The sequence below is a fragment of the Abramis brama genome (genome assembly GCF_963993115.1).
Source record: "Abramis brama genome assembly, chromosome: 21".
Taxonomy (NCBI): Eukaryota; Metazoa; Chordata; class Actinopteri; order Cypriniformes; family Leuciscidae; genus Abramis; species Abramis brama.
The window spans coordinates 17,503,974-17,625,869 of NC_139983.1; the positions used below are offsets into that span (position 1 = coordinate 17,503,974).

The 121,896-nt window shown below is 36.3% G+C and overlaps 6 protein-coding genes across 10 annotated transcripts in view; 2 read left to right on the forward strand and 4 right to left on the reverse strand.

The window, feature by feature from the left end:
• bicc1a (BicC family RNA binding protein 1a) overlaps window positions 1-21,432 on the reverse strand; it is a 34,717-nt gene extending 13,285 nt beyond the window's left edge. For both annotated transcript variants that reach the window (XM_084096751.1, XM_084096750.1), the window contains exons 1-6: window positions 21,012-21,432; window positions 13,434-13,480; window positions 7,844-7,913; window positions 2,124-2,203; window positions 1,214-1,372; window positions 283-336 (exon numbers count right to left, since the gene is read on the reverse strand). In XM_084096751.1, coding sequence (XP_083952877.1) covers window positions 283-336; window positions 1,214-1,372; window positions 2,124-2,203; window positions 7,844-7,913; window positions 13,434-13,480; window positions 21,012-21,423 — 822 coding nt within the window. In that variant the 5' untranslated portion in view covers window positions 21,424-21,432. The remainder of the gene's footprint in view (window positions 1-282; window positions 337-1,213; window positions 1,373-2,123; window positions 2,204-7,843; window positions 7,914-13,433; window positions 13,481-21,011) is intronic.
• A 756-nt stretch (window positions 21,433-22,188) lies between these two features.
• Window positions 22,189-25,135, reverse strand: ube2d1a (ubiquitin-conjugating enzyme E2D 1a). The gene is made up of 7 exons (XM_084096888.1): window positions 25,041-25,135; window positions 24,208-24,271; window positions 24,087-24,118; window positions 23,893-23,970; window positions 23,711-23,816; window positions 22,888-22,981; window positions 22,189-22,621 (listed from the first exon to the last, which is right to left on the reverse strand). Exons 1-7 carry the CDS (start codon window positions 25,125-25,127, stop codon window positions 22,576-22,578), a joined length of 507 nt encoding a protein of 168 aa, XP_083953014.1. The 5' UTR covers window positions 25,128-25,135; the 3' UTR covers window positions 22,189-22,575.
• An 8,821-nt stretch (window positions 25,136-33,956) lies between these two features.
• Window positions 33,957-36,351, reverse strand: vsx1 (visual system homeobox 1 homolog, chx10-like). 2 transcript variants are annotated; one of them, XM_084097891.1, is made up of 5 exons: window positions 35,906-36,351; window positions 35,449-35,527; window positions 35,232-35,355; window positions 34,966-35,146; window positions 33,957-34,726 (listed from the first exon to the last, which is right to left on the reverse strand). In XM_084097891.1, exons 1-5 carry the CDS (start codon window positions 36,288-36,290, stop codon window positions 34,473-34,475), a joined length of 1,023 nt encoding a protein of 340 aa, XP_083954017.1. In that variant the 5' UTR covers window positions 36,291-36,351; the 3' UTR covers window positions 33,957-34,472. The 2 variants fall into 2 exon arrangements, with proteins under 2 accessions (XP_083954017.1, XP_083954016.1); XM_084097890.1 differs by having other exon boundaries at window positions 34,954-35,146.
• Window positions 36,352-58,833: 22,482 nt separating this feature from the next.
• On the forward strand, window positions 58,834-71,916 carry entpd6 (ectonucleoside triphosphate diphosphohydrolase 6). Of its 2 annotated transcripts, none has more exons than XM_084096478.1 (14): window positions 58,834-58,995; window positions 59,569-59,884; window positions 61,522-61,598; window positions 61,733-61,876; window positions 63,195-63,270; window positions 65,364-65,399; window positions 65,627-65,715; window positions 66,271-66,350; window positions 68,751-68,815; window positions 69,278-69,376; window positions 70,314-70,454; window positions 70,566-70,622; window positions 71,223-71,338; window positions 71,432-71,916. In XM_084096478.1, the coding sequence occupies exons 2-14, from the start codon at window positions 59,620-59,622 to the stop codon at window positions 71,522-71,524; spliced, it is 1,338 nt and encodes a 445-aa protein (XP_083952604.1). In that variant the 5' UTR covers window positions 58,834-58,995; window positions 59,569-59,619; the 3' UTR covers window positions 71,525-71,916. The 2 variants fall into 2 exon arrangements, with proteins under 2 accessions (XP_083952604.1, XP_083952603.1); XM_084096477.1 differs by having other exon boundaries at window positions 58,851-58,995; window positions 69,275-69,376.
• Window positions 71,917-73,855: 1,939 nt separating this feature from the next.
• Window positions 73,856-85,448, forward strand: pygb (phosphorylase, glycogen; brain). Its single transcript, XM_084096065.1, has 20 exons — window positions 73,856-74,232; window positions 75,925-76,026; window positions 76,338-76,416; window positions 76,496-76,599; window positions 76,733-76,864; window positions 77,504-77,615; window positions 78,349-78,431; window positions 78,905-79,048; window positions 79,158-79,250; window positions 79,522-79,668; window positions 79,746-79,909; window positions 80,096-80,210; window positions 80,357-80,458; window positions 80,630-80,777; window positions 81,005-81,063; window positions 81,443-81,584; window positions 81,748-81,955; window positions 83,320-83,454; window positions 83,639-83,705; window positions 84,179-85,448. Exons 1-20 carry the CDS (start codon window positions 73,990-73,992, stop codon window positions 84,329-84,331), a joined length of 2,532 nt encoding a protein of 843 aa, XP_083952191.1. The 5' UTR covers window positions 73,856-73,989; the 3' UTR covers window positions 84,332-85,448.
• A 393-nt stretch (window positions 85,449-85,841) lies between these two features.
• On the reverse strand, window positions 85,842-120,925 carry abhd12 (abhydrolase domain containing 12, lysophospholipase). Of its 2 annotated transcripts, none has more exons than XM_084096067.1 (14): window positions 120,853-120,925; window positions 118,992-119,142; window positions 107,909-108,030; window positions 101,417-101,522; window positions 100,708-100,827; window positions 100,032-100,062; window positions 98,546-98,591; window positions 98,314-98,443; window positions 98,094-98,131; window positions 96,834-96,913; window positions 96,633-96,715; window positions 96,095-96,173; window positions 89,903-90,030; window positions 85,842-88,850 (listed from the first exon to the last, which is right to left on the reverse strand). In XM_084096067.1, the coding sequence occupies exons 2-14, from the start codon at window positions 119,138-119,140 to the stop codon at window positions 88,817-88,819; spliced, it is 1,146 nt and encodes a 381-aa protein (XP_083952193.1). In that variant the 5' UTR covers window positions 119,141-119,142; window positions 120,853-120,925; the 3' UTR covers window positions 85,842-88,816. The 2 variants fall into 2 exon arrangements, with proteins under 2 accessions (XP_083952193.1, XP_083952192.1); XM_084096066.1 differs by lacking the exon at window positions 120,853-120,925 and adding an exon at window positions 120,191-120,314.
• Window positions 120,926-121,896: the final 971 nt, after the last annotated feature.

A 121,896-nucleotide genomic window follows, 5' to 3' on the forward strand; every position in this document is an offset into this window, starting at 1 on the left:
CTTAAAAATACATTTTATTTAATTTAAAGTGAAAGGGTTTCTCTTCAGGTTTATACATCTAATAGTGGGTAGAAAAAAAGATACGTCAACTTAATTGTGAATATTTGCAAGTAAATATTAAATAATGTAATCCTTGCTACATTATAAATGGGCCTTCATCATATATGGATCATCATATATGAGGTTCAGTGGCATCAGAAAGTTTTAAAACCCCTGGCCTGCACATAGTGACAAGTGACCATGAAAGAAAAGAAGAAAGCAAGCTCATAAACAGAGTCTCACCCGTATTTTAACTCGCGCTGCCTCAACACCAGTCAGCTGTCCCGCAATCGACACCTGACAGAAAAAGAAGGGGACAAAGAGACGATTGTTCTTCATGATTTATTTTTTTCATAATATGTGCAGCTGTTTAATCCTTTCTCTCATCCTGTAAGAATTTTCTTTTAAATAGGACGCAATGTCACGTCCAGACACCTGATTTATTACCAATCGAAACATTAAATAGGAGTATGTGTGTGGCAGTCTGCCAGTCTAAAAAACCTTAATTAAACATCCTGCTGGGATTTTTTTTTTTTCCATCATTTCATCCCGACGACCACACGTTTAATCAAGGCCTGTGAGAATTAATCCCGGTTTGGAACAAGGTGATTCGGCCCAGTTCAGAGAGTCCATCTGGTTTGGCTCTGAAGCCGGTGTTTGTGCATGCGTGCGCTTGTATACGCTACTAACATTCCAAACTGTCTGCACGCCTCGTCAGACCACTCAGCAGTCTATTTAAACCTGAGAGCCATCCAACAGCCAATCAGATCCATCTTACTCCAAACCGTTCTCATCCTCCGGCCAATACAAACTGCCTCGTGTCCCTCAGCCAATAAAATGATTCAGCTAGAGTTCAGCCACTGCTGGATAGTAAAAGTTGGCTGGATGGAAGAGATTTGCTGTGTGCTTGCTAAATTAGCACAAAGAACTAAACATATTCCCATAATGTATTCACCCTCCATTTAATATTTTTGTAAGTAAAAGACCAAAATTTCAGTAAATATTTGCTGGAAATCTTCCCTCTGCTGTAGTAGGTTTGAAACAACACAAGTACCAGTACACCACAGTGAACTTTTACTAAAATAAAAATGAAGATCCTGAAAATGGGTATGAAAAAAAAAAAAAATGTATGACTTGTTGCTGGTCTTGGTTGGGTTGGTGTGTGTGTCTGTACCTGGTTGCTCTTCTCCCCCTGGCTGTGCCTGTTGGAGTCTGGAAAGTGTATGTGACAGCCCGTCTCTTCCATAACTCGTTTGATGTTATTCCCTCCTTTCCCAATAACATGCGAGTGTTCAGTGTGTGATACGTCCATCTTCAGGGTCACACGGTTACTCTGTGGGTGTCAAAGGTCGTAACACAGCATTCATGGAAACCTTTCATAGCTGAATCAAAATCATTTAACCCTGTTCAAAACTCTTAGTAGACCGCATTCAGATACACTGACGTTCAAAAGTTTTTCTAAAACATTTTAAAATGTTCAGTAAATTTTTTTTTTTTTTAAAGAAATTCATATTTTTATTCAGCCAGAAGCCTTTAAATTGATCAACAGAGACAGAAAAGAAAGAACTTTCTATTCATTAACAAATCCTGAAAAAAAGGAATCACACAAACATATTAAGCAGCACAACTGTTTTCATCATTGATGATGATGAGAAATGTTTTTGAGCACCAAATCACCATACTAGAATGAGTTCTGAAGGATCATGTGACACTGAAGACTGGAGTAATGATGCTGAAAATTCAGCTTTGCCATCACAGGAATAAATTACATTTTAAAATAATTTATTTATATAAAAAAAACGTTACTTTAAATTGTAAATATTACTGTATCTTCTGATTGGTATAACATTTCATAGCAGTTTTGCTACATATTTTGCCAGATATTTATGCTGAAAACAAGAAAAAATGTCTCAATGCGGTAAGAAAAAAAAAATCTAATATTCTGCAATTTAGCCTTTAAAGATGTTCGTATATTAACATCCTTGTACTAGGAAATTATAAAAAATGTTTTTTTTTTTATAGTGAACCCAAAAAGACCAAATTTTTCCTGCAGTTACCATGACAATCATATGTTTAGTGCTTACCTTTGTGTCAAGAACGGACATTATTGTCTCTTTGGCCTCTCGCACATCTTCCCTCTTTCCGCTGACCTTAATATGTGGATCTGTGAGGAGGAGAGGAAGAAAGCAGATGAGTACAAGACAAGAGAAGTCATTCATTAATAAAGGTGCTTCACAACACAATTTGCGCTATTATTTTACACAATGAATGAAATCACAACTGGTTTCAAAACCAGTGGTCTCAAGAGTTAACACGTTTCTCTTTCCGTTTTCCACAAAGACACACATCATGAGAAATACAATACATATCTGCTTTACTGCTGCCCTCTAAAAATAGCTCTTGTAACTTGGAATTCTGTTTTTCTCTACACATATTCTCTGACTTACTCACACCCCCTAAAACAGGATTTGGACCTAGAAGAGCAGGGGGGATGAAACAGGAAGGATCACTGTCTTACACACACACACATATGAATTGCACTGTTATTGGGGGAGGTATTATAGTAACACCAGTAGGGGTCTCCTAGTCCAGCCCACCACACTATCCTCTTCCTGCCATGTGGTATTCATCAACTCCAGCATGTGTGTGTGGGGTTGCATTTGTGGCATGTGTTATGAATGGAGAATGTCTATGCATGTCTGTGAAAAATCGAATAGTTCATGCGTGCATATACAAGGTTATTATATCAACACCAATGTCTGTCTTTCATTTGAAGTTCTCAATATAAGGGTGTATGTGTATAAACAAACACATACACACATACTACACACACATATACATACATACATACATACATACATACAAATGTTTGGTCAAAAATATATTCAAACAATAATATTGTGAATATTATTAATTTTTTTAAATAACTGTTTTCTATTTTAGTATATCTTAAAATGTAATTTATTCCTGTGATGGCAAAGCTGAATTTTCAGAAATCATTCTAATATGCTGATTTATTGCTCAAGAAACATTTCTTATTATTATCAATGTTGAAAACGGTTTTGAATCTTGAATATTTTTTGTTTCATCCATGGTCAGTTTTCAAGGATTCTTTGACGAAAATTTCAAAAGAACATTTGTTTGACAGAAATATTTTGTAACATTATAAAAGTCTTCTGTCCAAAAATCTACTGTCACTTTTGATCAATTTAATGTCCTTGTTGAATAAATGTATTAATTTCTTTCAAAAACAAAAATCTTACTGAGCCCAAAGTAACTTATGAATCGTAGTTTATATATTCATTAACAAGCACGCATAGACACGGACACGGTGGCTGGACATGGCTTCAACCAAGTCATATATTCCTGTCAACCAAACTGTCTGGTCTCTCTACACTCCAGTCGAGAGTGATTTTGTTTTGTCCGACAGCCTCATTTAAAAGTGCTTTACTGACTCAGGACAGAGTGGAACAGACATCTCTCAGATTGATAACATCTGTTAAAGAGGCCGAAACATATAAGAAGGAAAAAATAGAGAGAAAATGAGAAAACAGTTTGAGGGAAAGTGAAATTAGTTTAGCATGTGAGTCTAACCGTTAACCCTAACAGTGACCATTATTTACAACAAGATCAACAGGGGACTATACAGAAATACAGAAAGCAGGAAAAAAACAAAGGAGGGAAAATGTGCAGAGAAGAAAAGAAAGAGAGATCTTGGGCACATCCAAAATGACTGATTCTGAAGAAATATGGTACTTTAAGGTCAGAAATAAAGTCAGAATGATATGCACATTTGAATTATTTTAATTTACAACAAATTACCAACAAATTAACTGTTTTAAAGGGATAGTTCGCCTAAAAATTAAAATTCTGTCATCGTTTACTCACCCTCAAGTTGTTTCAAACCTGTATGAATTTCTTTTTTCTGCTGAACACAACATAAGATATTTTGAAAAATGTAGGTAACCAGACAGTTGATGGACCCCATTGACTTCCATAGTATTTTTTTTTCCTACTATGGAAGTCAATGGGGTCCATCAACTGTTTGGTTACCGACATTTTTCAAAACATCTTCTTTTGGTTCAGCAGAAAAAAGAAATTCATACAGGTTTGAAACAACTTGAGGGTGAGTAAATGATGACAGAATTTTCATTTTTGGGCGAACTATCCCTTTAACATATTTCCAGCAAATAAATGGTGCACAAATTTATTTTGGGGGCACCAGACAATGTGGCAGATTGTCTTGGACTTATACTTAGGCCTAGCGACGTGAACGCAAAAGTAAAAGTCTGGTCGGTTACCTATATCATTTTAGAAATGTTCATTAAAAGTCAGTTATGATCAATTTAGATGAGCAAAAGTGTCCAATTTTTGCTGGTGATCTTATGGCAGCCCCCATGAGGTGACCTGTACCATGTCAAATAAATCAGCATTTACAAGGATACTGATAAGACAGTCTTCATCTTATGGGAGTGTACATGATTTCGAGCAGGATTATTAAATTGGCTTGAGAGAGCCAACTTACTGATATTGTAATTAAACTTATTATGTTGGCTTCAGAGAGCCAACTTACTGAAATCCTATTTAAACGTATTATTAGTATTAGGGGCCAAGCACCAAAGGTGCGGAGGCACCTATTGTATCTGTTCCCGTTCTTCTTATTATTATTATTCCGTTTCTTCCGCTCTTGGAGTCTATGGCAGCCCATAGAACCGCTTGTGGGAAAGTTATGAAATTTGGCACACTAATAAAGGACAGGCTGAACTATCAGCATAGCAATTTTGGAGTCTCCAACTCATTCCCTCTAGCGCCACCAACTGTCCAAAGTTGCACTCATGTTTATGCTAATAACTTTTGAACCACATGGGCTAGAAACAAAATTCATTTTTTTCTCTGATTCCTTGGCTCAGGCCGATTCGATTGCATGAAAATTTAACCAGATCATCTCCAGACCATGCCGACAAAAAGTTATGGAATTCAAGTTGATTCGTCAAACCGTTTTCGATAAACGCACAAACAAATTTTACGCATCGCTTGCGAAAACGTAAGGCTGTATATCCGCAATGCTTTATCGGATTCAGACCAAACTTGGTACATGTCATCACAAGCATGACCAAGCTGACAAGCTGCGTTTCGGCGCAGCGTCACCTACTGGTCCGGAGATATGAAAAATTACTATTTTTGCTTATAACTTCTGAACAGTTTGTCCAAAAATCATAAAATGGGCAGGGCAACATGCCAAGTCAACTGATATTCAATTTTACCATATCGGCCATTTTGAATTTTGTGCTAAAATGCTGTATTTTAAGAATGCATGAACGGATTGTTACGAAACTTGGTATGGGTCATCAGCATGATGCTCTGAATGAGCCTGAGAAGTTTCGAACCAGTGTCACCTAGTGGTCAAAAGTTATAACAAAATTTCCAAAAAGGCAAATAACTTTTGAATAAATCTGCCTATTGAAATGCCACTGGTCTTAATAGATTCCTTGGGTCACGCCAAGAACATAGATACCAAGTTTACCTTATTTGGCCGAACTTCCTGTCTGCCATCTTGATTTTCATTCAATACCCACTCTTTCGAAATCCTCCTAGACGTTTGTCTAATTTTCACCAAAATCGGATCGTATCATCTCCAGACTGTGCCGACTAAAAGTTATGGATTTCGTGTCGATAGACGAAACCATTTTCATATACCTCAGCAGCAGAGTTGAGGCATGATGCCAAAATGACTATTCTGGCTTTATCTCTGCAATGCCTTGACATACTGACACCAAACATTGTATGTGTCATTGTCACCTTACTCTGACCACATCACATCAATTTTGTAATTGCGCCACTTATTGGTCGAAAGTGATAATCCATTAAATCATTTTAAATTACTGTTTAAATTATTTTCAGCCATTTCGCCTAAAATCCTCTTTAAATGTCTTTAATTGCTCATTGTTGCAGTTGGTCTGACACTTTCAGCAATGCTGGCATGTCTTGTCGTCTTATTCTGCTTGGCCCCAATAATTGCTGCTTGCAGCTATATTTCTTCTTCCGTTTCTTCTTCTTCTTCTTCCGCTCTTGGAGTCTATGGCAGCCCACTTTAAATTTCTTTAAACTTTAAACTACTTTAAACTACTTTAAACTTTAAACTAATTTAAACTTCAAACTACTTTACACTTCTCCAAACTTCCTGGTCCGGCTTTCTCAAGCCAACTTAAAGTTTGTCTCGACGTACTTTTTAATCTAGATATTATTATTATTATTATTCATTTCTTTAGGGGAAAAAGAAAAATTACTGAGTGCAAGGTGAAATTAACCTCCAAAAACACACTCTTTGAGTCTTTTAGTCATGTGGCAATGAGCCACATAAACAAAAATGTGTGCAAACCTGCACACAGGCAGACAGACAAGCACAAAAACAGCTCGACAAAATATTAGCTACAAAAGTACATTCATATATCGTCAGTTACATGGAAAAGCACATATTAAGAGCCTGTCATCTTTTGAATAAGACTTTTGAGAATTACAGCAAACTGGCCTGTCTTTTAAACATTCAAGGTAGCAAAAACATTAACTTCTTTAGAGAGACCTAATCCATCCAGCTCCATGTCACTCTTCACCCACACTAGATTCGGTTTTACCTAGTGTTGCCAGATCCACTCACATTAATAATTTAGGAAAACCCTTAAGGGACTGATTACATTCTATGTCTTTTTAAAGCCAACATTTCGGTCTGAACTGTTTCCACAGAAAATGAGAGAACTTACAGACTTGCTATACCTAATCTCTGCTACACAATCAGGTGTTAGTTACCATTTACGTTTTATATAAAATGGAAATGTTTTGAAAGCTCATCAAGGCTGCATTTATTTGATCAAAATAGAGTAACAAACAGTAATACTGTGTTGCCTTTTTTATTTGAATGTATTTTAAAGCATAATTTATTCCTGTGATGGCAAAGCTGAATTTTCAGCAGTCATTACTCCAGTCTTCAGTGTCACATGACCCTTCTAATCATTCTAATGGACCATTTTCACAGACTGTGATGATGCGTTTCAACAGTTATCAACACCACAAATCTAGTCAAGTTTATCATATTTCATTTTGAATTTTTTTATATACATTTATTTTGCTATACGTTGTTTAATATTAAACTGGGAATAAACAACAACAAAAAAATAATAATAATTAACGCTACTGCGCGGGTGTTTCTAATACAACGGCTGAGGGAGTGACAGCAAAATTTCACATTTTTCTCCCTTCTGACTGCCATAATCAATCTCTTCATATTTTCCCTCTTTTGGAAAGTCATAAATATCATGATTTTTTTCATTTGCTATCGGAGCAAATGGGTATACAAAAATGATATGTGCTGCTGTCTCCTGTTCACTGCTATAGAAGTTTACCCAACTATGACAACTTCTACTTCGAGAACCCTAGATATGTGAAAAGGATAAAAAGGGAAAAAAATCTTACTGACTCCAAATATTTGAACAGTAATATATCTTTGATCAGGGAACGAAGAACATGCAGTTCCTAGATGGAAAATCAATGTTGAGCATCTATCGAAAATCTTAACTACCTTTTTAAAGCTGTAAGATATTCCAAACAAAACACCAACGGACAGGCTACAAATGACACAAACAACACAAAACACGATTGTGATACTGAAAAAAGACAGCAGGATACCAACTGACTATAACAATATTCTATGTTAGACACGGCTACTTGTGAACAGATTGTAAGTTTATGCTGTGTGACTAGCGCAGAGACTTTTGCCATAACTTCTGTCTGTCTGTGTGCGTGTGTATACCTTTTTTGGACTTTGCTCCAATCTTCAGTTTGGACGGCCAGGCAATCTGAGTGTTTGTTTCATCCATGACCTTAAACACAAAAACTGAACATGAGTGGATGCAAAAGCAATGTAAAACGCTCAAATATGCATTAAAAACACATAGGCTTGCTACGCTAATATTAGCAAATACATGTTTTGTCATTCTCAAACAAACACACAAGAACTTTTTCAGTTATGCCAAAATATTCACACTGACAGAAATGTTCAGGCTGTTTTAACAGAGGTCTTACAATCATAGCTCTCTCTGGCTAAAACATGCCCTACTTTCTCAGTTTCACACACATATACACACAGCTGGCTCAAAAACCTGTGAAACATGTAACAGCCTTGGCAGCGAGCCTTTGACAGGCCTAGCGTGCTAACCAGTAGCATATGTGAAGGAAAATAGAGAAAAAGCAAGAATGGTAATGTGTTTTGTGTCCATATAAAATACACAAAAGAGAAACTTATGGTAATTTGCAAGCTACATGAATATACAGGTTCAAAGTTTTATAAAACTCTGCCATGATTTTGCCTGGAGCTCAATCCTCCTCTGGAAGAAGACAGAGCGCTTCACTATTTTTAGTGGTTTTGTCTTTCATGTAAATTCATTTTTTAGAGAAAACTGCAACTTTGGAAACACACTCCTTTTGTCTCTATTGAAAACACATTTCTTTAACCGTTTTGTGGCACACTCTCTATCTTCCTGCCTTTAAAAACCTCTTGGCTTTCATGGTCAGCAAGGCTTTACTGTACAGCAGTTCTCATGAGAAGTTTTGGCTACAAACCCAATTTCTTTCGGGAAAAAAAAATCTGAGCATGAAACTGTAGCAATTATAAAAACAAAATAAAAAAACTCAAGTGTAGTTTTCCACAGGAACTTTAGGAGAATCTCAGCCTCTCAGCTAATACTAACTAGAATGATATTTATTTTAAATAAACGTGGCATAGATTTGCACCTGCTCCTCAGACAGATTGACTGTATATACTATAATAAGCAGTCATTTAGGCTACTGCTTTATTGCTCATTTATTGTGAACTGGTCACAGTAGTGAACTAAAGATGGCATACGGAAGTAAACATAAAAGCCACTGAAGTGAAGTCAGCACTTAAGCATGTGTCAAACTCCACTTCTAGAGGGCCACTGTCCTACACTGTGAGTGTAGCTTCAACCAGCTCAAACACCTGCCTAGAAGTTTCTAGTAATCCAAAAAACCTTGATTAGTCAGTTCAGGTGTGTTTAATTAGGGTTAGAGCTAAACTCCGCAGGACAGCGGCCTGCAGGAAGTGAGTTTGACACCTCTGTTCTACGGCAACATTCGTCACTTCTAAGATTTTACACACCAAAGTTATCAAGACATTTGCGAAAGGTAGTCAGTGGATGGACAGTGATGTGTCAGAACTATATACTGTACTGTATATATATTGTACTATATACAAGCAAAACACGAGGGCTCGTATCATAAATGTTTAAAAACTCTGCTCTCTTTTTTCGCATCCTCATCTTTGTTTTTTATATTGCCAGCGCATAAATTCACTGGCTTCCGCGGCAGATCACACTATAAATAAATGCGTAATCACTTACTTTAATGTCCTCCATTTTTACTTCCATATGACAGCGTGGTGCTTGACATCTTTTTATAGTTTTTTTTGTACATGTGGGTCACTCCAGGACCATGATCTATTCACACTGGAAAGTGGCCCAAATCAGAATTGAAAATATTAGATTACATGTGGTTTGTGCTGTTCAGTCTGCTATGAAAAAAACAAAAAAACAACCCACACATCTGAGTCACATAATAAGAGCCAAAAAAATAAAATAAATCGGATTTGGTCCACTTTTACCTGCAGTATGAATGTATTCTCCATCCATACCACACACAATCTCTTCAATGACCTTAGAAATGGCGGGCAGAAGTGAGCAATGTCTTAAGAAGGTTACGATCATGCACTTATTGCATGTTTACACACCCAAGCCCGCACATGCTCGAGCATAAACTGGGAACATTCAGTCTCACGTGCTATTCTAAAATTTACGGCCCATACTTTTCCAGGTTTCATTAGTCTTGGACCCGTGGTTCAACAGCAGGCTTCAGTTTTTATTTTGTTTTGACACCCTAAAGGACAAAAGAACATGAGAATGTTTTTTCAACTTAGGGGAACAAGTTTATTAATCTCTCCAGATCTTCTTAAGTCTGTGAATTGCACACACAGCTGTGACACATCCTGTGATTTAGAGTTGTGAAATTACGGCTTGAAAACAGCAAAGTTCAGCAAAGCTACAATAAAACAGCAATGTTCACATCCTTGATACAGTGTGCCTGAATGAAGCTTGCATTTGCTTCTATTTTACAACATGCAAAAACATTACAAACAACTTAACCATTTCACAATTCTGACTATTAAGCCATCAAAATATTTTCTGTCTTTGGCTTTATGAAATTACAAGCCTTTTCAAAGAGTCCAAAATTCAGGGTATCATGCTTGATTCTGCATCATTCTGCATATGTGACATGATGAACAAAAAAGCTACATCTTATGTTCTTTGATCATGTGTTTTTATGTCCTGCAAACATAACCACTGATTTTCCGAATGTATTGTACCATGTTGTAAAAAATTCTGCTGATTTGAATGTCACCAATGTAACAATATGTAACTAGCTAACATAGCAAAACTGCAAGATTTTTTTTTTATATACAATAATACCAAATATAATTATTATTTTATTATTATAATTGTAAATAATAGGAATAATAATAATTATTATTTTTATCTTGCAGTTTTGCTAGATATATATACACTACAGTTCAAAAGTTTGGTGTTTGAACAAGTCTTTTTGAATAAAAAATAAATAATTTTATCCAAAGTCACTTGTAGACACTAGAAACTAGCCACTTGTAAGCTAAAAACAATGTAACTTTATGACTGCAGCAGTAGAAAAAGCCACACTGTAATATTTGCTAGTCTGTACTTTTCAGTTAAGTTTAAATACGGTGTTTCCGTTAAGCAATGCAACAACGTCAGAACTCTCTACACTGATGACCTTGAACCAAACGAAGACACAATCAAACATGCCTGAAGGAAAACTGAACACTTCGGATGGGAAGAAAAGGTGAACGGTGCTGAAAGTTTGCACAGGCAGAGAGCCAGATCCCATTTCCATTCTGTGTGTTTGTGTTGTGCTGCAACGCTGCTGTGCATTCTATAGGTCTTTATTCCCGACCTGCTCTCACTTTCTCTCTTGACTGCTTTCTTTGGCTCCGCTCTGCAGATGATGGAGATTTTTGACAGACCACACAGCAGTTTTGGGGTTTGCGGTTTATTTTTGTGACAGACCAGCACATACCTCTCAAATGGGTCAGACGATTTCAGAAAAATTGGGTTAGCTATACATTTGAAAATGTTACTTTCCTATTCCCCCACACCCAATATCATCCTGTCACAGGAATGTATACACCCACCGTTAACAGGAAAAAGAGTTTCAAACGGCAGTGACTTCAAAGTACCAGTCACACAATCTCTGATCTTCATTAAGTCATTAAAAATGGGCACAGTGATGGAGAGCAGAGTGTTTATATTTGACAAATGATGTGCATGAGAGTGCATGTGAAAGAGCATGTGTATAGAGATCTGCTTCCTGTTTCCTTTGTTGATTCAGCTGAGGAGCACTCAGGAGAACAAGCAAAGAAAAGAGGTGTGAGGAGGAGAAAAGGAGGGAAATGGAACGAGGGAAGGGTTGGGAAAGCCTTTACTTTCAATGGAGGCTAAACTGCACAGGTGTGCACTCTGAAATAAATAAAACACAAATCCATTACAAACACTGCAATATATTTACTGCTCTGTAAGATGGGCTCTTAGTGGCACATTAGGAATTAAAGGGATAATCCACCCAAAAACATTTCTGTCATCATTTACTCACATTCATGTTGTTCTGAAGGTGTATGACTTTCTTTTTCATTGGGAACCAAACAACATTGGAGCCCATTGACTTCCATTGTATAAAGAAAAAACGGACATTTCTCAAAAAATATGTTGCAAAAAAGGACATGAAGTCATTCAGCTTTGGAACAACATGAGGGTGAGTAAATTATGACAGAATTACAATTTTGGGGTCAACTAGTTCTTTAACATGGTGTTTGGTTTGACAGACTGACATATTTTTATTATATAAAATTAATACTTTTTTCACTTAATACTTTTGCATTAATATGATCTTTCTATTCATAAAAGAATCCTAAAATAATTGACATTTTAAAGTGATTAAAAAAGTATTTGTAATAAAAAAAATTATATTTCAAAATATTGTTTTACAAACCTAAACTTTTGAACAGTATTGTATATTTGACATTTATTGATATTCTTACGGTAATTATGCCAGCAGAAGTGTAATTCTCTGTCATGTTAGATGCTGTTTTAAACATTTTTGAGTGAATTGAGTAAATGCAACAGTAAAAGTACAGTGAAGTACTACCGCTGTGGTGATGTTTGAGAAAAGGATAATGATGGAGATTGGAGACAAAGATGGACACAGAGACAGAGAATGGCAGAACAACAGGCATAATCGCAATCCCTTCACTGCAGGGAAGGGAAACTCAAAAGTTTTAATCACTGAAATGATTACTCTCAACTGCCTAACTCCCCCCCCAAAAAATACCACCCATTTCACCACTATCAAAATCATCAGACATTTGTGTGTTTCCTCCATGTATCTTTGCTTGTGGCTGATTCTCAGAAAACCACCATCAAATAGACACCGCCTGAAAGGACAAAATAGCGACAACCGCTGGACAGAACAAAGTTTCCGCTCCTCCTTTTTTCCTTTTTTGATAATCCATTTCACTTGGATGTACGTCATAATGATCTGCCACTACTTCTGTTTCATTGTGACTTAAAAAAAAACTTCACATACAGACCAATCCGCAAACTGACAATAAAGTGATCCTTGCGTCTGCATTGTTTACACATGATACATGAAGAACAGAACCATCAAGTCTGCTGGTATTTGATCTCTAACAAAGCAAACATGACATGCATACAATAAAATATACATATAAAGAGGATACATATACAATTTTAGACTGCCTGAGAACTGGCATTTACAAAGAAAAAATAACCACAGAAGTCTCCTGGATCAACCATGGAAAGTGCAAGTGAGGACAGAAACCAGTGATCATATCAATACTGCAACCAGAGTAGTGCTGTTCATAGACTATATGCAAACCTCAATCATCTGAGCCAAACCAAGAATATTTTGACAATTTCATTGGCCCTTGTTATCTCTGTTTATTAGAAACCTAAGCAGGGATAATTGTTTGGACCAAATCAATCTTCATTCTGAATTGGCCCCTTCATAGAACATCTTTGGTCAGGTTTATTATGTGTTTAAAGAAGCCTCACCACAAGCTCTCTCTCACACACACAAAAAACATGCTAGAAACACCAGCATGCTACTGGAACAAGAATGATGGTTGTGATTTATTTTCTTTTTCTTTTTTAATTACTGACCAAAAGAGCAGGTACACCTGAGATCTCATGGAAATAAGCAAAAATAAACAAATTTATTCTCACCTTCTGAAAAAAATCCTCTCCTCCATTTATCCTCCCCTCACTGGCTGCTGTGTGAGAAAAAGAGAGAGATGTTTACATTACCAATAGCAAGAGAAACTTTATTTCACAATTTTTTCTGTTCTCTAAATTGTTGAACTTTTTGAATGTTATTTAAGCAATAAGGCATGAGAAGCCATGCTATATTGTGAATTAGTTTTAGGTGCCGTTAGGCATAATGTGAGAATCACAGAAGTTTCAATTCCAGGTTCACATACTTACACAAAGATGTATTCAAACACAACCACAAAACACACACAAGAATAAGGCAGCAGCATTCTCACAGCCTTCTGAAACTAAATGTATTTCATATGTCACACACATGTTTGTCTTTTACACACACACACGCAGCTGTATGCAAACTCACACTATCATGAGTTATGGCTGACAAAAAAACACTTCATAAATCTTCATAAACACACACTTGCAGAATCCTACACAGGGTTTATGCATGTAAAGCATGAGTCAAAACTGATCTTTGACACTAGAAAAAAGTCCATTTAAACTAACTACCACAATGATCTAGATACTTTTTTCGACCATTATCAGATTTCGGATCACTTAAATAATGTAATACGCAATTAAAGAGTGATTTTGAAAAACTAAAATGTGTAATGACTCAAAGTCAGGTGGATAAAAACATTGGGTTCACAGGAAAATCTGAGAATTTGTTTGCTTTGGTGGGACGCTGGGTATCCAGATGTTTGGTTTAGATTGTCCTATCATATAAAATTAAACATTCTTGTGTACGTGTGCATAGAGAGTGATTTATCTACCAGCACCAAGCCCTTTCCTGCACTTTTCTTTACCTATAACGTTGAAATATGGATTTCATAGAGAGTTCAGAACAACAAACCCCAAATGGGAGGAAATAAAAGGGTTAGAAATGAGACAATCGTGTCATCTAAACCTCTAAATGACCCTAAAATCACAAGCAAAAGCACATCCACCCATTTCTCCATGAAATTCACTACATTTCCAGATCAAAACAAGGATAGAAAGAGCAACAATTACAAGAAGTTCCCATCTCATTAAACCAAAGTGTGTTGAACCCCTCCTTCCTTCATTGCACAGGCTAGAAGCAATGCTGGGATTTATATGGCAATGCTGAAAATTTGAGATTCTTATTGAAAACAGAGAACTGGTATCATCACAATTTCGCATGATCTGGCATGTAGCAGAGAAAAGGAGAGATGAGAACAACAGTGACGGACAGAGAAGTAGACATAAATGGTTTTAATCTTCCAAACCCATGCATTACCAAAACAAAATCTATTTACATATTTTCATTTATTGATTCTACTTAATTTCAAGCAGAAACACTTTAATTGTACCCAGGTTTAATAAACAAGTTATGTTCCAGATAACCAGCACTAACAGTGTAAAAAACAGCATGAAAGAATCTTAAAAACTTTTTTCCAAATGAGTGAAAGGAGATCCACAGAAAATTGTATTTTGTGTGTGTGTGTGTGTGTGTGTGTGTGTGTGTGTGTGTGTGTGTGTGTGTGTGTGTATATATACAGTGCTGGTCAGAATTATTTGCCTTCTTGGTAAATATGATCAAAGATGGCTGTAAAAAAATAAATCTGCATTGTTAATCATTTTGATATTTTATTAAAAAAAACAGCAAAAATCTAACCTTTCATTGAAGTAAAAGAATTGAAAGTGGGGGGGATATCAAATTATGAAATAAATGTTTTTCTCCAAAACACATTGGGAACAATTATTTGCCCCCTTTTATTAAATACTTTTTGCAACCTATCTTTTTCCAAGATAACAGCTCTGAGTCTTCTCCTATAATGCCTGATGAGTTTGGAGAACAACTGACAAGAGACCAATCCTCCATACAGAATCTCTCCAGATCCTTCAGATTCCCAGATCCACGTTGGCGCTTCTTCTCTTCAGTTCAGCCCACTCATTTTCTATAGCGTTCAGGTCAGGGACTGGGATGGCCATTGCAGATGCTTGGTTTTGTGCTCAGTGACCCATTTTTGTTTTGATTTTGATGTTTGTTTTTGGATCACTGTCCTGTTGGAAGATCCAAACATGGCCCGTTATAAGATTTCTAGCAGAGATTGTCAGGTTTAGATTTTTTATCTGTTGGTATTTGATCGAATCCATGATGCCATGTATCTGAACAAGATGGACCTCTGACAGAAAATTAGGCCCGCAGCATGAAGTCTCAGATATGATACTCACTTTCTAACACACACATCCAATTGAAAACATACTGAGGCACACACAGAGAAAAATATGAAAATAGCAAGTCTTAAACCAGACAGAATGTTAAATGCAGTGTGTGTGTTGATTTCAGCTCTTTCTTGTGCTCTATTTAGGATGTGGGTCACAAAAACACCACAGCGTTTGAGTTTCTGCTCTAATGAAACAGCTTCACGCACAGATGTAGAGTAGTATTTGATTATAGGACAGCTCCTGTAAACTATGTGTGTGTTAGGAATGTGATGAGTAAGTGAGTGTAAGAACAAAACTGTATAATTTTAGTGTATTTCTCCCGAATAATCCTGGAACTTCCCTTCAACTCCGGAGCTCAGAGAGTGGGCGAGAGATCAGAGAAACAGACCCACGATCAGCATCTGGATTCAAATCTTAACTATTAAGAATTGAAGACATTTGCTCTGCAGTCAGATATGTCACGGCCTATACCACAGTTCAAACGTTTGTGGTCAGTAAGATGACGAAAATGACATTTTTTGAACACTTAAATGAACACTTAAATTCAGCAAGGATGCAATAAATTGATCAAAAGCCATTTATCTTGCAAAAGATTTACATTTCAAATAAATGTTTTGTTTTAGCTTTCTATTCATCAAAGAATCCTGAAAAAAGTATCACAGTTTCCACAAAAATATTAAGCAGCACAACTGACCTCAACATTGATAATAATAAGAAATGTTTCTTGAGCAGTAAATCTGCATATTAGAAAGATTACTGAAGGATCATGTGACAGTGGAGTAATGGCTGCTATAAATTCACAGGAATATATATATATTCATATATATTTATTCACTTATTTCTGTCAGCAACGTGTGTGTGTAATCTCAAGTTATGACATTCTACTTATATGTAGCGTGATTTTTTTTTCCTGTCGTGAGAGGCTTTGTGATATTATTGTATTGTAATATTGTGAAATATTATTCCAATTTAAAATAACTGTATATAAATTCACAGGAATAAATAAATATATATAATTGGAATAATATTTCACATTTTATCTTCTCAAACAATTTATTCGCCATGTCATAACTTGAGATTACACACACACGCCGCTGACAGCACATCTATTGCAGACTGGTTGTACAATTCGCAACCTTTTCTTTTGCAACCTCTAAAAGCAAGCAGTCTGCATGAAAGTAAACTCATACTCTAGAGCTCAAAAACAAAAGCCTTTCAGAAACAATGTGTACCACTAAAAGACAAGTCAGTGAAATGATTCAAATTAAGATGGAAAATAGGACAATAATCTGGCAATATAAACAGCAAAAATATTTGGGATTATAACATACAGATGTGCCGAAAACACATTCAAGACCTCTTCCAAGGTATTGACTGAAAAGGATTAGGCTATAATGTGAATTAAATAATGTGAACATCTCATCTCTCCGTGTCGAGACTCGAGAATGAAACTGTATCCTTATAGGTCACGTTATGAACATAGATGAGTTTGCAGCCAAACTAAAACTCTCCCACACCAGATTTGGAGTATTTCTGCCAAACACAAGTCTTAGTAATCCAATAAGTCAGTTCTTTAAGATTTATCTCTCAAGTATTAAGTATCTTATTAAGAGAAACTGATGTATTAAGTCCAAGAAATGGATTTACATTTGTAAACAAAAACAGAAGGCTTCTTAGAAGAAAACTGCACCAACTCTAATTCTACAACGGATTCTAATACTACAACGAGTGATTAATAATTCATAAATACACATCATTGTCTGTTTTATATTAATTTAATGCTTAAGCATCTAAATTAAGACGTAAATGTGCCTTTTAATATTCAAATTGCACATGTATGCATATAAAGAGAACTGATAAGAATGTAAAATGTGTACCTTGAAATGCAATGTAAGTCGCTTTGGATAAAAGCGTCTGCCAAATGAATAAATGTAAATGTAAATAAAGAAATCAAAATCCAAGGTAACAGACTTGTGTTTCCCTGGCAACAGCGCGCTGAGCCATAAGCACATTCCCAAAACACAACGCACTTCCTGTTGCTTCACTCAACATGCCAGACACATGCAGCATGTTAAGAATGATGCACTTAAAGGACAACTCCAGTGAAAAATGAACCTAGGGGTAATTAACACATGGTTACCGAGTCGATCTTTCCCTGGGATGCGTTTTCATGAAAATCGAATGTAAAGAGTTTTATCTCTAAAAACAGTTTGGCTTATAACGCTAGTATATGGGGCACAGAGTAAGTAAAAGTAAATCGCTAGTTAATACCACTAACAAGGCTCAAAATAGCCTCACACTAACACAGTAGCATAATGAGGGTCCCTACATGCAAACCGAAGCATTGAGAACTTTGTAAGTGTACAGACAGTTTAATAAGAAGATACTTTATAAAGACAGTACATTACGCGTTTACATGCAGGAGCCATCTTGGAAAACAGTCTCGTCAAACAAACCCGACCCACACACACATTCACACACAAAAACAAGGATTTAACTGACAGGTGTGAGATGTATTAACATTTAAAGCTTAATATATAGATTCACATCCTACTGTGACGGAGAAAAACCCACAAAACCCACAATTTTGATTACATGGCCACTGAGGGGGCATTTGATTTCCATAAAGTGCCGGAATAAACTCTGCTAAATAAACACTACATTCTTTTTAGAATTTCTTATCACACAGAATAAAAGGTCAGGCCAGCACACATTCCTCTGTTTTTAATCAAATCCAGACATCTGATGTAACAGCCATTGAAGTAAAGAGAAAACTGCATTCTAATATACACACTATTACCATAAAAGTTAGTGAGAAAAAGAAAGTGTAAGAGAGGAGTGCGTTTGCATGTTTTTCCCTTCTAATTTCCACTTGCGTGAGTGATTATTTGACGTAAAGTATGACTATCTTTCTTTGGTGCTTCCCGACAAAACCATAAAGCTGCTCAGATTCCCTTACGTGAACATGAATCATAGGTGATGATCCAATTCCTTCCATTAGTCTTTCTAGTCTATAAAAATGAGTTGATTTAGTTGTGGTCTGGTCAAAGGGGAAAAGCACAAGAATGGGTCTCCCCTCTGTTTCTGCCTCGCTACGTTCGCCAATGTTATTTTTAAGAAAAATGGTTTTAATTGTAACCCTCTCTGTCATGTTTCTCTCAGCCTCTCTCCCATTTCCCGGAAAAGGGGAGCAAAACTTTGCCACACAATAAACCTTCACACAAAAAACACACATCACTGGATTTATGATCACGCCTACTGCTCATCCGACCAATCAAAACAACAACCGTTCAAACACCTCCAGATGTTGCACATCATCCGGAGCAAAGGGATGATTACGAGTCACTGAATCATAGTGTGGGAAAAATGTCCACATCACTACACCAATGATTGTAGAGTAAGTATATAAGTTTGTGTGATGTAAAAGGTGTTGTTGAACATCTCGAAAATCTGGTTGCCTTGCTATGGAAGTTTTCCTGGTGCTCTTGAGGTCTCTCATTTTGAACTGACCTTTGACCTGGGGTCCAAATGTCAGGGAAGCAGTCACTCATGCAATTGCACACATGAACACACTCAAATGTGGTAGAAAGGTGCCGAGGGTCTTAGTTTTTCCATGTTTCCCAATACACAACTACGTAGAATAAATAAAATGCACATACACATATATAAATGAATGTCATCTATGGCCCTAACTACATTGAGTATGGTTGGTTTGAATGCATGTTAACAAAAGTAGTCTTTGTAAACTAGAGGCCCTGCTATAACAGACCAGAACTTTTGTACATGTTTAGAATAGGCCAATACCAAACCACTGACCTCAACTTGTATTACTTAAGCTTGTTTAAAATTCTAATCTGCTGAAGTTACAACAAAAGAAAAACAAAACGAACTGAACATTATTCTGCAGTGAAGTAAACTGTCCATTGCTGACAGACTGACGGTAGAATATGACGCAAATGTTGAATTGAGCTTTAACCATTTGTTTGTGTGTGTTTGTGTACAGGTTTGGCTTTACTTCTTGTCACGTTTGTGAAAATGTCCTCACAAATTTAGTTACATGACTTGTGAAGTGGTCCTTACTATTTGAAATGAATCATAAATAAGCCAAAATGTATTTTACTTCACACAAACCCATTAACATTTTTATATTTGTAGGTCTGGTTTAGGGTTAGAATATAGTAAATATCATTATCCTAGTATAAAAACACTGAATATATAAGAGGGTCTCACAAATATAACTTCAAAAGTCTGTGTTTCTATGCATTATTATGCACGTGAGGCCCAGATATTTGAAAATATTCTCACAAACATAGTGAAACACGTTAGAAATTGACTTGAGGACATTTTTTAAGGGGTCCTCAATATTTGACACACTCATACAGTAACTCAACAAAATCATGTTTTGCTTCAAATCTACATACATAAACAGGTTTTTAATGAGGGATAGTTCAACCGAAAGTCAAGCCAAGCCAAGTTACCTTTATTTATATAGCGCTTTATACAATACAGATTGATTCATAGAAGCTTTATGGTGATAAACAGGAAAATAATAATCAAAAATGAAAATTGTCCTTTCAAACCTGTATGAATTCTTCTGTGGAACATGAAGATATTTTGAGAAATGTCCCCATACAAGTGAAGTCAATGGCAACCAAAATATATTGTGTGTTCCACAAAAGAAAGGCATTCAGGTTTGGACCAACATGAAGGTGAGTAAATGGTGACAGAATTTAAATTTTTGGGTGAACTATTCCTTTAAGTTTGGATCTTCTCACTGGGATAGTGAAACTAGTATGTGTGTGTCGAAAGACTATGACAGTGATGACCTTGATTGATCAGTAATATTGATCTCATATTCATCATATCTTATATATTTACATTTTATTGTGGTACTTTGAAATGACTGGAAATAAGCAAGCATTTCATGTAAATATTTCATGACACTAAAATAAATTAAATACATGAACTTATTTCTTAACCATGATCAGTTACGAAAGTCTAACCTCAACATATTTGTGCTAAATGAACGTGAGAAGCTTAGTGCATGCAAGAGCCTAAGTTCAAATGCCAAGTTCCCAAAAATGATTGTTAGTTAATGTGAATGTCTGTCGTCGTACTTAGCTAAATAAAACATCCCAATACTGGTCTACATGCTCCACACAACAAGCAGCGTAGTCAACACATCTCCTTCGAGATGTAGGCTACTTCGAGGAAACATTGTGATATTTTTAGACAGAACTATTTATGTGACTCGACGCCAAGCAACACTGCAATGTTAGCTAAAAGTATTTTCAAAACATAAAACTGTCTTCCCAGTTCTTTTAGGGAGTTTTTAAGAAGTTAACATACCCAGCAACATAGTTTCTAGTTTCTTGCGGTCAACTCGAAACCTCTCCTCGGTCCAGTCTGGGTCAGGCGGGGAGATGTGCCCGCAGATGCCGCTAGAGTCATCCTCAGACACGGCAGACGGTGAGTCGTCGCTCCGCTCGCTGCTGGAGCAATGATCATGATGCATGAAACTCAGCGGCTCAGCCATTGCACCCATAAAGCGTTTCAAACTTACTAAACGGGGTTCATATGTAAAACAGGCAAACGGCAAGTCAACATTAGGAGAAAAACATTCCGAATTCCAGGCAAGTTTTTTAAGTCCCTTAAAGTTACTGCCCCCGAGAAAATCAATCTGCCCGTTAATTCCTCTCCCCTCCACTTTTCCTCTGGCTCCAGGACCAGAACACACTATAGTTGGAGGACATGGATGCATGGATGGATTATGCTCCTATGGGAGCATTCACGTGTCAGGATAACCGCCCACTCTCCTCCCAAACTTTCTCATCATCATATCCAGTTCGCGCGCCTAGTTTCTCATGCATGCGCAGAAAATAAAACATTCGTAGTGTTTAAAAAAACCACTTTGCATGCACCTCTTCAGTGATTCTGTGATTAGCATGCTTTCTTTAAAATACATTTTTTGGGGAAAAAGAAACGCTGGCAGTGGTGAAATAGTTTTTTTTTAAAGTTTTTTTTATCACTCCCCTTAAAAAATACTCATTTAAATAAACGTTTGTAGTGCGGCCTTGTTTTTGTCATGTGACAGGCGTGTGTGTGTATGATATATATATATATAAGGTGCTAAGGAAGTGTATTTTTTTCTGCTTTATGTGTACATTAAATAACCATTTTTTTTGTAGAAAACTCTATAACATAGACAAAAAGATTATTCTTCTATTAAATCACGTATTTTAAACATTTTTTTTTTAAAGATGTAATTATGAGGACGTCACTGAAACTTATATATAAAAACAACCTTTATAAAAACGCATTTATAAAAGCGTCTCTGCATGAAATGAAATTCTTTATGGTGGGAATCAAACGGAGGAACATCGCCATCTAATGGCACAAATCCACCACGCAGCGTGAGCAGTTTATGTAGTTTGATCCCTGATGTGAACCAATTCCAAATCACACACATATGGAAAACATCTCATTCTCTTTCTTTCTAATAATGCTAGAGTCATCATAAAACAGCTGCAGCCAGACACATATTTTTTAATAACACCTTTTAATGCAAAAACAATAAAAATGATCCAGTATTGTATTTATTTCTATACAATAAAATTACTAAAATGTAGCTAATCCATTTGAAAATAAAACAATATTTTTTTGTTATGTGTTAACTGACACATCCTGGTTGTTCCAGGATGCCTCTGTGAACAGAGACAAGTGACTCAGCCTCCTGAACAAGGATTTTCTGTATAGTTGTGCGTGTATGTATGTATATGTGTGTGTGTGTGTGTGTGTGTGTGTGGTGGGGAGGTTCATCTGTTGGTAAACATCTTGTTTCTGTACAGGTGCATTGTGGAGCCGTGTGCAGTAATAATGTCCATGTGCAATCATTTCAAATCATGCCGTCCAGTTACATTGCGTACTTCTGAGTCCATTCCCTTGCCAGTCTGTTATACCTAAAACACAGGAATAGCCATCTTCATCCAAAACAAAAGTACTCAGCTGATATTAAAATGAGTATTCATGAAGTGCCAGCTTTACAGCTGAAAATTTAGAGTAATTTGGTACTTAAACATTTTACGTATTGTTTGATAGTAATAAAAGAAAGTGTAGAAAAATATGAACCGCACAGAAGAAGATGGTTCATGCAGATTGCTAGTTATTTTAGCAATAAAAACAGTGAAAGAGAGAGAGAGCCATACATACACACAAAGTCACTTACTTATCTTTGTCAGATTTGTAGATGTGTGCAATATCTGGAACTAAAGGGTCATCTGGATTTGGGTCACAAAGTAGTGAGCATATGGATAATAAAACTGGGAAAACAACAACAGAAAACAGCAGAATCGTTTAAGTGGTGTTGATAAAAGTAACGTGAACACTGCTCATATTTTATGAAATAGTCACTTTATGTGCTTAATGCTGAATCCCTTTTAGGTATATATTTATATTCTTTGCAAGGGCAAACTTTCCAATATAAATTCATTTTCCAGTTATACTTACTGTTGACACATTTTCCAGGTTAAATAAACATTATTTCTTACAGTATAAAAAATAAAAATGTTGTTTTGTAATTAATGTTCTATTTATTAAAACCAAGTATATTTCTCATCAAGTTAGTGCCTTATAAGCGTTTTTACATCTTTTTCAAAATAATAACTATAAGAACGCAGTGACAGGCCAAGTATGGTAACCCACACTCGTAATTTGTCCTCTGCATTTAACCCATCCAAAATAGTGCACACACATTAGGAGTAGTGAGCCATTACACACAAAAAGAAGTAATATGGCGTGCTTTTTCTTAACGCTCTGTTGAAAATGTCTTGTGTGTTACATACTCTGGGTTGGTTGAACTTACTCCCGGACGCGTTTTTGGAGCCAGCATACCTTGAGTAAGCCAGGTTAGTTTGATAAGGGTCAGAGCTAAACTCTGCAGGAAAGTATATCTTGAGGGCTAGAGTTGCCCAGCCCTGATGTAGATGTTATCAAATTGGACATGTTTATGATGAAAAGACCATCCAGGTTGGATAAGAGTGTTCTCTAACCTTTGGATACCGTGAGGGCAGGTGACCACTGGGAGCGCAGAATGTCCAAACAGATGCTTCCATTACTGTTGATATTTGGGTGGTAAATTTTTGTTGTGAAGGCAAGCTGTCAGAGAAACATAATGTCAAATATTTAAGATCAGATAATCTATGGATGAGGTAAGAACAGATGTAATTCTCACCTTTGGTGGTTTAAAGGGATAATCAGTCGGGAAATGGATTGTGAGGAAGAAAACCCCTCCTTGATATGGACTATCACCCTAGATGGGAGATAAAGAAAGAGTTTGTGTATGACCGGACCTAATTCCTTTTTTACTGAACCAATTACTAATTCCACAAAATAAACATTGACCTAAAATTATTCATGTGTACTTACTGGGCCCATTATTGTCGCCTGCCAGTGGAACACTGAAAGAGCAAATCAAATATATTGAGAAGACTGTCCTGTCAAAGAATTGAAGGCCATAATTGAGTATGTTGTTGGCGGAGACACTTACAGTCCTCTCCGAGTGGTCCGGCTGAGCACTGCGAGGGTGGATCCCGTTGCAAGTCCTGTAGCTCCTACAAATACAGTAGAAATGGACGAGAACATTTCTATGTGTCAAAAACAGATTTAAGAAGTAAGATTTCAATTCGAACAAGGATAAAGGTTTACGTGCATATTTCTGACAGTTTAAAGTGAAATCAAGTTTTGATATATTCATATTAACATTCGCAAGCTCCAACCCTACTCTTATAAATGCAAGGTTTTAGAAATAATTTGATCATTTTCTTTAGTTTTGGTTTTTAATTATTTCTATTTAGCTTTAATTTATCTTTATTTCTGCTTTAGTTTTAGTAAATTTTTATACAACATATATATATATACACTCACATTATATAATGTTGTCAAGACTTTCAGATTACATTTATTTTTTAATATAACATATAACATATGTTTTATTGTTATATTATTATAACGTAACATTATATTTTACATATTTATGTATTTATGTTTTTAATGTACTCACTGTCTAAACCGACTATTCTTTCTATTTAAATATGGCTAACCTTGTTTAACTACAGCTGCTTAAAACATCCCTCGTCGATGGCATAATTATCACATTTATAATCTATTATTTTCTGATGTCTTAAGACTTGAGTTCGCTTTGTTTTCGACATAAAGATCTTTTCATCTGGCCGAAAAATAAATTCTTCTGATCTTCCGACTTTACATAGTAATGTGGACAGAGAGATAGTTCACTGTATCTGTCGTGTGTAGATCTATTGGATCGACTTAAAGCTAATCTACTTTTAAGACATTTAATCTATTAAGAAATATAAATATTACCTTCTGAATCCTTTTCAAAGCCATCAGATCTCCGCTTCTTTTCTCCGCCTGAGGATGTGAAGAGTACAATAATAAGAGAGCGGACATGAGGGGAGTTTAATTCAAAATAAAAGTCTCTATAACCTGTTATGACGAGGGAGGGAAAAGTGAAAAGCTTCCCATAATAACTGCTGGTCTAGGATCAGTTTTCTCCATAATAATAGCATATTAGCGAAGCAGATTTGGCAGACGATCCGGTGCGTATCTGTGTTTGGGCTCTGGAGAATGTCAAAGGTTTATTTACAATGTGTTTTGTTGATTTCTTGAACGCAAAGGCTAATCAAAAGTGTTGAAGTTAGCACTGAACAAAAACTCAGGCGTTCTCAGCAATGAGTGGATTCTGAGGTCTGCACACAAATCCTCTCATTATTACAAAATAAATAAATAAAAATAGCTATATGCCCGCTAGTAGTAGTAGTAGTAGTGCTACTAAGTCGGGTGATACGAAATACGAATATAAATAGGAGAGAATAATAAGCACGAGTTTGTGTGTTTTAGGAGTTAGTAATAAGGTAAATATGTAACCCGTCTTGATACCTGTAGGGCAAAATGATTCACTGTTTCGAAGCGTTCGGAGACGCCACACGCTGGTGACCCCTGCTGGTCAGAACAGTGTAAATGCAACAAAACTCAGGCCAAACATGCATAAAAACACCTTTTACAAACCCATTGCAAATGTTTGAATGTTAAATATATCAAATGCAATCAACTGATCATCTAATAAGATTAAATAGCAAGTGTCTGTATAATATGTGTTCTTTTAACAGTTTTTGATTGTTACATGGATGGCTCAGCTAAACAGGCCAATAAGAGACTATTAACTTCTATTATTCCTTTAAATATGAATGGCTAATTAAACCGTCTACAAATGTATCGAACTGATCAGAGATCAGGTAAAAACCATAGACACTAGTTAAATGGTTCGACACTGGGTCAGTGCATCCGCATGATTCATTCACACAGCCTACAGTCTATGGTTCACAGAGAGCATCGCCCCCCAGCGGTGAACCATTGAAGTAACGAAGCCTCCTTTACTAAAATCAGATGACTTTGGCAGTTTGATACCAACGGCAACCTTCCGATTTCTCTCTTGAATCCATCACGGAAGTGACTGTGAGGAGGTGATTTTTTTAATAACTCATCCGCTTAATATTAAAGGTGCTCTAAGGCTAAGTGATGTCACGCATTTTTTAGGCCAAAACATTTTTTGTCACATACAGCAAACATCTCCTCACCATCCGCTAGCTGCCTGTCCCCTGAACACACTGTAAAAAAACGCGGTCTCTGTAGACAGCCCAGCCTCCACAAACAGCAACAAAAACAAACTGGGCTAACCTGCACCACGAAACATAAACTGTTCCAGCCAATAACCGACAAGAAGGATTTGGGGGTGGTGTTTGGGTGGTTAGTGCGCGGATGAGGAGGAGGGAGGGTCTAGCTAGCCTCCGTTTTGTTTGACAATACTTTAAAGTCCCTGTAAAGGCAATTAAAAAAAAATTCTAAACACATAATAAATGTTAGAAATGTATTGCTAAAACACATTACAAAGACTATGAACTGTGAAGTACTGAATTGTGGAGTTAGACCGTTAAACAGTTTTTCACCATAGCTGTGTTCAGGATTTTTAGGGCTAAAACGGCGGCTCGATGACGCACTGGAGCCACCGAGTTCCTGGCCCCGCCCCTACTGTTGATAACGCACTGGAGCCACTCAGGATAGTAATAGTACTCGAGCCACTGAGGCTGGCCCCTCCCCTAACAATATAACTAGAGCACATTCGCATCAGTTTGCCGCCGCTCAATCGCGAGTTACTGTCAGTACTAGTAGTTACAACCTTACAGTCTATGGTTACAACCATAGATATCATATATAAACGCTAGATGTCTTATGGCGCAGTCACTTCCGGCATCACCGTTCGGCCATCTTACCACAGTGAAACTGTGCATTAGGTGAGTGATCAGCATGCACACAAATCCTCATATCTCGCTGAAATATTGACGGATTTACAAACGGTTTGGTTTCTTACAAACGTTATTAACGTGGCTATAATTCCGATAATTATTCATATGTATGCAGTGTATGTATGTAGTGTCATAACTACATCTCTGACGTTTATAACAAACCAAACCGTTTGAAAATCGGTAGAAAATTGAGCAAGTTATGGTTATTTAAAAGTATATGCACCATTAAACGAGTGAGCGAGCACACTGTGGCAAGATGGCCGCCACGTGCGGACGTCGACCTGCATTGGCCAGCCGTGCGCACGAGACATCTAGCCTTTATATATGGTATCTATGGTTACAACAGCCGAGCCTACAGTTAACGTAGCTAGCTATGCCTTCGTCACGGAAATGCGTATTACCTGGATGCGATCACGTACAAAACAGATCGGTGTCCTTTATTTAAATTTCCGAAAAACGATCACATCAAGAAAAGGTGGATTAGCAGTAATTTTGTGAAGAGCCACCTTGATGGAGAGCTGAGGATCACCACCAACACCTGTAGTGATCATTTTACACATGATAGTTAAGTTTTATAAACTTTAGTCAGAGACAACTGGGATTCACTGATAATCCGCTGTGTTAGGCCTACTGGTGAATGGGGCCGAACCGACTATCTCCCGCCTCGGCCAGAGTCGGCCTTCATCCTCCCGTCCCGCCGACAACTGGTGCCATCATCGGCAGTGCGTGCCCACCAATGACTGTAAGTTGCCTTGTGTGCTTATATGTTATAATTATAGTAGTATATATATAGTCCATTCCGGCTGTAGCGGTGACAGTTGAGTGTGGCGCCGACGGCAGCTTTCCCGCTTTCCCGCGAGTGGGCGTGGTTTCAGCGCAGCCAGCGGACTTTGCGGGTGACATCACGGACACTACCGCTGAGTCCCAATTCGCCTACTTATACTACGACCTAAAAGTATGTACTTTTTTTGTGAGGAAAAAGTACATACTTTTGAGTGTGTAGCAAAAGAGTATGCACGTTCTGGGACATACTTCGATGACGTCATGCAACGTGAACTTGAACGTGGTTGCCTAGTTACGCACACCTCAACTGTTAACAAAACATTTTACATTTCATTCATTCTTATATGTCCAATATCATTTTATTTACTATTCCCATCTTTTTTTCCACAATACATTTACAATGTGTTTTACCAAATTGAGGAGTGAAGCAGGGCGTCGTCGTCGTAGATCAACCAGACGCAGGTCGTTTGTGAGGCGGCTGGTTCTGACGTTCATGTGCAAATGTGTAACGAAAGCTATTTTCTGAGTTAAAATATTTAAAGTTTAAAGTGTAACTATTGTTTAACGTATTTTATACTTAATCTTATACTTATGTATAATACTTAAAAATACCCCGATGAAAATGAACCATGCTTTTACTATAGTAAAAGTGTATGTGTGTAACCATGTTTCTTTGGTTGGACTGATAAAGTTAACATTTGTACAGCCACAGTATTACTACAAATAAGTCAGACAGAAACATCAAAATAAATACATAAAAAAGACACTTGAATGACACTGTAGAGCCTTTTTATTTATTGTTTTGTAGCCTGCAATGAGGCGCTCAGTATCTTCATCGGACCCTACAAGATAAACACGGTACTTTTTTGGCACAACATAAACCCATTAATATTACGAGACAATAAAATACTTTTATTAGGGTTAAACATTTGAATTCTTAACGTTACACTTAAAAACTGAGGGCGCATCTCCGCTGCTGCATCCGACTGCCAGGTTTACATTACCACAATCACCGCAAAGCTCTTCCCTCCCGCACGCAATGGGTTGTGGGCAATATTAGCCCTAAGAGTGTGCATTGATCTGCACTTCGAATTCTAACCGGAAATAGTAGACCATCCGGGTATCTTTGGAACACTCATTTCAACATGCTACGATTTGGGACGTACTAATTCTAGTTTCGCATACTATTTAGGATGGATAGTATGCGAATTGGGACTCAGCATACGTCCATATTTTTTACAGTCTATGTTTGATACACGCTGACGCTCCGATACACTGATTCGAAACGAAAAATTAGTAAAGATTACGAAGCTTCAGTTCAGTTCAGTTTCAGTTTATTGTCCCCTAAGGGAAACTTGTCTTGCAGCGATAAAGCAGTGTTTCGAAATCTGCCAACGAGGTGGAAAGCTAAAAAATAGGATAACGCTCAACTGCTTCATTATCACCAACTTTGACTGTGACTTCAGCTTCACATACCTGATTTTGCTGCAGATCGGATAAACATCATGTTTATCAACATCAAATGTCCGGCAGCTAAGGAAACCTGTAAAAAATTGTAAGAAAAAATAAATTTTGCTTGTGTCTGTAGAACTATGCAAACTCACACAGTGCATGAAGTAGTAATGCCTGAGTATACGCTACTATTACTTCAAGATACTGATGTAGCCTAAGCAGCACTAAACTCCAATGTACTGTTAAGGTAGAAGCTGGTGCAATTCAGAGGCCTGTTACACAGACACTTGACACTGGTAGCCTACTTTTGTTTCAGTTTTGCCTAAGAGCATGTATGATTACTTTGGGAAATTACTATTACAGCTACCTTAAGTGTGCTTAGTCACTTACTCATGTAATCCAAATAATGTGATCGGCTGCTTGCATGCAACAGTAAAAGACGGCTGCAAATGCTCTGTGAATTATGTGATGGACAAAGTTACTGCATTAATGGGCATGGATCTCTTTAAAGCTCTTAAACTGTGCATTAAAGGAGATACAATCCTGCCAGAGCCTGCCACAACCTCAGCATCTTGCTCTTCAGAACCAGTGTTACAGCTCTCTACTCAAGTGGACTCATCCTCAGTAGGATGTCTTGTAGGGTTTATGCATAAAGTCAAAGTGCCAGATTCAGTCATGCCAGTACGACAGAAATTACGGCACTTGCATTTTATTCTGACAACTGGGACCCCTATTTGCGATGACTGTCAAGGCGATCTCTGAAGGAAGAGGTTTGGGATGAAAAGGCTAAAAGAAAGAAAATATGATGGTTAGATCGAGGTGGTTTTCCAAACAAGGATTTTTGCCCACAAATGTAAAAGAGATCATTCTCATTTTAAAGAAGTGGGACTCACTACACAGCCAATACTGTTTTCTGCTGTAAGACTCACTGCAGAGTCAATGTCCCCATCTGCTGCTGGACTCACTGCAGAGTCAATGTTCTCATCAACTGTGGGACCCACTGTACAGTCAATGTCTTCATCAACTGTGGGACCCACTGTACAGTCAATGTCTTCATCAACTGTGGGACCCACTGTACAGTCAATGTCTTCATCAACTGTGGGACCCACTGTACAGTCAATGTCTTCATCAACTGTGGGACCCACTGTACTGTCAATGTCCCCATCTGCTGCTGGACTCACTGCAGAGTCAATGTTGATAACAACTGTGGATCGGAGATTGGAGAACTTCCATCTCCAGCAGATCCTCAGCAGTGTGGAAGACTTCAGCACTACTGATTCTGTTTTACACACCCTCAAAATTTTTCCAAACATGTATGAATTTCTTGTGAACACAAAAGAAGATATTTTGAAGAATATGGGTAACCAGACATTGAGTTCTGCATATGGATTCAATGGCTACCATCAACTGTTTGGTTACCGACATTCTTCAAAACATCTTTATTTTGTGTTCAGCAGAAGAAAGAAATTCATACAGGTTGGGAACAACTTGAGGATGACAAATTTCTTTTTTGCCCGTTTTCATTGGTGATTAGATTCTGAGTTCAGCACACTTGCAAATCCTCTGATTATAACAATTATGTAAATGAGATTCATTGTGCATTCAGCTTCATTGATTATAACGGAACTTTATAATGGAGATCGCGACGAATTGAGATGAGTGACAGCTTTTTAGTGGTTATAAAGGGAGCGCTCTTTGTGCACTTTCTGCCATGCCAAGTCCCCCATACAGTCGGCCTATATGCTTGCTTTTCTGTTAAAATTAACCGTGGTTTGTGAACGTATACGCTTTATGCTGGGACACATGTTGTGCGGTGACACATAACTTTAACTATTTCATGGCGAAGCCCATCTCCTTAGCTTTACCCTGGAATTGCTTCACCCTCCGCCTAAAAGTGTGTATGTTCCCAGGTAATGATAATCTGTATACCTTGAATACACTAGTATAAAGTGATTTAGATGCATGTAGATGCAGCCCCAAATGTAGCCTATAAACAGGAAGGAAAGGGGACTGGAAGGGCAGAGTGTTTAGTGGATGGGTGGTAAGGGATTACTGTAGGCCTAATTCATTTTTGATGCAGGATGCAGATGTTATGTATGCTAATCGCAAATTAGAGCTAATCCCAATAAACAACATATCAGACAGAATTACTGCCTGCTTCCTCTGCTGTGGACCTTACTTCACTGTGGTGTGTGAGTTACATGTTTACTGGTTGAAAATAATCTGCTTTTGTTTGTGTGGTTTTGTGTCCATATCTTTCATATCACTTGTCTGTCATGTGTGTTCAGAGATACCTTTATGTAATATATGTTACTCATGCAGGATCATTGTTGCCTTGGAGTAAATGTTTTCTTTTGAATATTAACCAGGATTGTATACGAATAGGCTAAGTAATAAATAAATTAATTTGATTTCATTTGTTTGTTTTATTAAATTTATTATATATATATATATATATATATATATATATATATATATATATATATATATATATATGTTATTAACACACATCCTCAGATTAAGCATAAGGTTTAACTGATTTATTTGATTTATTGCAGTTGGGCTTGAGGCATTCTTTCATTCTTTCACTACGAGACCAAAACAACCCTGTTATTGCATCATTATGCATCTCATTGGCTTTAGATTCAGGACATTGAAAAATTGTACAGTATGTGAAAAATTGTAAACAAACACAAATAAATATTAATATAAAGATTTATTAGTGTATTTGTTTACCAGTTGAGGTATAGGCATGCACAGATGATGCTCTCTGATAGAGAACCTTTAGCAGCTGAACTAAAATTGCAACATGGCTAGCACCTGTGCTTTAGTTCTGCATTAAAATGCCAAATGGTCTCGCTTCAGACAACCTTGTCAAATTCATCAGGAAAACGCTGAACCAAATCAGCTTTGTTCAGATATGTGATTCCACAGGGCTTGCCAAAGGACTGTTGTGTGCCAAATGCACATCTGTATGTTTAGAGCTCTTTGCGCTACTAAGCTACTTACAAATTAGCGGTGGACATAATATTTTCAATTCATCATTATCATAAACATCACAGCTTTGATCTCTGCCAATCCCTTCAGCGTTCTCTCTCCCTCTCATACACACACGCACATACAGAAAGTACAACAAACATGGCTAATTTTTACAACTAGTGCTTGGCTCTGGAGCATCTGAAAATCTCCTGTTTGAGGTCAAAGTTAAGCATATTACCAGAACAGATGCTGCATTGGGATATATATATATAATATAATAAATATATATAAATATTTTTTATTTTTGTATATATTTTTTTAATTTTTTTATCTTTTGGAGTACATAGAACATGGATGTTTTTAGTCACGCGGCTCTCTGGAATTGGCCTACTTCTTATTGTTGAATCGTGACATTCAGCTGTCTGATATTTCGCTGTACATCATGTTATTGGGCTACTGTCAGAAAATGAAAACAATAACCTTGTCATAAGTCACACTGTGCACACAGGTGTTTATGTAACTCTATTATATATGCCCTAAAATCAGGTTATTTTGTTTTTCATTAATGGACATTTCTAACAAGGCAGGATTATCTTCCTGTCTAACCCTGTGCATAATAGTTTAAAAAGGACCCATCATCTATAATTGTTATTTTGTTAAGGGCAGTTGGCACGAAAGATTATTGGGATCAGCAGTGATTGATAATATTTTAATAGATTTAATTCCTATGTCCTGAGCTTGTCTCAGGCTGAAGTGTTTTAATCTCTGTTTTCATGCCCCTCTTCTCTGCTAATCTGTTTTTCTATTATTCTCTTTAAAGCCCTAACAAAACAATTACTTTCCTAATGTCATATTATTGAGATTAGATACTATCAAATGGTTTATTTAGCCATTATAAATGATAGTACATTTCAAATAAACTTTATACTAACATGCCAATTAAAATAATAATAATAATCATTATTATGATCTTCATTGTGATTATGTTTATATTAAAGACTATTAAATTAATTGTAAATTGTTGTTTTTAAGTTATGTATTTGTGATCTGAAAATATGAATTATGATGATTATGCTACGGTGTTAGAGCTAAACCATTACATTAAACAATTGGATAATGAAGTAATATTTATAACTACTGATAAACTAAATTTGATAATATAACAAAACATTGTGTTTATCGGTTTCCATTGACCTTCAGTAGGATGTGAGTGTAAAGATCTAAATAAAATCATTCCTCAGAGATAGAATTAAAATAAACATGGTTTCGAGGTGATGTTCTTGCAATGGTGCACTTAACACGCCTGCAGTGGAGTAGAGCCTTTGTTGAGGTTTTTTAAATAAAATAAAAAATATCTGGACAAAGCTCATAAAAGCAGGCTGACATGAATTAAAGATGATTTGGCTATTGAATAGTCTGACAGTTTCTGGGAAACAAATAGCTTAACCTAGTTGTTGTTTGGCTTAAATGTACCTTCATATTTTTTCCCCAGATGGTATTTGTGTAACAGAACATCTAACGGGTCAGCAGCATCCATACTGGAAGCCTTCTTTATACCTTTCTCCTGTCCTTGACAGCAAAAAGACTGGCCCCAGTGATGAAATGAGCCAATTTCTTATCCTTCCATGTGGCAACTCAAGGTAATTCTCTTTGACATGTATTTACTTTTAGTCTACTGAAACAAAGAAACAGAAAGCTGGAATCAAAAGCATAAAATGTTTAATTTTTTGTCATGATGTGGATTTGTTTTTGCTGGTATTATATTGCTCTGATGACACTGATCGATGCAAAACATTCATCATCACAGCAGGTAAAGTGCTTTTAAAATCCTTTCTGGGAACTTTCTGTTCCCCAAAAACACGCCATATTACAACAGGGAAATATTATGACATTCACAATAGTGGTGCTGAACAAGTGGTCACCCTGAAGCGGCTGAGATTTTTTTGACAGAAAAAGAAAGAAACGTATATGAATAATGCCCATGAACGTATCATAAAACATGTAATTTAACACTTTTTACATTAATAATTATTACACATCAAAGATAAAATCATTCAGAATAAAACAGTCTCTAGTATTCAAACATTTGATGAACGACAAAAAAAAAAAAACATAACACAGGAATGCTGACAAACAAAACCATTGTCAAAAGGTGAGATATTGTAAACTGATAGTCCTTGTATATGCACTTCAAAATTGTCCATATTCGTTTGCATATTTAACTCTCATTTTCAGAATCGCTGCTGTCTCCTGTGCGAGGTGGTGATCTTTTCAAAGTGCTTTTACTCTCTTGTTTGGAAGTGCTGGACAAGTCTATTGCCATGTCCTCTGAGTCGTCCGCTCCATTGGCTACGCTTGACCATGTCACGTCGCTGTCTTTCCCCTTGTGTTCCTCTGAATACGAATCTGAGTGCGTCGATTCAGGTGTGCCGGGAGGTTTTTTCCCTATTTCCAGAGACTTTTTGTGCATTCCTAAAAGAATAAAATGCCGACACCATTAAAAATTGTTTTGAAATATTTATAGCTCTTCATTTAATTACAATTACTAGAGGAATAATGTTTAAGCCTAATTCACATATATTTAAGTCTAAACATTCAAGTATGGACAACACCAGACAGACGTTCACAAGACACCTCAGCTATGTATTCAAGTGATCAAATACATATTTGAGTCTTTAAGTACTAAATAGGAAAACCACCTGCTGGCTCACCTAGAAGCCAGGGAGCGCATGAGCCCATCATTCCATTCTTGGCCGAGTTGATGATGGATTCTGGAAGTGGAATCGAGTGACGGACCATGGCACCGTACAGCCCGTATTCTGCCATGACACTGCTGCGGCCCCAGCACTTCTCTCTTTTCCTCCACTTAGCACGGCGGTTTTGAAACCATACCTGGACAGAAACAAACCTGGGCATTAGCTATTTGAGAAAGAGAGAGAAATATCAAGAAAGGAAAAAACTGTGGAAGTCATCCTACCTGTATCCTGTCCTCTGGTAGCTCTGTCTTCATGGCCAGCATTTCTCGTGCGTAAACGTCTGGATAGTGCGCTTCATGGAAGGCTTTCTCCAGCTCCTCAAGCTGATGCGAGGTGAAAACTGTCCTAAAAATCAAAACAAAATGTGTGGTTGAGACACCGACACACCAGATCCTTATAGAATAAACATTTAATGTGACATTTCATTTCTTTACATACCTGTGCCTTCGCTTCTTCCTCTTTTGAGAGTTCCCTGAGTTTTTTCCATCATTGTGATCCCCGGAAAGACAATCATCATCTGTAAATAAATCAGCTTTTTGTTAATAAAAAATAAATTAACATAGGAACATATGTTGGGCAAAGGGCAGACAAAGCTGCATCAAATAAATAAATAAAAAAGTAAAAATGTACACTTAATGTAAAAATGTGCTAAGGTTTTATTTAAATAAATAAAAATAATAATATTACTGAATTATTTTTTAAGAGTGATGTCGAGCAGAAATCTGTTACCAGTTTTCAAAACGTATTAACTGTTAGAAAAAAAAAATCTGATTCCATCAAATTGATAAACAAAGTTTTACGTTAATCAAAAACATAAATTTGCAGGGCCAGTTTCAGCACCAGCTGTTGTGAACAGCTCTTCGGCTCATTCATAACCAAATAAAGTGATTTGTACCGGAATAGGCGTCCCGTTGCTGTTCCATGTTCTGCATGAAGTGGCTCTCTGTCCGTGACTGCAGGAGCGGGATGTGGCTCGGGAGAAAACACGGGGCCCCGGGAGGTTGTTGTGCCGCCAAACTACAGAGAAAACCCAAGCCGAGCGGCAAAGAGCCTCCCGGGAAGGCAAATCCTCCGACCGCCGCGCTCTGCCCCTCTCCATTGACCACTGCGCCCGGACCGGACTGATGCGGCTGAAGATCCGACTCCAGACCGAGCAGGTCTGTGATTGCGAAACCTTTGGACCGAAATCCAGATCCATTGAGGCGTGATTTGTCGATTCCGAATGAGGGATACAGTTTAACCTTAGGTTTTTCGTCTATAGCCTCTTCTCTTCCTGTCATGGTGGCAGTTTGTTTAATTCACTTTCTCTCTGCGGAGGTCAGGCTGGTGGGACGGTTAAGCGCTCTGGCGGGACCATTTATCCTTCTGTCCAATCCAGCAGATCATCGCACTGTCCAATCAGATCTAACTTCAGATGTGTCTTCCAAGAGGAGGCGTTTCCCTTTTTCAATCACAAAGGATTAATTGCCACCAATTTTCCCTTTAATCCGATAAGGATTTTCCTCCGCTGAATTGGTCCTAAGTAGTTTTTCCCTTTAGAGATGGAAGATTTCACTCATGTGCGCAGCCTCTCGTTATTGAAAATGTTTATATGGGACATTTCAGTTGGAATCAGAATGTAGGCTATTAATTATTAGACATGAGAAACCGGAACAAGATCAATATTCAACATTTTAGTGGCTAACTGTGTATGACTATAAAGCCTATAGTTTCGTGATATTTGATGTGTATATCCTAAAGGCTTATTTATCGTTCGATAGCAGTAGCCTATAATCTAATTTCAAATAATTTCTATAATGGCTAAATTACTTTGGAGACTTACTTGGAGACTTTGAAAACTTCACTAGGCTAATAAAGGAAAAAAACGCAGTTTCTCCTCTAGTCTTATATTTTTACATAGGCTAAATTAAGAAAAACTTAAATCTCATTGCCAAGCTTGCACTGGACTGTAGACATTTAGTTTGATTTTAAATACAATTTTAAATTCGTTTTTGCTTTTTGAAGAAATGATTTCGCTGCCTTAATAAGCCCATTAAAAACGAGCCAGACAGGCTAGCGTTTAAAACAATAATAACAATGGCAAAATGATTTTATGTTGGTGAATAATAGCATAATAATAATAAAGTATTATTATTATTAGCCTATTATTATTATTATTAGCTATTATTTTGATATTTACTGTGATAACATAGCCTACATTATTTTATAATATGTCTAAGATTTATCATTATTTAATTAAACTATTATGTATCAGTGAATCAATATTAATGAAACAATATTAATTATATTTATAAAAGACTAGAAAACAACAGCTAAAATTAGTCCTAATGTGCATTTATATTTTACACAAAACGTTCTGGCCATTATTGTTTTTTGTTTTTTTATATTCGCAACATGATTAACACGTGTCCTCACCAAGATCATTTCAGGCAAACCAGTCTCCAGTCGCAGTTATAGATCTAATAATTCCATCTTTAATTTCCTGTTGGCAGATATTGGAATAAAAAAAAAGTAATTATCTTGACGTGATCACAGAATCTGCTTTATTTCGTTCACTGAAGTACTCATCAATGAGGGAACATGAAGCTCCCAATCACCCAATGAATAAAATATGTTGGGAAATGAGGTCAGAGTTACGGTATACTGCTGTCAGAGGCCATCCCAGGTGTTTCACAAACAGCAGGCAAAAACGGTCAACATCTCAGTCTGTTTCGAAAAGAAGCAATTAGAGAAATCGTCTTACACAAGATAATTAAATGAAGTCCATTAAATTCGTTTACAACTTTAATCTGTATCTGTCATATAAAGAGCGCGACTCTGTAAAATCTGCTTTTAGGGCCCGTTTCCACCAGGACGACCTCCAGCATTTTAACTGGCATTTAAGAGAGCTGCTGCAGTAATCCTCATAACACAACGTTAACTAAAACTGAATGCGATCATACCAGAGAAAAAGGAGGGAGATCATTAGTTATCATGCTTGAGAAGAATAATCTCTATTACATTGCACTTATTATTATTATTATTATTATTAGCCTATGTTTTAATAGCCTTTAGAGCAACAGCAACTATACCAACGAATAATTTATTAGCCTATTATTATCATTATTATTAATATATAGCCTACTGTGTTGTATTAACTTTATTAGAACTGGCTACGAATTCCGAAAACATAATGAAGAATTTATTATTTAATCTTAGCCTATTTCTTACTTAAATCAACGAAAAAAAAAATCTTAATAAATGATTTTAATAACGTAGGCTACTTATTTATTAATTTATTTATTTGTAGAAATTATTTCACATATTATGAAATAACGAAAATTGCCATAACGAAAATTCAAGGATGATTTCACAAATATTTTTTTAATATGCCTGTTTATTTATTTGTGTGTTTAATTTAGCCTATTGATTTTACATTGATTATTTAATACTCGACTATATTTGCTGACCAACAGCTTGCAATTTAACATTGCATAAACAGCCTTGTAAATTGTCAAGCAAACTAGTCAATTAACAATTTTTGTTAAATAATTATAAAAAGCATTTCAGTTCAGAGTAGGCCTATAGACTAAACACAAAACTTGACCGTTGATTTCTGGTCCTTCTATTGTTTTTAAGCAGACTGGAACAAACACAACTCGACGGAAACGGACCATTAAAACATCCTTCTATATAATTCATGGCGCTTTTAGTAACTGAATCGAACAACACGCTTAAACTGCGCTGGCTGTAAAGCGAGGAAATAAATTATGTTATTTTAAAGGCCAGATTACAAGGCTGGGTTTCATGGTGTCATCAGATAGGATAATCCAGGATTAAACTAATCAGTAAATGTTTCTCCGCTCATTATTTTCCAGAGAAGATTTCCAACCGATTCTCCACCGCCAAGATTATTAATCTCTTAAAGAGCGTAACATCAAAAAATCGCTCTTTGCTCTAATTTCCTCTGGCCGTGGCGCGCGGCACATGGAGGTTGTTTGACTAATAGACATGCCACGTGCCCTAATTCTGAGCGGGATCCCGCCACTGGGAATCACAGCAGCCCCGCACGCGCGCGCAAACATCACATGCCCCGCCCACCTCTGAGAAACTGTCCACTGGCTGCCAGCAGAATGGCTATTAAGCAATAGGATTTTACATTTGATATGATGGGCAAAATGTAGATTTTATAAATCAAAAAGCTAGGAGAACAAATGTTTTATATACCCATGCAATAATAAGGATCACACTATACTCCAATTTTTCTTTAATGGCTTTGGGGGAACAAGATCCCTCAAAAACGTAATCATGGATTCCCCTTGTCACTGATGCATTTTTGTCACTTTACAACATTGGGCAGATGTTCAAATCTAAATCTAAATCTGGGTAGATGTGTGCTTAAGGGTCGGAGGACTTATGCGTTTGTTGTGCAAACATCTGGGCCCTTACATCTCCAGATGTTTCACCCAATCTATTAAGATCCCTGATTTGTAATCATCACAACACACCGCCATTTAAACTGAGTCTGACCAATGGTCAGAGTGCATATCACTACGACTCCCCGTCGCTCTGGCACTCACTGCTTTTCAACAACACTGGATGATCCCTCCAGACAACTTGTTTAATGTTCCACAAATACGGCGCCAGGATAACTTGGTAGTCTAAGAAATTCAAAAGCGGCTGTGTGTTGCACATAAGCTTCATCCTGAAACGGCAAACAACCTGTAACCCTGCATCCTATTTGTCCCAAATCAGGACAAAATAAAGCGTATATTAATTGTAAGCAAAATGAAATGCCCTTTATCCCAACCCTATATAATCTTTTATATAATAATAATAATGATGAAAAACCGATGCAGATGTCCATTCGGCTGCTTTCAAACATGCAAAGGGAGACCAGCCAGATAATCATTTTGCTGTATTAGAGGAGAACAGGCTTAACAGCATTTGTGTATAAAATTTCGAACTTACCGAGGGCAACGATTTGCGTTTTGACGGGGTAATATTTTGTAAGCTGCTGATCTTTTTTTTTTTTGGAACGTATGCCACATTAATGCCGTGAATTGTAATCACACCAGTGAAGTACCTCGAGTGGTAAATAATTTATGTTGAGATTAGGTTTTTGCATTCTTAGCTCTGCTGGCAGCTTATCTGTCGATGCACAAATCTATGAGATTTAGTAATTCATTTTCTCTGTTTTCGAAATTGGTTTGCCTTTTGTTGCCTCACTATCCTTACATTTACTCTAATGAATGCTCGTCGGCGCCTGACGTTTATTTCCATTGGATCTTTTGAAAGTCCAGTAATAAAAAATGTCTCTATGTGCGTGAAAAAAGTCCGATGATACGAGCTTTCCAAACAATTAATTTTTATTTCACATAGAATTTATGACAGTAAACATCTTTGTAGAGGTTTAATTAAAGTCCAATTCATTCAAAAATGAACATTCAGTCATTACAGTATTTACTCACCTTCATGTTACAAACCTATGAGTTTCTTTTTCCTGCATAACCCAAAATAAGATAATCAAACACTATTGACAAAATATATTTTTAACTTAAACAGAAAATAAAATAAAACTGTCATACAGGTTTAAAACAACATAAGGGTGAGTACATGATGACTGAATTTTCACTTTTAGGTGGACTCTTCTTAAATTTGTATGACATGTTAATGCATGAGACCGGAATACTTGATGACTTGTTGATCACTATTAAATGTGTTTCCTGCTATAGACAAACACCTTTAGAATCTGTTACCAACCACTGAGAGCAATGAAGACCAAAAACAAATGCACACCCACTAACACCCTCAAAAAGATGCATTGTGCGAGGACGTGTGCTACAGAGGCGTTGGGACGCGGTTTTCTCCCTCTCTAGGGAGCAAGTACAAAAGGAGAAGAGCCCATCTGGGACTAAGAGAGCCGGGTTAATTAAAAACCTTCCGCACTCGCACACTTATATTCACACGCAGACACAGAAGGATATCAGAGGTCATCTGATCAGTTACACACAAAAGCAAAGAGAAATTGGCCAGTCAGTTAGAGCTGTGAATCACTTATGTTGTAAATCTGCCCCTTGGGAAGACACTCCAAATTAAGCTGAAATGCTGTTTTAAAATGGATTTTTGAGCACCCATGCTGGAGAATATTAGAATGCGGGTTAGTAATGTCTAATGTCACTACTTTTAGAGCAAGCTGCAGACTTAAGGGTTTCAGTAAATTGTTTTTTAAGTGTCTTTTTAGTTTGTGTTCCACTGAAGAAAGAAATGTGTACAGGTTTGGAACAACAAGGGTGAGTAAATGGGGCAGTAGTGGCCAAATGGTTAGAGAGTCCGACTGGTAATCGATTCTCAGTGCCGGCAGGAAAATGACTGAGGTGCCCTTGAGCAAGGCACCTAACCCCCATTCGCTCCCTGGGAGCCACAGCAAAAATAGCTGCCCACTGCTCCAGGTGTGTGTGCCCACGGTTTACAGTGTGTGTGTGTTCACTACTCACTACTCCTAATGTGTGTGCACTAACTTGGATGGGTTAAATGCAGAGGACAATTTGGGTTCACTCATAAATGAAAATTCTGTCATCATTTAATCACCCTTATCTGGGGTGCATTTCCTGTACAACGCTATAACTTGTTGTTTAACCATCATGCATCGTTATAGAAATTAGCTAGTCACAGCTGTTTCCCGAAACCTGTCGCTTGAACCACATTAGTTCAACAATATAGGGATGTCGTTAATTGTGTCACATGCAGCGGGGGAGTAATAACTTCTGCAATTAATAGATTTTATATTATTATAGATAATTTACTTAAACAACAGAAAGCTGTTTATTTTTAATCACGTTAAAGGGATACTCCACTTTTTTTGGAAATAGGCTCATTTTACAACTCCCCCAGAGTTAAACAGTTGAGTTTTACCGTTTTCGAATCCATTCAGCCGATCTCCGGGTCTGGCGGTACCACTTTTAGCATAGCTTAGCATAGATCATTGAATCGGACAGGACCATTAGCATCTCTCTCAAAAAAATGCGCCTGAAAATAGGTCTAATAGATTAGACAAACTTAGTCCCGGTCACGTTGGAAGTTACCGAGCTGGGGACTATTTTCAGGCGCTGCGTCATATCATTACGCCTGCTGGACTCATGGTACGGCAGCAAAGTTTCTTGATTATTACGCAGGAATGAGAGTATAGTTCCTAGCCATATCAGCCTAGAAAATCGCAACTTTTCATTTTCCGTCGGTCTTAGTACACGATGTAACTACAGAAGAGTCAAGTTTTAAATAGGAAAAATATCGAAACTCTTTGGTCATTTTTTTGAGAGAGATGCTAATGGTCCTGTCCGATTCAATGATCTATGCTAAGCTATGCTAAAAGTGGTACCGCCAGACCCGGAGATCGGCTGAATGGATTCGAAAACGGTAAAACTCAACTGTTTAACTCTGGGGGAGTTGTAAAATGAGCCTATTTCCAAAAAAGTGGAGTATCCCTTTAACATGCAGCATACACTTTACTCCCATATACATGCAGTTGACATGCTGCTGTAACGAACATGCCACCTGAGGACTACTGAGGTTTTTTTCCCCGTCCTTTTTTTATTTATGTTATGTTTGATTCTTCACAGGTTCCCTCTTACGTCATACTCTGGGGTTCCTTATGCACATTCACACTCTTCAAAAACAGTAACCAACATTCTTCAAAATATTATTTTCTACAGAAGAAAGAAAATCATACAGCTTTGGAACGACATGAGGGTGAGCAAAGGGTGAGATTTTTCATTTTTGTATGAACTATACCTTTAGGTATATCATTATACGCATAGCAAGATAATTTATAGTTACATTTATTAAAATATCCTTCAACAGAATCAACATAAGCTTTTATTGTTTAAAGAAAAGGCAATATGGCAGATGGGAAAGGAACTGTTTCATAATGATCTTGCATGTTTGCGCAGCACACTGTAAACGATAGCAGTAATTGCTATAATTCTATATCCAGACAGTGATTATGTCCTGGGTCATATTCAACAATGCCCTATAAACACCAGACCCAACTGAGTTTGTTTTTAATTGTTTAGCTGGTCCATTGTTTATGCTAGATAAGGGGACAACAATAGTCTGGCCACGCGTCACCCCCCACCAATCACACCCCATTCATTGCCTCTGGCCCACTAATTATTCAAAAATGCACATTTATGCAAATAGCCCTCCTTGTAGATTAACCTAATTCAGTGATGTAAACAACGGGTAGTCGTGGGATTAAAGTTTTGTAAATTAGTCAAGGCCACTAATGATCTCTGATGTCTGTAAGTCTGTGGTTTTGGTCTCCCTAGAGTAATGGTAATCTCACATCCGAAGTGAGGCCACGCCATGCAGCGCGCAAGACAAGTTATAAATCTGTCAAAAACATAAACAACTGCACTCGCCGTTATGCGTAACAATTCAGGATTACAGATTACTGGTGGATGCACAGGGTCAGAGGCATTTTATAAACATTGTTAAACCTCTATTAGCCTTCCTTTGTAATTATGTGCGTGTTTATATGCAAATAAGCCACGTGCCATCCGTACACAGCAAGATTCTAGCAAGAGGCTACTTTTGAAAGTTAAAAGGATAGTCTACCTAAAAAGAAAATTGCAATTTACTCAATCTCATGTATTTCCAAACCTGTATGACCTGTATCCTTTCTTCTGTGGAACACACAAAGAAATTGCACAAAAAACAAACAATTTTTTTTTTCAAGTATACATATTTACAATATTTACAAACATATATATATATATATATATATAATATATATACACTTACATTATCAATATATGTCAAATGTATACTTTTTTGCAACATATTAAAACATAAGTCATACTCACAGGTTAATCAAGGAATAGTTGCTTGAGTATCACAGCTTGGGTCATCCTGAGTCACGCATGATTAGCAAAGATATGTGACCCTGATATCATTAAAGCTACACTGTGTAATTTTAAGTAAGTTGATTCTTAGCAAAAAACACTTTGTTCTTTCAAAATTATATGTGCTCATTAATGTGTAATTACTTCTACCAACTAATCAAGTATTCTCGTAAGCGTAGAATCTGCCATTTAGAATACATACGAGCGAGTCGCTCGAATGGCGGCAGCCATGTTGCACCTCCATCTTGAAAATACATTAGCCAAAGAGGGACATACCTGGAAATTCAAGCTTCGCCTTTCGTGTTTTTACACTCAGTGGCACCGTGACGAATGCGAGGGGGAGATTACTCGCGACTGCCGGCAGATTTGAAATAATAGGCTACCGTAGGAGTTAAAACGCCCTCGGAATGGGAGGGGCTAGAAAGTAATATTCAGTTGGTAGTCATAAACAATTTCACCGCTAGATGGGAGAAAATCCTACACAGTGTAGCTTTAATGCACATGTTCAATAATGGGAAGTTTTTCTCCAAAATTTCATATAAACTAAATAAGGGCTGAAATAGTGGTTTTGACATTATGTCTGCATTTTAAAGCAAATACTGGGGAAGCAGCTTACTTTAGCTTGTCAATTAAGCTTATCATAATTGTTCAATTACAGTTAAACTGCACTATTGAAGAATTTGCCAGCTACGAACTACTAACAAAAACGAGCACCAAGACAATACACTACCGTAGATGTTTTTGAAAGCTCTTATGCTCACCAAGGATGCATTTATTTGATCAAAATATATTATAATTTTTTTTTAATATAATTCTATTTCAATATAATCAAAAAAATAATTTATTCCTTTGATGGCAAAGCATCATTACTCCAGTCTTCAGTGTCACATGATCCTTCATAAATCAGTCTAATATGCTGATTTGCTGCTCAACAAACAATTCTTCTTTCAATGTGAAAACAGTGAAACATTTTGTTCAGGATTCTTTGATCAATAGAATTATGTTAATTAATTATAACTGTCACTTTTGATAAATTTAATGCTGAACCCCAAACTTTTGAACTATGTAGTCTACTTAGGGATATAGGCTCTAAAGCTATCACATGCAATAAACACTACTATTTGTAGGAGAAAGTAACTTTGTATTGGATAACGATAAATGTAGTTTATTTGTTACTTCATCTAGTTACTCTCAAACACTGGTTAATACTTACTAGACACCTGATTTCACAATTTCAGACAGAAAAATAGAAAAAGCTGTGGGGGAGGAAAAGCAAGAAGGTCAGACAGAAGGGAAAAGATAAAGGTAACAGTAGGAAGTAGGATGCCATAACCACCAGTTGAGCACTGGTTTGTGTAACGCATAAGCCAGTCCACTAATGACCTTTGTGTGTCCTGTTCAGTTAGCCTTGCTAACAAAGACACTATTCACACGCCATCACAGGCCTGTCTGACTCACTTAACCTATTAGACAGTGATCACTCTCTTTTTCTTTCTCCCACTCCCTTCCCCCTCCCCCTCACTCCTATCTTGCTCTCTCTTTCTTTCTCTTTTCTCTCCCCACTTCCTTAAAGTGTGCTAATTAGAAGGAATCAGGTCAATTATAAGATGGGGACTCATTATGAGGCCGTGATCAGGGACACATTGTGCTGTCCAGACAACCAACCGTCGCTGTGCCGCACCGTGGAGAAAAAGAGATGGTTTCACTTTATGTTGATGGTCCCTTTAACACATTCTGTTGACTATAAGTAACGTTGCACCTACATGTCCACTAACACTCATTAGACTGTTAGTAGAGTTTTAGTAGACTAGTATGGTTTAGAATAAGGTGACATAGTAGCAAAGTTACTTTTAGTCAGTAGAATGTCTGTTGGGGGAGCATCACAATAAAGATGTAGTAGATATTAAGCGCAGTCTACTAATACTCTAATGAGAGTTAGTTGACATGTAACAGAAATAGGGGTACAGTAGGAGTCCATTTCTGTCTCCCAAGGTACAATCTACACTAACGTACCCCATAGGGCTTATTATTGGACCTCAAGGTACATATATGGGGTCAAAAAGGGTCAAAAAGCATTAAAAGGTACATATATGTACCGTTTCTTTTAAAGGTTAAGGTACAATATTGTACCCTTGAGGGTACAGCCCCAGTGACAAGCCATTGTACCGCTAAAGGTACAATTATGTACTTTATTTTCTGAGAGTGTATAGTCAACAGAATGTTCAAAAGGGACCATCAAAATAAAATTAAAAAGCCAATGCACTCTATACCTAAATGAGGCATAAAAAGAGCTTCGTCATCTGGTCTAATATCATAAAATCAACTCAAAAAATAAATAATTTTTATATCAACTCAAATCAATATTCCTTACTTATCCTTACACCAAGTGATGACAAATTTTTCATTCATATACTACCATTCATATACTTAGTTATTAATATAGTATATAACTATATAATTAGTTAATATTAATTTCAACGTTTACTAATACATTATTAAAAACCAAAGGTTGTATTTGTTAACATTAGTTAATGCACTGTGAACTAACATGAACAAACAATGAACAGCTGGATTTAACAAAGATGAATAAATAATAATAAATTATTTATGAGCACCAAATCAGTAGAATGATTTCTGAAGGATCATGTGACACTGAAGACTGCAGTAATGATGCGGAAAATTCAGCTTTGCCATCACAGGAATAAATTACATTTTAAAATATATTAAAATAGAAAATAGTTATTTTAAGTTTTGCTTTTAATGTATTTTTTAATTACATTAAATTACATTATGGCCTATTAATGCAAATTTACCTGCACTGCATAAACATTTCACCAGTATATCTTCCCTGGAAATCAAACCAACGACCTTAGTGAAGCCAGCTGCATTTTCCAATATAAAAATACTTCTTTGCTCTTCTCTAGTCACAGTATGAGGTAGAGGCACAAACTTGAAACAAATAGACTTTTGGTATGGTTTTAAATTTTGCAGTGCAAGGCCAGATGAACTAAAGATGTACACTTTTCACAATATTAAAAATTTGGAAAAGCTGAACTTAATTCGGCCCAGCGCACCCCTGTCCTCAATGGGAGGAGAGAGAGGGGTTTAGCTTTAACTGGCGAGGACTTTTCTGAAAGTGATAGGGAGAAATCATAAGAGTATTATAAAAGAACAATGAAAACAAAATCTGCCTTTGATTTGAATAATAGTTGTGATATTAAATCGGACGAAGGGATTATTAAAAGAATGGAGCGACTATTGTCCTTTTTTATGTCCATCTTAAAAATAATCACATATGTTATGAGGCATATGGTTCATATCTGGGTGAAGGGGAAAGAGCAATCTAGAACATGGATTACCAACTTATATCTGTAAGTATCTTTCCTCGCAATGATGTGATTGTAGTTCAACAAACTATGTCAATATTTCATTTTCATAAAGAGGGTTAAGAAATATATTTATATTTATACAAATAGATCTTTTCTTTTTTTTTTTTATAATAATATAAAATCACCTGTCTGAGGGCAGAGGTAGAGATACATTGCATGATATGAGAAAACTTAAGGAATGAAACAAATTCACATTAACTCCATTAATTAGGGGAACATGGCACTTGGTGAAGTGCCAAGCCCTCTGGCGTTTGGTGCTGAGTGGCAGATGTCATGTGCTAACATTCAATAACTAACCTTGAGGAGCGGGACAGCCTTGCAAGTTCCTATCCCTTGTCAGAATGTCTCCCAATCTGGCTCCAATCTGCCACAGAGATGCAGAAGCTCCATGAGTGCACATGCTTCCCTTTCCCCAAGGCCATCCCATCCACCTCATTCTCATACTGTAAGCGCTAAAGAATAGCTATATAAGATATAAATGCATCTTTTCTATAAGAATGACAAGATAACCAAATGATTTTGGACTCTGGATTGAGGTTCTACAGCCTCAGAATTCACTTAAACTGCTTTTTCAGAACAAATATGGAAGGACCTTAGAGCGATGATACTTTTCAAATAAATATGATCTGAATAGTAAATATGGCTCCTGTCAAACTTCAACATTTTCCTACCGTTTTACTTAAATCATGCAGGAAAAATCTGAAGGTGAGTTGCAAGCAAATTCTTGCGCTTAAACCAACCAGAACCTGAATGTATGAGGGCATGTACGATACATTCAGCTCATTTTCTCAGCTAAGTGCCATTACCCATAATCCACCATAAGCGCCTGTCGCCGTGGCCCTCTGAGTCCCTCTCACCCTGCTTTACCACCATCCACTCACCCGCTGCAGCCACCCCACCCTCTGTGGTGGCAGGATTAGGCCAAATGAGGCTAAGAACAGATTGAAAAAAAAGGAGGAAAAGGAAAATAAGAAGAAAATCGGTTTTAAAAAATGCAAACATTGATTCACAATGGATGACGAATAAATCATCCCTTCCACTCATTTAAAAGTTCAGCATACGGTAAACGAACACACATTTAGGTGAAACCAAACACTGCTTATTCTAAAGACTTTTTACTAAATTTATACAAAGAAGGGTTAAAGTTGTTTTGTCAAGGTCAGGTGAAATGTCTGGAAAAAAAGGATTAAATAAACTGGGAGAAAACATGACAAGGTCAAGCAGGAAAAGTTGCTCGTTACCCTGCTATAATCAGATTAAATCTGATTTTGAAAGATATTACATCTTAACATTGTTTTATATATATAGCATAATAATTTAATATTCGATTATAGTCGATTAAAATATTAATCACGATTAATTACAATTAATCAATTAATAGAGTTAATCACAGATTGTGCATTTGTGGTGAAAATGTCCTTCTGTTTATAATTGTATTCATCTTGTAAAGAATGTAAAGTATTTTATTAGCTATTATTTATACAAAAACTTACGGATGTGTCCTTCATCCGTAACTCAATTGCTGACTCGTTGTTGTCGTGTGTTTAAGGTGCTTACGTGTGTACGCGTTTATGGTGTGTGTCACTGTAATGAACCCAGGCTGCATCTGAAACCACATACTTTCCCAACTATATAGCAGGCGATAAAAGTATGTGTATCCCATGAGGCCACGGGAGAGGATTTATGAATGATAGTGAAGGGATGCAACTGATGCCGGTAGGTCACATGATAATGACAATTTGGCGAATGTTGTACATCCTGATTATATTCATACTACACACATTCGTGTAGAACATGCTTTTTTAGCTGTTGTGAAGTAATTACTTAGGCTATTCAAAATGATTACCTACTCAAGAGAGTATGCGACGTATCGCTAAAGTTCTGACAACCGGTGTTTAGAACTCGACACGGAGGTTAATAAAACAAATTTAATGTCAAAATTGGTAAATGCGTTAAAGGCGATCAAAAAATACTTGTACATTTAATCACTTGTGTCAGCACCTCAATTGTGACCGCACTAATTAAAATATTAAGAAAAGAAAAAAAAACAGAAGTAAAAGTGGGATAATATGGATATAGATATGGGATATGGTTCCTTTTCATGTTTCCAGTGAGGCAGCACTAGTTGTGGCACTGGTCAGACTGCATGTCTATAGTGCGGTCTGCAGGGTTGGCATGAGGATGCAGTGGGGCATGCAGTTATGGCAGCGTTAGAGACCCGTCTGTCTCCCTCCCTGGGGTAAGACAGGCACTCTGTGGCTAATTTTGCGCATATGCTCAATGACAGGCAGCCGGCGTCCTTTGCAGCTGCCAGGATAGAGAGATGGTGATCAGGCAATTTATGAGGGGTTTTTTTTCTTGAAGGACATTCTGCTGTGATTATAAATTAATATTATTAATCTGAAATAGGCCATGCAAAATATGGCTTCAAAACAAAAGAAACACACACTTGGTGTAGTAGGGTGTTTACGAGACGTTTTCTTGTGCTACCAATCAAAAGTTTTTGAAAGAAATGAATAGGGCTGCAACTAACAATTATTTTGATAATCGTTTAATCTGTAGATTATTTATTATTATTATTATTAATTGATTAGTTGGATGAAAATCTAAAATTATTATACATAAAAAATTATTTGTAATTAATTTAATTTTAATCCATTATTTTAAACAATGTTATTGCACATTCTGCCCAATGCTGTCCTCCAAACAATAAAGCCTGTGAATTTATCTATGTAGGCTATGTGGTACATTACAAGCAAAAAAGGGGAAAAAATGCAAACATTACATTCTAAACCTAAAAACAACTGATTGCTTACTATTTTAAAGCATAAGTTAAAACAGTTACATTAAAAATAATAATAAACAAAAACAAACACATCCACTCGTGTTTATAGGCTATTACAGTTGTGGTCAGAATTATTGGCACCCCTGGAAAATATGATCAAAGATGGCTGTAAAAATAAATCTGCATTGTTTATCCTTTTGGTCTTTCATTTAAAAAATAAGCAAAAATTAGTAAAATAATTGAAAGTGGGGGGACAATCACATTATGAAATAAATAGCCTAAATGTTTTTCTCCAAAACACATGTTGGCCACAATTATTGGCACCCCTAGAATTTTTTTTATGAGTAAACTATCTCTGAAGTATATTCCCAATAGTAACATTTTTAGAACACCAGGGTGAACATGAAATTGTCTAGCTATGACTTGTTTCACAAGAGTATAAATATGAGGAAACATAAAGGCCAAATTCCCTTAATCATCCATCATAATGAGTAAAACCAAAGAATATAGTTATTTTATAGTTATAAAAGATTGTTGAGCTTCACAAAATAGAAAGTGGCTGTAAGAAAATAGCTTAAGCATCGAACATTCCCATTTCCACCATCAGGCCAATAATTAAGAAGTTCCAATCAACTAAAGATGTTACGAATCTGCCTGGAAGAGGACGTGTGTCTATATCATCCCAATGCATGGTGAGGAGTTAGTTTGAGTGGACAGACTCTCCAAGGATCACAGATGGAGAATTGCAGAGATTAGTTGAGTCTTGGGGTCAGAAAGCCTTAAAAAATAAACAACCCCTGCATCCCCACATGTTGTTTGGGAGGGTTTCAAGAAAAATCCTCCTTGCTCATCCAAAAACAAACTCCAGCATATTCAGTTGTCAGACACGACTGGAACTTCAGATTCTATGGTCAAATGAAACTAAAAAAGAGTTTTTTGGCAGCAAACACACCAGATGTGTTTGGTGCAAACAAGGATAAAAAGTACCCATGCCCACAGTTAAATATACTGCTGGATCTTTAATGTTGTGGGCCTATTTTATTCTGGAGGTCCTGGACATCTTGTTCAGATACATTGTATCATGGATTCTAGCAAATACTACCAGATAAAAAAATCAAAACCTGACAGCTTCTGCTAGAAATCTTATAATGGGCTGTGGTTGGATCTTTCGTCAGGACAACGATCCAAAACAAACCTCAAAATCAACACAAAAAATGTGTCACTGAGCACAAAATGAGCTTCTGCCATGACCGTCCCAGTCCCCTGACCTGAACCCTATATAGAAAATGAGTGGGGTGAACTGAAGAGGAGAAGCACCAACGTGGATCTGGGAATCTGAAGGATCTGGAGAGATTCTGTATGGAGGAATGGTCTCTGATCTCTTGTCTGGAGTTCTCATCAGGCATTATAGGAGAAGACTCAGAGCCGTTATCTTGGCAAAAGGAGGTTGCAAAAAGTATTTAATAAAAGGGCGCCAATAATTATGGCCAACGTGTTTTGGAGAAAATATTTATTTCATAATGTGAGTTTTCCCACTTTCAATTATTTCACTTCAATGAAAGGTTAGATTTTTGCGCATTTTTTGAATGAAAGATCAAAAGGATAAACAAAGCAGATTTATTTTTTACAGCCATCTTTGATCATATTTATCAAGGGTGCCACAACTGTACATTAATCAATGGGCTATTCCAACAATAGTGCCGTAGCCTACTGTTACTGCTCTCATAACTATAATTACTTGTGTTAAATGTATGTTTTTAAACCTAAAAATATTTGAGCAAAATGTGTATTTTAGTCAGAATTATTGACGCACATCGAACGCTCGTTCACTGAAGTCAGTGAAGTTTTACATGACTTGCTTGCAAAATGGAAATACTCCCAGGACTTTATAATATTTACAGATAAGGCTATAACCAGGTTATAACCAAGTTATGTGCAGAAGAGGTGAGGTATTAAACAGCACACGCATCCGTCAAAGCACAACAGGTCAAGACCAAGCGCTTATTGTTTGAAGTGCTTTATAAATATAAAACATTCTCATGTTTCGGACAACTTGAAACACGTCCCTTTCCCTGAGAAGCTCACTCTAGCCTACTATTGTCCTCCGCTATTTTTCATTTGCATTTTGTCCATAGAATATTCACTACTGTAAAGCAGCGTGACTGGCTGACTGATGTTTCTGAGCACAGCGCGTAGACGCGACTAATCGATAATTAAATTCGGTGTCGATTATTATTTTATTATTTACTCGTGGACGCACCAGTAATCTATAATGTATGCCCATTTTGTTTAAAAGAATGCATACAACTCACTATAAATGATTCCTCATGTGTGTACAGTTACAAAAAGGTGCATTCTGTGCATCAGAAGCTCGCACAGCTGAAATGTCAGCGATATTTAAATATCATTTAATGATAAATAATATCTTATTGATGGAATATCACTTAATTTTATTTAATCGCTTATCTCATTGCAGGCCAGAAATCCAAGTTAACACGGATTAAAATGTCACAGGAAAGACATCAGGAGGCAGACATCTCTATGAGTTAATCTTCTCACCCACTAATGAGTCTTCTACTGGATTGCTTAAATTAAAAGCAAATGTGAAGAGTGATTTGGCTGGCTTGCTGAGAGCCTGCCCCGCTCCGTAACACATTAAGTGATTTGATTTCGCTCTCATTACTGTAATAAAGCCCTGTTAGGACTAAACAATCAAATGACCAGGTTATCCGGATATTAATCTGTTCCTGTTCAGAGCTCAATCAGGGTTAATAGGGTTGCAAAGCCAGCTGAACAAAAGAATAAAGACTTTGGGAGAGGGATATAAGATTTAGGGGTTAATACTACTCGAGCTGCTTGATGTTATTTCATATTTATTGACTTTGAATAGCAATACAAATTGTTTTAAAAGATTTGGGGAAAATGAAGGGAAAAAAAGGGTAAATGTGCAAACATTTCATCCAAAACAGAAGGTCTTGTTCCACTAAAACTGTACAATGTCTTTAACAAGCTCTGAATGCATTTTTTCTCAAATCTGATTGGAACAGCTTTTCCAGTGAAAGCTCCTCTCCTGTTGCTCTTAATATTAAAAAACACTGTAGTGACAGGCTATATGGTTAGGGATCCTTATTTAAGACCTACAACAGTATAAAGCAGAAATATGCTTTTGTTATACTTCTGATTAAAGTTGAGGTCATATGATTTCTGCTTTAGCGCTGATCTTTGTCTGCCGGCTGGCTTCCTGGTGCATGCGAAGGGGATTTTACACAGTGACAGTTATCATCCCTTTTTCATTTTAGAACAAAGAACAGCTAATCCTCATAATTTTTATTGCTAATACCAAATCATTGTTTTTTCCCCTCTTTTTTTCTCTTGTTGTAAAGCATGAAATTGGTAGGGAAAGAGATGTTTAAGTGGACAGACCATCAAATATATTTTATAAATACTAGGTTGTCCCTATAGCAACATGCACTGCAAAGGAAAGTAATGATATTAACCATAATTTTTAATTACAGAATATAGTTTAAATAAAATATTTATTCATTTTGCCAGAAGCTAATATATACATACTATTGTAATTTTGTTTTTTCAATTTATCAAGTTCATATTTAAATAATGTAACTCAATTGCCAATACATACTGTTTTTATTAATGGTTGGTATGACAGAAGATCTATTGCACCCAACATGCAGAGGGCAGAAAGAATTTAGAAGATGGGCTAAATTCACCTTTGACCTCTGGACAAGTCAGTCTTTTCTTCATGTGGATTTCCTCAGTGTTATCATCTTCCAGTGTTTCAGGCTTTTAGTGTGTTTTGGTGGTAGGTCAGATAATGTGCACTATTATTCCCCCTTCCTTTTTTTTGGCCGTAGTCTTGTCCAAATGAACTAAAGTGATTGGTGGTGAGAGAGTCAGAGAGGATTTACTTTTAGTTGGGATTCTCCCTGTTTTTGTGATTTTACGGAGCGTTTCCTTCAGATTAGCCATGCCCACGCAGAGTACATTAACTAAAGTAAATTTATTTAAATTATTCCATTATTTTTATTATAATTCCCCTTGTCTGCCCTCAGAAAAACATTATATAATGAATCAAAAAGGCATTAACTGCTTTATCCTTTTATTTTCCATCTATAAAAGGTAGTATGTTTGGTGGATGAGAATTGGATTTGAACAGGCTAATGCCATCCATAACAAATGAGAGTCTGGATGAGGTTTTAACGTACAGCAGAGCATCATGGGAAATCTCAGAGCTATTATCTTCAGTAAGGACAAATGGATTTTTTTTTTTATTTTTTATTTTTTATCAAAACCATATTGTGGTATACTCCAAAAATGATTATTTTATCAAGTAAATAATGCAAAAAATATGTTTGCTTATTGAGGTTTGGTTTACTGTTCTAAAGTAACATACTGTACAACTTTCAGGAACAGGAAAATTAATGTATCATAATGTATGATAATATGATGTATGATAATATGATAATGATACATAATCATAATAGTAATAAAAGTTGAACCACAAGCATAGTTTTTATTGCTAATACCAAAGTATTGTTGTTTTTCCCCCTTTTTTCTCTTGTTAAAGCATGAAATTGGTAGGGAAAGGTTGTATAAATGTGTGGTTTTCAATAGTCATGAATAATTAAATTATCAATCTAATAACAAATTTGAAGTCATAGGAACTGCATATATTCAGTCAAGATATAACACCACATTATGGTGTAAGATTTCTGTAAGATACTTTGACAAATTTTACAAGTCTTCTTTGACTTTTAGCTTATAATTATTAACAATTACAGGTGCTTGAATGATCTCAGATAACATTACATCAACCTTTGAAATGCTTTCAGAATGGGTTCTAGATAAAAATCTCTCTGCCGTTTTAAATACATCTATAAATACTTTGCCTTAATCAAAAAATACTGGAAGACGGGCAATACCATGTGACTCCCCCACTCTCTTCACGTACACTCTTTAACATACATGTAATACACATGATCCTGTAAGGAGGATTATTAGAAAGGATTTAGAGCAGGATTTTATTCACAATAAGTATATTCAAATAATTGTTAATCGATGACTCCTATTACATCTTTTAAATCCTCAGGTGGAGAACATCTGGACAGCGAAAAATGTCTAATTTCTTCAATTTATCCTCCAGTTATTGTATATACGTTGTCCACGAAGGACATATACACACAGTATTATTAAATGTGACTAAGCCTGTTTCTCATGTTCAGATATGTGGTGGAACAGTTTGGTTGTAATTGCTTGCGTGTCATTCATCTCTGCTCATTCTGTTACATAGAGAGCAACAGTGTTAGACAGATTCTTAAATGAAAGTATTTGAAAAGACAAAAAAACCAAAAAAAAACATGACCTAATCCCATTGGATTATTTACGCTGCCTTCTACACGATTAAGCTACAAAAATGAAATTAAAATGTGTGTTCAATGGGATTTTCGGGGAATTTCCTGAAACATTGCTTGAAAAAAACCACACTGATAATAAGGAACAATAACTAATTCTGGTATAGTAGATCTGATGTTATTTCGCCCCCCTCCAAACATGCACACACTACGGCATCAGAGTCTTGTTTTCTCAGATTAACAATTGGCAGCAGGATTAGACTATTGTTTCATTCTAGGAAGATCTTAGATAATGTCTTATTTTTTGTTTGTGCATTAAAGCTGTGAAAAAAAGTAATCTAAGCTATTACGAAATAAAACAGCCTGTATAAGCATTCAAATGACAAGGGGTTTAAACATCAGGATAAAGTACAGGTTTACACAGAAGCATGATCCACTGAATGCTATTTAATTAAGAGAAAAATCTTAATTTTTAAAATCTTAAGTTTATATGCAAATTTGTGATTTAAATATGCAAAATCCACATTAATTGGTTTAAATTTGTTTAACAATTTTAGACCTTTGTGGAAAACCCATCTGGATTATGAGAACTTGTTTAGAAATGATGAAACAACTTCATATGAGTCACTGTTTCACTTTCAATAACTTTCCTTTTTAAAAAAAATTCAAGGCAGATTAATGTATGTGGGTATATCGGTGAAGGTATAAGTATCTCCACCCATTTTACGTCAGTTGGGACAAAGTGAACTGGATTAGTGGTCTTACTATAGAGAGTGGCTCTTAAAATTTTGTCGGAATTGCTATGAATTTGCTTTTAATGGTTATGCAGACCACATCACTAATGGTCTAATCATTATTGTTAAAAATGTGAGCAGAGATTAAGGGACCATTAAACATTAAATTGCTAAAAGCTATTAAGAGCTTATGTTAAATAAATACACTCTGATGCTCTATACAGGAATTTTGGAGTAGTTTGTTTAACCTGTTAACTGTCACCACCCTGAATGCTTTGAAATGAACACTCTTAAAAGGTTAAGTTGGGTTCCATATAGAACCCTATAGGGTTCTTGACTCAATAAAGAATCCTTGATGCCAAAAATATAAGGAGAAATGTTTTAAATGATTGCATAACATTTTTTCTAGTGATAAAATATGTTTACTAGCTGTTTAATTCACTAAATTTAACTAAAATAAAAAAAATATTAAAACTAAATCCATAAAATGATCCCATGATGGGAACCTCTAAAAGGTTCTATATATGAAGCTCTTAGAACCCAGTTTAAGGTAAAAATGAGCAAAAAATGAAAATGTAAAAAAGTTATTATAAAGGTTTACTGTAAAGCAAATGTACTGAATAAATATAATTATATTCAAAAGATATATTCAAAATTTTGTAAAAAATTGATCCTGCTGAAAGTTTTACAGTAATTTTTCTAATGTAACGCAATGTCCAATTCCAAAACAATGTTCACAGGATGGATTTTGAACATTTAAGCTTTTGAATGATACCTATGTATGATGATTACTAAAATATGTGATATGGATAAAAGGCGATAAAAAAATGCACCGAGTGTCCTGCTACCAGGAAACACTTTTTTTGGAAGATTAATGAATACATCTTGTGGTGGAGAATATGCAGCTAAATATTTCTTCAGCTAGAAAAATGAACAGCAGAAGCTTTGCAAAAACCTCTTTTATTACTAATACATTTGTTGATCTTCCCTCCCTTTTTTCTCTTCACAATCCCTGTGCAGTATGCAAACTGCCACTCAGCCCATTATTGGTGAGTAAAAAGACAGAGATCAGGTCATTTATTAAGGGCTGAGGGGCGACGAGGAGGGGGCGTTTTGCTTTCTGCTGCAACTGTTGAGGTACGTCTGTAATGACTGCTTAAGTTATAATGGGGGAAGTCATGTATGCATCGCTCTTTGAGGGGGGGCGGTCAGAGTGCAACAGTTTGGAGGGATGGCCATCGTCCCCTTCCCCCTTAAAAAGTCCGCCCACATTGATTTTTGATAAGTGAGAATGGTCTTATATTAGGCGGTCCGTTGCCCCTCACCCCCTGCTGGACCTTGTGTCCTAGATAGATGCGCTCACACACATACCCTCATGTAAAAAGAGAGCATATGGTCCTTTCAAGCTTGCACTGTGCTCGCAGACACTCAATGGAAAGCGTCAAATGAATATCATCAAAACCATCTCGACCCCCCTCGCAGGGACCTCTCATTATAGGTCACTCATTGGCTGAAATTCAAGCTCAGATGGGGGTGTCGCATGTTGCATGAGAAAGTGTAGGAGGGAACCACAGATTGGCCCATATAGCAGGCCTAATGATGGTTAATTAAGGTAATGAATGGAGATGTGCCACAGGTCATGTATAGCTGCCACAGCCTGGTAAACTTTAACAAAACTCACAGGGCCTCGGTGGAGAGACCAGCTGGTGCCATATTGAAAACAGCACAATGAAAGTGTAATTGGCTCTCTGGGTCTCAGGAGGTAGGGAAGCATTGAACAGTCAAAATGTGGCTTGAAAATGGCAATAGAACTTGTGCTGCAACTGTTGCTCTTATAACAAAAAACAAGCATATCTTTCAAGCAAAACATTTCATCAATAGAAGATTAACTGATGTCAATCATAAAAATATAGATGCCTACTGTTCAAGATGAAGACAAAATGTATTTGGACTAATGCCATAATTTGTTTGCAGACAGATGCCACTTGGTTTGATGTTTTGTTTCCTAATGCAATGGAAATTCATATATTTAAAATGTGGTTTACGTGTCCAAATGCTTTTTTGGCCCACCTAGGCCTTAACTTGATTCAGATGGAATCAGCTCAAATTAAATGAATTATCAAAAGATTCAAATTTAGGCAAAACCATGTGTGAGTGAATTTTTTTTTTTTTTTTTTTTTTTTTTGGATACTGCTATTCAGAACCAATTACTTTCCTAGGGATTTAATTTCAGTAAATTCCATCATGTATTTTCCTTACCCAAAACGAATGGGCTCAAATGGGAATCATAAAGAAAAAAGTAGTAGGCTACAGAATAAGTAAACCATTTATAAACCATTATCTAAATGGAAACTAAATAGGCTAATTATAAATCCAGTAACATTATTAATGTTCGTTTTGGGCGTGCCATCATGAATAGACTATAGGGGGAAAGCAAAGTAGCCTAGCCTAACATTTAAGCCGATTTAACAACTGTATAACTATGGATTTGCCTAGCAAAGGGATTTGAACGTAACAAAAAATATCTGAGGAATACTTATTGTCTTTTCATAAACAGTATTTATCATTATAACACTGCTGTAAGCAAGTGTTACTGGTTGTGTGAGGGCGCGTCGGTCTTCTCTTTGGAACGCGTGACGTACGTGTTCGCTCCACGTCATCTCCACGTTGCAGGATTCTATATTACTGACGTAATCAAAACGAGACCAGAGGAGTTTGACAATTTTTCCATAAGGAATAACATGTCAAAATCTCACCATGGCTATTCGTCGATACCGAAAACACGACTCGGATCCGAAGGAATATGATCTTGCTACAGAGAACTAGGTATAACGATCTTAGAAACACCAAACACGGATAATGACATTGTTGTTTCATAACTAACGTTATGAGATTTATCTATCTGACCGATACAAAACATAATGTATCGAATATGTGTTATAAGTATTGACAAATCTAGAGTTCACTTAAATTAATTACTTAAATAACTCCATATATTAAACTGTCATCACAGTAAGAAAATCTTACAATGCTGACAAAAATAACCATATTGTTCATATAGCGCATACATTAATTGCAGCAGCTGTTTTGTTTTTCAGGTGTTGCTAGGTATTATTAGTAATTCCTTTACAAGTTATGTGACGTCATAGTTGTGGCAGAAAATATAAGGACATTATTTGTTATATTTGAATTTATTTCATGTATTGTTTTGAGTGAGAACAGGTTAATACTGTATGTCTTGGCTGTGTTAAATCTGTAAATCTGTTAGCTTCGTTAGTCATAGCTTCTCATTAAAATTTGTATTCACTTGGGTCGGTGATATTTCATACTTCTTTATCTCACAGGAAATTTGAACTCCTTTTTATATGATATTTTTTTGGTGTGTGTTTTTTTCTGTAGGTAGTGGAGAGAGCTGTTGAGCCTTCTGTATTGGGAAATTGACTCCACATCATGTCTGCCATTAAGAGGTTCCCAAAGTTAGCTTTCATCTTTATGTTTGTGGGATGCCTGGTGGTCTACCTCACCTACGTCAAACGCCATTATGATGACTCCAAGCCACCGGTATCTGACCAGCTGCCCCAGTATAGGATGGATACCCATAAACATCCAACCTCATCTCAGGTGGTCAGTGAAAATTTCCAGTATGGTATTATGTTTGATGCTGGAAGCACTGGAACCAGGATTCATATCTTCAAATTTCAGATGGAGCCAAATGGTATGTTCAAATTTAAGAGGTATTTGAGTCCACTCAAAGACTAATAATCGAAAAGTTCAAATTAAGGGCATTAAGGCTCTCTAAAAGGGTCAAAGCAACACACTGCAAATAAGACCACATAAAAAAAGCTTTTTCATAACAATGACGTAAAAAAAAAAATCAGTCTTTAAATATTTATGTACAACAGACAAGAAAGCAGTGTTGTTCTCGTCAATTGATACAAAGCTAAAATAAAATAGAAATATTAAACTTAAATATAAATTAGAAATTTTGCTTTGGCAACTTACTAAAATTGATGTTGAAGTGCTAAAATTACTAACACTGAAATAATACATTAAAGCTAGATTAAGATCTAAAAATGTAAAATATAAAAATAAAAGCTAATTAAATTTTTTAATAAATACTAAAATAGTTTTTAAATAGTACTAAAATAACACTGTGGCAAACATATTTTGCACTAAAATACCATAGTTACTAAAGTTATTGATAAAAGGTAAATGTCAAAGTTATTACAATACATCTAATAAATATGAATTCATGTTAATGTTAATAAATTATGATTTTGTAGTAGTGCCAATAAATATGGCCATGGTGTTTTGTTGAAAATTATGGTTACTGTGGTAAAAAAAGATGTAAGGGCTTGTTAGGTCACTGTAATTATTTATATAAAACTTGAAAACTCGTAGCCTACTAGCACACTTCCTAATTATTTATTTATTTTAAATCTACAACCTTACCGCCAAAATACCATAGTGTTACTATAGTAAAACCAGGGGTATGTTGACTGTGTGGGTGTTATCCACAGATATTAGGTTTACTGCCTAGCGCAGCCCTGATCGTCCAATGGCTTAGTTATTGCATCCCAATTCTGAGCTAAATCAGTTAAGTGCTGCTTTAGCCTTTATTGTTAAACCTATGATTGTCATATTATAATGGACATCAAGTAGTCTATGCTATCAGGCACGCTCTCTCATGCACACACATCCTAGCTAAGCCTGATGGACAAAGGTCACACCGAAGAGTATGGTTTGATTTGATCAGTGGCTGAAACATTTGTTTATATCGTTTATTATGCAAACTTTGATATAAGCCATGTGGAACCCTACTACTGCAGTTAATCAGTGTTACACATATCCTTTTATGAATTTTATTTCATATACCCTACCGTTCAAAAGTTTGGGGTTGGTGAAATGTTCACCAAGGCTGCATTTATTTGAATATACACTAATATTCTTAAACATTATTACAAATTAAAATAACAGTTTTATATTTAATACATTTTCAAATTTAATTTATTCCTCTGATGGCACAGCTGAAGTTTCAGCAGCCATTACTCCAGTGTCACATGATCCTTCAGAAAACATCCTAAATATGCTGATCTGCTGCTCAAGAAACACTTATTATTATCAGTGTTAAAAAGTTTTTTTTGTAAATCATGATAGTTTGTTTCAGGCTTCTGAAAACGAATAGAAAGTGCGAAAGAACAGCATTAATTAGAATTTTTTTACTGCCACTTGATCAATTTAATGCATCCTTTCTGATTAAAGTATTCATTTCTTTTAAAAACCCCACAAATTTTAGTGTGTAAATATATTTCACTGTTTTAAAAGCTAACATTTGTCTTTGTGTGTTAACAGAAGCTCCAAAATTAGCCCACGAGACATTTAGAGCTATAAAACCTGGACTGTCTGCATATGCTGATGACCCAGAAAAGGTAACCAGTAAAATGTGGTCAAGTTTTATAGTTTTGAACCCTTCACAAATGCCTTTGCAAAAGTTTTGTCATAGTATCTTTTCTGTCTACAGTTTGATGGTCATATTAATGTAGCCAGTGCTGTTGTTTTACAGAGTAAGGAGGGGCTGTTGGGACTGTTAAAGGTTGCTAAAGACACGGTTCCTGAAACGTTATGGAGTTCTTCCCCTCTCATGCTCAGAGCCACGGCAGGGCTCAGACTGCTGCCTGGTGAGAAGGCCACCATCCTGCTGGACAAGGTCAGAGATCCATCAGTCGCCAAACAGACTTTCACTGTATAGAGTGGTGCAGGGATGACGTCAAAACCCAGAAGATCGATTCGCCAGTGGTTCCCTCAAGATTTTCCTATGGGGTTTTTCAATTTATGAATAAAATAAGGTCTGTGGTAAACAACTTGACGATACTTGAACATTTTGCTCTACAATGTAAATTTTGAAGCTGTTATTTTTTTTAAACAACATATGTTTCTAATAAGTCACTAGATACGAACGCTTGTAGTGTAAGTGAGGAGTTTACGTTGTAGAACAAAACATTCAAGTATCGTCAAGTTATGTTTACCGGAGGCTAGTGTTGTCAAAAATATCAATATTTTGAGATGTATCGATACTTAAATATCTGAAATGGTTCCAATACTTCTTTTCTGCAGTATTGATACACCGATGCCAACTGCGCATTCTCTCTATCTTCTCTCCGATGGCGAATTGACACACACCCGCCTCCTGTCACTCACTCATCTCATTCACATTAAGCGTAATTTTACTCGTTCCCACAGGTTTCGCGCTCTCACCAAAAGAACGCTCACCACTGATAGCACTCTCATAAAGCCGCCCTCAAACAGATCGCGAGTACTAAATTGTCTTCTTTTTCGTGGCTTATTGTGATTTAAATGGTCAATAGTAACACTATTGGTGTAACAGTATATTGGATCCATGCCTGAGCTCTTAAAGTGACAGCAGTCTAATAAACCTGCTGCTGTCTGTCATGTTAATCAAAGAACAAAAGACAAAGAGAAAATCACTTGCTGATCTTGTTTTGTAACTTTAATTTAATTAATTTAAATAAAAAATGATCTATATGCTGGTATATATGGAAGTTTTTTACTGTGGTATCGAAAATGTATTCAAGTATCGAATATCAATATTTGTCAAGGTATCGTATCGAAGTTGGAAATTCCAGTATATATCCAGTATATATAAATGAATAAATAAACATTATAGAACCCCATAGAAAAATCTCTATACCCTCTTACAGCTAGTACACAGGGCTAGTGTATTCGGTTACTATATCATAAAATTTCAGTTTCATTTACATTTGTTCATTTAGCAGATGTTGTCTTTATAAATGAGGAATACTTCAACACAATTTTAAGGAGACAGTGACATTAGACATGCAGTACAAAGTTACTGTAAAGGGTGGAGTAAAAGTTTTATTTTTTTTAATACACTAAAGGTTTAGTAAGGTTGTAGAGATGAGGGCTGTCTTCAGGCATTTCTTGTTCTTCAGCCTGTCATCTCAGTATTTCCTAACCATGCTAAACCTAAAATCTCTCTGCTGCAGGTGAGGGAGGTGTTTAGCGAATCCTTGTTCTTCTATAGACCGGACAGTGTGTCAATCATGGATGGCACAGACGAAGGTACCTTGTCAATTACTCCTTTGCCCTACTTAATAATGTCAGATTCGTAATAAACAAGAGTGTTCGTTTTCAAATTGTAATAGAATATTCTACAACTTTAAAAAAAAATCTAAACCAAACAACCTTAATATACTTTTGTAGTCAAAAACATGACTTTACAGTCTCAGCTAACAAATCACTTTGAGCATTTTAGGGTTATTTTTTTAACATTAGGAAAACTGAGGAAGCACATCCTGAAAGTTCTAACTGATGACAAAAGTTCTCGTTTCTATGATTGTAATGTTGCAGTGTTTTGCTGAGATATGATCCATGCAGGAGTCTGTCCGTCTGGAATGTGAAACCGGCAGATGTTACTGTACATCTCCAGCTCGTCAAAAGCTTCTGGCCGCACTGCGGTCAAGCATTTGCGCTTCTGGCATAAAGATATAAATTGTAAATTGAAATTTTCTTCAGTAATGGCTTGAGCTGTGTGTGTATATTAACGATAGATAATGCGTATATGGGACTTTAATCCAATCCTTTAAAATAGTTCACACAAGTAATAATGAGCCCAGAGGATAATGTCCCATGTGCACTATAATCTCAGCAAACAGATTAGCGGCCATTAATTTGCTAGGCAGTAAATTGCTTTTAAAGGAACAAAACTAGCATGGGCAAACAGTGTTTAGCAAAAGCCAGGTTAATACTGCTTTTTTGTTGATATACAAGTTGTCTTTGCTTAATGGGTAGCAATTTGTGTTTGAAATTTTGTAAAATTAATGCTTAAACTCTGCAGGTCCCGTAACTGGATAATCTCAGTCTCATTATCAGCGTGAGTCTAAACTCTCCTGGACACACAAGCTTACCCAACCAGATTAGTCCATCACAGCAAATCATGCAGACTTATTGTTAATGCTGTGCCAAAGTGGTATATGTGAGGGAACGGGATGGAGTGATGGAGTTTATAGATACTAAGTGAGTTTGGTTATTTCTGAGAGCTAAAGCCCCTTACTTTGTTAAGAAGCAACCTACATTCAAAACAAACATACAGTTTAGCACAAAGATCCAATGATGCACTCACTCGCCATAGTCTTTGTGATCTGGCCGGACCATGACTATATTTTAATGCTGAACTCTCTAAATGTATGGAATCCACCAGCATACAGTGTACAGTACTGTTCAAAGGTTTTGGGTCAGTACTTGTTTGTTTTTTCAGCATGGACACATTAAATTGATGACAGTAAAGACATTTATAATGTTAATTAATATTAGACTATTTCAAATAAAGCTGTTCATCAAAGAATCCTGAAAAGAATAGCACAGTTTCCACAAAAATATTAAGCAGCACTGGTTTTCAGCTGTATCAACATTGATAATAAGAAATGTTTCTTAAAAGCCTAGTTCATCCAAAAATGTTAATTCTGTCATAATTTACTCCCCCTCAAGTTGTTCCAAACCTGTATGAGTGTCTTTTTCTCTGTTGAACACAGAACAACAGCTGTAGTTGTAGTATTTTTTTTCCTACTATGGCTCAATGGCTACTGTCAACTGTCTAGTTACTAACATTCTTCAAAATATCTTCTTTTTAGTTCAACAGAAGAATGAATCACATACTGGTTTGGAACAACTTGAGGGAGTAAATTATGACAGAATTAAAATTTTCGGGTGAGGTATCCCTTTTAGCACTAAATCACCATATTAGAATGATTTCTGAAGGATCATGTTACGCTAAAGACTGGAGTAATAAAGCTGAAAATTCAGATCTTGTTAAATAACAACTGCTTGTTTCTGATGTTGGGATCTGTCGGATGGATCTGCATACCTGCAGGTGCTACACACTGCCAGGAGTTTATTCTTATTCTCTTTATTCCACAGTTTATTCTTAGAAGTAGCTCTTTTGTGTTAAGAATAATGATGCATCTTTCTCTGTATTATATCACTGCGACTGGTCCGGCCATAAATGTGTAAGTGTGGGTAATAAATGATTAATGTATTGTTCTGCTTGAAATGTTTTTTGCAGCTTAGCTTTAGTAGGACTGTGAAAAAGTAGTTTTTTTTATTATTGTACATTGTTTTATTGCGCTAACAATTAATGTACATTTGTATTTACACAGGCATGTCAGCTTGGATTACCATAAACTTTTTAATAGGTAAGCAATTTTAGTAGTCATGTTATACTGTATGTCACGACAATTTAATCAATGAACATCAACAGATCAATAACAAAGATTAATCTGGACACAAATATATGATTATTGTCACCCTGCCCACGTGCAAACTTTTTTCTTTTGTTTTCTTCTTTACTTTTACTTGAAAATGTTTGGTTTGTTCCTTAGAATGATTAGTCAGAGTGATTTAAAAAGTCTCTCCTTCACAGGTAGTCTTCATGGCACTGAGACTCCTACAGTAGGCATGCTGGATTTAGGAGGAGGCTCGACCCAGATCACCTTTGCTCTACAGGATGAAGTGAGCCGTGTACATGCATATATATACACAAATATCTGTAGACCCATGTTAATGAAGTCATGTCTCTCTTAACAAACTACCGTGATGTTCTCCCATCCCATGCATTAATCCGCAAATGTCCTGTTAATCCCATAGGCCTTGTAAATGAAGGTTGTTGTACATTGGATGGAGAGAGTTAGAGAGATTCTTTCTCTTGAACTAGGTCAGGTCCTGTACAGGCGGTTTGGATTGAGGACCAATTTATTATGTCATTACACAGTTTCTCCGAGAGCTCTAGTTCCAAACATGAGCTCAGAGAGGAACTGCTCTACAGATTGCAGCTTACTTGAAGTTGCTGACAGATGTTGTGTTATAGTCTGGACTTCAAACTGCTACACTAGGCAGTTGCTGACTAATGTTGTTTTAAAAAAGTATACTGGACAAAAAAAAGCAGTGATGAGACTAGTACAAACTAGAATTGTAACATTTGTCATTCTACCAGATTCCTGCTCAAGAAGATAGGAATGCTACCTTTATACATCAATATTTGCTTGTTTGTGTTTCGTTCCTATACAGAAAACCATCCAGACCTCACCCATTGATTATGTGACATCGTTTCAGATGTTCAACATCAGTCATGCCCTCTACTCACACAGGTAAAGGGGGGCAGGGCATAAGTTAGTGGTAAAGAATGTAGCGAATAAAGCAATATATTATGCTGTTGAATTCTGTAGAAGAGATCCTTCTGTAAAATCTTTTAACATGTGTAAAAAAAAAAAAAAAAGGCATTTTCTTTCTTCTTTTTTTACATGTACACATTCTCACTGAGCAATCTGAGAAAAAATATTATTTCTGACTTAATGGCAAATTTTAAAATTATATACTATTTTGTAAAAATAAATAAAACATGAAAGATTAACGACAGAAATCAACTATTTTAAATGCTGCAAGTAAATTTTAGGCATCACAACATTATAACGCACAGCATGAAAAATGGATATCCATTTTTAGATTGGTTGAAGATTACTTTTTTTTTTTCTTACATTAAGTTGTTAAACTGTTTTTAAAGATTTTTAGAGGATGGTAATATTTAATGTAAAAATATAGAAAATGAGCACGAACAATTAAATATCCAATATCCTCATGCAAGTCTTTAGTACATCCATTTTAAGTTATAGTGATAGTTTCAGCATATTACTGTTTAAAGGGGTCCTATTATGCACTTTTACGAAGTCTTGATTTTGTTTTTGGGGTGTACTAGAATATGCTTTCTTGCTTGATTGTTTAAATAATGCATTGTTTTTCACATATTTTACATTATTGTCTCAAACACGCCAATTTCGATGAAGCCCCTCCTTCCGAAATACGAAATGTGCTGTGATTGGTTAGGTTTCCCCAGTGTGTTGTGATTGGCACCGTTTAGCGCGCGTTTGGGAAATGTCCCTCCCCTTCATAACTGCGAGTTCTTCTCTAGTGTAAAAATGAATAAGGATGGCGTCAATTTCAAACCAATTTGAGCCCGATTCAGACCCTGACAATGTTAACAAGAGGATCGTGCAGAACTGATTTCATGGACAGATTTCATAGGACGTTTCAGAGTGGTATGTTTTTACTAATTTTCTTATACATTATAGATACGATGTTATCCACCATTTAATCGTGATATTTGTCAGAAAACTAAGCTAATAAAAACAGTAATCGATCAATACACATGTACACAGTCACCGTCCTATAAAAGCGATAGGCGAGCTGTTCACCATAAAATGTGCAGTGCACAGATAAACGTTGGGATTATAATGTTCAGGAACAGTTTTTAAAATACACTTTAACCACCAGCCTTAGGAAGGCCAAACCCTTTTTGCGTATTCCGTGGGCGGGGATTATTTAAATGAGTAACATTATGACTGTATGAATGTGTTGCATGAATATGAGTAACATTATGAATGTGTTGCAGTCCAAACGAGCCGTTCGTTGTATCTCTCTTTAGAGTGAATTTTGAGCTTTGTAACCTTGCAGATCTTTTTTATGCTCAAACAGCAACATTACACTCTAAAGCTGAAAAAGTGGGAAAGCATTATAGGACCCCTTCAGAAAAACTTCAGCTTTTCAGTCCAACAGTGATGTTACGCAACTTGCAGTCTTTTAGCACCAGGATCAAAGCTCTGCCTGATGTTTGACACCACCACCCGTTGGTTGCTGTGCTTGGTCAGGGTTGTCCAGGGCTTTCTAGGTTATGTTAGCTCAATGATTAGTGCATGACAAGTGTTTATGAGGAAGTGTGTGTTTGCCTCGCCTCGCTCTCCTGATTAGAGTGTAATCACACAAGCCTCCAATTACAATCCCATCGTGGGACTCATCTCCAGATTACTAGAATTACTAGTTATTTACTGCAAGAGATTTGACGCAACAAACCCTCCAGCAGAGGCCAACCAAACAGACTCTTTACTCATTGATGTTTAAATGGCAAGATAGTGTTGGATGAGGAATCACTTATGGTGTATGACTCTTGCTCCAAAGTATGCAATCTCATATCTCATACTTTCATATGAAATGCTGAAATATTTGTGGTTTATAGTTAAATGTTATAAAATACGTATATATACACGTTACCGTTCAAAAGTTAAGGGTCAGTAAGACTTTTCAAATGCTTTTGAAAGAAGCCTCTGTTCACCAGAGCTGCGTTTATTTGACCAAAATACAGTAAAAACAGCAATATTGTAAAATATTATTACTATTTAAAATGTAATTTATTCCTGTGATGCAAAGCTGAATTTTCAGCATCATTCATCCAGTCTTCAGTGTCACATGATCCTTCAGAAATCATTCTAATATGATGATTTTCTGCTCAAGAAACATTTCTTATTATTATCAATGTTGAGCTGCTTAGTATCTTTGTGGAAGCTATGATACATTTGTTCAGGATTCTTTGATGAATAGAAAGATCAAAAGAAGAGCACTTTTTTATTTAAAACCCTACATTTTTGATCAGTAGTGTATTTGTATTTTTTTGTATCTTGCATATTCATCCCTTTAATGTCTCTGGTCTTTCTCTGCAGTTACCTTGGCCTGGGCTTGATGTCAGCCAGACTTGCTGTGTTGGGAGGGTTTGAAGGACAGCCTTGTATGTGGTCTACAATCTCTCTTCATCTCTTGCTTTTAAAGACCTCATTCACTAGATAAATAAGCCATTATCTAATCTCTTAATAACGCACTGAAGATTAATTCCTTGGTGGCCAGCTGTTGCACTGATTTAGTTGAGGCCAAAGAGAGAAACTGCCATCAGTGCAATAGCTTCTACATGCAGTTTACTGCTGAGATTTACATTTAGTACACTACAGATGTAATCAGATTTCTTTGTTTATAGTTTTGTCCATTGTATGAGTGCTTCTCTCAGAGTGGGTTTTAAGGTTATTGTGAGCAAGACATGCATGTATTTGTGTAAACGTGCTTTTATGTTTGGCCACCAGGTGGCACTGCAGAACTCATGTTTGGATTTGTCTTCTTCAGCAGTGTCACAGTTACTCCACATAGTGGCAGTAAAAACGCTAATATGCATAAATAAATCCTTCTTCTTCTTCAGTAGCAGGACCCCAAGAGCTGATTAGTCCATGTCTAGCCTCAGATTACTCTGGACAGTGGGAGCATGCAGAAGTACTCTATACTGTGAAAGGCCAGAAAGCAGGTATGAAATATGTTGTCTGTATGGGTTAGGTTTTTGTATTTATTTAACCTTTAAAGTCCCCCCTCTTTGATCACTGCCCCGTCTCCACTATGGTCTCCACTCACTCGAGTTCAGAATACCTGGTCCTCTCTGTCAACTTTACTGTAGTAAACGCTGCACAATGGCAAGTGGAAATACTGGTTTCAGCCATAATATATTTGAACCAGAAACTGATTCTTCAGAAAAGGTGGAAGAGTGAATTATAGGGTTGTCTACAAGTCGATGTATCAGAATGGTAATGCGTTTATGTATCACTGTCTACAATGTCAGACACAAAACGGTAATTAATATGATACCTTTTGCTTGACTAGGTTATCAAACAGCTAATAATGTGTTGCTAATGTTACACAATCTGTCTGCCTTCTAAAAATCAGTATCCTTAGAAAAGATTTAAACAACTTAGAATGTCAGTGGAGAAAGGCATATAGTTTATCATAACATCATAATATAAATATAAATCTACCCGATTTTTTAAATCAACAAAAATATAGCAGGATAACCTGGCTTCTCTTGAGACTCCCCTGCTTCAGAACATAGTTATGATGATATGCTAAAGCCCACCGGCATGTTGACGTGATTGGTTACAAGGTAGTTTGTGAAATTTGAAACACCAGCGATTTTAAACCGTGCAGTTTTAAAGAAAAAATACTCTGCAATGGTGTTGACCTATGAATTTGCACATGGTTTGTCTTAAAGCATATAAAAAACACCACATAGACATATAAACAACATTAAAAACTTGATTTTCACCACAGGGGGGTGTTTAATTACTCCCCAGAATTTTATCATATATAAGATCTTATAAAAATGTATATATAATGTGGATGTGTGTAATATATAATAAACAGAGTGAACCTGTGTGTGTTTTATTTGAATCACTGTATGTGCTCTGTTCCAGGGGAGCCCATCTATGAGTCTTGCCTTAAAAAAGTGGAAAAGATGATCTACAAACGGGTGAGAAAAACAGAGGAAGTAAAAGACATAGACTTCTACGCATTCTCTTACTACTACGACAAGGCTGTGGATCTGGGCCTCATTGGTGAGAGATTAGTCTGATTGCTGTCATTTGATCTGATTCAAACATTGTCTTTTTTTCTAAGATTTAAGAGTAGCAAATGAGTCATATACAAATAGTTTGTCTCTGTCTCAGATGAAAGCAAAGGGGGAACTGTCAGAGTCAGTGATTACATTGAAGGAGCCAAAAAAGGTAAGTGTTTGGATATGGTTGTATTAGTCTGATTATATTTGTGCAAGTAACTCTTAATTAAATGCACTACCATTCAAAAGTTTTTTTATTTATTTTTTTGGAAAGAAATAAATTAATACGTTTAGTCAGCAAGATGCATAAATTGATCAAAAGGGACAGTAAAGACTTTTACATTGTTACAAAAGATTCCAAATAAATGCTGTTCTTTTGAATTTCCTATTCATTAAAAAATCTGGAAAAAATGCATCTCTGTTTCCACAAAAATATTTTTCAAAAAACAATGAAGACTGCAGTAATGGCTGCTGAAAATCACTTTGCCATCACTGGAATAAATTACATTTTAAAATATATTAAAATAGAAAACATTTTTAATAGTAATAATATTTCACGATATTACTGTTTTTCACTCTGTTTTTGATCAAATAAAGGCAGCTTTGGTGAGAGCTAATGACTTTTCAAAAACAAGCAAAAAATCTTACCAACTTATTGTGTCAGGTATAAGTTATCAGGATGTCATTATTGCTGTAATATTAGATTTAAAAAAAAATCACTTGGTTTACCTTAACTCAACAAAAAATGAATCTCTTCTTTGTGGTGCAGTGTGTAATAACATGTCAGCCGGAGGAATAAATGAGACTCCGTTCCTGTGTTTGGATCTGACCTACATCTCTGTACTACTTCAGGAGCTTGACTTCCCGCCTGATAAAGAGCTGAAGGTGTGCTACTCTTGATTTATGATTCCTATGAATGTCATGACTCATGGGCGAACTGTGATTTTCTTTAACTGTATCATTCTGTTTAAATTTCAGCTGGCAAGACAAATAAATAATGTGGAGACTAGCTGGGCCCTCGGCGCCACTTTCCAGTGCATAGAGTCACTCCGTAAGCACGGAACGTGCTGAAAACACAGACACGCTCCACAACCCAGTAAAGCACTGACTGGTTTTAATTCTCTGGGAAAAAATATCTACATTGATTGTATTTGCCATTTTGTCATTGAACTTATTGAAAATGTGAGTTTTTATACATACCTCTGACTTTATGAATGTTTCTTATTAGGGTGTTAAACTATGTGTGAGGGTAAAATGTATGTACTGGTCTGGGTGTTTACAGCATGTCAGAATCATATCAGTCAGGGTTAACTATACATAACTGATCAAAAAAAGTATTTCCCTCAAGTTGAAGTTATTTCATTTGTATCTTGTGTTTAATTATTTTTGTAGCTTTTAGATCGGTTTAATATATTCCATATGTTTAAACAAATCATATACTTCTTATTAAATATCTACTCTCAGAGGGAGGGAAAAAAAAACTTTTTTACCAACTTTTCTGTTGGTAAGAACAGACCTGAGCTGTTGCAGTCATGTCCATGTATTTTTCTCAGATATTTATTAACTTGCTGTTTGATGAGGCCATGTTCTTTACTATTAAATGTATTATGTTTATATGAAATGACATAAAAAAAAAAACTGAGTCTGTTGAAAACTTTGCTTCCAATATTGAGAAAGTGCAATTTCACACGAAGGTCATAGAATGAGACAGCAGGATGTGGTCTGGCTTGTGTTTGCTCCAGTCACGTCTTTCAGCTGTACAAACTTGCTGCTGTTTGTTCTTGGCACCAGCAGGTGTCGCAACACTAAGGCCTGCAGGGCTTGGGCAGTCCGAATGTCACAATATATTACTCAGGTTTACTCATAGAATGTTGTATTGAGGTTTTTAGAAAGGGCACTTCATTTTCTAACCTGTATAGCATTTACAAAATATGAGTTTCCTTGTCCTTAAGGGTCTGTAAACATAACTTGCCTTGTAATTAACTATCTTTGGGAGCAAATGATGGGTATCGACAAGGCAGTGGAAGCCATTGACCATATATTGAAAACGGTATAAAAATACATTTGCATGTGCCTGAGAGCACAGCGACTTGGATTCCTGTCTGAACTCCATAAATCGGGGATTTTCAAAATTAGGTCCGGGGATCCCAAGGGGCCCACAAAGGAGTGCCGGGGGTCTGTGGAATAGTTAAAAAAACTAACTAATATATGAATTGATTTAAATAAACAATACATCTACGTCTGCAATAATGCAACATAATAGAAACAATGGATGCCTTTTCGATTTTAATTCTAGGATGGAAGGAAGCCTTTGCACTAGGATGATCATATCTGGGACGAGTTAAGTTTGGTATAATTATAACTGTTTGGAAATAGTTCTAGATCAAGAATAGTCCGTCACGCTACTCTCACTGCTTTGGCGCTTTTCCATTACCAGTACCAGCTCGACTCAGCTCGGCTCGGCTCGCTTTTCGCTCCGTTTTCCATTGCAGATAGTACCTCCACAATAGTACCTGGTCGTCATAGCGACGCCGCAGGAAACTGCCGTGACTTAATCTTTTACGCGAGACACACCCGCTACCCACACACACAGGACAATGGAGGAAATCGAGTGTATGCTGTTTTTGGATGTTTTTGTTTTTGTTTTTGCTGTTTTTTATTCAGGATACTGCGTCTGGCGCGTGCAATGATGACGCAGTGAATAGTGACGATTCTCTCTGACCAATCAGCAGTCTGCCGTGATTTCACGTCACATTTTAGTATCGCCTCAGCTCGCCTCAGCCCGCTTAGAACCTCGCCGGAGGTGGTACGAAAAAAAGTACCTGGAAGCAGGTACAGGTACAACTTTTACACAGTGGAAAACCAAACAGAGCCGAGTCGAGTCGAGCCGAGCCGAGCCGAGGCGAGCTGGTACTGTGTAGTGGAAAAGCGCCACAAGTCAACTACAGTACCCACACTTACAACCAGACTTCACTTCTAAATCCGACTCCTCCCACCATTTCTAAATGTTTTCTATTGGGTGCTTGAAGGCTCCATATACGGCCAGATTGTGGATCGAAATCAATCATGAACTGAATCAATTAGTAAAAAGTATACCTATAATAATGGAAACTCTGCTCGTATGAAACGCAAGGATATGGGCAAGTCTACATAAGTCATCTTTCCTTCGAGCTGAAAAAGGCAATGGTGTTACAAAATGTTATATTATTATGTTATAATAGTTGCTGGCCCAAATGCAGATGATTATTATACACAAACCGACTCGCCTAGGTCAGAATACATTAGTAAACGTGTAGCTAGTAAGCGTTGCATGGATGATTGACGTCTCACGCAACCTATGGGAACGCAATTGCGATAGTATCACTGGCCAATAAACAGGCGGGATTTAAGCCCGCCCACCTTCTTCTCCAGTTGACACAGGGGTGTGTCTCAAAGCCAGGGAACAGTGCGTGTAAAGTCCTTCTCCATCGCACCAAGCTGTGCACAAGTCAGGTGTCCAACATTTTCATTCTTTGCTTTTTAAACGCGTTGGCAACATGTCCAAACCTCTTACCGATCAGGAAAAGCGCAAGCAGATCAGTGTTCGTGGTATAGCTGGACTGGGGGATGTTGCCGAAATCAAAAAGAGCTTCAACAGGCATCTTCACTTCACCCTTGTGAAGGACCGCAATGTGGCCACCCCGCGGGATTATTACTTCGCCCTGGCACACACGGTGCGGGATCACCTGGTGGGCCGCTGGATCCGCACTCAGCAGTATTACTATGAGAAAGACCCGAAGGTACGGATCTCTTCCTCCTCCTCTTGCAGCGAGGAAGTGGCATGGTTTGTGCACTAGTGGGATAAGTTACATGAAATGCTTTTAATGTGGAATTAATGTTTACGAATTTAAACATTTTGTTTATGCATTTGGCAAGTTTGGGCCTCCATAATTGCATTACTGCAGAATTGCACACTGCTGTGTGTCTTCTTTAGTTCAAATTAAGTGCACAAACCATAATCATATTCATAGTGCATTGTAAATGTTAGTGAATATGACCTGGACAGTCATTTCCTCATTTATTGTGAGTCAGTCATTAATTTCACTGTTTTCTGGGGAAGAGTTATAGGCCTGTATTTGTTTCCTCAGCTTGGTGTTCTTTGCATTGGCCATCCATTGCTGTTAAAAAAGTGTGATCTCTTCCTTAGGGCATCATTAGTTAAGTGTTTTGCAACCACTTATTCTCTGTGCTCACTAGGGGAAGTACAGATTGCAGTATACTGTCAAAACCAGTTGAAGATAATAGGTTGTATCTAATGCTTTGACATGATCCATGTGCAGCATCACTTGTGGCTATTAATAGACAACTATTACCTGGGTGCTTAATGAGTTGGGAGGTTTTTTTGGAGAGTAACTAGGAGAACGTGCTTCTTTTCTTAGTCTTTTGTGGCTCCATTGATGTGGCTGTGAAGCTTATTGTGACTTGTTTGTTGATGAACATGGAATCTAACCATGTATTTTGAATTAAAGCAGCATTACATGGTAATTTTCAGTACTTTAGGTCTTTTGGAAAGCTGTCAAGGCTTTTCCTTTTCTGGCCTTGACAGCTTTCCAGAGATGTGTGTGCTTAATTTCAGCAGTCATTTGAGTCAGTAATGAAAGCCTGTGGTTGTTGTCTAGATATCTCTTAACGGAAGCAGATAGCTTTATATGGTTGAGCACACCAATATGTGAAGCACTTCCAGGAACTTCACTCTTGTCAAGCACTACGCTTGTTGAAGCTCAGACCCTTGGAAAACAGTAAAACACTGTCACTTTATTTAAACCCACAGTATGCACTATGCAGTGATTAAGCCCCATCTCAGCATGTTAAACTGAAGCATGCATTTATTTATTACTGTGGTATTCAGATGTTGTTCAATGTGTATTTGAGGCCTTCAGCAGTCTGTAAACTTCTCCCAGGGCAGACCTCTAATGAATGAACACTTATGAAAAGTTGATACCAAGCCAACAAGATCAAATGTTGTACTTCAGTAACATACCAGAGAGTATAGGCAGTAAACCATATAAAAAGTGCGAAAATACAAGCTTTCACTGCCTGCAAAAAATCATTTTAAAGTTATTTATTTATTCTAAGAGTTGATTTAATTCAAACTATTTTAACATATGTCTGTGGAGAATACACATTTCCTGTTCTCAAATATTTTTATAAAATATTTAAATAAATGTTATAATATTGGCGTAAATTCATATAATATGAACAGCCAATTTGAGGGAAAAAAAACAACATATTGGTTGACCTTTTGTTTCAGTTCATATACTGATTAATTGTAGTGTTATAAGATAGTATAATGTTATAATTTTATCAGACAGTAAAATGTTGCATCTTCTAATCACTGTAAGCTTGTATTGTCACATCTTTTCTATGGTCTTCTGGTTCAGATATCTCTGTGCACATGCAGTGAGGTTTTATTTGTGTGTTTTTTGTTGCAGCGCATCCACTATCTGTCTCTGGAGTTCTACATGGGCAGAACTCTACAGAACACCATGATAAATCTTGGGCTGCAGAATACCTGTGATGAGGCCATCTACCAGGTAAAATGCATCACTGACATAGCAAACTTAATGCTCTTGTAAAGCATTTGTTACTGAATTGCAGAACTGTCCCAGAGCTCTGTTACTTAAACATCCTGAAACTTTAGAAACAGCTGTTGTTTTTCCCCTGCTCACCCACAGAGCGCTCATGGGGGATGTAGACCAGTTGCCACAGGCTTGCAAAACTCTTAGTCTAAACCCTTCCTTGTTTGAATGAGAGAACAGGGAAATTTGCATAATCGGTTGAAATTGTGTTGCCCAATGTGATTTTTTTTTTAACATGATCTGTTCTGAAATCTATTGACCTTCAGCTTGGACTGGATTTGGAAGAATTAGAGGAGATTGAGGAGGATGCAGGGCTGGGAAACGGAGGGCTCGGGCGTCTTGCAGGTACCTACATTTAAAACTCCCTACATCCTAGTACATGTCCCCGACATATTGGACGTTTGATGTCTGCTTTCTCTCTCAGCTTGTTTCCTGGACTCAATGGCATCTCTGGGTTTGGCAGCATATGGTTATGGCATTCGATATGAGTTTGGGATCTTCAATCAGAAGATCGCCAGTGGCTGGCAGGTAAACCAAAACTGAAAAATAGTATTTATATTGGTAATTTTCAGTATATGTTAACCCATGCATTTCATTTTATTTAAATAGTAGATCAAATATTGAAAATATGAATACAATTATTATTATTTATTTTTTTTAGGTTGAGGAAGCTGACGATTGGCTTCGTTATGGTAACCCTTGGGAGAAGGCCCGTCCCGAGTACATGCTTCCTGTGCATTTCTATGGCCGAGTGGAGCATACTCATGAGGGACCAAAGTGGGTTGACACTCAGGTCAGTCAGTGATGATCTAGTGCCGTGGGATATCAAGGGGAAAACATAGCTATAGAAAAAAAAAAACTTCAACCTCATTCACTATCATTCAAAAGATTGTAATATTTCTGAAAGAAGTCTGTTATGCTCATGGCTGCATTGATTTGAAGAAAAATACAGTTAAACAGTAATATTATTTCTAATTATTATAAAAATATTTTCATAAATAAAATGATTACAATAAAAAAATAACTTTAATACTTTAATAACTTTATTCTTATGGCAAAGCTGAATTTTCAGCAACATTACTCCAGTTTTCGGTGTCACATCCTTCAGAAATCATTCTAATATGCTGATTTGGTGCTCAAGAATCATTTTTTATTAATATCAATGTTGAAAACAGTTGTGCTACCTAATAAGTTTGGAAACCGTTATACATGTTTTTTTTTCAACAGAAAGGTAAAAAAGAACATAATTTATTTAAAATAGATTTTTTTTGTAACACTTGATTAAATTAATGCGTCCTTCATTTCTTTTAACAAAAAAAACCAACCTTACTGAGCTTTTGAATGTTACTGTAATTGTGGATAAATAGGATGGCAAAATTAAAGTCCGTTCATGTCTATATTTTACTGTACCGCTCTGTCTTTTCTCTGGCAGGTGGTGCTTGCAATGCCTTATGACACTCCTGTGCCTGGTTATAAAAACAACACTGTGAATACTATGAGACTGTGGTCTGCCAAAGCTCCTAATGATTTCAACCTGCAAGAATGTGAGTCAACACAATGATCAGCTTTAAATTAAGTGAGCTTCTCTGTCCTGGTTTGTTTGGAGGATTCCAGGTGAGCTTTGTGTGAGCTTAGATTATTACATGCTTGAAATTTCCAGTTGCTTGCAGTATTATTGAAATAGTCTTTTATATTACTGTTAGTTTGATTGAGTCGACACTTACCTTCTCAGTTGAGTTTATATAAAAGTGAACTTGTTTCCTGGGAGAATGGTTTCTGTGTAGAATACTAAATATAGGCCTCTTCACCAGAGCAATGCATCAGCAGCACAGAAACAGGAGAGCAGCTGGCAACAGGCCAGCGTTACCCATAGATACGCCTGCTGTTGAGAGTGTGCTTCATGATTGTTGGGCCTCTGAGCTCTACAGTCAATGTCTCAATCTATATTAGACACATACTCGTAAGGTTTATACATGCATACAATGATTTATTTATATATATATATATATATATATATATATATATATATATATATATATATATATATATATATATATATATATATATATAGATAGATATAGATATAGATATAGATACACACACACACACACACACACACACACACACACACACACTAGTACTGTCAATCGATTAAAAATAGTCTCTTATCGTTAATTTAAGACTTCATTTAACTAATTTAAGACTGTGCTTGCAAGGAATACTCGACAAAACAGGCATTTTAGCATGTAATTTTGAAATACTCTCTCTTACTTGTAGTCAATGTGGGAGATTACATCCAGGCTGTATTGGACCGAAACCTGGCAGAGAACATCTCCCGGGTGCTCTACCCCAATGACAATGTACGTACACCCACTTTGCAATCCTATAAAACTCTTGCTGAGGATGCTTGATGGTCTGATGGACAGAATGTACACACACAGAGAGAGAGAGAGAGAGAACAGAGAGCAGGAATTTGAATGTGATATGCGTTAAGTTACTATAATAAACACTGACAATCATATGTGTGTAAATTTAGACTCTGTCGATTCTGGTATGCAAAATAAGCTTTAGCTGACCGGCGTGAGCAGATTTCAGCAGAGAAAACTCTTATCTTGTGCAACAGTGCCACTGACATGTGTAATACATTGAGGAAGTTGTCTATGTCTATGTGTCATGATACAGTATTGTATATTGTTTTTATTCACACAACTACTAAACTAAGAAAACACAATGCTTGGTTATTCTGTCTGAAAAACTGACAGTAAATGGAATGTGTTGCTGTTTGTAAAGCTTTCAGTGTGTCTGTATTTAATATTGAATGTGCATGCGTTAGTTTTTCGAAGGGAAGGAGCTCCGTTTAAAGCAGGAGTACTTTGTGGTGGCTGCTACTCTGCAGGACATCATCAGACGCTTTAAATCTTCGAAGTTTGGCTGCAGGGATCCCGTGCGCACCTCTTTTGAGGCTTTCCCTGAAAAGGTTATATGACATGAAATACATTAATTGACTGAATTTTCAGTCACAAATGTAAAAACAGCAAAGGTTTTTGCTCTCACGAAGAATAACGGTTTCAAAACCACTCTCTCAGGTGGCGATTCAACTGAATGATACTCATCCGGCTCTGGCGATTCCTGAACTCATGAGAATCCTGGTGGATATAGAGCAGCTGGACTGGGAAAAGGTGTGATGTTCAGGCTGTCAAACTGTGTTTTAAGATAATTCCTTCACAGCTGTTTTGTTGTTCAGTATTTGTATTTTTCTGCCTAGTCATGTTGACATGAGTAATAGACAAAGAATTGCTAATACAATGAAAAGTATTGTTCATTCAGCCAGACAACTTTTTTTTAAATAACATTTTCTTGGAAGTTATTTTATTATTTTATTCATTTTGTCATTTTATTTGTAATAGAACTTTCCAAAATCCGCATTAAAGTGCGCATGTGTGTATGTAGGCATGGGAGATTACCACAAAGACGTGTGCGTACACAAACCACACGGTGTTACCCGAGGCTCTGGAGCGCTGGCCTGTCTACATGTTTGAGAAGCTTCTGCCACGACACCTGCAGATCGTCTACGAGATCAACCGGCGGCATCTGGATGTGAGGAAACGCACGCATACACTAACTCAAGATCATCATAGTTATTTCTATTTGTTCTGATGGACTCTCTGTTGTAGAGAATTGCTGCGCTGTATCCAGGCGACCATGATCGTTTGCGCAGGATGTCTCTGATCGAGGAGGGCGATCCAAAGAGGATCAACATGGCTCACCTTTGTGTGGTCGGGTCACACGCCGTCAATGGAGTTGCACGGATTCACTCAGACATTGTCAAAACCACTGTGTGAGTAGAGTGAATAAGTCTATATACAAAAATATTTGACCGCGAGTGAATTATTTCCAGGTCGCCATGGAAGCATTTTTATTTTAATGCTATTTAGGTCATGTGTGTATTGACATTAAGTACTTTTGAATATTTGAGTACATTTAGAACTTGCAGAAATTAATGAATTTTTTTAACTGGTTTAAGATTTAAGGATTTCTGTGACGTTGAGCCGGAGAAGTTTCAGAACAAGACAAACGGCATCACACCTCGTCGCTGGCTGCTGCTCTGCAACCCTGGCCTGGCTGACATCATCGCTGAGGTGGCCTCCTTAACTTATTATTCATGCAGTTGGTGTAAAGTTGTGTAGTATTTTATTTAAAATGTTATTTATTTTATTTGTTCCAGCTCTTGCTCACTCTACCCCCACAGTTTTTGTTTCTGTCCCTCACTATCTTTTCGTTTCAGAAAATTGGCGAGGACTTCCTGACGGATCTGTTCCAACTAAGAAAACTTTTGGACTTCATCAATGATGAAATGTTCATTCGGGATGTGGCTAAAGTGAAGCAGGTCTACATTTAAATTATTATTATTTTTTAAATAAATAAAGACATGCCTTCTTCGATTTTGATATTTATAATGTATTTTTCAAAATTTAAAAAGACAGAAGAATTAAAAAAGAGAGAGAATTTTTGGCTTCATGTTTAAAGGTTTATTTATTTATTTTTTTGTAATTTTTAGGAGAATAAGCAGAAGTTTGCAGCTTATCTGGAGAATGAGTACAAAGTAAAGATAAACCCTGAGTCCATCTTTGACATCCATGTCAAAAGAATCCATGAGTACAAGAGACAACTGCTCAACTGCCTTCATGTCATCACTTTATACAACAGTACGAAAATACACAAAGAAAAACACAGCAATGTATTCAAGATAGAAGATCAGTGCTTGAACACCGCCACCTATCTGAGCACTGATGAACTGACCAAAGAGAACATTGCACTTTTTTTTTGTTTTGTTTTATCATAATTATTTTGTAGATTCTTTTTTAAAATGGCTCAAATTAATAAATGATTTACTGAGTGATTTTATAAATTACTTTATTCTGCACTTTTCTAGGGATCAAGAAAGAACCAAACAAGAAGTTTGTTCCCAGGACCGTAATGATTGGAGGAAAGGTATTTGAATTAATTAATAAATAAATATATATATGGGATTCTGAATAATATTAGTATGTGATAACTGTCATTATGGAATTTTGTGTACTTTAGATTGACATGATTTAAAGCAGTAGTTTTCAATTAGGAGGTCTCGACAAACTTAATCAAACTTTGCTGAAATGCTGAAAAAAAAAAACCAAGGTGTAAACTTTATATTTCTTTTTGTCTCCCCCAGTCATTTACAAATATTGATTTATTAATGAACATACTGTTTGTGAAACTTCTGGAATCAGTAAAATAAATAGCTTAATATATTGACACTCAGTTTCTGTTAAAAAGTTTGAAAACAAGCAGCTCGGAAATTGCTTTTTCTCTGATCCTGCACTGCCTCCTGCAGGCGGCACCAGGCTATCACATGGCAAAGATTATCATTAAACTGATCACCTCAGTGGGGGAGGTGGTCAACCATGATCCTGTGGTGGGAGACAGACTGAAGGTCATTTTCCTGGAGAACTATAGAGTCTCATTAGCTGAGAAGGGTGAGTAAACGCATTAACAACTGTTGATGGATAGCCATAAAAATATCAGATATTTGTCAAGATAATCGAATTATTTTAGCTAAAGTTGCATCATAGTTACTTTATTTATTGGATGTCATAGATTATAATGGAATTTGAATTTGTCATGTGCTTTGCTCTTCAGTGATCCCCGCTGCCGACCTGTCCGAGCAGATCTCCACGGCGGGCACTGAAGCCTCCGGGACGGGAAACATGAAGTTCATGCTTAACGGCGCTCTGACCATCGGCACCATGGACGGCGCCAACGTGGAGATGGCAGAAGAAGCTGGAGAGGAAAACCTGTTCATCTTTGGCATGCGGGTCGAGGATGTGGAGGCCATGGACAAAAAGGGGTGAGAAAGAGTGAATGGATATAACCGAATAAGATAGAGAACATAGGTCTAGATGGGAGGAATGATAAAGTCAAACACTTTACAATAAGGTTCTATTAGGTAATGCATTTGCTAAAATTACCTAACAATAAGCACTTCATTTTTTTACAGTATTTATTCATCTTTTCTAACATTAGTTATTAAAAGTATAACTGTTCATTGATCGTTTGTTACAGTTCTGGACCATTTTAATAGTTTATTAGTAAATTTTGAAGTTAACATCAAGTAAGATTAATAAATGCATTAGAATTATCGTTCATTGTTAGTTCATGGTAAGTAATGTAGTTGACTAATGTTAACCAACCTTGTAGTAAAGTGTTACCAAACATAAATGTAACTTCCTGATTGTGACATTTGTGGAATTATTTTCTTCTGACTGGAATTGTTTTGTGATCACTGTTATTTTAGTGTTATTTATATAGGAGTGAATTAAGGGTGATTGGGACATAAGGTCAAATGGGATAGTATAACTATACAGAGATTATTTTCAGAAAGTAAAACCTTTTTTGCCGAGCCCTAGCTGTGAGACCTCATTGTAAAAATTGTAGGTGGGCGGAGCAGGCATCAAACAGGAAGTTGACCCTCAAATGCATGAGGAAAATTACTAGCTTTTGCTAGTTTTCGTAATAAGGTCCTAAAATTGTCATAACTACTATTTTCCACAAACCTTTGATGGAAACATGAATATGATGCTCTACTGCAACAAAATCAATAAGAAATTTAGAATTGGGTTGTTTTTATTTTGTCACAATTTAGGTGGATGGGACAGCATGATTCTGGGTGATTGGGACAGTGCTTAAAGGCTTTGCTAATTAAGAAAATTACCAAACTTGCAATAGAGAACCATTGTTTAAATGCTCGAAATTGTTTTTTCCCAACCTCTTCATTTGTGCAAGAGCTAGCTGGATTATGCTAAAGTAAAAAAAAACTAATTCTGAAAAGGGTTTTGGCTCATTTACAGAAAAAAGTATGTCACGCATCCTTTCATTATAATATAAACTTGTTACACAACTTTTTACACAAGGCGGAAATTCAAAAACCATCCCAATCACCTTTAATTCACCCCTACTGTTATAGTTTTTATGTTAAGCTTTTTTTCTTTAAAATTTTGGTTATTCATTTTAGTTATGTGATTTTTGGGGGGGGGGGGTTTGTTGCCATTTTAGGTTTTTTAATACTTTTTTGTTTTTACATATTTACTTTTTCACGAGTTCATTTTTTTCAAGTTTTTCATCTGTTTATCTTCTATTTGATTTCAGTGACTGAAAAACAACTTTTAATAGTTTAAGTTTGAGTCTACAATAACATCACTGTTTGTGATCTAGATACAATGCCAGGGAATACTACGAGCGTCTGCCTGAACTCAAACAGGTGATGGATCAAATCAGCACTGGGTTCTTCAGCCCCAAAGAGCCTGAACTCTTCAAAGACATTGTCAACATGCTCATGAATCATGACAGGTGGGCAGCAAAGAGTGCACTTGTCTGAATGTAATTTATTGCTTCACTCCTTCTTTGAAATAGTTTGCATTTTCTGGTGTTATGTATGTAAAGTTTATGGAATTTGAATGCAACAATTACCCATTATCGCATTTATTTTTTAATTTGTAGGAGGTGTCTGACTTCTGTTGTTTTTCTCTCTCAGGTTCAAGGTTTTTGCAGACTATGAATCATATATCAGTAGTCAAGAAAAAGTAAATGAACTCTACAAGGTGAGTTAAGATGGTTTGGATGGTCTACCAATATGGGTTTTTCAATGGCTATTTCATAATTTGAACATTTTAAATATTTTTTTTCTGTATGATCTATATTAAACCTATAATTACTGTATATAATTTTAAACTGCATTTTTAATGATCTGTTATAAACTATCATTATATAAAATACTTGAGAACAGAAAATGTTTTTGTAATTGACACAAGTGGGTGCCTAACACTCCTTTTAACTGTTAGCTGATGGTCATAATCTGAAAATGACCATTTATTGGCTGATTGATCTACTTGGAGTCTTCCACTGCTCAAAATGTACTGATTTTATTTATTGATTTAAATTAAAAATCGAAACTGATTTTTGAGAAATAGATGTATGGGCAAAACTGCTTGTTTCCCAATAGCAACTTTTTTTAAAAGCTTTGTTCATTCATTATAAGTAAAAATCCCCACTCTTTATTTTTATTTTTAATCAGAACCCAAAAGAATGGACCAAAACAGTGATCAGGAACATTGCTGCTTCTGGAAAGTTCTCCAGTGACCGCACCATCACGGAGTACGCCCGTGAGATCTGGGGAGTGGAGCCGTCGGACGTCAAGATCCCGCCACCTAATGAGCCACTGGAATGAGGGAGCAGGGAACACTGGGTCTGCTTGCCTGTTCCTCAACCATTCCCAGTGTGTTGGTGTGCCTTCAGGTTTCTCTCACTATGCAGAACACCACATGGAACCCCTTTGAATTTCACGACTGTAGTGTACCCCCAATATACACACAAACTAACCCCTCCATGTGCACTTACACTGTAGTACATTTAAAATCACTGTTACTTTCACTTGCCCATACTCCATTTTCATGAATTCGGTTATGCCGATTCAATTTGTTGCTCATCTGAGACTAATTTATTGAAGCTTAATTTAGTCAGAGCTTAGTCTAGCTTCAGTTTACAGCTGTATTGATGCATGTCAATTCTCAATTTTGGTGCATTCCTTGTATCACTTTTAAGGGTGGCCATTCTGACTGATTATAACAGAGATGCCAAGACTATAGTTCTGTCCCAGTTTTATGTATTTCAGGAAGTGAAATCAGCAACTGGAAAACATTGGAGACCTAACTATCATTTGCATCCTGGACTATTTCTTAGTAGCTTCAGGAAATATTTGATCATCAGCCACCTTTGGTTTGTTTAAATTCAGTAGAATTAGTCTCCCTGCCCTAAAATACAGTATATAACCAGTCAGAAACAACCATCTCAAAAGTGGCAAATGGCAGTAATGACCGAATTACCGTTTTATTCAAGCTTTCTGACGCAGGTTAAAGGGTGCCTTGTGTGCATACTGTGCAATATTAACAACAATAATGTAAATATTTCATAAAACAATGAGAATAGAGGATGTATGGCAGCTGCCTGATGTAAACTCACAGGAATCCATCAAATAGTACATTATATTTTCTATTTTGTCAGGGTGAGCTGATGTCAATTTGTGCTCTATTTTGCATAGTATTACCAAGTGATGATATGTTTGCGCTAATGTATCTGTAGCTTGAACTATGACCCTTTTCATAAAGCAAACTCTGATTCAGCATTTCAGATTCCAGGCTGTCATTTGAATGTATGCTTATGGATGTCATCTTTTGAACATTCACACTTGTACTGAGGCCTTGTTTTCTTGTTGTTGTTTTTTTACACAAGTACTGTAAGGAAATTACCTTGTTAACAAATAATAAATAAAAACAGTATGCTGTTGACTTAAATGACTAAACAAGGCAATTCCAATTGCAAGTTGGAGAATCTGTTCATTGTTGTGAAGATTGAAGGCTGTTGTCTTGTTACGCCACATTCATATCACTCAGTGTAGTAATGAATGGCTTGAACAGGTGTCGGGTAAGCATTGCCTAAACCTGATACATTATTTAAAAATTTTTAAAACTAACCCCAAGCTTCCCTGTAGTATAACTAGTTTACCTGGATTTGAGTTTGTCCCTGTCTATTAAAATTGTTCACATTGTGGTTTATATGTATATGCATTGTGTATTCTGCTACATGGGGAAAAAAGTCAGTCAGTGAGGTACTTAAAAAAATTATGCCGTCCTGGGATTCAGTATAAAAGTTTTAAAAATAGTGGAAATCAGAAAGCGATACATATTTCTATTCCAGTCCTTTATTGTTTACAAACAAACATACTGTACTTGCATCTGTGCATGTGTCCAGTAAGGTTTAGCAGCTTAGAAGAAAACAAACATTGTAAACCACGCATGATATAGTCTGCAAAAAGTAACAGTTGCTGTTGAAATAACTGGGCAGTATTTCATTTCATTACAAAAAAATAATTTTAAAATATAAGTGTTCAATTCAAATATGCAAAGTTTGGTCAACATCAACGACGACGACAGAATAAAATCTGTGTTCAGAGCAGTGACATCCAAATATACAGTGGTCCATTTTTACATTCTAACAAAACAGGATACATAATTAAGTGGCTTCATTTATACCCCTATATAGTTTGTTTTTGGTCTTACATACAGTATTGTCCTTCGGCTTTAGATAAGAATATTGCACTTCTCTAAGACCTGGTGGTCTCGCTAAAACTTGATCATTTCTACATAATCCTTTGCAAATTAAGAGATTTTGGTTGTTTTGCTTTCAGTCCATCATGAGCCCACACTGGCAGAAGAAAACAAAAAATATTGGGATGCAATTTCTTTCTGAGAGTAACATTGACTGTACAAACAGAGCCTTGAGACGATCCAAGCTTTCATGCACACATGACCTTCCTATCATTACCAGCCCAAAAAATGTCTGACAAATATAACCTGACCCACAGAGCAACAATACAGCAGATCTCGATTTTCAGAAGGCCTGTATTACAGTGAAATTGACTTGTGTTCGCAGATAAGAATTATCAGATGGTCAGTGCACACTGGGAAGAAAATATGTTCATCAAATATACATGACAAGATGTCAGAGCAAATCAAAGATATGTGTCGTTATTGCTCAAAATTTTATAGAGTCAATATTCAGCCAAATTAGAGAACACAACTATAAAACATTGGAAGATACGCTAAAAGTGAAGTTTGGGTCAGAATGATCTTGTTAGAAAAAATATTTTTTTTTTCAACTGTAAACAAAGTATACTACTGTTCAAAAGTTTTGGTTCAGAATTATCTTTTTTCCAAGTCATTAAGGATGCATTAAATTGATCAGAAGTGACAAATGTTACAAAAGATTTCAAATAAAGTTTTTTTTTTTGCTATTCATAAAACAAAACTTGCAAAAAAATATCATGGTTTACACAATATTAACTGTTTTCAAGTTGTTTTCAATATTAGAATGATTTCTGAAAGATCATGTGACACTGAAGACTGCAGTAATGATGCTGAAAATTCAGATTAGCATCACAGGAATAAATTATAGTTTAAAAATATGTTGTAATATTATGCAATATAATATATTGTAATACAGGGTTCCTACACATTTTCCATTAAAAAAATTCAGACCATATTTAACATAAATGGTGCATACAACACTATTTTCAGTACTATATTTGATACACAGTACAGTCATCTATAATTTGAATTTTTAATCGGTTTTCTAGAAGTGATAACATGCGCTGGCATGATGAGAAGAAACCGAAAGTGCTTTATAACCTTCATGTATTCACCTCTGGCACAGTTTGATACTGTAAATGTGGTTTGAGTGGCACACGCATTCTTTTAATGAGCTTATGGCAAAGACAAACAGTTTTGTGTAACGAAAATGTGCGCCTTAAATTCATTCAGTCGTGTTACACAATCACTAAATGATCAATTTTGCCATGAAACTGCTCTGCTTGTATAGGTTTAGAAATTCTTAATTTTTAGATTTTTCCATACTTTTCCAGACTTGGAAAATACTCAAATAAAATCCCATACTTCTCCAAACTGCATAGGAACCCTTTCACAATTTGACTTTTTACTGTATTTTTGCCTTGGAGAACATAAAAGAAAAACTTACTGACCCCAAACTTTTGAACAGTAGTGTACATCAGTTTTTGGCTCTATATAATAAAGGGGAGGGCATGAATTTAATGTAATATTAATAAAAAATAAGTTGTCAAGATTTTTTTTATTTGGGTATCCAACATATTATGGTAACAAGGAATTATTGTTTTTAATATATTATTTTTTGGAATGTGCAAAGTGAGTATAAACACCAAAGAAAATATATAACCCACATAACAAAGAAAAGAAAATGATTTTGCATACAGTTTTTTCTTTTGAGAGTGCAACAATCTCTTTTTTTTTCCCAGTAACTGGCATGCAAACTAGCATAGATAAACCAAATGCATTAAAATAATGAAACATTGGGAATTTGGGGAGGGAAATGTCATGTCAAAAGCTCATTCAGTTCTGATTGCAGTTGGGTTGCATATGTACCAAGCAAACATTACAGCATAAACACAATACACAATAAACCCCATAAAAAAGTCAGAGTTTTAATGCCAAGGCAGCACAAAAATCTGCACTTTAAAATCATTCAGGAGACGCGTCATTTAAATGGGAAGAAACAAAAAAGAAAGAAGACATTTTATTGTACATAATTCAAGTTCAACCTAAAACAACTCGCTGTTCACATTGAGTGGATTTCAGGTCCATGATATTGTTAATAAGTCGGTTATTGTACGTTCGTAAAAACAAAACAGTGAATCGCAGTCAGCAAGCACTGACGGTGACATTATTATAGCAAGTTGTCCTGATTCGTCCCTTTGACCTTGATCCTTGTGTGGTCTTCTCAGTGCCGTCGTTAAAACTTCATCTGTACTTCTTTCCTTTGAAGAGGCTCGATGACTTAAGCATTAATTTCAGTGCATATTTGCATATTATTTTGCATACTTTGTGCTCCAGCTGCCCCTTCAGATCTGTTACCATGACAACAGGAGGCAGTGAAACAAATAACTTTCTCCCTCCGTAGGTTGTTAACAAAGGAATGCAAAAGGAACCGGTGCATCTTCAGTCCATGCTTGTGTGTGTGTGTGTGTGCACATGTACACATGATGTACACGGTGCGGATAATGTACATTGTGTGTGTGTTTAACTGACAGTGTGTGAGAGAGGGCAGTCAGGTAAAATGATCTTGACTACATGTGAGGAAGCGTCGCACTGAGAAAATCACTGAGACAGAGAGACAAAGAGAACAAAAACACATTAGATTTCTCAAAATCTAATAGAAATAAAACTTGACCGGGATTTGCTACAGTTGTAGAAATGCTGTTAACTAAACAAAAATATACATTTAAATCAATATAAATTACATTAAATGCATCTATAAAAACACTGATAAATATGTACAAAAATATGTATAATAGTATACACAAATATCTATAAAAGTATAGAAGGATTCTGATGCTTTAGCCACACTTCAGTGTCATATATAAAGATAGATAGCAAAATATTTCACAGAAGAATTGTAATGTTTTAAATTATAAAACCATAGATATACAGTTAAAAATGTAGACAATTTGTCCAGAAAACATAACCTTCGGAGTCGGACTAGTTGAAAAAAACAGTAATTGAAAAAGAAAACATGTCCATGAAAGGTAGTTAGTTCTTGGGAAAAGTCTTGCAGACTTTAATGCATAAAGTTTAAGAGTTGTCTCAGTGTCCAAATATATTCAGGTGTATTTAATATAGAATTAATAATTTAAAAAAGTGATCAAATTAAAATAACACTTAACTCAACAAAGAATCAGTCATTCAATTATGAACTCAATTTAATACATTTAGAAAACTAAAGGTTATTACTTAAAATCTCAGGCTATTTCAAATAAATAATTTTGATCACAGTGGTTCAGTTGACAAAATGTTTGAGAACCCCACCTCTAGTGTTTACTAAAGAAATGTAAAGGTCTGTCTCCCTAAAGAAATCATTACCAATAACCCCATCTCAAATAAAACCAGATCTGTTTGTTGGTTCAGTTCCAGCACAAACTGGAACAGAGAGGAATGACAGTGATTTATGTATGTCTGAATTACTATTGCCTCGGCTGTTGGTCAGGGACCTGGAGCAGAATGTCAAAATTACACCACCTGGCACAATCCTAAAAATAGCTCGTATTCACACCCAAAAAATAAAAAATAAGATTAATGTTGCTGAACTGTTTTGTCAGCACCGAGCACTGGACAAAAGTTCAGATGGCAACTTTTGTAAAGTGTACAGTACATACCTGAGTATATTTGGTAGCTGTGGGCTCTTGTAGATGAACTTGTGTCTGTATCCCAGAGAGCTGGAGAACGGGATGAACTGAACCTTATGTCCATTCAGACTCTTACTCTGAGCCGCCAAATCATACAGCTGTGGATAAACAGAGAGAACAGCATCTTTCAAACAAACGTATTAGCAGGTACCATTTTATATTATTACTGTTGTTGTTATTATTAATACTAATAATGATTATATTATATTATATTATATTATATTATATGTGACCCTGGATCACAAAACCAGTCATAAGTCGCACGGGTATATTTGTGGCAATAGCCAACAATACATTGTATGGGTCAAAATTATCGATTTTTATTTTATGCCAAAAATCATTAGGATATTAAGTAAAGATCATGTTTCATTAAGATATTTTGTAAATTTACTACCGTAAATATATAAAACATTTATTTTTATGAGTGAATACAGCATAATAGTGAACATAAATGGACAACTTTAAAAGCGATTTGACAATGTTTTGATTTTTTGCATCCTCAGATTCCAGATTTTCAAATTGTTGTATCTCAGCCAAATATTGTCCCATTCTAACAAACCATACATCAACCGAAAGCTTATTTATCCAGCTTTCAGATGATGAATAAATCTCAATTTCATAAAATTGACCCATGTGACTGGTTTTGTGGTCCAGGGTCACATATTATATTAATTATATTTTTATAATATAATTATTATTATATATAAAATATAAATGTATAATAATATTGTTTTTTTTAATTATTATTATTATTATTATTATTATTATTACAGAGAACAAACCATCTTAAAAAAACAAATGCATTAGCAGCTACCATATATTATTATTGTTGTATAAAAACCAGTGTTATTTTAGTAGCACTGAGATTATAATAATTTCATTGTCATTTTGTTGTGTGTTTTGACTTTTTTAGTAGTTTTTATGTATGTATATATGTATATATATATATATATGTATATATATATATATATATATATATATATATATATATATGTATATATATATATATATATATATATATATATATATATATATATATATATATATATATATATATATATATATATATATATATATATATATATGTATATATATATATATGTGTATATATATATATATATATATATATATATATATATGTATATATGTATGTATGTCATGTTCACTACACACACACACAGTCCAACACGTGTTCATATACTCATGTTCACTACACACACACACAGTCCAACACGTGTTCATGTATGTATGTATGTATATATGTATATATGTATATATATATATATATATGTATATATATGTATATATATGTATATATATGTATATATATATATATATATATATATATATATGTATATATATATGTATATATATATATATATATATTAGGGCTGTCAAAAGATTAATCGCGATTAATCGCATCCAAAATAAAAGTTTGTGTTTAAATAATATATGTGAGTGTACTGTATGAGGGGCCGTACAAGCCAAAATCCATTCTTCTACTCTCACACACATACATTCTCCTTTCACATACATACATTTCTATACGCACACACATACATTCTCCTTTCACATACATTTCTATACGCACACACATACATTCTCCTTTCACATACATACATTTCTACTCTCTCACACACATACATTCCTACTCTCACACACATACATTCTCCTTTCACATACATACATTTCTACTCTCTCACACACATACATTCCTACTCTCACACACATACATTCTCCTTTCACATACATATACATTTCTACTCTCATACACAAACATTCTCCTTTCATATATATACATTTTACTCTTATGCAAATGTATTAAAAGTATGCATTTATTATTATAAATAATAAATGTATGTAAGAAGAAAATGTATGTATGTCTGAAAAAAATGTGTGTATGTAAGAGAATAATGTATGTATGTGTGAGAGAAAGTATAGTGGAAACGGAAGGTGTATAATGGAAACGGAAGGCAGGTCTGGCGCGATCGGGGTCACCGGACTATGGTCAAGCGAGCCACGGTTTGAAAATACACGGTCAAGCCATGGGTCAATCCAGCCGCCAAAAAATGGGTGTGCGTTTATTAAGCCGCCTTTCCACTGCACATGACAAACGATAGCCCTTTGACCGGAAGTCATTTATTTCCAATGGAGAGTCGTACGGGAGCTGCGTGGAGTTCCGATCATATACGTTCAGCGAACGTCTACTATGATTACGGTAAATTCAGGAACTGCAGCAAGATAACTTTTTTTCATCCGACTACGTTAACTACTCAGGCGGATGTCCGCGGCCGCGCTGTCGGATGTCGTGCGGGAGATCGCGACTTGACAGTGTTTAAAAGAGATTCATTTTCAGTGCACTCAATGTTTTTGTAAAGAGAGTTTACAGTTATAAAGTTAAATAGCTACGTTAAGTGCTTGTATAGAGTTGGTGTATGTTAATTGGGCTTTATCTGATTACTGAAATGTTAATGTCAGTATTGTTTTATTTGGTGGAATACACGGTTTCATTTTCTGTGACCATACAGTTCAGATAAATGTGTAATGTGAGTTTACTGAAAGAGCGTTTCACTTTTTGACAAGAAGTCACACTGCCAGCTATTTCAACGCTGTGAAACGAAAACGAATTTATCGTTGTCTTTGTTGAATTTGCAGATTGTACAGTGTGTGACAGAAATAAAAATTATATGTGCCACCAGAAAAACAGCCTCTTCTGTGTGTGCAACAGGACATAACTGTTCTCAGACCTGATTCTTTGTATGAATTCATAAGCAGTCTGCACTACATTTAGACATCCATATAAGGACTCCAATGTATTTACTGCTGCTCTATTTCTTGAATCCTCAACAAATCTTGAGACTGACAGAAATCCACATAGGGTTTGAATGTGATCACAAAGATCTCAATGCAGCCTATCATGCACAAAATAATCAGTTTCTCTTTGCATTTGGTCAATACATTGGTCAGCACATTATTAAAAAAATGTCTGATTTCATGTTCATTGCTACCTACTCCAAAAAGTAAAAACTGTAACTGAAAAGAAAACAAGATTACTTTGAATAGCATTAGCATCATTGTAAAGTTGTGATGAAGAGCTGAGCAAGTCTTGCATATGTATTTCCGGGTCTGAGAGTGTATATGTATATATATATATATGAAAGGAGAATGTATGTGTGTGTGAGAGTAGAAATGTATGTATGTGAAAGGAGTATGTATGTGTGTGACAGTATAAATGTATGTACTTGAAAGGAGAATGTATGTGTGTGTGCATATAGAAATGTCTGTATGTGAAAGGAGAATGTATGTGTGTGTGCGTGTAGAAATGAATGTATGTGAAAGGAGTATGTATGTGTGCGAGAGTATAAATGTATGTATGTGAAAGGAGATTGTATGTGTGTGTGCGTATAGAAATGTATGTATGTGAAAGGAGTATGTATGTGTGTGAGAGTAGAAATATATGTATGTGAAAGGAGTATGTATGTGTGTGAGAGTAGAAATATATGTATGTGAAAGGAGAATGTATGTGTGTGCGTATAGAAATGTATGTATGTGAAAGGAGTATGTATGTGTGTGACAGTAGAAATGTATGTATGTGAAAGGAGAATGTATGTGTGTGAGAGTAGAAGAATGGATTTTGGCTTGTACGGCCCCTCATAGTACTGTGTGTAATTAAATTTGTATCTAGAAATACACACACATGCATGTATATATTTAAGAAAAATGTGTTATTTATATATAAAAAAAAAATATTTCTATATAATATAAATTATATATAAATATATACAGTATATGTATGCAAATATTTCTTAAATATATACATGCATGTGTGTGTATTTATATATACAAAATAATTATACACAGTACACACACATATATTATTTAAACACAAACTTTTATTTTGGATGCGATTAATCGCGATTAATCTTTTGACAGCCCTAATATATATATATATATATATATATATATACATATATATATATATATATATATATATATATATATATATATATACATATACATATACATATACATATATATATATATATATATATATATACACACATATACATATATACATATATATATATATAGATAGATAGATAGATAGATAGATAGATAGATATATATATATATATATATATATATATATATATATATATACAGTGAGGAAAATAAGTATTTGAACACCCTGCTATTTTGCAAGTTCTCCCACTTGGAAATCATGGAGGGGTCTGAAATTGTCATCGTAGGTGCATGTCCACTGTGAGAGACATAATCTAAAATAAAAAAATCCAGAAATCATAATATATGATTTTTTAACTATTTCTTTGTATGATACAGCTGCAAATAAGTATTTGAACACCTATCTATCAGCTAGAATTCTGACCCTCAAAGACCTGTTAGTCTGCCTTTAAAATGTCCACCTCCACTCCATTTATTATCCTAAATTAGATGCACCTGTTTGAGGTCGTTAGCTGCATAAAGACACCTGTCCACCCCATACAATCAGTAAGAATCCAACTACTAACATGGCCAAGACCAAAGAGCTGTCCAAAGACACTAGAGACAAAATTGTACACCTCCACAAGGCTGGAAAGGGCTACGGGGAAATTGCCAAGCAGCTTGGTGAAAAAAGGTCCACTGTTGGAGCAATCATTAGAAAATGGAAGAAGCTAAACATGACTGTCAATCTCCCTATGACTGGGACTCCATGCAAGATCTCACCTCGTGGGGTCTCAATGATCCTAAGAAAGGTGAGAAATCAGCCCAGAACTACACGGGAGGAGCTGGTCAATGACCTGAAAAGAGCTGGGACCATCGTTTCCAAGGTTACTGTTGGTAATACACTAAGACGTCATGGTTTGAAATCATGCATGGCACGGAAGGTTCCCGTGCTTAAACCAGCACATGTCAAGGCCCGTCTTAAGTTTGCCAATGACCATTTGGATGATCAAGAGGAGTCATGGGAGAAAGTCATGTGGTCAGATGAGACCAAAATAGAACATTTTGGTCATAATTCCACTAAACGTGTTTGGAGGAAGAAGAATGATGAGTACCATCCCAAGAACACCATCCCTACTGTGAAGCATGGGGGTGGTAGCATCATGCTTTGGGGGTGTTTTTCTGCACATGGGACAGGGCGACTGCACTGTATTAAGGAGAGGATGACCGGGGCCATGTATTGCGAGATTTTGGGGAACAACCTCCTTCCCTCAGTTAGAGCATTGAAGATGGGTCGAGGCTGGGTCTTCCAACATGACAATGACCCGAAGCACACAGCCAGGATAACCAAGGAGTGGCTCTGTAAGAAGCATATCAAGGTTCTGGCGTGGCCTAGCCAGTCTCCAGACCTAAACCCAATAGAGAATCTTTGGAGGGAGCTCAAACTCCGTGTTTCTCAGCGACAGCCCAGAAACCTGACTGATCTAGAGAAGATCTGTGTGGAGGACTGGGCCAAAATCCCTCCTGCAGTGTGTGCAAACCTGGTGAAAAACTACAGGAAACGTTTGACCTCTGTAATTGCAAACAAAGGCTACTGTACCAAATATTAACATTGATTTTCTCAGGTGTTCAAATACTTATTTGCAGCTGTATCATACAAATAAATAGTTAAAAAATCATACATTGTGATTTCTGGATTTTTTTTTTTAGATTATGTCTTTCACAGTGGACATGCACCTACGATGACAATTTCAGACCCCTCCATGATTTCTAAGTGGGAGAACTTGCAAAATAGCAGGGTGTTCAAATACTTATTTTCCTCACTGTATATATATGACTATTATCAAGATAAACAAAATAAAATTGAGAAATGTTGCTTTAGCAACTAGCTGAAATAAAATACATTTACGGTTTTTATATTTTATTTCAGTTAATGTTTACTTTATTTCAAGTAACAGATTTTTTTTATGGTTTTAGTAAACTATAATAACCCTACATCAAACAGCTATAAGTAACACCGTGGTTGTGTTCTATATAGTATAATAATGTTAGTTAATATTAAAAAAGAAACAAATTGAGACCAATGGTTTGTAATGAAGATATATTTAGGTTAAGGTTATTTCTGAACAAAACAAAACCTATTTTTACTGCAACTTTGACTTAACTAGCCATTCTACAGTTTTAAATGAACCCTGTCATTGTTTGACGTTGATGCTTTACCTTCTTTCCCAGCTGGAAGGGTACGACTGTGTCATCTTCTGCATGCAGGATCAGAACCGGACAGGATATGTGCTTGACACTAAGAGACAGACAGACACATTTGCAGGTGTTTGAAATACTCAAAAGTACTCAAAAGAGGTACAACCTTATAGGGATTTCATAGGTCTTGTGTTATTACAGCCTGGGAACTTGCACTGGAGGTCTGTGTAATGAACTGCATGCTCACTGCATCTATGTCTGAAGAATCAACGGTCACGTGGGGCTGAATACTAAAGTGCTCTCTTTACAGTATACAAGCATTACAGTATACAAGCATTCACATTAAGTCTGTTTCTAAAACAAATTCTCAGAGGAAGATGAAGCCTCCAGCATGTAAAATGCTACAGAACAGAGAGCCGAGATTATTATCTCAACACAGCTGTGAAGACACAGTGATGTGTAAACACTCAACAGTTTCCCTTGGTGGACACAGGGTAAACAAACTATCACACTTAAACTTGCAGAGAAACAAACAAAATAGAAGACAAGAAGAACCTACTTCTCATCACTGGCAAATCGGATGTCATTTGCAGTAATTGAATCCAGGAAGAACCAGTCAAAGCCTGGTAGATATCTGTAAACCTGTTACACATTTATAATAAATGAACATATATCAAAGTCCAAGGGCAGTTCTGCTTTTATTCGTGGCACAAAGGCAATACATGATACTTTGACAGTGAACAGGAACTTGATTTCTCACCATAGAGAAGGGATGGCTCTTGGCTTCCTCTCTGATATTGGTAAAGGGCGACTCTAAAATCAGCGAGTCAGGGGGCGTTCCTGTAAACACAGAGGAAGTCTGCATAATTCCTTCAAGTTTTGTAACAGCGGCTCAAATACAGGCTTATGTAACTTAAAGACTTGAAGTGCTTGCTGATTACATAAGTTCACTCTTAATCTAGTCAGTGCCTATTAAAGCATGTCTATTTCTGAAACGTCAAATCAGAGTCGCAGCTTCCTTACTGACAAGAAATAAAGAAATTATATTCCTTAACTCTTGATGGCGATCAGGGCACTTCAATTTACATTCATCGTTCTTTATGTGAGCCAATTATAATTATTATCAAATAATATTAACAAATGTTTTAGACTCAAATTTGACATTTAGGGTTTCCACACTTTCTGACAATGCTTTTCCAGAATTAGCCATCACTTTTCCAGTCATTTGTGAGGATTGGAAGGATTTTGAAAAATGGCTTGATATAGATCACACTCACAAACAGTAAACTCTAGCCAAATAAATACTTTAGAAGCATATTGAGAAAATTTTACACTTTTGTTTAAAATGTTTTTGAAAAAAGTCTCTTTTGCTCACCAAAGATGAATTTATTTAATCAGAAATAGATTAAAAACCTAATATTACAATAAAAAAAAACTGTTTTCTATTTTAATTATATATATATATATATATATATATATATATATATATATATATATATATATATATATATATATATATATATATATATATATATATATATAATTATTCCTGTGATTCAAAGCTGAATTTTCAGCATCATTACTCCAGTCTTGATCAATTTAATGCCTCCTTGCTGAATAGAATTATTGATTGGCCCCAAACTTTTGAATAGCAGTGTATATTGACTATAGAAATGTCCATGACCTTTTAAGATTGTATTAATTTCCACAACTTTTACAGCCCTGGAAATCACACTTTTGGATTTTCAATCATTTCATTTGGGAACATGTCTCCAAGAATGTGCTTGGCTCATGAATAATAATGAGGTGACATAGAATTCATCCCTTTATTCAATGTGATTTCTTTGAAGGTAGGTAAATGGGTGCTAGCCATTGAAGGATAAAGGTTCAGCCGACTGTAACCAGCTGTCGGAAGTTTCTACTTGGTCTCAAATTGTAGTTTTACACTGCTGGCTATGCTGCTTTGTTCTCAGTTTCAACATTCCTGCCCATAAGTATTCACAAACTAATGATCACGTACCCCTGTCACACAGCCGTCTCACTAGGTTAGTGGCCACTCTGGAAAAACAGGAATGTACAGCATCAGCAGCAGTTCAAATATGCCACAGGGAGTTACACAATCAATTCCTTTGTGTCAAATGAATGCCAAAATATTATTCCAAGAACAAGAAGTTCCACTTCTAGAGAAAGGAACACTATCCTCAGAGCTCTTTGAGCTGGCTCCGGCGAGTTCATCTCACCCTGTGCCGAGTGAATGACCCCAGATGTGCAGGGGCTTCTGGCCAATCCGCTGCTTTATCCACTGGTAGAGGAAGAGGGCGTCTGACGTCATCCCTTTCTCTGAAGGGCTGCCCTCAGAGTCACCCCAACCTGCACAAACAAACAAAACCACATGGTGCTTCAATCCGGCACTGGGAATGGGATTCTGACTCAAATAATAGGATAATGCTTTAAAAATGACACCCAACATACCTCTATAATCAAATGTGACTACATGGTAGCCTAATGAACTAAGAACCTGCAGAGACAGGAAAAGAAAATGTCTGACATTACTCAGAATGACAATGGACAAAAAAGGGTTCCTGCTCATTTTCCATTAAAAAAAATAAAAATTCCATACTTTTCCAGACTCAAATTTCCAGAACTTCTCTGTAGATTCTTCAGACCATTTTTAAAATGGAAAAAGGAAAAATCAAAAGGAAAAATTTCCTGATCATTTCCTCACTCCAAGGCCATCCAAAATGTATATGGCTTTCTTTCACAGAGCAGGACCAAGGTGAGCATTTGTAGTTAAAAATTATATAATTTTTTATTTGTTTCTAAAAATGACTCATTATCTGGCTAGAGAAGACCCTTATTTGTCAGCTGGGGTTGTGTGGAGCCCTTTGAAGCTGCCTAAATATGGATTTTGGGACCGTCAGAAATGGTTTACATTGGGCAACTTTCACTTGCATTAGATGGAGAAAAATCCTGGAATGGTTCCCTCCAAAACCTAAATTTGTCTTCAGCTGAGGAAAGAAAGTCATATACATCTTGGTTGGCATTGGGGTGAGTAAATACTCAGGAAATTTAAATTTTTGGGAGAACTATTCCTTTAAAATCCAGCTGTTAACATGCTATTAAGTTGCCAAATAATTGCCGGAAGTTTATAACTACTGTAGCTCAAACAAATCAATTAACACCAAACCCAGACATGTTCAATGCACAACATTTTATTAAAACTCCAATGCTAAAACAGTGCAAATGTTATTCATTTTTGTCATGTAAATTTAAATAACAGTAAACCTTCAATCCCTGCTGCAACAGAAGGAATGTTTATGTCCATTCACTTTGCTTCATTGGCTGTTAGATAAAGCATAAAAATACTTGTAAACACTGTTAAATAAATAATTACACTTCATTTTAACAACCAATCACAGCAGAGAGTCCCTCCAGCAGATCCAGCCTAGCACTGATCTTTTGGCAGCCTGCTCTAAACGCCATGGGGAAAAGAACTCTGCTTGTATGATCAATTTATTTGTAGAAATTATTATTTTTATATTTTAGAAAACTGAATAAGTGCAATAGTCTGGAAACACAAATATTTTCCAAACTCATCCAAACCTAGAAATGATTTGGGGAAAATTTTGGGGCTGGTAATTTTTTTTTAAATGTTTTTTTCAAAGATTTATCTGATAAAAAATACAGTAAAGCAGTAATATTGTGAAATGTTGATTTGATACTCAAACTATTTTTGTTGATATTGAAAAAAGCTTTTTCCTGGAAATCATGATACTTTTTTGTCAGGATTCATGGATGAATAGAAAGTTCAAAAGAACAGCCTTTACTTGAAATAGCAGTCTTTTGTAACATTACTGCCACTTTTTTCAATTTAATGCACCTTTGCTGAACAAAATAATTTTTTTTTTTTACAAAAATACCTTGAAAATTTAAGGCAATTGTTTTTTAATTTTTTTACCTTGTAGAGCTGAACTCTGTGATCCCCTCCTCTGAAACACACACACACAAACATACTCAAGTAAAGTGACCAAACAACTGCATTTGACAGAATCCTTATAAAGCCTGGAATACACTACATGACTTTTCAAATTTGAACAGATTTTAAAACATCAGGCATCCGACATTTGCCGACTTTGTAAAATGGTAACAGAGAAAAATGGGTGTCAATACTATCATTTTACATCATGTCCTGAACACAACAAACTCTGACAAATGAAGGCTGGAATCATAGTCTGAAGCAAAAAATCTGAGTCTGTGGCCATCACACACAATACGATTTTCTGTGAAACTGGCAACTAGCATCGACGACTCTTGACTGTAAATTGTGAGAAAAATCTGGGCAAAAGCTGTGTATTGTATTCCAGCCTTAAGGCCAATTCACATTACACCTACAGACGGCGAACAACACAGACAATCACCAGATTAAGGAATGTCAATTTCCACGACCCAACAAACATGTTCAATGAGCAAAAACAACAGCAACATATGCTGATGGCTAACACACACGGATCTGACAAAACCTGACAAACTGTTGGTGCAGTGTGAACTGGCCTTTAACGGACACTGAATCATTTCTGAGATTGAGTGGGATTTAGAAAGTGGTGTTGATCCCGTGTCCCTGAGTGTTTGTTTACCTTGTTCCAGCATTACCATGGAGATACAGGATGACAGGGTGATTGGACTGGAAGCTTTTGTCGAACCATTCAGGATCTCTTGCCTGAGCCTCCCTCCACATCACTGTAGGTACTGTGTGCCTGAGAGAGAGAGTCTTCAGTGTCACATGATCCTTCAGAAATCATTCTATTATGCTGATTTGTTCAAGAAACTAGTATTATAGTTGTCAATGTTGAACACTGTTTTTTTTTTTTTTTTTCAAGATTCTTTGATGAATTCTTACTAACTCCAAACATAGTAATGTACTCTTTCAAGACTTCACCAAGAATTTATTACAAAAGATTCTCCTATTCAATACTGAATATGACCAGTACACTAATGAGCTTATTTACGGAGAGAAAACAAAAGCATCAGTGCCAGGAGGCTTATATGGCCCTTTCCACTGTTACTCAGTAAAAGTCAAACACACACATTCACAGTCACACCCAATGGCCAGCATCCACGGGCCCGTGCAGTCCTCTGTCACTACGGATTTACATACTTTGGGCCACAGGCTGTGTTTCAATAAGTGCGCCCTTCAGAAAGACAGCCATGGCCATAGGCAGAGAGAGAGAGAGGGACAGAAACTGTAGGGTAGAGAATGTGAGGACAGAGAGACAGAGAGATAGCGAGTGGAGGTAAGCCAGGCTGTGTCTGTATTTTAGCCGTAGTCTGTGTCTGTGCTCTCACCACACTCCAATGTTGATTCCTTCCTCCGGCTGTAGGTAGAAGTTGTGAGTGTGATTCAAGCCCTGATCCTGTGGTCTCTTCAGATCTATAAAATACGGCACTCGCACTGAAAGAGAGTGAAACAGAGAAAAATCAGTCAATGTGAAGCTGTTTCTGATGCATTTCTCAGTTAAACAGGATATTCCATGGAAAAAAGAAAGTAGGTCAGAATTTTTTTATTTTGATTTTATGCAACGGGAATTGATGGGATCTTGGAAAGTCTGCATCAGATACCAGAATGGAATCGTCAGTTGAAATCGAAATAAGTTAAAATAGTGTCACTTTTTATTTCATGTTGCCTTTAACATTTGACCACTGAGATTTATACATCTCCAAGAAACTTCTGCATGGCTCAGTTAATATTAATGCACTTTAATTTTGTATTGTGTTACACAGCAGCAAATTTTGTTTGATAGATTTATCAATTTATCTAATAGACGTCAGTTTAATCTATGCTAGTACTTGTAGATTATTCAATCATAACAAACGTAATGTACACTATATTAAAAGTTTGGGGTTAGTACGATTTTTAAAAAAGAAATTAATACTCATATTTAGCAAGGACGCATTAAACCGATCAAAAGTGACAGTAAAGACATTTTTAATGCGACAAAAGATTTCAAATATTATTTTTTTTATCTTTCTTTTTATCAAAGAATCCTGGAAAAAAAAGTTTGATTTCCACAAAAATATTAAGCAGCACAACTGTTATCAACATCGATAAATATAAGACATCAGCATAATAGATCATGTGACACTGAAGACTGAAGTAATGATGCTGAAAATTCAGCTTTGTTTGCCTTGCCATCACAGGAATAAATTAATTTTTAAAAATTAATAAAATAGAAAAACTGTAAAAATATTTTAAAATATGACTGTTTTTCCTGTATATTTGATCAAATAAAAGCAGCCTAGGTGAACATAAGAGACTTCTTTCAAAAACATTTAAAAAATCTTACTGACACCAAACATTCGATCGGTGGTGTACTTATAGGAGTCTTAAAGGTACAGAAGCAAAAAAAAAAAAAAGATTGTTTAGTTCTAGTTTAACTCTAATGTATTTATAAATACCATTTTCCATACAAATAGCTGATGAGATTTAAGATGAGTGAGTGAGTTTTAATTTTACACTCTCTTCAATAAAGACAAATTTTGATGAAATAATAAATCGTTATTGAAATGAAGTAATCATGCTGGTAAATCATTTCATACGAAGGTTTTTGCAATTCTGCAAGTCTGGTCACAGTAAGACTGGTAAACAGTCACGCGAATCTATATAATGACTGTCTGTGCTGCAAGAACCTACGAATAACATTCGGTTTGCCTTTTAAAGGCAGGGTAGGTAGGACTATATAAAAATAAAAGATCCACATTTGTTAAAACTTTCTATATATATCAATACATAATTAAAATGTAAGTACTCTGAAAAAAAGAGTATAAAAATCAAGTGACTCTAGACCGTTTAATCTGTATTAAACACAGCTCATTATTTCGATTCGGGACGAATCAAAGGATTGGCTTAGGCGACTGTCACTCTCTCTCGCAACCATGGCAACCACCCTTTTGCCACGGGATCTGCCCACTTGCGCGCGCACGTTTGATTTGAGGAATTCGAGAGGCACGGAACCTAGGAATAGCAAAACAATGGCAGAGAAAGAGCAATCAAAATTCACATTACCGGCATGCAGTTAGTGAAGGCAAACAAGGCAAAAAAAGAAGACAGTACAAGAAAAGGTAATGAACAAAAAGTCTTTGGATAAACAAAGAAATAAAACGCGTGTCAATATCGGCGTAGCTTTCCAGCGACCACTCCGTCCTCAGCCTCTACTTCCTCGGACCCTAGTTGCACGCCACGGCCTCTTGCACGACCTCCTCTGCTTCGCCCTAAAATTATTTTTATTTTACAAAAGGACATTTTACAAACCTACATTTTGCGCATGTGCTCCTGCACGCACTTTTCCAGTCACAACACAGCAATCAAAGGAGGACGCGCTGAAAACTGTAATGCTGTTCTCTTCCTTCATAACTCGTACTGAGAAGGTTTGAGTTGCAGAGGAATTTGTGACTGTTTCAGCTGTTCAACCACATCAAAGTTTCGTAATTAGTAAGTCCGTGCTTTTTCTCTTTTTGTTCTTATGTGCTGAAGGGCTGCTGTGCCTTGGTGAAACGGTGTTTGTACGTGAAGAGCTCTTTTCCAAAACGCCATAAACCTAAAAAGCTGCCTCAAAGAACCAGCAAAAGTAATGATTATGAATGTGTAAAATATTGCAATAAGACATTTTAATTGTTTATTAATTTCTGTGTCGGCTGCAAAGATGAAGTTGACGATATTTGACTCGCGATCTTCGCAGTAGGCTAGTGAACGCATGCACCGGAGAAATGCACATTTATTAGGCTACATAGTTTTATTTTGTTTTGGATGGTTTTGTTTAGAACCAGATTTCTGTAAATATATTCCACATTTTTTAGGCCTGTGAGGCGAGGCTACGGTTCGGTTCACGATGATATAATCTCCAGTTCAAGCACCTTATGTTGTGATTGATAGCCTATATTTACTTTATGTATTTAATCCAGGAATGAAAATATTAATGAATTAATGAAAAAAAAAAATATTAAAATTAAGATACAATTAATACAAAACGAAATTCGTTTTAAAGAAAGGCTTTGTGCTTTCTGTTTTGAGGTCTCTGTTAAAGTTTGAAAGTCTTAGTGCAGCTTTCAGAGCGCTGGCGTCCATAATGGAGAAATGTCAAGTAATATTGTTTTTTCCTCATAAATGCAAACACGAAAAATAAAAGACAAAAACTTTTTTAAAAAGACAAACCATAAATTTAGAAAAAAAAAAAGAAAAAAAAAAGGATTTATAGCGTTTTGGGGGAAAAATGAATGGATTTATACCGTTTTGAAAATGTTGATTGATCATCAACAATATTGTTGTTTGATTTAATAATCACTGTTGCAAGAAGTGCCTAGTTAAGTGTTTTTTTTTTTTTTTTTTTTTGTAAGTGGAAAAAGTAGGGGCTGCCACAGATTCTGTTTAGTTAGCTCCTTTATTGTTTTTTTCTATAGCCTAGAATAATACAGGTCAAATGCAGCAAGTCAAAAGACCAACTGGACCTTCTTTGCCAGTTTGCTCACATTTCTTTGAAGGATGGCAAAAATATCGCCTGAATATCGATATCTAGATATTGGAAAAAAATATCGAGATATTCATTTTTGTCAATATCTCCCACCCCTACATGCAGAACACCATATATGTTATGAATCTTACACGAAATTCATCTTCATCACAATATACCTGATGGTAATGTAAAAAAGTGTATCAATGCAACCTGTTTTTAGCTTATATAACTAGCTCGTTAGCGAATCAAAAAATATATATTTTAAATTTACCAATATCAATATGCTAGCTTGATAGTGAGTACTAAAATACATCTTATTTGTTTATTTTCATAAGCAATTAGCGTTAGATTTTTTTATTACATGTGATTCTGACATGATGTCACTACATGCACTGTGCTCCTTCCTCTCTGCTTGTCTCAGGTAAATAATGCGTCTTCAGCTCAGCGGTTGGAGTCGCGCGTTCATGTGTTTTGGGGGCGTGGCTTTGGAAGGAGCCCAGAAGGGAGGGGGTGGAGTGAATGGAAATAATGAACTGTCTTTAAAACAGTCCTGAGAGGTCTACAGACACTCGATTTTTATACTTTCTTTTTCAGAGTACTTACATTTTAATTATGTATTGATATGTACATAAAGTTTAAACAAATTTGAAAAAGAAGTTTTTTAGACCATTCCTACCTACCCTGCCTTTAAGAACTGAAAGTGTGCCACAAGCTTTCTCAGGAGACTGATGACTAGACTAAATTCACCAACCTTAGTCACAGATTTCTCTCTAAGTAAAGCAGACACAGGGATGCTTACAGTCTCACTTTTACACAGAGTCTGTCCATTATTAGTTTAGACTGCAAACAGAAGCAGAACATAGTGTGGGGAAACACATCAGCTGACAGAAGCGGTGTGACACTGCTGACAATGCTAATGCTAACATCAGCCCAAAACACCACAGAACCATGACTAATATCAGAGAAATGAAACTATGATGTGACAACATAGGAATAATCTGATAAAACCGAGAGACATGTGAGAGGCTGTTGAAGTGAAACAGGATCTCAGTGTTGAACAGAGTGGGCATTTAAACTGGATTGATGGATGAATGACGGCTTTGTTTGGTCGTCACAACAAAAGGTAGCCTAGAAATCTAGACGCACCCTAGCGGCAGCAAATGTAATGTAATGTTGTAAACCAACATCTTGATGTGGGTCTGGCTTGCCAGGCTAAACAAAACGCTGACTATAAACCCAAACTGCAACTGTGTATCCAACTTTAATATTCTTATTAATGTCATGATGTCCAGCAGAGTCTGTTCTGTAATTGACAACACTTTTATATACCAAAAGACATTATGTTGCAAAAGTGCTGAGGCTTCAGTACAAGAGGACAAAGTAGAGACTGTGGATCAGCGTTACTGAACACTCACAGGTACACTACCATTCAAAAGTTTGGGGGTCAGTAGGATTTTTGAAAGAAATTAAGTTTTATTCAACAAGGATGCATTATATTGATCAAAAGTGACAGTAAAAACTTACATTGTTAAAAAAATATCTCCATTTCAAATAAATGCTGTTTTTTTTATACTTTGTATTCATTAACTCTTTCCCCGCCAGCATTTTTTTTTTTTAAATAGTTACCAGCCACCACCAGCATTTTTTTTAATCATTTTTGATAAAAACAAAAACAAAACATCTTATTCTAGCTTCATTCATTCTTTGTTTAGCAATACTTGAATATGGGTAAGTTTCATTTAAAAAAAGCAACATTTTGAACAAAAAGCAGACCCTAAACAAGTTTTTTTCAAAGACTACAACATGTGCATAGGCAATAGTGGTGCAGGTATGACGTCACTTTGTAGGCCAAAAGCGCAGAAACAAGTTAGCATTTTAGCACTTCTGGTTCCATCGTCCCTAAGTCAATGTTTTTTTTAAATGGGATTTTGGTTAAATGGCTGAAATAAGGTCTGTTGTGAACACAAGCTCAAGACACTTTCACGTTGTATTCTACGACATAAAATACATTGTCTTGAAAAAGGCGTTGCTAACAAGTGGATAAACGGGACTACAGGGGCTGTCGAGGAGATTAAGTGTTTTCACGCCAAACAGGTCAACTAAGTCCGCTTTATTATGCTTATAATTGTGCTCTCATAAACTATTCTAACTCAAACTTTCTGGGAAAATGTTTTAGATAAAAACTGAAAGAGTTGTCGGAAGCTTAGTAGTGGTTACGTTGAAGTCGTGGGACCATGGTGTAGTTAGCTTTGTTAGCTCACATTACTAGTCTTGTGGTGTACAATTAACCTGTGCAAGTTATTCCACAGAAAAAAATAGTTTGTTGTGGTAATCTTTAATCAAAATTAGCTTCTGCTCTGGAATGGCGTTCCTTCTCTGATGATGTCAGTTTGATGGCTTGGGTAGAATAACATTAACCACTCCCCTCCAACCATCAGTCCGCTATGAGCGAGGGATGAAGAGGAGGTGCGCCAAAACAGCACCCTGCCCTCTATTCAATATTCCGTCAACAATGCAACTTCAGCTTCAGATGTTTCTTGAGCACCAACTCAACATATTAAAAAAGGATATCTTTCTATAACATTTAAAAAATCTTACCAACCTCAAACTGTAAAATTACCATGAAAGAGGTACATAAATTATTGAAAAAATTCACATTTGTATCCAAAAAGTTTCTTCATAAATTTTGAAATGCCACAGAGTGTAGTTATTTCTCAACTCCGAAACAGGCAAAATATTTGATTTTATGAAGATGCACTATGCTGTTTTTATTTGATGACTTTAAGTGTGTGTGACTGAATGTGTCTTCAGAGTTGTTCTGAGCATGCTGAATATTTCACGGGGGAAAATGCAGTGTAACAATCTCCTTGGATACTACATTTCCCTTGAGGTGTTTTGCCCTAAGCTTGCCCTAGTCCTTGCAGCCGCAGATAATAATGGAAACTGACCCATCAAGTTACTGTATTAAATTATACATCAACAGAAACTGATGCAGCAACCAAAATAATGACAGCTTAACTTTGCTTGAATAACAAAATGCAAATGCAAAACGATTGGTCTGGGCATTGCAAAACATAAAAAATACTCACAAGAATTAGTTTAGTTTAAACATACTGACATGAATATCAAAGTTTACAAAGACGGTCCAAAGCACTTGTTTAAGATAACAAAAGTATATCCAAAACACACACACACACACACACACACACACACACACACACTTTGGACTCTTGTCCAAAGAATGCCCCAAGTATATGGCAAACGTCTGGCTTTCATCCCAAAATGTATATATAGTTTGGCCAAGTTGAAAAGATTGGATAAGAAAACTCACCAAAGTTTAAAAATACTAATTTTGCTTGTATTGCTGGACAGAGTTTGATGATAACAGGGATAGCGATATAGATTCCCAGCACCCAGATCAGTATCCTCCTCATCCTCCACATCAGACCACCCCTGCGAGAGCAAAGAGAGAACTGATTATATAAAACACATATTCCTTTAACACACATAATACATTAATGTACTACAGATTAACAAAAAAAGATCTAAAAATTAAATCGTACCACACACCAAGTTCTATTTTGTCCTGCAATAATTGGTTAAGAACAACATTCCCTCACATTTGATGGGCTAAAACACTTCAGGGCCAGTTAAAGAATATATTATGGAAATATTAAAGCATGTTTTTTGTAATAAAAATCTCATGGAAGGTTTACCATGTGTAAGTACAAGATGTGAACAAAAGTGCTGGTTTGGGAATGAAGAGTTAATGGTCCTCATAACAAGGCCTGTCCTCTCACGGTCTCCCTCACACTCAGAGGTCAGACAGTGTGCATCTTTGCGGCCAGTGGTGACCTCTAAATTGTGCCGGGGAGTATAAAGTGTCATGATTAAAATTAGAGAAAGTAGGAGATAGATCACTTAGAGGAACAAACTCACCCTGTCTGACTTACTGCCCTGAGCTGTACTGTAAGGTCTGTGTGTGTGTGTGTGTGTGTATGTGTGTTTGTGTCTGGCTGATATACAGATTAAACTGTGAATTTCCAGTGCTAAGAGGTTTCTTTTCATTTCTGTTTCATTTCCTCCTTTGCATCTTAAACTGAGAGAGGAATTTTCCTACCTTGCTCATGACCAGCGGATTACTTAAACCACACACACACACACACACGTCTGGTTCACTATCTTTGTGGGGACTCTCCATAGACGTAATGTTTTTATACTGTACAAACTGTATATTCTGTCCCCTTACACCAACACTAACCCTACCCCTAAACCTACCCATCACACAGAACTTTCTGCATTTTTACATTTTCAAAAAATATATAATTTTGTATGTTTATTAACCCATTATTAACCTGGTCCCTACAATGTAGGTGATCTCAGGTTTTACTATCCATGTGGGGGCATTTGGTCACCACAATGTAATATAAACCTGTACACACACACACACACACACACACTACGTAAGTAAAACGGTATCACAAATTCCACAAAAATATTAAGCAGCAAAATGTATAACATTGATAATAACAAATGTTTCTTGAGCAGCAAATCAGCATATTGGAATGATTTCTGAAGGATCATATGAGACTGAACACTAGGGTAATAGCGGTTGAATATTTAGCTTTGCCATCACGGGGGAAAAATATATTTAAACACATTTAAACTGTAATGATGCAGTATTTTAAAACATTATTGTTTTTACTGTATGTTAATCAAATAAATGCAGCCTTGATGAGCATAAGAGATTTCTTTCAAAACAATAACAAATCGTACTAACCCCAAATTTTTGAACAGTAGTGTATAGATACACTTTAATTTATTGCAGTAAATGGTACCCATAAAGATGCAGTCATATGAAATCTAATCACAGGACATAAAGATAGGTGAGAGGGCATCCCAGACAGGGGGAAAGTAGAGTCAAAGCAATAATCCAGGAAGCAAGCCAGAGCTGAGCATCCGGTTTGATCCGGCTGATCCTGGATCAGTTCCACCACAACATTTAAACGTCCCCATGACCTTTCCTCTGCCTCCTTCAGATCACACCTGCTAACTTTGATCAAATGGTACTGTAAATGACTAGTATGAAGAACTAAAGACAGGTTTAAATTTCTATTTACAATGTAAAATAAACTGGAACAAATTGAATAATAGAATCAATTGCTTGCGGCAACAATATATGGAAAGGGGTAGTAGAGAGAAGACAGGAAATTAGGTGAGTGAGTTCTCTATTCTCTTCTCCCATCTTAATGTGTTAGCATGCCAACAACCAATAAGCCACAGCTCTGACTGCATTATACTTGAATACTTATTCCAGGTGATTAATGCAGGTGGCTGATCTCAAATTCCCTGCAGAGATAAGACGTTTGGTCACCAGAAGGACTGATCTGAGCGTGTGTGTTTGTGCCAATGAGGTCCGTTTGAGAGTTTTTGCTTGTGTGTGAGAGTGCAAGGTGATTGTGATAAAGAGAGAGAGCAAGACTATTGTGTAACAACAGAGCTAAATACAGCACACACAGGCTGCACTGAGACTCATTACCGTACAGTGCTTACATAGATACTGCCATTGTGCCGTTTATGAGTGTGTGTTACCTTTCAGGATGTTGCTGATTATATACAAATTATTATGTAGTAGAACTAGCCATTTGTTTGTCTATGTGGCTTGATAGATGTTCAAGATATGTTTACTGGTTAGGTTATAAGATAAGACGTGCAATTCAGGGTTTGTACATGCCGTTTTTGCAGGTTCATGTTTGCACAGAGCATCCTAACCAGAGCTTTAAACCTTCAGGGTAACACTAATATGTTAAGCCATGCTGATCCAATGCCATATGGGCATTATTACGGCTGTCTGGGCATGAGGAGTCCAGTCTGCACTGGGACAAAGAGTTTCTGACTTGTGCATTGAGCAAAAATATGGGAAGGAATTAGAGATGCACCAACATTTCAGCTGAGAAAACATGCTGACATCTTGGCAAAAAATATGAACAGAGATAGGATAACATTTTTAACAGATTGGATAACAGAAAGTTTGTCTGTATTTAAATTAAGTCTAAAAATTATATGTAATTATAATGCATATCCTTCCGAATACTGACAGATTAATAAAGAATGGTTCACGTTCTCAAACAGATTGCACACATACATTTGTCTGCCTTGTGCATTATACAGACAGTGTGTCTGTATAATCAGAATCTCATGTAATATATTGTAGGCTACAGATATTGTATGGTACAAAAATATAAAGTAGCACAACTGCTTTTAACATTGATAATGATAATAATTTTCTTGAGCAGCAAATCAGCATATTAGAATGATTTCTGAAGGATCATGTGACACTGAAGAGATGCTGAAAATTCAGCTTTGCATCACAGGAATAAATTACGTTTCAATACTAAAATAAAAACAGTTATTTCACATTCTAACAATATTTTATAATATTACTGTTTTACTGTATTTGTAATCAAACAGTAGCAACCTTGGTGAATATAGGAGACCTCTTTCAAAAACAGTAAAAAAAATCTTAGCAACCCCAGACTTTTGAATGGTAGTGTACTTGAAGAGATGCGAAGGTCTACTCGGTTTACCATGACACAGTTGAGCATCACACAATGATTCATTTTTCAGTGCTGTTTGCTGTTTAACTGTAATTTGACCTGCTTTAGAGCACCATCTTGGTAATTTAGCTCTATTTGTGTGTATGTGTGATTCAGTCTCACTCTCTGCATTGGACAGGATGTAAGTCTCTAAAAATGATCACCACCAACACACTACACCCACACATACAAACACTCATACACAGTAACACTTTACAATCTGAAATCCCCAAGTCAAGTGCATGTCTTAAAATGGAAAGGGATGAACATTTATTTTTCATCCTTAAAATAAAAACACTAATGAGTTTATTTAAAGTCTGCAGAGTGGCAGCAGTTGGCTGTCTTAATACCATATATGAAGACATCAATCTCTCAATAACCCATTAACAACTCATTAGCTATTAATTCAATATTTATAAGAGAATACCTCCACATTTCATTGATCAGTCTAAACTCCTAAAGTGACACGAGTAACGCTCAAATGATAAAACTATGCACTTGTTTGACAACCATTTAGCCATTTTAGTGTAATTATATATACCTGGCATTAACAATGCAGGAAAAGTGAAACCTTAAGTGCACGTCTGATTCTACATGAATAAATAATTAGGTCATTTTCAGGTCAATGTATTTGACAGAGAACAGATGCATGATTCTGTGTATTACCAGAGCAGACAGGCAATAAGACCTGCTGTACTAAACGATAAGCCTACTTTAGGATTAACTTTAGGACTGAATTACACAAGAACACTGAAGTATGCAAGAAACAAAATGAACAACATTTTATACCCATACTACAATACAGCACCATAAACATAAGAGAAGCACACAAAAGAAGATATTTTGAAGAATTTTACCATCCAAACACTGGATCGCAGTAACTTTTTGTTCAAAATATCTTCTTTTGTGTTCCACAAAAAAAAAAAAAAAAAAAGTCAGGCTACGTTCTGCAGATTTGACGTGTTCTTGACAGATCCCACGGGCTTTAGATTCAAAGGCATCTTTCTAAATCCAAACAAAACCAGTGTATCCTCTCTGCCAACCTCAAACTGTGAGCCCTTATTTCTTGAAAGCCACAGTTAGATCACTTCCACTCAATTCTAAGAAGCCAGATTCAAAACATCTCAGGAAAACTTTTCTGTCTCTTCCTTCTCTTTCTGTCGGACGCCAAAGGCTTGTCTGGTGTCTTCGGGCACCAGACAACAGCTATTAAGTGGCAGAGGATATGCTTTCAGAGCTCTCAGCTGCAGCTACCCAAATCAATGTCCTAAATATCCTGGTCTGGTAGTAGACCACCAAATGCCAAATACCTGCTCTATCAGTGACCATGATCAATTAGTGGTCAGAGTTCTGACTGACATACAATGTCTGGAGTGACTTAAGAACACATATACAAAGTTCTGTCATGAAACTCTAGGTCCCTAACTCAACCTGCTTGCAATCACATCATCTTTATAGCGCACAGCTGATTGATTCCTGCAGTATCAGTAGCCAGTGAGGTCACATGTTCAACCTTCAAATACTTGGTCAGCATTTGCCTTAGCAGTGCAGCACACTGTCTCTTGGGCTGCTTTTACACTGGCACAAAAAATAAAAGTTTTTATTCATGTCTGACATAAATTGTACATTGTTGCACACGTGTAAACACAACATTAACATGGTTTGTTATTCAGTGAAGGAGGCAGGAACCGGCCAGCATTTCACAACTTAAACACAAAACGAAAGTAAAAGCGGCAGCCCCTCATGGACGACAGCCCCACACACACAATCAAAACATAACATCAAATAGTCCAGGCCTGGTCCTCTCTCGTCCTTCACTGTCATCGCTCCTCCTTTTGTGCTTCCGAAGTTGTTTTAAGTGAATATAAACAAATGGGGAAACATGTATATGGTCAAAAGATCTGTGCATTATGCTTTGCAGTTTAAATGCAGCATTATGCCTCACCAAGACTGTATTTATTTGATCAAAAATACAGTAAAAACAGTAAAATTGTGAAATAGTGTTACAAATTAAAAGTAATACTTTCTATTTTAATATATTTTGTAATTGTACTTTATTCCTATGATGGCAAAATTGAATGTAAAAGTCTTTACTGTCACTATTTTTAGAAACTTCTGATTGAATCTGATTGAATTCTGATAGAAATAATAATAAAAAAGGACTAGACATGAGACAAAGAAAGGCTTGCAATTGACGGTTAAACTGTGAAGAATGAAGATGATGCAGAAGAAGCAGTAGAAGTAGAGAAAAGTGGAGCCCTTTCACCAACCTGCAGCTACATGTAATAGATTATGACAGGTCTGAGGGACAGGACTCTCTGAGAGCACTAAGGTGACACTGAGACAACACAGCTTTGTCTTTTACCAAGCCGGATCTTCTGGTAACATTATACAGGAAGTGAACTATTAGCTTCTCCCATTAGACAAAATGAAATGGTATTTATAATGCATTTAACTTGTGTAATGTGACGTTTTTAGGTGGAAACTAGCTTTAGGGTGGTAATTCCCCTCTTATTAAACACTTTGTTTCTTGGAATGAATCAATCATGGCTGACTGTGTCTTTCTTGTTCACAACTCACAGACAAGACCAATGACATTTATTAAGGAAGTAAAAAAGGTCAGTTTTGATTTCCTGTTGTTTTTAAACAACAGCTGATATGGAATTGCAAGCCGCACAGTATGTCCTGGCACTACTATTCCACCATAATGCAAATGGCCTGAGATGAGTTAAGTCTGGACAGGCACGTGAAGGGTATGTGAAACTGTAGACACTGCACTCTTAAGGATGAGAGAGACACGTGCTACATTTCAGGCTCTCTACTTCCCCCCTCTCTCCTTTCTTCCTCCCTTTCACTCGCCCTAATGAGTGTCTCTGACCGCTCAGCGGAGGTTGGAAGAGCAGTTTTGACAGTGATGCCAGAGTTAGTTACCGCTCTGTCTAACCCAAGATTAGTCTTCTTCAAACCACCCTAATGAAGAAACACCACCGCCATTTCACCAACCCAGTTTGGGGAAGGGCAAAACAACATATTCAGTATCAACAAATCAGTGGGTCGCCTATAAAAAGGCTGGCTTCGAGTCACTTGATGTTTTTGCGCTCAAAAACAGCTAGATAAAGCTGATGGAACAGAATAGAGGAATCAAAGCTTTTTTAAATATTTTAAGCTTTCTGACAGGCAAAAAACAGCTTTGTTCAAAATGTCACTTTTTTATGAAACTTTACAACATAAAAGAATGCACAAAGACAGAATAAAATAGTTTAAGAATAAAACAATATATTTTCTTTAAAAGCAGAGGCTCTGTTCTTTCTTTTGATATATTGCATGTTCAGATATTCATACAACAATATATTCTGGGGCCCATGAAAATTTTGTGAAAATGATCAAAAATGATGATGGAAATCCTTTCTTAAGAAATGCTGGAGGAAAGAGTTAACACACTCTTAGCATGTTTCTCCAATAAGTCATTGTCAAGATCTGTTATTAGTCTTCCTGAAATCTAAAAAAAGATTTCAAAAGAAGAAACCTTGTCAAGACTTCTTTTTCCAATCAAACCTGACATACTTTCAAAGGAAGAGCTAAAATAAGACACCAAATTGTCACGATTAGGACGCCTCTTGGGTCTACATTTGATCTAGAGCTCCTGATCCCAGGATGCAAGAAAAGACCAGAATTTCAGGTTGAAATGTGCAGAGTGAATAACTGACATGGTTTACAGGCATTATTTAGGCTGAAGGCTAGCCACCCCTTCTTGAGATGAATGTCTTTAAGAACAAGGGAATGCAACCAAAAACAACCTATTTAAATTTGGCCCCGTAAAATCAAGAGATTATTTTATGCCTTTTAGCTTTAGGCATGATGTAACGGAAGTAGCAACAGATCTTTTCGGCCATATTGTGATGTACATCTGAATGAAATGGTTCTACGCATCCATTGTTGATTGGATGGAGGCAGATCTGAATCCGAGCAGTCGACTATAAGAAAGGAGAAGCGGACAAAATGATTAAAGTCCGACATGCATCACAGAGAGAAGTCTGTTATTTTATCAAGTTTTGATATTTTAATAAAAAAAATTAAGAGTCAAAAGAAAATTGTACAAGTGAAACATGCATGGATGAATAGTTGACAGTAAGATCAATCACATGCATTTAGAAAACAAGAGTGAATTTTCATTTCATGGCGACTTTAAGTCATCTTGGGCTCTGTTTACACCTGGTATTAAGATTTGTAGATGTTTAGATGATTTTAAGATGTTTTGATCGATCAGTTCCCAAGCAGACGAGGGAGACACATTCCTGTTTGCACCTGATGTTTTAATACGTCTCTTTTGTCCACTCTTTCATTTCTGCACTGACAGCGGAAAGACCACACAGAACGCGGTGAGAGCGTGTTAGAAATCAGGAATGGTGAGAACATCGTGCTTGGTACGTTTTTCCTCTTCAAACCAAACTTGGGTCTTCAGCCAACAAAGTTTAAATCCGTCTGGCCGGCTTCCCTTAATGTTTACGCATTAGATCAGTAGGAGGAGAGTAGGCCGTATTTTGTGGCTGTTCAAACTAGAAAACTATGAAAGCAACCCGGTCAAATGCGTTTTCGACTTCCTCTGGAAGTGGTCGATAGTAAACGACCTGTTTACACCTGTATTCAGCGTCGTCCACTTGTGATCCGGTCGACGAAAACGCATCTTAATACCAGGTGTAAACAGCCTAAATGCTAGTTAAAAAAATGACAGACATATGTATTTAAATGTACGATTTTCTATAGCAAGAAAAAACACCAAAGTATTACCAACCATCCTGTTTCAATAAAAAAAAAGTCAACACTGTTCTCCTCAAGCAATGTAATGAAGTCTTTAACTTCCATGTCTAAAATGTTGCATGGGATTTCAGCTAATTTACTTAATTTACAGATCCTGTGAATTAAAGCTGATCTGACCCTTTTAACCTTGAAACCGGCCAGCCACACAAAGGTCACTGCAACCAGACTAACCAGCGGCAGCTCCTGTGTCGGACACATGACCGGCTCCACCACCCAATACCCCAGACCCATACAGCACCGGAGGAGAGTCCGATTACTGCGGCATCGGATACAGTGCAATAGTAGAGCGGCAGTTCAAATGAGATGTGATGGTAGAACTTTACCATACCATTTCCTGCTAGAGTTTCATGCTAATTTGACAAACAACGTCTTCTATAACAGGACATTTTACAGGTTAGTTACAATCTTTTAATGGAATCTTTCACAACAACTGCTCAATTGAAACTAACTGCAATAATTTGTAACATTATTGTAGTTAAGAGCTGTAAGCATTTCCTTATAAAGCTAAATCCCACTATGAATCAGATTAATCAGAGCTCTAGCTTATTTCTAATAGCCACTATTCACATACACTAGTGTTTAAAAGTTTGCGGCCGGTAAGAGGTTTTAAATGTTTTTGAAAGAAGTCTCTTATGCTCACAAAAGCTGCATTTATTTGAACAAAAATAAAGTAAAAACAGTAATATTAAACAACTATAAAACAACTGTTTTCCATACATATTTTACATATTTTAAAATGTAATTTATTCCTGTGATGTCAAAGCTGAATTTTCAGCATCATTACTCCATTCTTCAATGTCACATGATCCTTCAGAAATCATTCTAATATGCTGAGTTGGTGCTCAAGAAACATTTCTTATTAATATCAATGCTGAAAACAGTTGTGCTGCATAATATATTTGTGGAAACTGATATACTTTGATCTAAGAATATAGATTCAGAATATAGAATTTACTAAGAAAGTAAAATAAAAAAAGAAAAGAAAATTATTTTAAACAAATGTTTTATAACATTATAAATGTTTTTACTGTCACTTTTGATCAATTTAGTGCATCCTTGTTGAATGAAAGTATTTATTTATTTAAGAAAAAAAACTTGCTGACCTCAAACTTTTGAATGGTAGTGCAACATTAAGCAAACATGAGGCATACGCACATGTCCTCCAGGATCAAAGGTCACAGGCAATTCACTCAAAAGCAGTGTGTATTTCCACATGATGTGGCAACAATAAAACCTAGTACAATCCTCTAATCTTAAAAGCATTTTTGGGTTGTGACCCACAAGCTAAGCATTGATCTGTAGGAACTCCTCCAGGTTCCCAATCAGCAATATATTCTGGCAGTACTTATTGTTTCTTTGCTGAGTGTACAATATTTTAACACCATATTGCTGGACCAGAATGTCCAGTAATGCCCCACCTTCCTCCAACTTTCATCTGCAGAGCAAGTACTGGCCGAGAAGAATAACATCACTAAACACACCTTAGTTACTCCTTAGAAATTTCTAGAATCTTTGCATTTAAGGCCTAATATTAAGGCCAAATAATATCCCTTATAATCTGAGCAGAGATATGCCTGGACAACAGCTGAACATGACTATTGCATCCTCCTGCAGTGATGTAATCTAACATTATTTTAATTTTAGCAGTAAAAAACATGAACTGTATAAGTACGTCTACAGATGATATCACCTTGCTGCCACTTAACCATGCATTAGAAAACTGACTCTCTTTTTCCATGTAGGGGATCTCCAATGGACTCCAAATCTGGCTTTAAGATCTTTCCACTTGACTGAGACTGAAATACTTTAGCTATTATGTACAAGGTCAGTGCGATAAAAAAACATGAATTACTTCCCAAAAAGCACAATACTTTGAATTGTGTGCCTCAAATTCCTTAACAATGGAATTGTAAAACAACAATTTAGGGTTTGTTGAGTCTGAACTGGAATTTGAGTTACAGTGAACAAAAAAAGTGTAACATGATTCTTGAGATGCTTGTGCATTCGTGCGAACAGATCAGACCTCATGAAAGTTCTTGTGACATTTCTTACTGAGACAGGACGTTTGGACGAGATATTGATCTTGATTGGTCTTGTGTTTTATTAAATAAATAAATAACCCAATATGATTGGACAAAAAAATCTGTGAAAGAGCAGGATGAGTCATCAACATTTTGGGGGGTTTTTTAATAAATTTTAAATGCGCATATCTGTATATTTTGTGTAACAAGTGTATTTTGTCAACATTTAGGAGTGGATTAAACAGGCCTCAAAGCTAAATGATGAAGAATAAAAGCAGTCTTCACATGTTTTTTAAGCTTTGCACAAACATCCCAAACTTACAATCACTTCACACTCCACCCAGAAGTTGCTGAACTAGTTTTGCAATGGAACAGCCTGAATACCCTTTAGAGCAGAGGTCTTCAATTCTCCTCCTGGAGGACCACTGTCCTGCAGAGTTTAGTTCCAACCCTAATCAAACACACCTGAATCAGCTAAACACGCCTTCGCATTGTTTTAAAGCAGGCTGGAACTAAACTCTGCAGGACAGTGGCCCTCCAGGAGCAGGATTGAAGACCTCTGCTTTAGAGTCTCAAGAGAGTCACATGGGACTGTGATTCAATCACAGAGAATAATATGTATGGCTCTGTGCCTCATAAGAGTTTAAAACCACTAGGATCTCAGAGGAATGCCAATAATGCATGTAATATCATATTAACAAATGCATCAAACGGGACTCTATGATGAAAATACACAAAAAACCCCACATAACTTAAAAACAACTTCGAGCCAGGCTTTCAAAACAGGAGTCATCGGAGAAGATATAATACTGCATATATCTGGTAATTTGTATATAAAACAGTTCCATGCCATTATTATTTATTAACAGATTTATATTAGGGTTCCATGGGACTGTGTAAGTTGATGTAAAGCAAAGACAAGTCTTGAGCAAGCTTTCCAGAAACTTATACTGATATAAACTGGTCATCAGTGTCTCACCTCCTGTAGCGTCTCCCCATCGCTGTCCCAGAGCCTCCTGGATCAGAAGCAGCGTCTGTCTTTTTGTGGCACTGCTTTAGATCGGAGCCGTCCAGTAGTGTACCCGTGAACGAGCTGTCATGATCTTCGTTGGCTTTTCGCTTTCGCATCACTGAAATGTGAAACAGCAAAGGTAAACAGTAACACAGATGAGACAGGAAATATTATACTGCAGTCCTGCGCGTATCCTCTCTGAATCTGGCGGCAAGGCCGAGCAAAATCTTGCAACCGTGTTAGATCCGGTCGTTCCGCAACGGTCTGTGTGATCCGGTGTTTCTCCTCCCGGCAATTGTGTCATTCAGCACTTTTTCTCCCTACATTGTTTTGTAGGAGTCAGATATCTGCAGAGACCAGCTGATCAGTTCAGCCTTTCCCCCTCCGTCCCTCCACTCGGCCAATCGCACACCGCCGCTCGGCCCACTCCGTCGCGTCAACAGCCAATCACACTCCGCTCTGTTCCGCCGACAACTAATCACAGAGCTGTAGCGCCCCCTCTTGTTCGGTTAAATCGTGAAGTGTAGGGTTGCCATGTCGCTTCTGTTGTGTATATTTTTTCTTAATATGTCACATTAACTGCTTGCATTCTAGCTCTAGAGGTCGCTGCACGCTTTCTTAATGTAAAAATGTTACATATTTACAAAGCAAATTTAGGGATTTTATTTTAAAAGATCTGGCAACATCCCATCTGTAGACTTCCGTACAGACCAAACATGTTCAGCCTGCTTTACTGGGTGACTTAAAACATGTAAGTCTTCGTGTAATTATAGACAACCTTTTTAACAAACAAGTCTTAGATTTCGTATATTTCAGTGTAATTTAGTAACTACATGAGCAACATATGTAAGATATCTTTTAACTAGTTTAACTATCGAGAAAACCGTCACACGCGGCGGGTCGATGTTAAAATAAAGAAATACACACTGTAACTTACATGTACTGTACTACGGTATGCAATAAACGGCATTTTAAAACTCGAAATATAAATGCATATATTAGAGAATAATTAGCCTATTTCCAAAACAGCCGTAAACGCATCAACATTAAAGCACGAGGATCAAACCAGTAGGCTACATGCATGTAAAAACATTATAAACATCCAAGTCCATGCAAATGAAGCTGTAGTAAGGAACTCTGTAATTATATAAATCATAAAACCTAACCCAGTCATTCCAGCTGATGGGATTTCATTGTAGATGTGTTTTGACACGACGCGTGCACTAGTAAGTTTAAAAAAATGAGTTTCCTCTCACGTGACCACAACAAACTATTCAGCGGAAGGAACATGCAAGCTCCTCTTTCCACACTGCCATTAAAGTAGTGGCAAAGTGGGTGGGGGGGTGTTGTATGTAGGCCTATGTATGAATATATAAGTTGGCCCTATAGGCTACTAATTGACATTTTATATAAAAAGATAGGCATGTTATATATTTTTTTTATTAAATCTATGTTCAAGAAAATATATTACAAGAAACATATTTACATTTAGGGGCAGTTAATCGCCCTCTATCTTCATTTAATGAATTTAAAGAGGCTACATGCAACTTTTTCCCCAAAATAAACGTAACAATAGCCTTTTTATTTGACCATTTATGACTCAAACATCTCCTGATGAGCATACTGACACCTTGTCAGCTCACAGTGGGTGCACCTATAAGCCTGTATCCTATTTTTCCTATTTTCTGTCGGGTCGGATTTTTCGCGCGCTGTCTGCGGATGTGACGTCAAGCGCGTTCATGTTAAACGTTTCAGATCACTCTGCCACCACCGCTAGTCAGCAAACAAACTTAGTTTCTCAAAAATATATGTATTTGACTGTTCTTACCTCTGTAAACATAATGTTGACTTCTTTGCAGCGGATGACTTGTGAAGTGTGCACGTACGAGAGCGAGCAGAAAGGAAGAGCAGTTCCGTTTTTTGGCCACAGGTGTCAGTCGCGAGTTTAAATTTCAGAAAATCGCATGTAGCCTCTTTAAGACATTAAATTTAAAAAAAATATATATATTCCTTCTTGTATTTTCTCTCTGTTTTACATTTACTGTCATTATTGGAAAAAAATTCTACACATGTGGTAACAGATCATCTTGAGCAGGTAGATCAGATTTGTCACCTCTCCGTAGCCTCCTATGGTAGCCTCACGTTGGGTTTTGGGTTGTTTTGGGCAAAAGGTGGCAGTATACCATCACTTTGTTCTCTCTGCAGTTTCACTGTGAAGCAGGGCAATCATTTCACCCAACTCCTTTCACACACACACACACACGCAAAAAACAACAACAAAAAACACTAAAAGGGTGGCTTTTATGGACAACACTCTCAAGACACACATCCTCTGTGCCGTTTTAGATAACAGTGTCCCACCTGTCTGGATTGGTTTGGTTTGGTTTAATATCCCACATTTAAAAATGTACAATATCATATGGCAAACATATTCTCAATAAGCTTCTTCTACTTCTAAGCCAAACAAATACTGTATTATTTGTGATTTCACAAACCCTGGCTGATGGAACACATGCTGAATGAATACATGCTGATTGATTTTATAGTTATAGGGAGTTATAGGGATATAATGCTCAGTCGATAGGAAAGCATTTCTCCCATCCATTAGCTCTAGTGCTTTTCTCTCCTGAAGCCATTCTTCTCATTGAGACTGTTTTTAACACCCAAATTAAAAGCAGTTACTGTTGTTCATCTGAATGCTGCTGTATGTGACATGTGGGTGTATGAGCCATCCATGTCCATTGAAGCCTCTGTTCCTCTGTCTGCGTTATAGGGTTGACGTGACTCGCGAAAAGTCTCTCCATATTGATGATGACAGAATTTCTGTTGCTTTTGTGCAAACAGCAGTCAGATTGGGCTCTAAATTACATGT

Excerpts from the sequence above, each read along its gene's own strand:
- abhd12 (XM_084096067.1), bottom strand. The coding sequence starts at position 119,140 with ATGCGAAAGCGAAAAGCCAACGAAGATCATGACAGCTCGTTCACGGGT. Across the intron at positions 96,174-96,632 it reads CGATTTGCCAGTGATGAGAA|TGTCAAGCACATATCCTGTC; the intron begins GTAGGTTCTTCT and ends TCTGTCTCTTAG. Across the intron at positions 88,851-89,902 it reads CAGCTACCAAATATACTCAG|TGATTTTCTCAGTGCGACGC; the intron begins GTATGTACTGTA and ends TCTCTGTCTCAG.
- vsx1 (XM_084097890.1), bottom strand. The coding sequence starts at position 36,290 with ATGACAGGAAGAGAAGAGGCTATAGACGAAAAACCTAAGGTTAAACTG. Across the intron at positions 35,356-35,448 it reads AGGAAGAAGCGAAGGCACAG|GACAGTTTTCACCTCGCATC; the intron begins GTATGTAAAGAA and ends TTTGATTTTTAG. Across the intron at positions 35,147-35,231 it reads TACCAGAGGACAGGATACAG|GTATGGTTTCAAAACCGCCG; the intron begins GTAGGATGACTT and ends GTTTCTGTCCAG.
- pygb (XM_084096065.1), top strand. The coding sequence starts at position 73,990 with ATGTCCAAACCTCTTACCGATCAGGAAAAGCGCAAGCAGATCAGTGTT. Across the intron at positions 76,417-76,495 it reads AGGGCTCGGGCGTCTTGCAG|CTTGTTTCCTGGACTCAATG; the intron begins GTACCTACATTT and ends TTTCTCTCTCAG. Across the intron at positions 76,600-76,732 it reads AGATCGCCAGTGGCTGGCAG|GTTGAGGAAGCTGACGATTG; the intron begins GTAAACCAAAAC and ends TATTTTTTTTAG.
- ube2d1a (XM_084096888.1), bottom strand. The coding sequence starts at position 25,127 with ATGTCCGCTCTCTTATTATTGTACTCTTCACATCCTCAGGCGGAGAAA. Across the intron at positions 23,817-23,892 it reads ATCCCTTTAAACCACCAAAG|CTTGCCTTCACAACAAAAAT; the intron begins GTGAGAATTACA and ends TTTCTCTGACAG. Across the intron at positions 22,622-22,887 it reads TACAAATCTGACAAAGATAA|GTATAACAGACTGGCAAGGG; the intron begins GTAAGTGACTTT and ends CCTGTGTTTTAG.
- entpd6 (XM_084096477.1), top strand. The coding sequence starts at position 59,620 with ATGTCTGCCATTAAGAGGTTCCCAAAGTTAGCTTTCATCTTTATGTTT. Across the intron at positions 59,885-61,521 it reads ATTTCAGATGGAGCCAAATG|AAGCTCCAAAATTAGCCCAC; the intron begins GTATGTTCAAAT and ends GTGTGTTAACAG. Across the intron at positions 66,351-68,750 it reads CATGCCCTCTACTCACACAG|TTACCTTGGCCTGGGCTTGA; the intron begins GTAAAGGGGGGC and ends CTTTCTCTGCAG.